Source organism: Ciconia boyciana, chromosome 2 (genome assembly GCF_034638445.1).
Source record: "Ciconia boyciana chromosome 2, ASM3463844v1, whole genome shotgun sequence".
Taxonomy (NCBI): Eukaryota; Metazoa; Chordata; class Aves; order Ciconiiformes; family Ciconiidae; genus Ciconia; species Ciconia boyciana.
Window position 1 is genome coordinate 35,530,792 of NC_132935.1, and position 144,179 is coordinate 35,674,970.

Here is a 144,179-nt window from a genome sequence, read left to right on the forward strand (position 1 = left end):
ATACACAAGGACAGGCAGAGGTGGAAATGCTAACAGGGATGGGGCCAAAGCCATACTTATTTGGCAGCCATAAAAAGTAATATGATTTTAAGATTTACAACTTGGTTGTTTCCCAAACTGAGTTTGCCAAGTTAGCAGCAAACAAGGTAGAAGCAGGGAGAAGCAGGTGCATCTCTAGTAAGTTTGGTCTTCCCTTTCTTTAATATTAAAGTACTATTAAAAGAAAGCTATGGAATTACCATTATTTTCAAGTTGCACATTGGAAGTATAAAATACTTTTCTGAGACAACACCATGGCCAGAATCATCATCTATCTTCTGGTAGAAATCTGGATTTTGAAATATTTTTTTTTTAAATCATCTATGTGTCAGAAAGCCACCTTCTAGCTTAACTTGCATTTCACTGCCAGAAGACAAACAGAAGGAATACAAGTTTAACTTCCATACTTTTTTTGAGAAACTTCGCCACTGTGATGGAAATCTTGTACTATTACTGCTTAAATCTGAATTGGCCAAATCTCAAATTTCACAGTGAAAATTTTCTGCAGTTAGAATAAAAGGCTGAGGATTTTGATATTGCTCAAGGGGTACATAAATATAATTTTGAGGCCTTTCCTTTACCTTCTCTTGCAAACTCTATTTCCTGTTCTCCCTGTATTTGGCATTTAAAGGTGAAGTTAACTTTATCTGCAGGCACAAGAAGAAACTGAACACATCAGACATGGAAAGAATGGAAAGATTATTTTTAATTAGGTGTAAAACATCATTTCAATAACAAGTAGTACAACCAGGTGATCAGAATTGCTTGTTACTCTCCTCATGTCTTCAATAACATTTATGGATTTTTTTTTTTAATATATTATTGTTACCTACTAAGTGATACTGGCTTAATGGGGCTAGATCAGGCCTTTAAAATTATAGCTGTGCCAACACAAAATAACTGCCTCAAAAATATCTGGATGGGATGATTTGCTTTTTAATTACTCAGCAAGTACATCAAGACCAGTTTCAACAGTCAGAAAAAACATTTAAAAACACTCATGTTTTAGTATGACCTATAGTGTCATCCTATGACAGGAAACTGAAATAGTAGTCTTGGAAGACATTTAGACTTTTAAATACACTTTTCAGCTAGAACTTTACAGCTAGAAGCATCTGTAAAGGTAGCTGTAATTATTTTTTCTTTATTTACAGTATCAGGATGACTTAATTAGTAGCAAGCATCAGATTTACTTATTACAAAGGGCACTGTTAATACAAAAGGATTAATTTGAATTTTGCTTTTTTTTTAATTCAGTAATTTTTAAGCCTCAAAATAGTTAGGCCCTTCATGATTTGAAAACAAGTATCTGTCCATTTATGTGACAAACCTCTCCTTGGGCTAGAAACATTTAAATCCAATTTCTGCATAATCAGAGTGCAGAACTAACCAGTCTAGTCACACGAAAAGATCTAATCCTCTTTTTACTTGAGCTAAAGGTGGTTTTCTTTGCAGTGCCAAAAATCAAAAGGTATGGGGTTTTTTTAAAGGCACAAGATCTAAACAGTACTCTACAGGAGATACCCTTTCGCTTCCCCACCTTACATAAATGCTGACAGAGTCCATTTTAACCACTAGCTGCTAGTATTTTCTTTAAGTTGGTTCAAACACAGCACGTTTTCAACGGGATATTCAGAGCAAATCTTATGCTAAGGTCCTTCCCCCTGCCCAACAAAAGAGAGGCTTCTTGCTCTCCACCTCTCGGGACAGGGTAGCTCAGCGTGGGACTCTAGCTTAAGAAACCATTTAGTAGCTGTGAGCAGCTAGAGATTATTGTGACGCAGCCATTCTCCCTGTCTTCTCCAGAGGCCTGCAGGCTTCTAGGAGGCTGTAACACCAACTAGTCACAACACCTGTCTGCTTTCTGTAGACTCCTCCTGGCTACCAATGTTCTCACAAAGGGAAGTCAAAGCCATCTCCACTCCCTTTATACCACCAGCAGCATTGACAAAAAAGCCCAATCTTTTGGGATTGAGTAGAATTAACCTTTAAGGCTTAAAAGCTTAACTACGTACTTGACAGGTAGTGAGTATTGATGATTTTTTTTTTCTATGAAAGGTTCCTTTTGAAATGGAGATGGTGAGATTGCCACACAGCCCATGCATTTTACAGTTCTCCTGGATAGTTAACAATAAAAACCAAGCCAAGAACAAACAAGCGCAAGACAGACCAAAGCGGTTTTTTTTTTTACTATGTTTTGTGTCACTAACTCTGAAGAAACCCTCACATTGTTTACATGTTTTAAAAAATGGGGGGTTTTTATACATTCCAAAATGCATTTGGGGAACTCTATCTATTTACATAAGAAAGTGTAATAGAATTTTACATTATTTCACATATATAGCACTGCACCACGAACAATGATAGTGACATTCATTATCTTCAAATTATTTCCTTTCATCCGCTTCCTTCTCCTCCTCTAAGTTAAAATAAAAGGATTTGTCATAGCCCATGAGATGGTTATAATCCTGAGGATTCGGAAAAAGTGTCGGATTAACAAGCATTGATTTCGTTTTAGCGTAAAATGTTGTAAACATCTTGGTGATGTCTGGAATCTTTACATCTTTCTGATGGAAAACAGTTGCTTTTTCTGCCAAGATCGCATTGTATGTAATGGCTGTATACGTGTCCATTTCATCTTTATAATAGAGTCGAATCACATACCCTTTTGTAAGGACATGCAAAGTAACCGGTGTTACAAATGTAAAAAATCCAATCAACCCATAAAAGGCAGCTTGTACAAACAGGCTTTCAAATCCAATACCAGTTTTGAGTATGAAGTAGGGCATCATGAACAGGTTGAATATGCTGGTGGAGTAAGAGAAAAACTTCACACCTACACAAAACAAAACAAAAAGAAAATGAAGGATAACACTTATGAGTAAAATTATCTCTATAATTACATATATTCTGCTACTATATATTGATGGCATTACTGGAACAGCTGAAGTTACTGAAAATCCACTTCCTTTTTTTTTTTTTTTAAGCTCACAAAGAAACCATTGAAAGTTCAACCCTGTCTTCTTGCCACTGTTCTGGTTTGTTTATATGTTCACATTGGGTTTATCAAAGCTGGTAGCTGGCTCTATTTCTATTATTAAGTCAGCTACTAGCTATTATGCACACCCATGAAGTTTTCACTCCACAGATAAGAAACTGATTTCAAAAGAAACTTCACTCCAGTCGTGGACACGCATGATGGTAATCATCACAGATATGACTGGGAATTTCTCTCTTCATCAACAAATGTTGACGTTCAGTGTGCATTACAAAGAAGCTTGCTTGGTCCCCCACCACACATAATATTGAATAACCTGGGTTTTTCAAGTTAACAAGTACTCCACAGCCATCTTGTGTGCAGCTTGAAAGACAGTAGCCAGCGTCGTGGGTCACGCACAGTCCTTAAGCCACCATGAGAACCAGTAGTCTAAGACACTGTGATAATTAAGTATGTTAAGTCATACTTCCTCCTTCTTTAAGACACATTTCAAAAATGCATATCAGAAAACATCCAATGGATTACTTTTCACTAGGTCTTTGTAACATTAACTGGTCAAAGAAAGATCAACAAAGTCTCATTACAGATAGCAGAAACCAAGCACCACCACCACATTTTTTTTTGCTGTACAGAGGATCCAGGTTTTAGCAGAGTTGGAAAGGAGGACATTCTCTTTTATAATGTTGCATTTTAAAGTTATTAAACACTGTTAAATTTAAAAAAGCAATACAAATCACTTCAAGTCACATACCTAACACTGCCTTTGCCAAATTTCCTTTATAAACTAGTCTTCCATGTTCTGGATGTTCATGAGGGGAGGACGTGCAGAGGCTTCGAACAGCCACTCCTTGAAAAGATGTAACCTGAAAGATGAAAGCAGTACATGGCCAAGCAACATCAGTACCAATCTACACTTTATATATATTTTTATATACACACACACACACACGAAGCTTCTCCTTGCCCTGAACCTATTCTCGGCATCTTAAATGAGGGATTAAAGTTAGGTTCTACTACAAAGCATGCCACAAAGAAACTCCAGCTAATATATTGCTTGATTGTTTTAATACTCTTCCATTTAGATATCCCAAATTAGCATTAAGTATTTGCAACCCCACTGACAAATGTTTAGCTCGCAATCATTTTACATGCGGCTTTGCAGGGAGACATTTACAGTCGCCGCGCTTGCCAGGTCTCCGTTTGATCTCAGGTATGCCCTGAGGGGAACCTCCGTTCCCTCCTCAGATTCGCATTTTTCGCAAGGAAAAAGCCGCGAACCCGAGGCCTGCTGCCCTCCCCGCGGCCAGCTCCTCCCGGGGAGCGGGGCCGCGTCCTCTCACCGCCACCCCACACACAACCTGCTGTGTCCCCGCGGCGGCGGGCAGAGCCGCCGGGCGGCGGCAGGCAGCCGGGAACCCGCGGTGAGCGGCACCCCGCAGCCAGGCGGCGGTGGTGGCGGCGGCGGCGGAGGCCGGGGCAGCGGCGCGCCGGCAGCCCGCAGCCCGCAGTAGCAGCGGCAGCATGTCGGGCCGCGTCCCGGAGCGGCCGCCGAAGGCAGAGCGCGGGGCGGTGCACCAGGCGGCAGCCCCCGCCGCCCCACAGCCCCGCGCTTTGGTTCCGCCGGCAGGAAAGGTCCGGCCGACTCCACCGCGCCCCCGCCAGGCTGCCGCCGGCGGCCTCCGCCCGGCCATGCAGCACCCCGGCCCCGCGGGGGATGTGGGTGTCTTAGACGGATCCCCAAGGCTGTCACTGGTATTGCATTCGTGGGGACAGCCGGGCGGGGGCGAGACCGAGGACGTACGCCCGCACAATTAGGACCCGCGTCCAGTGAGTTTCGGACTTCGCCTGCCCCGGGCGCGGCCCGGGAAGGCAGGCCCTCGGACACCCCGGCTCCCGCCAGCCCCGAGGCAGGAACCGCCGCCCGGGCAGCCCCGTCCCAACACCTCCTCGACGCCGCTCCTAACATGGCGGACAGGCACCTGACACCCCCCCGGGAACTACGAGCCCCAGCATGCACCGTTCCTGCCGCACAGCATGCCGGGAGCCGGGCTCCGCACACCCTCTTAGGGCAGGGCGCGGGGGGGGTGGGGGTGCTCGCCTCGGGCCGGAAGTGACCTGTGACCTTGCCGGAAGTTCTTGGGAGGCAGCTGGCCCGACACCGCAGGGGCCCTGCGAGCGGGGCGGAGGGAGCGGCGCTGACGAGTGAGTGGCCGCGGGGGCGGCGGGGGCTGGCTCCGCTGGGGGCAGGGAGGCCCCCCCCGCCGCCGCCGTCGCCGCCGTCTGGGGGGACGAGCCGGGCGGAGAACGGGGAAGGGGGAGCCCCTGGGGCCTGCCCCTCGGAGGGGAGCGGGCCTCGCCCTCCGCGCCGCGTTCGCCCCGCTCCTGGGGGGGGGGGGGGGGAACTGGACAGGAGCAGGGCCGCGGAGCGGAGAGGCTTGGAGCGGCCGGGGGAGCGTGGGGAGCTGTCGGGGGGTGTGTGGAGGGGTGCGGTGCCAGGTCGGGGTTCCCCCGGCGGGATGGTGGCGGAGGGCGCGTTTCTCTCCTCTGCGTGCGGGAGTGAAGCGGTCTCCTTGAAATCCAGGCGCCGCCGGGAAGGGGGCTTTCCGGAACGGTATTTTAATTCAATATCGCTCTTAAACTTTTTCCGCCACAAATGACGTCCACCCTCTTCCTACGCCAGGCCCTAGAGAGAGGGGAAAAACTAAGGCCGAAAGAATTTAGGATGCACCCCCAGGGGTTGTTATACCAAGGTGAGAAGTGCTGGTTAAAGTGCGTTAGCTGTAATGGTCGACGAATATAAGCAAAGCAAGGTTGACGGAAAAGGGTGGTACAGTTACATGTAGTAAGAAAAATAAGCTTTTGAGTACCATGTGATCCTCGGAGGAGGATTCTGCTTTAACATAAGGGAACCTGAGCATTGGTAAATTACTGATGTCTTCAAATGTGTGTGTGAAAAGGAAAAGGGGTGTTAAGCAGTTGACTTTGAGGGGCAGTTTAATCTTATAGTTTGTGATGCTATGTGCAGGAACTTTATTAAAGATGTTTAATACTGGAGATTGTGAGTTAAGCTTTGCACTGTAGGGAGACTTAGATAGTCGTAGGCCACTTGTTTACTTGGGTTTGCTGAAGATCACGTGCAAAAGTTCAGTTTGGAAGCAAGCCAGAAAAACATAGATAAATAGGCAAGTGAGAGACCTTTAGGCTAAGAACCACTTTGTACCTTTATTTCTGAATAATCCCTTCTGTGCTTCAATTGCCCTCTTTTGCTGTTGCCCTCTCTCCCAGAAATACTGTTGGGAGAGAAATAATGTTTATTAACCGAAGAGTTACTTAGAAGGGGAATAAATGTTAATTAGTTTTTCTGCAATACGTTGGCTGCCATCTTTGCACACATAGTGCACACCTTATACCTTGAGATCAGCCTTTTAATGTGTTTATGTTATGTCAATAAAATTTTCACTAACATTTCCCATTAACATTGGGAGCTTTAAGATAATATTTAGAAACTTTCCATACTTAAGCATTTAATTTTTTTCTTGTTGCATCAGAGAAAAGTCATTTGCGATTTCTTTTTTTATACTAGAATGAGTGATTAACAGATTTAGGTAGTGTCATGTAGTCTTAATGTGAAGACTTAATATTGATACAGTGAGGAGATCCAGGTGATTCTCTGAGGTACCTTCTTCTATCTCCCACCCTCATATTTCTTTTTCTGATACATTTGTGTTCATGTGTCTGTCCCTTATGCTTTGTGTAGGGACAAATTAATATCTTTCAAAAGTATATTTAGCTTCAGATGTTTTACTGTGTTTTTGCAATTCTCAGTGTATGTTACAAGAAACCCTAAAGTTTTGTCATAAAAGTATGGGTTTTGTCAGATTAAAATAAAGGAATTTTTATGTATTTTGACAAGTTCTCTTGCACCTAGAAGGGTTCAGAATTTAATTATCTTCATTATGGGGTAGTTTGCATAACAGTAGCTTTTGATGAATGCTAATAAGAAGAGGGCAGAAATCCATGCCCTATAAAATTTTGGAGTATGCTAGCAGCTTTTTTTCCCCTAATGGCAAGACGTGTATAACACAGGGCTTTTACTGTGTGTTAAGAAGAAAACAGTAACACCTCCCTTCCCTTTTTTTTTATTTAAAAACTTTATTGGGAATTACTGAAAAGGAAAGTTTCCTTAGATAGAAAAAGAACGTATCTTATGTGAGATCTTTGATACTTCATGCAGAGTATCCTACCTCATCTCCTGTTTATCTTAACTAGCACTCACCTGTAGTATATCTTGCTGTCACACTTCAGTGTGCCCCTGAATGTTTGAATTTTAGTGCCCGTGAGTATGGAACAGTGAATCAGCTGATTTGGAAATCACGCCGCAACAGTTTTCCCTCATGTTTTTTCTAAATATGCTTCAATCCTTATTTACATTAATTATTTTTTTATGTGTACTGAACAATGAATACTAAACTGAAGAGCAGTATTTTTAAACAAGTTAATATATGGGATCAAGAATAGGACTAGAATTTGGGATTAACAGTAGGAGGCTACTGTTTCAACACACAACAGCCTTTGTGTACTGATGAACTCTTACTAATATACAAATGACGCCCAGAAAATGTCACATTTGGCTTCTAAACTAACCTAGGAATTGTGAAGGCTTTTGTGTTATTTGTACCACATTTTCCAAAAATTGATAGCATAGAATACAGAAATGTCACCAGCTGAAGCATACAGAAGCCGTGTGTGCATTGCGCAGCTAATGATTTGGAAGCCATTTGAGTTTCCTTAGACCAGAATCTGAGTTTTTAAAGAGTTTTTCCATGGGATCAAAGAATCTGAGTGCTTGAAATGTTTGTGTAAATTTAATTTTCTTGTGCTAACCAGAATAAAGCAATGGGGTTCTAGAATCCATACAGGGGTTGCATGTGTTCAGTTAAATTGGTGTATGTCCGTCAGGTCTATTCCGGTCTAATTGACATACAGGATATACAAGGAAATGATATTCTGGAAATTCTGGGAAGCTTGGGAGATGAGCACACAGCTTTGGGAGTGAGGTAGGAGGTTCATGGACATGCTTTGGTTTTTTTCTTGCATTTGATGCTCAAGAGAAGCAGGAAGGAGGTCAAACTAAACTCACTGTACCGTAGTATTTCTTCTTAGAGTTGTAAAGAGGAGAATAAGATGTTTAAGTATGCTAACAAGAACACTTGCCTTGTGTGGGTTAATTACCGTGTTTTATGGTACTTTGCTATATTCTACCTCGTAGGTGTAAATGTTCTAGCAATTTGTGAAAATTTTCAGTTCTCTAATATCTAATGAGAATTTTATGTTTTCTTTAGCAAGAGCTTCCTTTTTAGACTCGTTGGAAAGTTTCTGTGCCAAATATGCTGGGTTTAGTTGTATTGTATTCTCCCTTATTGATTAAAAAGTGGCATATCCTTTTTATGTAATATTTCTCTTAATGAATGTAGGTTTTGCTCATCTTTTTTTTTTAAGGAGGCAAGGCAGGAGAACAAGAATACCTAATATATGTGCTTTTTTGAGATTAAAGGCAGGGAGCTGAGCTACCTAATTGGTAATGCCACATAAGCTTCTTGAAGGGGAAATGGAATCGCAAATGTACTTCAACAAAAATTAGCGGTTCTTTGCAGGAGTCTGAAATAGTCACATCAGAAATATATAACAAAAAAGGCAAATGTTTGAGTGTTCAGAAGACTTGGATTGTTCTCTTCCCTACTGCTGCATCGGTGTGGTCTTGGTGAAGTCAGACAGGGGCAGCTATAAAATGTGGAAAAGTAATTAAAATATAGGTAGTTACCAGGCATCTTCAGAAATCTCACCGAGTCTCTTTCTTCATGTTGTCTTGGCAAATGTTGTCACTTATATTTTCTTTATACAGAAGGAAAATATAGTGACATGTTTTGCAATAAATACTGTATTGAAAAATACACTGTAAGAAAATAATTTCTGGTAAGAGAACATACTAGGTCACTTGACTTTCCTGTTTCTAACCTGTTATTTAATGCTTAAGGGCACACAGTTATCAATTTAAAAAAAATACTTTTGTGCAGAAAACTTCCCTCCACACTCCTTTTACTATACGCACAAGCGATAACTTGTGTGTGGCAGGGATTTCTACATTCTTCATCTGTCTAATTTCTTTTCTATGTGCATTTTTTTCTGGTTTGGGGGGATGTTGAATAACAAATCAAGATTTCTATCAAAAATAAATAAATCAAATATTGCATGTTTTCTGTGCCAATTTTTCAGTGTATTTCTTCTGCTGTCCCATTCATTTTTTGGTAAACTTATGAACCAGTCAGATAGTTGACTGAGAAAATGGGCTGTGGCTTGTGCAAGATCATGTTAATACTGTCTCAGATAACTTGAGTGTAGTTGTGAAAAGGCTCTTCTTCCCAACAAAATAGTAATTTTGAACTGCAGTATGTTCTAATCTTCATAAAGTGCCATGACACATTGAACATTTCTTGATCCAGAAGGGGAACCAATAGATTGTAACAGGTTGTTACTGCTTTTTTAGGATTTTCAGGTTTCCCAGTTTTCTTGGTTTTCTTTCCTTCTCTCCTCTTTTGTTGCACTGACTCTATGATTTTTCTGTGCTCTCTGTTGTCCACATTTTGTTAGGAGAAAATCTATGGTCCTACTAGTATTCACAATTATCTTTTTAGATTTTTTTTTACAAATGACACATTGTTATATCAGAATAGAAACTCAGTGAAACCAAAATGTATCCCTTGCTTACATGTCGAATGCATCATATAATGGAATGTATGATGTCTTTTTCTTAAAAGCAGGTAGGCTTTCTGCACCTTTTATTTTTGGCAATAGAATGTTAGTTTTGTTCTGTATTTGGAACCAAACTTGGATTCTGGAATAGCAGTATAAATTTTATTCTTTTTGTAGTTTATGTTCACTTGTTGGACTTAAACTGAGGAATAATGTTGGCATACTTCTCCCTCTTTGATGTTTATCCTTTTAATGAATTGTTATGCTTATCTTCATTTGAGTTTTATTTTGCGAAGCTGAGTAAGCAAGACTAATTTTTCTTTTATACAACAGGCTCTTTGGTCATATCAGTAGCTCCTTTCCGTAGTTCTTGTAATTAGAACTTCTTTTTCTTGAAAACAGGAATTCAGAATTGTGTGTGATATTCCAGAGAAGTTGTTGCTAATGTGCAACAATGTTAATATTTCCCTATCTCTATTGCAAAGAAATCCTTGATACACATTTGCCTCTCCCCCCCCCCCCCCCTCTTTTTTTCCCCCCCTACAGAGCTGCATCCATTTACAGTTGATCACAGAATGATTATGCTCCCAAATAACAAGCCCTGACTACATGGAAGAAGCTTATATCAGTCCCTACGTGCAGGAATCTTGCATTTCATATGATTTTATTTCATGTGGCTTCTAGTAGGCCATTTTTCAAGACCGGTCATTGTGTGTGTGATACTCTGTTCCCCTTTTGTTGCAGTGCTTTCCACTCCTGTCTCATGTAAATCTACCTACTCTTTTCTGGCAGCATTGTTAAAAAAAGTTCAGTATGATTTTTGGAGGACCAAGTAGTTCTTTTCTAGTCCAATTGTTCCCTGTTTGCAACATCATACTGTATTCTTGTAGAAAGTTTCTTTCTCATTTTAAGATTACCCTCTTATCACATTTATTTAACCTCAGATGGTTTACTGAGTCCAGATTGCATCTTGCTTGAGTTTCCTTTTTTCAAGAAAATGACTGATTCATTTTTTAGGTATTGGATTAGTCTAGCATGTCCTAAATCTGCTAACGCTTACTGCATTTTTATCCTGTTTTCCTTTTTAATACAATTGAATTCAGACCACTGAGCCTGATAATTTTTTTTTCTTCTTTAAGGGTTAACTGGTATTTTTTTTTCTCTCTAATCATATGATAGCACATTTCATTTGATTTTATTAAAACGCTCATTGCAATTTTTTGGGACAGCTCTAATGTTTTGGTGTAGACATTTTTTTTCAGTTCCCTAGCTTCAATGTATTAGCCCCCTCACATTATGCTTTTACCTTGGAAGGTGTTAATATATTTGCATTCCCACTAACTAGCATGTCTTTATTCCTGTATCTAGTGGCGTTATTTCTATTGGAAACCAAGGCACATTTAATCATCACCAGTACCTCCACGAAATGGTATCACTTCTTCTGTGTTTTTTTTTAATTATTATTATTTATAAATCATATCCAGTTTCACTACTCTTTTGGAGTGTAGGGAAGGTTTTTGTGGCTAGAGAAAGAGGTAGCACAAGTGATCCTCTTCTGCAAAGTAGAAGTAATAATGTAAGGTATCCCGTCAGTTGCTGAGCAACAGATACTCTCCAATAAGATGCTTGCTTTCCATTTACAAAAACTGTTGAAATAGAAAGATCCTATCAGTTTTGTGCTGCAGCTATTCCAGCACCCGAATACAATTTCCTTGCATGAGTTCCTGGAATTATTGAAAATGGCGAAAGCATTTAACACTCGATATTAAGGTATCTCTATGACAGCATACACAGATTAACTCACAAAGGGCATTCTTGAATGTGCCTTATAGTCAGGAACTTTTCACCTGCAAGAGTACAGGTGAAGATGTTCCTTATACCAATAGGGAAAGAAAATATTTTAAGATATTTCTGTAAAGTCAGGATAATTTTCAAAGACAACAACAATGGAAGTGGAGGATGCTTTTTTTGCTCCGTTCTCCACAGACAACTTAAAACTATTGGTTATGCATGTGTAGTTTGATTAGGTGTACATAACAAATTGCCTTCTTGTGACAGCTTGAGGAAACATTCAGACTATTTCGTATTTGTAGTTATGAAAAAAGGGAGATGGAGCAAATCAGCACCAAAGTGCTGTTGAGAAGTGAAGCTATCGGCAACAGCAAAGAGCTGCATCTTCTGAAGAAATGCAGAGATTTCTAAAACTTCCTCCAAATCTTGTGGCTCCCTCCTCAACTTGCTTACATTTTTTGCTAAGCTTTTACCAGAAACATGGGAGGGAGGGGATGGGGGGAGTGGTCTCTATTCTGTTTTTTTCACACCTCCTGCTCTGGGGTCCTTCTCTAGAGAGTAATTGCAGTTTGTGCCTCTGCTGTTGCTCATTGCTTTTCAAAGCAACAACACGGATTGTCAGAATTCTTAAGTCTCTTTGCTGCCCCCGACCCTGGATATCGGCTGGGAAACCACCCAGAATCACTGGTGCTGTTTTCCTGAACCTGTGGGCACACAACAGTGTAGTTCATTGATTTGTACTGGGTTAATGTTTGGAGAGTAGCTGTTGACGTGAAAGGAATTTTCGGACAGCAGGTGGGTGGGTGGAATTTCTCTTCCAAAGTTTTGTTTTCCACAGCAGAGATGCAGTTCAGCGTAAAGAAATACATGTTGTATCTGAACATACCGGCTTTCTTTTGCAAATAAGTGCTTCCATTTCTCTAACTCTTTGGATTCATTTACATGGCAAAATACGTATGCAGCAAGCTGGATGTCAGTTTATAAGCTATGGAAGCTCCTGGTTAACTTACCATGTGAATACCTATGTTAAATGCCTGAAGTAGATTATCTAGGTGACATTGGTGGCTGTATCAGGAACTGTCAGTCTTCTGGGAAGGACAGGTTGGAGGCCAGGTATTTAGTGCACGCTGATTAGACTGATCCCTGAGCCTTCTCTTCTCCAGCCTAAACAACCCCAGTTCCCTCAGCTTCTCCTCACATGACAGGTGCTCCAATCCCTCGGTCATCTTTGTGGCCCTTTGCAGGACTCAATTCAGTCTGCCATGTACTGGGGAGCCCACAGCTGGACCCAGCACTCCAGATGTGTGCCACTAGTGCTGAGTGGAGGGGCAGGATCACCTGCCTCAACCTGCTGGCAACACTCCTCCTAATAAAGCCCAGGGTGCTGTTAACCGCCTTTGCTGCAAGGGCACATTGCTAGCTCATGTTCAACATGGTGTCCACCAGCACCACCAGGTCTCTTCCTGCAAAGCTGCTTTCCAGCTGGTCAGCCTCCAGCCGGCACTGGTGCCTGGGGTAATTCTTCCCAAGGTGCAGGGGTTTGCATTTCCCTTTGAACTTCATAGGTTTCCTGTTGGCCCCTTTCTCTAGCTTGTCAAGGTCCCCCTGAATGGCAGGACTCCTCTATTCACAGCATAGTGAACTGTTCTCTGACTTTTTTTTTTCCCCTGTAGACAAGCAGTTCAGTCTCTCTAGTATCTTTTGCAGTGTGGCAAAACTTGTTTTCTTTACCTCCTCAATACCATTGCATGGATGGTGTTTGTAGATAAAAGTCGTAAGGCTCTTGAAATAACTCTGGCTTTATAGTCAAGGGCCTTTAAAAAGCTTAGGGGAACAACTTCTTTACAAAGTAAGCTAAAATTTAGAGATTCTTGAAGATGGTGGGATCTCTGGACAGCAAAGATAAGTTTCAAAACGTAATGTTTTCAAAACGTAATGCTCATCAACATTGCATGCTGTGTATCATCATATTCTTTTCTGAAGAGTGTTTATGATAACATAAAGGCTAATAACTAAAGCTCACTTTAGAAATTGTACTACTGACTGAAAATATTGCCACTTGTGTTTTTTCAGACGTTCCTATTACAAAAGCTGCTGTTGAAAAGAAACAATTTTTTTTTATAAGAAGAGAATGGGTAAGTTCATCTTAGAAAGGTTTTGTTTTGTTTTGTTTTGTTTCCTGTAATATGAAGCATTTTCTGTCTTACATCGGTAGAGGAGGTGGATTGTAAGGCTTTCAATGTTGATCTTGTCACTTTTTCTTGTAGACTCAAAAGTTAATGGAACTTCCTGCAAATGTTTTTTTAGGAGGATTTTCTCAAGTGACTGTTCATTTGTTGGAAGATTTGTTCAGAGTGCATCTATCTAACAGTAAATTTAACTTCCTTAATATGCATAGTGCTGAAAATGTACATGCTAAAATAGAATGCCTTTAGGCTTTTATAGCACTAAACTTTTAGATAGTGGACGAGAAAATTTCACTATGTACTGTTTTAAATATTTTTTTGTTTGGTAACTAAGGTGAGCCTGTTAGAATTCTGGCTAAGAGATTGTAATAAGGACTGAATTCTGATAAATTACATTGTGTGTGTGATCTAATTGTCTGAAACGGTTCTATCTGCCTCTACAAATGTCTGGTTAATGAAATATGATTGGACAGATTCTGGTTTTATCTATACTTTTTCTGAGTGTATTTTAGCATGTTTAGCGCTGGCAGTACTTTATTAAAACTGGCAATAACTGAATAATTGTAATTCAATTTTAACTTCAAATTCACAAAACAACTTGATTGGGGGAATGTTATATTTGCTGTAACACTAGATACGATGCAAGGTACTTATTCTAATATAATATAATTTCTATTCTTTGTTTTGTCAGAAGGAGACAAAATGCTAATAATCAAATGTCAAGTTTGTAGTCTGTATCTGTTTTATCTTCTGTACTTCTGCATACGATCATGAAATGCTGGCAGTATTTTACTTTTCTAGTAGCGTACAGATATCTTCTGTTACACCTTTCCAAGCTGGAAGAACTTCCAGGACTTTCATTTTTAACTTTCTGTCAAGATTAATACTGTTCTGAAAATCAAATTTCATGTGCAGTTTCAAATTCAAGTATTTTTAAATGGAATTAGAGCAATACTTGCTATATTAGTCCCTTAAAGTACAGTATTTGAAAGAAAGCGTTAACTTTCCAGTTTGAATTTGATAGGATTTGTATATTTAGGGGGGGGGGGGTACACTCTTTTTTTAAAAGAAATATTTTAATATTACTGCAGTCTTTATTACTTAAGAGTTTACAGGAACATATAAAGACCAACTACAGAGACAGTCTCCTTAGTGCAATGGTGTCCTATAGTGCTGAGCACTATACAGGCACAAAGTAGTCAGTGGTTCCTACTCCAGAGAGCGTGCTGCCTAAATAGACAAGACAGGTGCAAGATGGGGAAACTGTTAAGACTGCACAGAGCGAACAGTGCAATGGTGGCAACAGTGATGTTTTTTCAACTTTTAAAGATAGCGCTGCTAGGGGAGAACAAATGAATGAACAAAAAGGGAAGGGAGATAAGGGCTTCTAGAGAAACAAAGTAGAGAGTGGGTATATAGTGAGACAGGAGGGAGAAGGGAAACAGAAGAAGCACAGTCAAAACTGCTGTGGGGAGAATTTCCAAATTTCCTTGGTTTTAGTGCTCTTGCACTTTCCCTGTTTTCCACCAAAGGTCACAACACGGGTGTGCACTAATGCTGTGTGGTTCTGGGTCTGGCTGGGCAGTGGGGGAGGATGAATCTTGCTTCATGTCACCTCTTCAATACAGGAATACTGACTGCTTTTATTCTTACCTATGCTTCAAAAAGTGCTTTTTTCCTTGCAGTCTGTATTTTTAAATATTAGATGGGTATTTAGGTAACTTTTAGTAAGTACTAGTATGATAAACATGGCAATAGCCTTATGGAGGGAAGCAGTAGCATGTTCAATTCACTTGAGAATGTCTAAAGGAAAATTTCATCCCTGCGTAGATTTTAGAAATCATGTCAGAATTTGGTGATGGAGAAATGAGAGAGGAGAGATGTTAATAAAAAAATTCCTACTTTTGCAAAAATTCTTACTTTAATACAGATTGCTGAGTGCTTCAGAGAAGTCACCTTCAAATATGCAAAATGCTTCTGTCTTATTTCTGGTTGTATTGGGTTCTTTGGTCTGCAAACATAGTCATAGAAAAGACCGCAGCTTGCATTCTTAGTGATGTGAATCAGTCATTGTGTTCTGAAACTGTTAATCTGTTTTCCATTATAGATGGAGAAGAGAAAACATACGGTGGGTGTGAGGGCCCAGATGCTATGTATGTGAAGTTAATATCCTCCGATGGCCATGAGTTCATTGTAAAAAGAGAGCATGCATTAACATCAGGAACAATAAAAGCTATGTTGAGTGGACCAGGTAGGTACAAAAGATTTAGTACCTTCACATCCTTTGTTTTCACTTTTGGACAGTTTGAATTTATATCATGCAGTGAGTGAAAGTTGGAATAAATGACAACTTTTCCAGATCCTGCCTAGTTCCTGTTTCTGGTGGAACAGTCCACCTCTGTGGGGTATTGTGCTACCAGACATATAATTGGACTCTGTCTGCTTTTGGACAGTTAGAGATCTTATGGTGTCATTACTACTCGTTTCCCATGGTACGAGAACTTGAGGGCATTACATGAAATGTGTAGCTGTCAAGTTCAAAACAGACAAGAGTTGGTAGTTCTTCATTACCACCTCCATGGTGGAACTTCTAGTACTTTGTACTGGGTCTGGCTGGTATGGAGTTAATTTTCTTCGTAGCAGGTCATATGGTTCTGTGTTTTAGATTTGTGACCAAAACAATGCCAATAACACACCAATGTTTTAGCTATTGCTGAACAGCGTTTGCACAGTGTCCAGGCCTTCTCTGTTTCTCACTCTTCCCCCCACCCAGTGAACAGACAGGGGGTGTGCAAGACGTTGAGAGGGAACACAGCCAGGCAGATGACCCAAACTAACCAAAGAGATACTGCATACCACGTAATGTCATGCTCAGAAGTAAAAAGGGAGAGGAGGGGGTTAGGGAGGTTAGCCATCTTTTGCTTGGGAACTGACTGGGCATCAGTCTACCCATGGGAGGTAGAGAGTGATTATCTTTGCATCATTTGTTTTGTTTCCTTTCTCTTCTTCCACTTGTCTTTCTCTTATTAAACAATTTTTTATCTCAACCACGAGTTTTCTTGCTTTTACTCTTCCTTTCCTCTTCCCTTGTCCACTGCAGGGGGAAGTGAGCAAGTGGCTTTGTGGTGCTTAGCCACCTACTGGGGTTTAAGCCACAACATGTTCACAAGATCCTATGGCAAGTAGTTCCTGAGCTTAATGACAAAAGTTAGCTTAAGTTTGAGAGGAGGGTAGATAAACTTACAGAAGGGAAGGACCTCATGTGTTACTGAATATATGAGACTACCTCTGGTTTAAGAAGTGTCTGAACTAATTCTTGAAGACCAAAAGGGTGGAGGAGAGAACAGGGAGGAGTTAACACGTGTGCTTTCCCTCTTCTGTACCATCATCCTGTATGTTTACCTTTGGCCACTTAAGTGGTGGGCAGTAGGCTATGGGGAGCTCTGGTCTGAATATAGTCATTCTTATATTCTCTTTTAGATTCTGGCGAGGGGGATTACTGGAGAGATCTATTTGCTTAATATATTTTTAAATTACTTAGTAATAGTTGGGCACACTGAGCAATTAAAATTCTCAGGTTAATATTCTGCTAAATGTCATTGTAATAGTTGCAATTGAAAATATGTAGCAGGTCTGTTGTGTCTGATCCACTCCATGTCAGCCTCCCAGACATGTAAGAGGAAGAGTAGTTACAAGACCTGCTCCGAATTTGTTCCACAAACAATGTGAAGGAATAAAAGGTGAAGTAGCCTGCTTAGGGGGCTAGAAAACTGACTCTGTAAAGGAGTTGGCATTCAAGAATATTTTGTATAAAAACTAGCAAGATAAATGGGTTCACAAGGAAAAGTACTCTTGCTGTCTAGTTCAGTAGGTCATAATTTCACTGATGTTCTCTAAGTGTTCTCTATTTCAGTACTGTGATATTGCCAATATGCTAACATTTCTTCTGTTGCTTCCTACTGTTCCTGTACTAGCATTCAAGCTGGATTGGCTTCAGTATATGCAGATATTTCTACACAAATGTGTGTAGACATTAGTAAATAGCTCTGCTTTGTAGTTAGAAGGGGATTCCTATAGAAATAGTGGGAACCAAACATTGCTAGGTCTCCCATAAATATGGAGTACTTGTTCGTGTTTTTTGTATTGTCGTTCAGCTTAATGAGTTGAAAGTCCAGAGAGATGAGGAAAAGAGGGACAAAGATAACAGTAGAAAGGCTGTGGGACTAACCACAGGGTGACTTCATATCATCCAAGTTTCATGCTTATAGGCACTATAGAAAGCTAATTTCAAATGTACTTGCATTTTGAGATTTGAGCTTTGGATAAATTCTTCCATATCAATAGGGATAAACTCATACTGTATGTAACCTTTCCTCCAGTACAACTAGGGTTTCCCTGTTCCTCCTGCTTGCCTGTTTTCACAGCTGATCAAGTTAATGCATATTTGAGGTTTCAACCCTCTGTCAAATCTGCCTGAAAAGGACTGAGAAATTCAAGGCTAGTGGTATCACAGAAGGGACTACTGATAAGTGTGCATATGCAGATATGGAACATCTATAAACCTTTTTTTTTTCTTGGATAAGACAGCTAGAAATTTGGATTGATAGCTTTTTTTTTTTAAATGTTGTTACTGTGACCTTTAGAGCTGAGCACACTACAGTTTTAGAGCAAGCAAGCATCAGAATTAAACCTAAATTTCTGGCGTAGTGGTTCAGAATATTGTTAATAGGCTGCAGCCAAAATAAACATTTTGTAATGCAGGGGATCTTCATATTCTTGAGGGTTGTGAATGTGGCACATCCTGCTTTACACTGAAGAATCTAATATGCGGGAATCCAGGGACTTGGGCAAGTCTGTTTAGAATGTGTTGTATTAGTATGGTAAAGCGTTTCATTTTGCAGTGAATTGAGATTCTGACTTTTGGTTTGGTGTTTTGTTTTTCTTTTTCTACAGGACAGTTTGCAGAAAATGAAACAAATGAGGTGAATTTTAGAGAGATCCCATCCCATGTCCTATCCAAAGTATGCATGTATTTCACCTACAAGGTCCGCTATACTAACAGCTCTACGGAGATTCCTGAATTCCCAATTGCACCTGAAATTGCCCTGGAACTTCTGATGGCTGCAAACTTCTTAGATTGTTAAATAAAATAAATTATAATAAAAATGTAAAACTTTTTTCAGTATTTAATACATGTAGTTCAGTTAGTAACTTTTTTCAGATAGCATGTTGCGTGTGCGCTGTTGAGAACTGTGAAGTTCACTGCAGAGGCAATTGCTTCAGTCCTTTTGCATATAGCAGTCATTCAGTTGGAAGTTTGTTTTGCTGCTTACACAAATAAGGACCTTTTCACAAACTAAGACAAATAAACAAATATGCCAATTAGTAGATGGCTATGCCTTATCCTTTAGGTGTGGTAGAACTTTTCTTTTAATACAATGACCATAGAAAATACTGGAGTTTAGTCTAATGCTCTCTAAAAGGTAATTATAGTTAAATATGAGTAGCTGTTTAGGGTTTCTAACTTTCTCTTATTGTTAAAGTTTCTAAACATCTGAACTTAATCTCCTTTGTAAGATAGCTGTCCTTTAGCATAGTTATACTAATTAGATTAGAAGTGCCCTCCTCAAGGTTTGTATACTGACAGTAATATTCCATTTAGGTTGAAAGTGGAGTATGTAGGAGAATGCTTAAGGCTTTTAATTTAAATCATAGTATAGACATGCATAAAGGTGTACTTGATACATTTTTCTTTTATAACCTAAATTTTCCCCGTTAGTAATTACAAATATTCAAGTCACTTGTCTGTACAGTAAGACTGTGATCCTACTGACAGTGGCTTTTAAGGGGAAAATAACTGTTACAATCTGTGTATATTATCTTCTGTATAACATATAAGGTTATTCTTAATGTACTGTCACTTGACCTGATATGGATTTTATATGGTTTCACTTATGGTTTATTTCCATTGTTGTGATTGGTTATGTAAAGTCTGTATTTAATCTTTAGAGTAGTAGTCATTTAAATTTTGTAACATAGCAACTGAAAAAGATAGCAGTTATTCTATCTTTTACCTCTTCTTCGACCGCTCTCTTGTATCCACAGAAAAAGACCCTGAAATGTGGAGGTCTTTTATATTTGAAGGAAAGGGCATTAAGCAGATGTTTAAGGAGCTGTTTTATAAATTTCATAGGTATTTCCAATGTTTTTACAAATATTTTAGGGGAAAAGGATTGGCAAGCCACTGACATAATACTAAAGTGGAACACATCATCTCTTGGTAGTTCCTGCTGGTAGTTGCCTATACTATCAGTTCTTTATTCAAAACAAGTTTCCATAAAGAAAAAAAAAACTAAACTTGAGACAAGAAGCTGCTTTTTGTTCAGCTGCAGTCTGAAGAACCCTTCTGCCAAAATCATCTGTAAATGAGAATAAATCTAATGCATCATAAAATGATGCAAGAACAATGTAGTTAGCATTTCCATCAGCTACCACTGCTTCAGCTTTGTTTTGATCAAGAAGTGGTTGTGGTGTTTCATGGAAAAATCCCACCAACAGATGGTGGCACCTCTTTATTGATGTATTAACTCATGGTGAATTTAGAGGGCTGAAACTCTCCTCTAAACCTGTTTGCCAACGTAAATACAACTTTGAAGAGGTTTTTCTGGACAAAAACTAGTAACTTACATAGACTATGCAGTCTGCCCATGGAGGAGTTCAGTTCTGACAAATGAAATTTTACTCTGGGCTTGAACAATGCTTGATAGGCAAGCTGACCTTTGTCAATGTGTTGATAGATTAGCTGACATTTCACATCACATACTTTGGCACAATTTATTGTGTTTAATGTGGGGATGTTTATGACTAGATTGGTTTTGCACGATAAAGCTGAAGTGCATTGCAAGGCGATTGTCTGAAATCCTACGTTTTAAGCACTCTGGTCAGTGCTGTTAGTAACTAATTTTCAAGGGCACTAAAAAGATAAACGCAAACCAGAGATACCCTGTTATGCTGCTTTTGTTAGAGCCACTAGGAATATCCTAAAAGGTCAAGGAATACCGACATGGATAGTTTAGTCCCAACTATATTTCACTCTGAGTGAGTCTTAAGTCCTTTGGCCATTTTTAATAGTGTTGAGGTTAATGACTTGAAGTTAAAAATTATTTAGTTTAAAATTGAAGTAAAAAGGATGTCATTTTTTTAAAAAGGCGTTTTTTTCCTTCCCACCCCCCTTTTTAAGCATTCCAAAACAATCTCCTGTTAAAATACATTGCATTTTATGATTCTGTACTTCAGCAGTAAGGTAAAATAGCTGGTTTAGTTCTGAATAATAATTTTGTTGTTTTTCCTTCAGCTTAATGTATCATACAGTAGCTTTGAACACTCAGGAAATGCAATAGTGTCCTAGAGCGCACTATTTGCAAAACCACTGGCTGTTAAAACTGACCTGCAGATTTCTAAGGGGGAGGGGGGCAGAGGGAATTAGTGCAATTTCCGTGATAGTGACATGGGTATGCTATTATCAGACAATTGGAAAGTTACCACACTTAACCCCTGAGTTCTAAATAAATTTCAAAATTGAAAATTTTTAAACCTGTGTTTCTGTTGATTTATGACTTCTCAGAGCAAGTATTCCTATGTAGAATCATAATTTTCATGGCTATGTGGTGAGCAGATTGCTAATATAATTAGTATTTGGGTAATAGGTTGTGAAACTGCATGTATAAAATTAAAGGGTTTTTTCATAGTTCTGAAGAGTTTCATAGATTTAGAAAGTGTTTCATAGTTTTCATAGATTTCAAAGTGTTTAGCTATTTTTGTGCTCCTCTGAGTTACAAGTATATGCAATTCTCAGAAACACCCAAATACTAAAAAAGGATGGTATTCCTGAACAGCCTTGAAGAGGATATTTTGAAGACTTCAGGTGTCCCATAATATTCCTTTTTACATAGTAAGCTAGTCCTGTTCAAAATTTGATGGTTCAAAATTTGATGGTTCAAATTTTAAACTGAACCACTGATTTAGCCATAAAAACTTCCAGATCCTTTACTAACTGTAAACAATGAGAAAAGTCCTGCTGGGTTACAGTTTGAGTAGGTGTAAGCTGCTGAAGAAGTCTCTGATGGTCTCCAACATGAAATAGTCTGTGCATCTGGAATGATCAGAACTCCGTTCCACGAGACATGAAATTCCTTTATGGTTTTGAGGTTGAAGAAAGAGGATTCACCATCAAGATTCATCATGCCATTATATTCAACAGCTGTGTTGAACACAATGTCTAAAAGGCATTTCTTAACGGTAATAAGTGTGGAAAATCGGTTGCTTCTGTCTGCGTTTTATTGCTGTATATCATATTTCACAGGCGTAAGTTGCAGCAGTGGCTATTCGGTTTTTTCACCCTTTCTTGTTTTTACTCTTCTCATTGAAAGGGGCTTCCCAACACCTGCCTAAATCTGTTGGTTATGTGATAGATAAAGTGGATGACGAAATTAGTGGGGCAGGAAAGTTAACTTTTGAATCCATGTTTTGTGTCCCTAGTTTTATTTATTGTTAAGTCTCAAATGTTGCAGTATAATTTAAGAGAGCAACAGCTACTGCAGAGTCAACAAAAGAACAATGTTAGTGTGTAGGTACTAATGAGAAATAGCAGTTTTCCTAGCTGAAAACTAAGGGTGGAGGCTGTGGTGTAAACTTAGTTTCAACAACTGAATAAGAGAAAAATGGCAGGAACTCATTATTTTCAGATTGAGTGGATTTGGAAATTAAACTCTTATGCTGGTTTTTAAAGACAGGCCAAAGCTTTGCAATTGGCAAAAAAGGCATTAGGTAGTTTTTCCCATGGAAAAAGTTCAACTTCGAAGGATTTTTTGACAAATAATAAACTGGATTGGAGTTGGATTTCTTTTTAAATGTGGCTTATCACGTGGCAATTTTATGGGAAGATACCAATGCTGTGAACTCAATGTGTTGCACAATGATTGGAAGAGCCAGAAAAGAGCACATAGTAGATTTTGTGATTATTATCAGTCACCTATGAAGCTTGTTTGAGCGTCATCACTAGGGCAGCACAGAGAAAAGAACAGTGAGTTTTTATCAGTTCAAGTTTTAACACGTTGTGTGTCATGAAATAAAGCTTTGAGTATGTTACATGTAAAATGTAGGTTGTGGTGCAATCTCTCTTTTATAGGAGAAAGGTCACTGAGATTAAAAAAAAAAAGGGGGGAACAAAAAGATACTTCTCTCTGCCATGTTACTGTTTTATATTTACAGAATACAGGATTTTCCTCCCACGCTACGTGGGAGGAGAATCAGAGATGCAAGATAGTGATTGTTCTTTGGCAAATGGAGTACTTCAACCTTTTATCCTATTGAACTTACGTACTCAGACAGTTTGCAAGATGTTAATTGTGTAATGTTTTGTAGCTTCACTTGTTGAGGGTAGAATTGGGAAATTAAGTTAAAATTGCCCCTGAAATATCTACTGCATTTTAGATTGGTGAAAGTAACAATTGTGAGTTTTAAAATAAATTAAAATCTTACTGTACAGTGCCTAAAGTTACTGGTTTTCAGGATAGTTTTGTGAGGTGAGTTTTTTGGGAATACAGGCATGGATTAATGCTACTCCTTATTTATTTGTTGCCAATCTCTTTCCTCAATCAGAAGTTACTTTGAAGTTAAAAACAAATACTGTTAATTCCTTTAATGTTAATTCAAATTTAAAACAGCCTTTTCAGGTGAGAATTCATAGCTAAGGCTTTTCTTCCCATGAAAAAAAATACTGCTGGTATCCCGTTTGCACTTAATAATAGAAAACCTTTCTCTCCAAAATCACCACTACACAAAACCATAGGTAGTATATAATTCATGTCTTGGGTTGCTATAAATTCTTGTTACTCTGCCTAGTAAAACAACAGGATACATGTTATGCAGGTTAATTCACTCTTACATAAAGAGCTCTCAGTTTTGGCTGGTATCTCGAAGCCTGAAAAATATCTAGAATCTAAATGCATTTGGCACAAAGGATTTAATTTCTTTTTTTATACAGGGAAAAACTTCCTGCATTACCATACTAAATTGACATATAACGTTTTCCAGAAGTGACATTCCATTTGAGTCAGAATTATGTGTAGCAAACTAATTGAAACATGTAAATGATATATCAATATTGCACTAGCATTTAAGCTGCTTTCAGATTTGTCATAGAGCGCTTAAATAATGAAAAATATTTGACTTTTCATAAACAACTATGACTTAACAAGAGAACTGTCTGAAAATATTTATCTGAAATAGTCAAGTAACTGCTCATCCACTGTGTTTTCATAATATAGCTCCGTTCCATGGTAGTCATATCCCATATGAAGTCTTGTCTTTCCTGAGGGTCATTAAATAAACAAATGCAAACCAACAGGCTGGAGCAGTGCCATCTTGATGTACAGGCCTGCAAAATGAAATTCTGCAAGGTCTGTGCAGGGTCTGGTGATGGCGGTATGATGGGTGCCTTTGGAGGATTTGCTTCTCATCCCTCAGGAGCTGTGATAGCTCATTGCACAGCTGTATAAGTTACCCGAGAAGCCTCTTCTCCAGCAATTTTCTCTTGCTTCTAGACTAGCAAGACCAAACAGCTACTTAATTTTGAAAATTCCTTATCGGTATCTTCATTGGTTATGAAGTCAGTCACTTCTGTGTATTCCTAATAACGAAATCAACTAGGTATTCATATATGTCTTGGGCTTACCTGAGAAGCCTTCGGTTCATAGGTTAAAAAAAAGTACTAAATAATGGTTATATTTCAATATTAAAGCTATTTATTATCACTGAGCAGAGTCTGAGCCCTTGTATTTGATAGACACAGTAATCAACTTGCTCTCATGGGCTCTGGAAACCGATGCTTTTGATGTGGAAGAACTTTTAATAATTACATAACCTTGCACTTTTTAATGTATTCATCTATTGCATTGAGTATAGGTCCTACACAATCCTCATTATTTTAATTTTTTATAGCTTTTACCTTCATAGGTATTTATCTTTACAGCATTTATAAGAATTAGAGGATTACTGGTGCCAAAAAACATGCCTCGACAATTACTACAAATTGGTAATTACGGCATATTACTAAAACAGGCAATTCCACTCCTTTCCCTGGCCACGTGTCCTTCTTCTTCCCCTGCAGTAATTATAACAACTGTGTGTCCACAGAATAGGAGAGATTCTTTTTCTGATCTGATAGAAAATTATTTTGGTAGTTTAGTCTTGCTGTGAATAAGCTGAAAGCCATGGATCATGCAGTGACTGTAAAATTGTCAAATCCTAGACAAGAGAAGAAATGGAAGCATATGACAGCCGAGAACAGGATGACCCTCTTCTGCAGATGCTGCACTTGCAGCACATCAGCAGTAAGGTGAAACCTTTCCCTTAGTCTCCATTCATCCCTTTGAAAGTCCTGGGATGGAAGTGATAATATGCCCGTTACTATCTAGAACCAAGAAAGATAAAAATGGAACAAGCCACTGATGAAAAAGCTACATTATCACTAAGGAATAAAATAGCAATAAAATCTCAACAGGTCAAAGACATCTTGCCAATTTAGGGTATTTTTCATTTTTAGCTATATATGCATGTTCTTTTGTTGTCTCGATATAATCTTGTCTTAGTTTGATTCTACATCTTTTACTTGCATGATGCAGACAGTGTTTCCTGCAGGTGCATGAAGCTTGTGTTTATCAGAAGATCTCTGTTCCACAGACATTTTAGACTCAGTGCTCTTCCTGAAACTGGCAGGCAGGAGTGGAAGGAGAAGGTGGCACAATTCCTCTGAGAGGTATGTCGTCCTCCACACTCGGGAGATGTGGTCTCCTGGCACTGCTGGTTATGGTTGCTATGCCACTGGAGTAACAGGGGGAGGTTAACATGATGTACAGTTGACTTCTGTGTGCGAAGGAGGTAAGATGGAAAGCTGAAAAAGTACAGTAGACACAGGCAAAAGAAATCAAGCTCCCATGTTATTATAGTGGCAGAAATTGTAAAGAAGCAGGCGGTGATAGTTCAGGATGTAGAAGAATGATATAGGGGGAAAAAAAGGGAGAGCAGAGGAAAAAAATGTTTGGTAATGTTCAAAAACTTTATGGATAATGGAGGGAATGGAATACAAAATTATAGGGACCCTAATCAAGAAACATATTTGACCTTTGTGAAACTGGCTAGATAAATCAGAAAATTATCTAATAAATGCAGTTTGAACATAGTTGCATTTTTCCTGTAAATGTGAGGTAATGCAAACTCTAGAAGAAAAGTGGATTTTTAGATCAAATTCATGAATATTTACAGAAACAATTTTAGTAGGAGCTACAGTTTTCATTATTTGCTCTATATGTTTTCAATATGTGAGTTATAATCATGTATTTGATCAGATCAGTGCAAGATAGCTTCTGAAATAATGAAGATAACGGATGAAATTCCTCTTACCATTAAGGTTCTGCATATTTGGGACCTAGGACTCTGATTCTTGAAGTCTCTGGCAAAACTTAGGTTGACTGGTGCAGGACCAGGGTGCATTAACCAAATACTAAAGCTTTCTTTTTTAAAAACCAAACCATTATTGTGTTGGCTATCTCTACACCTGCAGCAGATTAGGAAGGGTTAACTGCAAAAGTGTTTTCTTCTACATTTTGCATAGGTAAAGGTCAACACTGAAATTAACAGCAAATTACAATATAACCAACTCCTTGTGAGATCTACCCACTCTGGGATTTTGGGCCTTTCATTGCTGAGATTACTGAATAACTTAGAACAAAGAATACTATGAGCCATCACAAAATCAGGAATGGAACTGTATTTAAGGAAGAAAATACTCATATTCATATAAATTACTTCTGGGAGTCTGCTAATAGTGTTTGTTTTCTTACTGTGCTTAAGGGATTGAATCCCTCTAGCATTATGCATGTACAAAAACACTTCTTAAAAAGCACTCTGCAAGCCAGGTTACTGAGACATGGGGAAAGGGAAAAAACCAATAAAACACAGGGATAATTCTCCAGCTGCCCCTATTCCCATGATGATGAAGAGCTACAAATGTTGCACATATATATTAGGCAATTGCATGACACTTTAAAAAACAAAGATGTGACAAGATACCTTTGGTAGTCCTGTAAGAATAAACTCTAGTCAAAGTGAATTGAGGGATGGGGGGATTCTGGTCATGAGTTTCAGGTGCAGAATAATGCTTCAGTTTCTTGCATATCCAATCAAGTTAGGGTGGGTAGTAATTCGTTTGTGCTTTATTGTTTATGTGAAGGGCAAACTGCCCCTTGGTTTTCATGCCTGCTCTCCTCAGGAATGGGATTTGCAGCATAGATCAAGTTATCTCAGTAAACAATATTTTAGTCCAAAATGTGGTAGGTGCCTTGTTTTTAACATTGCAAAGCTCTTTGTGATAGGAAAAAAGACTTCTCAAACATAAGGTCAGTTAAAAGCTATGATTTTTTGCTAAGGTGGCTTTTTGTTCAGAGATAATTTTTCTTTATCACAGAGTAGAAGTCATATTTGTACTGATTACAGTTAGCTTAAGACTACAAAGCTGATCTCTCCGTGCAAAACCAGCTTGCAGTCTGTGAAGTGTGCTGGCATTCATAAGCTTATGCCTTTTCATATCTTCTGACCTTGAACAGGGGTTTCTGGAACAGGGTTAAGAAACTGAATATAATGGATTGAAATCAGTTTTATCTCACTGTGACTGCATCAACACGGATAGTCAATGTGTCCATACTTAGAGCTGAACACATGTCCATTGCTTAAACTTGATGTTCTTGCTATCTTTGTGGCATATGGCATTAAGAAATGTATTTTAGGATAAACATATGTTTGGATCATGCAAAACAACATCTAGTAAAACAAAAATAGCGACGTTCCACTTAATGCTCTAGCAGCTGAAGTTAGTTCTGAAGAACTGCAGGAAAAAGAAACCTCTACCAGGTCTAAATGTCTGCTTACTTAGTGCAATAAATCCTCTGCAACCTAAATGGTGTTGAGAAATCATAGTATATAAATACTGACTTCCAGGGAAAACACGCACAGCAAGACTCTTCTGACTTAAGTGTTATTTAAATGAAGTCAGTAGAGCAAGGCCAGCTTGCACAGCATCAGAAGGCCATAGTTTGTGACTGAGAATTGAGGTTGAATTTAGAGGACAAAAAGTATAGGATTTGGTTTACATCACGATACTTTTTCCATCCTTACTTTTGGTAGGCTTTTCTCCTTTCCTACTCAAAAATTGACACATATGCAATTCTGTCATCAGCAAATGCCTGCAAAGCCAAGAGGCTTGTTCCCTTCTGCAGCCACCTCACAGGGCAAGCATACTCCCGCTGCCTTCTGTTCTTCCCGTTAAGCAAACCCCAGAAGTTTGTATGCTCACTTTAACATCGGCAACACTGCTGATGCTGGATACAAGTTGGAAGCTGATGCCACGTTGTGCTGTGTTTTTGTTTTCCTCCAGTTAGCCGTTTACAAAGTTGAGGATGGATAAAAACATACTGGAAGGTAAAGCTTGTAGGTAGAAGTAGTATCTTGCATCACACTAAATAAAAGGTTAAAGAAAGTAGACAGGCTTTCAGATGCACAACCCTTCTTTAGGTCTAAAATTAAAGAAGCAGTTTTAAAAGGTAAATACAAACTGAGAACAATTGTTCAATAATTTAATTGGCCATCTCTGAAGGAAAAATCATGCGCTACCGATGGAGCAGAAATGACCCAAGGGATTCTTTTGCATCATCAGAAAGCGTGGGTGTGAAGGCACAGAGAAAGGTACTCCAATGTTTCTGGAATGTACAGCAAGATCAGCGGGGAGATGGAGATTATAACGAGCTATAAAATCACTATCTCTATTAAATCCTTGGTTTTACATATGCACTAGGATTATGAGTTTTGCAAGTTTGCCTTTGGAAAAACATTTTGTAAGTTTATCTTGAGGCTCCATTAGATCTGAAATACTATAGCTGGAGTAACTGCTTTATGAAAAGTGTTTCTGTAAATTGGTTAATTTATTGATTGCATGCAGGTTACTTCTAGTGAGTGGTGCTTGTCTATTTTCACCTACAGTTACCACAAAATCATCCAGTGCAAAGGACAGAGGATGTTCCAGTCCAGGAAAGGAAAACGTAGAATCTAAGAACGCTCCCATTTAAAATATACCCATGCTAATTTGAACACGTACACCACCAGACCATCATTGCAGAAAAATCAGATTATCCCAAGACCTGTGGCAGAGTACCACGGGAAGCACAGAGAAATGCCTCCCCTTGCCAGGAGAACCGTTCATCACCCCAAGCCGCAGGCAAGCCTTCTCCCACAGCAAACCAGCCGGCGGCCCCGAGCCCAAGGAGCAGAGCAGGGCCGGTCCGGGCCTGCTGCGGATCCCTAATCCGGCCTTCCCGCCAGGACACACCAGCCGTGAGGGGAGGTCGCCGAAACCCGTAAAAGGGCACAGCCGGCATTAACTAAATCCCTTAAAGACTCTGGACGTGCAGATCTAAAAACCTTCACAAACAGAGAGGCCAGGCGGGGCCTCGGCCCCCCGGCGGCGGTGATGGCCGGCCCTGAGACCCGCTCCCACCGCGGGAGACGACGGGGCTCCCTCCTCGGCCGCAGGGCAGCCCGGCGCGGTCCCCCCTGCCGCCGCCGCCGCCGCCGCCGGGCGAGCAGGGGCAGGGCAGCACCGCGGTAGCCCCCGATGGGCGCAGCGAGCCGGCGAGGCGCCTCCCCAGCGGCCGCCAAGGGCGGTAGCGACGGCGGCGGGACCCCAAGGACGACGCCCGCTCCCCCGGCGCCCGCCCGCGCCACCCTCTCCCCGCGCATGCGCGGCCGCCTGGCCGGCAGCGCGGTCACGTGACCGGGGAGGGCGGGGAGGGGACGGACGCGCGGCGCTGCGTCTCTGTGGGCCCGGGCCGGCGGCGCAGACGGGAGGGGGAGGATCCATCATGGCGTCCATGCAGGTGAGGAGCCTGCGGCGGAGCTGGGGCGCGGGGGCCGAGCGGCAGCGGGGGCCCGGAGCCGGGAGGAGCCGTTCGCCTGGGCGTGTGCGTGGTGGTGCGCTCCGGAGAGCGGTGCGGGCGGAGCAACCGCTGGGGCAGCGGCTGAGGGGGCCGGTTGCGCCGCGGCTCTGGAACGGCCACGGGCGTAGGGGGGGACCGGCGGCCGCTCGGCGGGGCGGGGGGGGGCTGGGGGAGGCAGGGTACTGCCGGCCCGGCGTCGGGATGGAGCTGAGACCCGCGGGGGCAGGCTGTGAGGGCCCGGCTGCGGCGAGGGGGGGGAGGAGAGAGCCGCAAGTGAGGGCGGGCGGGGCAGGATGGCGAGCGGGGGAGGAGGCGGGAGGGCGTCGGGAAGCACCGGGCGTCGGGGGGGGCGAGGGGGGGCGAGGGGTTGCCTCGGGGAGAGGTTTGGCAGCGATGTCCCCTCTCCTCGGGGAGGCGAGAGGAGGGCGAAGGGATCTCTCTCCCCCTCGACAGGGTTTGCGGGGGGCACGGCTTCGCTGGCCGCCGTGGGAGATGGCGGGCTTGTCCCCCTTCCTCGGCGCTGTGGCCGCAGCGTAGCGGGGGGCTGTCAGGGAGACCCCCCCCCCCGGTGACACCGTGAGGACGGTGTCGAAGGATGCGAACAACAACTCCCATCTTCCCGGGCGTTTCTGGGGTTACAGCACTGTGGTTCTTGGGCACAGGGGGGCTGGGACAGATAAATTTTGTCCCAAGCCGTGTGCCCGTTTTGCCCGGGGGTCCTCTTTCTCTCCGTAAAATGAGATTGTAGTGTGGTGTCAGTCCTGTGGACAGATAATGCCTGGTTTTACTTGGATGGGGTTGCTGTAGGTACAGTAGCATGAAACATCTTGCTGCTTGACAGGTATTTCCAGCTGAATTATTTATTCATACCTTCTCCTGAGGAGTTCTTAAATAGTAGCTGCAGAAATTGCTCTGGAGGAATGGATCACTTTCACTGTGTGCTGCTCCGGGTGGGTGGTGATTTATTGTGACTGGGGCAGGAGAAAAAGATCGCTGGGTTTTGTGGCAGTGGCCCCTGTCTTTCCTTATTTCACCTGTAACTGCTCTGCTTTTCCTCGAAATTTTACAGTTTTCCATTTTGTTTTCAGATCTGGATGATCTAGCACTTCTGTTTTCTTTCTCAAACTGCTTCTTTCTCTTTATTGTTTTCATTTTGTCCAGCATAACTTACATTTTTTGTCACTAGTAATGGAACGACCGAGAAAGAGTGTACAAACTGAATGAAATTAGTTCAATTGTCCTGATAGCCTGGATTTAGCATAGCTAAAATGAGCTAAAATGTCAAAGCATTGAACTTAATCGGGTAAAAATTCTGCTCTTGAAGTTTAGAAGCATTAAAAAACCCATGGTGTGTCTTTCTGAGTTATTGAAATGAAATGGGATCAGGAACTTGAACGTACTGTACAGAATGTTCTTCATTTAGCAGTAGTTTAGACAGATAGTCTGATCTGCCTTCATTTTATCAGCTCTTATCTGGCAAATGTGTTCTTGTAATGCTCTTCTTTTAATGTTCAGACTTCCACAAGCATAACTTCAAAATAGAGGCAATAATTTATTAAGTAGTATCTTTTATAAAACTGTGTGAAAACTATAGGGAAATGACAGTTGTGAAACTTAAAGGAGGCACTCTGTGGGACTTTGTAAACCTGTGCTGTGTTGCTGTTTCTGGCCTAGTAAATGACCTTCTACAGCTTGCCTCACCCTCATTCCCGTTGCTCCTTCTGTAAAGGGGAAATAATGATGACAAATTAAATGATGATGTTTAGGATACATGAGTGACAAATGTTGCCTAAAAGTAAGATAAGTTATGTGTGGAGGTAGTACTCGCTTCCTGAAAATATGGCTGTGGTAAGTCTAATATTGTAATTGCTTTCATTTTAGAAATACTAGCTATAAGAGTACACTTTTTTTTTAATGAGAGATTCAAGGAAATTTATGGATTTTTTTTGTCTATATGTTGCTAGTTTTATGATGTTCTGATGACTTTTTCCTGAGTTTAGTGAATTGCTGATTTAGTAATGTAGTTTAGCAAATTGGAAAAGGAATTGTCTGAGAATTTTTAAATAAACAGGAAGCATAAATGAAAAATTAGTAAGTGAACTGTAAAATTAGTAAGCTTCTCAATAGTAGACACCTTCCCAGGTGAGCAAGATTTCAAGGCTCTGAATTCTATTAATTAACATTTAAATCTTCAACGTGAAAAACATTTTACAAAGGAAGCTGGTGTATATAATTTTAAGTGGTTTTCAGTTCAGGATCTTTTAATTTATTATTAGTGCTAACATTTAATATGTAAGTTGCCTAACATAAAAAGGAGATATCCTTTTTCTGATTATGTACAGTGTTTTTAAGTAGCCAATGTTTAACTGAAATGTTTGTGCAACTCATTGCAGTGTCTAACTATACCAGTAGTCTATCGCCGTACCATTATGGCAGTATTATTTGTATTTCTGATAAGAATGATATATTGGTACATTAAATAAGTTTTCATTGCTTCTTAAAGTACTTTAATTTTATACAGCAATCTATGATGCTCTGGGTTAATTACATCTTATTTTTACAGATACACTGAAATTTCCCTGATTAACTTAAAGGTAGAGTTATCTGATCAGCCTGTTCTAAGTTAGTCTACAAGGAAAGTTTTGAAACTGTAACAAATCACCTCTTTTTGCCAATGGCAATGAACATCAACCGGAAGAGCTGCTGCGGTTCAGTTGATGCATAGTAACTTGTAAAACTTGGGAGTTTGAGCCTTTATGTGTGTAATTTAAAGTTTCTGTAATCTTTGTCTGTGTGGATATTCTTTAACGGTAGTTTTCTGCAATGCTTTTCTTCTAGAAAAATAGAAGCTGATGTTGACAAGATCCTGTATTTTGTTTCTTAACTACTGTGTTGTCCAAAGTGGTGGCTAATTTGACATCACTAGATTGGTTTAAGCCTAGTTTGCATAACTTTAAGCAAATGATAATTTTTTTCTTAAAAAACAAACAAAACCCCCCAGACAAACCTTGAAGGAAAAGCATTTTTTTCAGGATTTTTCCCAGAAAAAGCCCAAGCTTGTGCAACTTTTCCTGAAAAAAAACCCAGAAATATTCTGAAAAGTTCTAAGTAGTAGTAGAACAAGTGAATAGAATGGATTTGCTATAGAAAATTCAATATAGCATCTTTAGTAAGCTGAAGTCTTAAAGCTACAGATAACATACAAATGTGGCAAATACTGAAGAAATAATAAACAATAAACAGTTGTTCTCAGAACAGCTGGAAACACAGGACTTACATAAAGAATAGAAAAGCAGGTAAAAAAATAGAACCAAGGAAGTTCAGTTGAAAATGTACAGAAACTATATCATTGCTGTACAAAGTGTTAGATAATTAAGACCTTTCTTTCAACCTGCAGATATCAACTATATGCATCTTAAACTCGAAAGATGGGCTTTATCCGTAATGCTGACATTTTAATTACTACCATTTTACCTTTCCCCTCCTTTTATTTTTGATACCAGGTTACTTCAAACCCTGAATTATGACTGGACATATTTAAACAGCTGTTACAAACACATCTATGGGAACAATTTTAGGTTTGTGTTTTATCACCAAAAGAACCTCTGGTCTTCCCTTTAAAGTTAGACACATGAGATTTGTACATGTAGATATTTAAATCTGATTAAATACAGAGCTAATGTAATTAATGACACAGCTTTAGTAAGTGTAGAATGTTAGCCTTCACCATGCATTTGTGTTATCAGGATTTCTTTTTTGCCCTTGAAAACTGCCTATTGGTGAGTCGCCATCAAAATACATGCACACATCAAAATAAAAAGTGCTGCTTGGAAAGTCTTGTTACAGCAATATTTTTTTTTCCAAAATGTATGTCTAAACAGGCATTTAATAAAATAATTGTGCTAGATGACAATGCAGAATTCATGTTAGCTTGATATCACAAAACACAAGCCAGTAGCAATGCAAAAGCTTCTCACAAGTTTCACCCCAGTGTTTTCAGCCAGTGGGGTAGGGGATGGGGAAAATGGTATACAAGCCACTGAAATATCAAGAAAAATTGCATTGTAATTATGTTATAAGAAAATATTATGCTCTGGATATGCCTACTTTTGGTTAAACTTCCTTGGTTCTGTTCTTTACCTGTTCTTCTAGTCTCAGTGGAAGTTCTGTGTTTCCAGCGGTTCTCAGAACAATTGCTTATTCTTTCTTTGATATTGGTAGCGTTTTTATTTAATAATTTGGAAATAATTTTCTCTCTCTTATTTGACAGCTTTGTCCAGGGAAAAGTTCTAAACTATTTTTAATATCTCTTCCAAAAAAACCCCAACAAACCCATCCTTAAGTGAGGAAAGCTTTCAGTTGACTGGAACTTCAGCGATGATGCACATGTGTTCTGTACTGCTAAACGTCACAGTATAGGATGCTATTTGTGTTATTTGAAATAAACTATTTTAAAAAAATAAAAAGAAAATTAGTATTTACTGTAATTATAAAACCAATTCTGGGACATAAACACAATGAAATTATTGGTAGTAACAACTTGAAGTATTTAGTGGTGCCATTGGTGAAATACTGTTGAAGATAAAAATTTCAATCATTTTTTAAACTGAAAAATGCAAGTACCATAATTGAGACCAGAATGAGTGGAGAGTAAAAAGTGTTTCTCCTATCCACTAAGAGGTCGTTAGTCCTTTATGTAACCTTCAGTTATCAGTCTGTACTGGTATGTGGTATATTAGTTTTGGCATATAGCCATGCTACAGTAAAATAAGATAAATGCAAAATTTGTAGTTATTGTGCCAAGATAAGTTAGTTTAATCTTGGGGCTTTTTTTAATAAACCTTTAAAGTGAGTTGAATATCAGGTGAAGTTTAAAATTTATAGTCTTTAAGTCAGTAAAGATAAATAAAACCAAAGTTTTGGCTTTAGGCTCTAAAGAATCTCACTCGCTTGTTTTTGTATCTGCTTGCGTAAATAGAGTTTTGGGAAACACTTTGCTGTGCAGCAACTGCACAATTTTTGAGCTTGAATGGAAGAACTCACTTCCGAAAAAGAAAGCAGTAGTAGCCAAGTTTACTGGAACCAGTGTCCCTGAGCGTTATCGGCAGATCTTTCTTCCAAATAGACCAACTATATAGCTAAAAATATAGAAAATCATGAATGCTTTCAACCTGTCACATTGAAGGTTGATATCTCATAAATATGTGTATGATTTAAATCAGGAAAATTGCTTTTAGGCCTAGCTATTCAAGCTCTGAGAAGGGGAAAAGAGAAAACAATAGATTTGCAAAAGCCAGGGAATGTTGTCTTGTTAAGCTGCTCCCTTGGAAAGCTCTGTGAGTTTGTAATTAATAAACTAAAGCAGCTTAGCTCAAACAATGTGCAAAACTCGGTGATCGTGCACTTTCTTTAATTGTTTGCTCAAATTCTACCAAGGTAAGCCTTTCAGACTAAAGGATCTTCACTATATGTTATACAGGTATAGTCTGTACTGGTGAATACTCCCAGAGATTATGTGATTAAATTGCCCCTGTAAATATGAAGGAGAGAAGGCACAACTTTCTTTGAATTTACCCATAGTTATGGCTGCATTCAACAAATACAAATGTGTTCGGTATAATGATTGTGTCTCTTATGTAGCCTTGGTTTACAACCGAGAGATGAGCTTTCAAGCAGTTTGCAGGCTAAAGTTCCCACTGGGGCAGAGGGGAAGAGGATGATGAAGGTCGTCTACTCAGTACTTGGAGCAAAAAATGTTGTGCATCTTGCATGGCTTTGAAGTAGCGAAGGACTGTGACAGAACTGTGAACTGTGGGTTGCGTTTTTGTCTTTTGAAGGGAGGAAGAGACAATATTACCCATTCATTTAAACCTGTTATAACTTAATTTATTAAAAACAAATGAAAATAAAGTAAATAGGTTAAATAATTAAAAATAAGAAGAGCCAGTAAGCAATATTTTGTGATAGAATGAAGGTCAGGTAACCTGTCTTCTGCCCGCTTTTGATAGCTGAGGGCTTTCAAAAGGTATTCTGGAATCTGCGCCAGCCTTTGCAGTTTTTTTTTCTTTGGTTTTGTTTGTTTTTCCTCTGAGGTGACCTTAATCACTGGAATGAAAACCAGGTATCGATCTCGGGTGGCAGGGGAAGAAGGGAGGGAACCCCATCTGCCTCCCTGGGAGCAGTATTAATGTGTTAGACAAGAACAAAGTTAATGGTGGTAGAGCAGGAATTGCGAAATATGTTATTTTTGATAATTAATCATCTGATTGAGAATACTAACTATTCATCCTTTCATACACAGTATTAAAAAAATAACTTTCTCCTTTGGTGATTACAAATACAAAGTTGTTTGTCATCTTTTTTTATTCAACTTAGTTAAAAATACTGCTTGATCAGCCTTAAGAAAAAAAATGCTGTATACAGGCCAATAAATGTTGATAATAGTTTACTAAAGTACAGCAAATATTGTCTCTAAAAGTCTGCTGGAATAAAATGCTTCATAGAATTTGATGCTACTTGTTCACATAGATTTATTTGTTTCTTCTTGATTAGAAGTTGGTGGCCAATAATGAGAAGGAACAAGGAAACTGAATGGATTGAGATTTCCTAAGTTAGAAATTCTCTCCGCATCATATTTAGGGATATGGATTTGATGAGTATTTAAATCTTGTTACAGTTTGCAGCTTCCAACATTTTTGACCCTTTTCTTTCTGAAAGGCTTTTTGTCAGAATACAGCATTTTATATCGGTTATCGACCTTTGTAATAGTTTTTATAAGGATAAGAAATTCCCTGGTAGACATATGGTTGACCTCATTGTGCCACCCCTTGCTATTATCTTAAATTCATTTCTTTAACTGAAGCAGTTCCAATAATGCTGGACTCTTGTGCTTAAAAGAGAAAATAATGTGTGTGTGACTTTTTAGTACTGTGTGAGGCTTGTGCTGGGCGTTGGTACATTTGAAGACTCCATTTATAAAGCAGATGACTAGCTGTCAGTTTCATTTTATTCTTCATTAGCGGATTTCACTTAATTTGCTTTAAAATGTCAGGTTCATTGTAAAAAAATTGGTTATCTGGCAAAAAGCTTTTCAGACTGTGGAGTACAGAGTGTTTTGTGTGTGTAGTTACTGGTTTATCTTTAATTATACTGTAGTTCTGATTTCAGGTTGATCTTTTAGTGAGTTTGTCAAGCATATTATTTCCTTTAGGCGAGGACTCTGTTGCTTTGACCTTCCAGTCAAATATTTTAGAATATCTTGGAGCATGTGAAGATAATACTCTGTTATCTAGCTGAGAAATCAACAATCCTTCCTCCCACCCCTCCAATCCGTAACCTAATGAAATTTTTAAATGCTTAGAAGAACAGAAGGTTAGTGGTGGAAACTGATTCGTAAGTAGCTTATTAAAAGATTCATGCATTGCCTTTTGGTTCCTTTAAAAAGAGAGAAATGTACAAAATGCTTGACATTCAGGCCTTGAAGTATGGATTGGTCTGGGAAAATAACATTAGAACTGGGTTGCCAGATGTTAACATGTTTTATTAGAAATGAGAAGGAGACTAATCTGCTTCTGCCTTCTCAGTACAGATTGAAAACCTGATAGTGAGCCAAAAATAGATAAAACTGAAAAACAATTCTTCAAATTCAAATCCTGGTATTATTTTTTATGGACAGAGTATTTTGTGAAGCTGTTTTGTTATGTGTCCTGCTGAAGCTTTAATTGGGCACATCCAGTCAATTATCTTTCTTTTGCCCTCTGGGCCTTGATTAAATCTTACTGTAAGAACTTTGATTAGGAAAAATTCACCCAGGATTGTGATAATCAAGTATCTGGATGGCTTGTAAGTTTGGGAGTCTGGGCCAAATGATTTCACTTGAATAATGATGTTGTGGTTTAGCCCCAATCAGCAATTAAGTACCACACAGCCGCTCCCTCACCCTCCTCCCTGGTGGGATGGGGAAGAGAATTGGAAGAGCAAAAGTAGGAAAATTTGTGGGTTGAGATAAGAACAGTTTAATAATTGGAACAATAATAATAATAAAATTGTAATGAGAAGGAAAACAACAAGAGAGTGAGAGAGGAACAGAACCCAGGAAAAAACCAAGTGATACAACCGCTCAGCACCTGCCGACCGATGCCCAGCCGGTCTCTGAGCAGTGATGCCTACCCCCTGGCCAACTGCCCCAGTTTATGTACTGAGCATGACATCATGTGGTATGGAATAGCCCTTTGGCCAGTTTGGATCAACTATCCTGGCTGTGCCCCCTCCCAGCTTCTTGTGCCCCTGGCAGAGCATGGGAAGCTGAAAAGTCCTTGACTAGTGTAAACATTACTTAGCAACAACTAAAACATCAGTGTGTTATCACTATTATTCTCATACTAAAATCCAAAACACAGCACTATACCAGCTACTAGGAAGAAAATTAACTCCATCCCAGCCGAAACCAGATACACTCTGCAGAGGCTTTCTTGAATGACCTGATAGATTAGGAAACAAAGGATTTTTTTATTTGTAGGAACTGTCTCTTTTGTCTTTTCTTTAGATGTCTTAAGTAGCAAGAGGGACTGTAGCAGGAAATTTTTTAAGTGTCACTGTTTTTAATCTTTACCTTGTTTCTCTTCTGTTTGAGAGCTTTTTGGCATTTAAAGTTAGGTTTCTAATAAGAGTAACATGCAATCAGTTCCAGCAATACTTACACTGTTAAAATGTTTTTTCTGTAGAGGAATTTTGTTTGAAAACCAGGACTATCTACCCAGTGTTTAGAACTTCATATTGTGGATTTGAGATACTTTTCAGTAAGAAATCTGTGAATGGAAGAATCAGAATACTGAAAACAGAGTTGTTACTGGTCTTACTCACTCAGGCTAGTAAGTTGTACTAGCAGACTAGTAACAGCTTTGCTTATGAAACAACATGCTGGTGTTGTAACAACACTGTTGTTGCAGCCTGTTAACTCCTCCTCCTGTTCTGGTACGAGGTTACTGTTTGCCTCCATTCAGTGAGGGAGTGCTTGAAAAAAATCTCTCCCCTGCATGCAAAAACTTCTTCAAAACAGAAAGGATGTTTTTTGTTAAATGTTTTGTAGCTTGAATGGGGGAGGAGGTGACAGCCTCTAGCTCATAAGTGAAATGTAAATTCTTTGCCAGGACTTCATCACAGGATTGAGAGTACTTTTGTGCTAACAGATTTTGCTGGGTGTTTCAATCTTTGGGTGTGGAAGAGAATCATTAGTAGTTATTGAAGAAATATTGTTAGGTCTCCCTAGGGTGCAGCAGCTTTACCAGCATGAAATAGAAGAGTGGAGCTCCTGTGGGATTAATTTTTAACTGTTAACTATTTATTAGTTAATTTTTCTTCCTCTTTGATCTCCAAGACAGATTAAGATTTGAGTTTACAGTGTCTAGGAAGGCTTAGCCTTGGAAGGCTACTCCTTTCTTACATCATCACAACAAAGAAAAGGGAATTCGAGTGCATGGAAATAGAAGGTTTCTAACAAAATCCATGTGCAGATGTTTTGGACACCCATGCTTCCTAGTCCGTGAAGTTGCTGTTCCATCTTTCAGTTTCTTCATATCCTCATGATACTACCTAACTGAGCATGGCTAGGAGAGCCTCTGCCACTCCAGGTGAAAAGGCTGTCACATTCCAGCTTAATTGCCTATCACAGCTTGTGTTAGTGGTAAAAGGAGGTGTGGTGATGGAACATTTCCTCCAGCAGAAATGAAAGGATGCTGTTTGTCCATTTTTCGCTTTCTGCTCTACTGGTAGAGAAAAAATTGCTTTTCCCCCAGCTATCTTCTACCAAACTTTTACCACTGCCCTTAATATATCCTGTCTTGTACTGAACATCCTTTTGGTTTAATCAGCTCAGCTTTTCTCTCGCTTCCTTTCTTTCCCTAAAAAAAAGGAAAGTCTCTAAAATAGACTTTCAAGCCTATATTAAGGATTGTTCATAGGTAAAGTATTTGACTAAGCTCATCATTTGGTTTACCCATTTAAGATATTACCCATTTAAGACATTGCACATCTCATGTAGTATTTCTTGAAACACCAAAAAGTGGAATATTCAAGAATTGCAAAGATAAGGCAGTTCAATATATGCATTGTTCTTTCTTAAATTTTATTTTCTTTGTATAATTTACCTTTAGAAAGTTTGTATTTTCAGCTCTGAGGAGATAGATAATAAGCCAGGAGTGTGGGCACACAATTGAACTTGATTGGATTATGGTGTTAATATTTTACTGCTAATCAACAGAGCCAATGTAACAGTGTATGTATGCTTTGCCTGTTCCAATTATGAGGTCTAATACGTTAACTGAAACAGAATTCATTGTCTAAGTTGCTCTCAGCTATAGGTACATAATTCGTACTTGGTAGTGACCCCTATAACTAAGAGTGCCTTACTTTTTCACTGTACACATGTTTTTATTTGCATATAGCTTTGTTAAACTTTAACTCTCTAGGCTCCAGTTTTCCAAGGGAGGGGCAAAGCTGTTGTAAGAGTTCTGACAATGGGCTTAGAACTGGAAATAGACGACCAATATTGTGATACTCATTTTTAAAGGTATAGAGAAAGGTAATTTTCACATACTATAAGAGCTAGATGAGTTTTCCTGATGGGGGAGGAAAATATCTTTGACTACACTGTTGCTTTGTGGGGGATTGTGGTTGAAGTCTGTCTACCTATCTGTCCATGGGTGTGATCCTTGCATGGGTGTGATCCTTGCTTGTGGTAGAATCAGGAAAAAGGTCTTTGGTTTTGGGGAATGTGATGGTGATATTGTCGTATATGCTTTAGGAATATAGGTTATTGCTTTTTGAGGTAGCTGACAAGGACACAGAGACCACTGAAATAATTTTATATCTGTTAATAAACATTTATGTGATAAATGTTTATCACATCTAGCTCAATGGTGCACAGTAACCAAACTATCTGATTCTAGGAGATGCATTCTGAAATACTCATGTTGCCAACCTCCAAATCTCCTCCTGTCCTAAATTGCTACCCTCTCTCCCTTTCACATATTGCATCTTTTTATGTGCTTCTGCCCTGCCTTCTGCTTCTTTATGTGATTCACCAGGAATCAACACAAGTGAGAATTCAGCTGTGGCATTTGAGATGTTACCACACCAGTTCCAGAGGTGGCCAAGTAAGATGTGTACCAGTTTGGAGAAAAGAAGAGTGCATATTTTTGCTTAGCAAAGGTGCTAGAAGCTATCAGCTTTGGAGATGTATTTAACTTGAACCATGACAGACATTGAGTGCCATCTATCAGGACTGAAGCGATACAGGTGGTTGTGAGCTGTCTGGGAGCCAGCAGGAATTTTACTCCACTGACACCCAGTTAATTTTGTGTTATTTTGAGCTTGACACTTTAGAAAATCTGTGGAGGATAACTGAAGGGGTTGCACAAATCCTATTTGACAGAATTAGCAATAGAATACAAGCCATTGCTATGTCAGTCATGTCTCAACTACTTGAATAAACTTTCTTTTGGAACTGATGTTTCGATCAGTGTTAAGCTGTGTTCTTTGATTTCATCCTTGAATCTTCCTGTAGAGGTAGGTGAATTAAGTAATCTTGGTTTCAAAGACTTCCATCTTTTTGAAAATAACTTGTATAAACTACTGGTTATGTCACTACTCTTTGCCTTTTGCAGCTGGTTATTCCTTTAGTTGAAGGACTGTGGTGTTATCCAGTCTTGGGTTTCTGATCTTCCTACTCTTCTGTTCTGTTTTCCTCTAGATAGTGAATGTTTTTACCAATTTGATACTTTTCAGTTTTGGTTTACTTGGAAGTTGTATTAACAGAATGTTTAAGCATAAAATCCTCTCTCAAAAATAAGGAAAAGATCAAATTAAAATTGCCTGTGCATCCTTCATTTGTTCCCCCTTTATGTAAATAACTCCATGATTGCAGTCCATGTTTTCTTTCGCAGTCTGTTTGAATAGACAGTGGACAAGCAGGAAGGGAGCTTCTATATGAAATCTTATGATGGATTATCAGGAACATTAGAAAGATGGTCTTGTGATATGAAAAGAGCAATACAGCAAGCACAGCTCCCAAGAGCATATCAATGTATAGAAAACATCTGTTTGGAGGTTATTGTGGGAGTGAGTAGTTGCACTAGCTTGTATTTTGACGTAAAGGAGCTGGTTGAGAGGCTGAAAGCAGCTTGAGTATGTGATGAAAAAAAAGGTATTCTTGCTTTATGGTAAGGAAAAAAAGCAAAAGTAATAATGATATTGACTTTAGATATGCATGTCTTGATATAGCTGGAGATCTGTAAATAAAGGACTCCTGATAATTAAGAGTGTTGAAGGACTACAAGTTTCTAGAAGAAAATACTAATTTACAATGGAAAGCTATGTCAATATGGAAGAAATATAGGAAAAGTCAATATGGCTACATGAGGAGCTATTTAGTGACTTAGATTGAAAAGGCTTTGTACAAAACAGAAAAGTGGAAATAAGTATTTATTGCTAAAGCTTAATAGGAAAGAAAGGGACAAGCATATGAGAGTGAAATCTACCCATGGTGCATTGTTTTAAATTAGCAGATTTGAAAAGCATTAAGAAAGGTTTTCCTAAATCACTAGAAAGATTAACAAAGTGATAGAAAGTGAATAGAAAAGGAAAGCAAAGGATAGATGACACAGATACTAAATTAACAACGAGGCAGTAAGCCACACCAAACAAAAAGGACAGATTCAATACCTTTTAGGCATTGGATATTATATCAGTCACTAGGATTCAACAGTGTGGGTTGGTTTGGTGGGGTTTTTTTGTTGTTGTTTTAAGGGTTTAAGCAATTGAATCTGAGTTCTTTGACAATTATTTTGACTGAGTTTCCAGATGATGCTGTTTTTATTCTTCTACTATTGTGTGAAAGGGTGGCTTCTGGAAATCACTGGACCAAATAATCTCTGATACCTATAGGATATAATTGACAATTAACTTGTGAGTACCTAGATAAAAAGTAGCCAAATGCATTTCAGAAGAAGAATCCCATTGAACTAACATGATTTCCACCTCTTACTGTGCGGTAACTATTGTGAAAGAGGACCAGTAGCTGTATTCTGACTGTACAAATGTCTTTGACTTGCACTAGTGTGACATTTGAATAAGCACACAAGAAAAATGTGGTATAAATCAGTGGAATTTTTTTTTTATTAACTTACTACCACTTCTCAAGGTATCACAGTTGTAGTTTGGTTGTAGTAAAATCACTCTTGTAATAACTGGGTGTCTGATTGAGAGAGGGCGTTTGGTTCTGTCAAGCTGAATGGACCTACCAGAGGGTATTTTGAGGGCAGTCTGCATTGGCTTTCATGCTTTCTGAAAGTGGCTTGGATGATTGGGATATAAGTGTTCTTAGAAAATACGTATGTGACAACAAGGGACAAGGTTTAAAATCAGAACCATGCAATTCATTAGAGAAAGCTACAAAGTATTTAATAGGGAGAGGAGAGGGGAAAAGGGAGTCTAGTTTACAAATATGAACGAGTAGCAGGCTGATAAGTGCTGGAGTGGAAAAGACTCTGGATTATGAGTGTGCAGACTGAATGTAAGTCAAAAGTATTGCGCTGCTACAAACTAAAAACAAATCTCTGGGATATATTCCCATAAGGGTCATGATGAAACATTCTTATTTTGTTTGTATCTATAAATTATATATATATAATTGGTTCAGGATGGTTGGGATGGTTGAGTTGCCATCCGTGGAAGTATTTAAAAGACGTTTGGATGAGGTGCTTGGGGACATGGTATAGTGGTGGTCTTGGTAGTGTTAGGTTTACGGTTGGACTCAATGATCTTAAAGGTCTTTTCCAACCTATACGATTCTGTGATAAATACATATGTATATAAATACAAATTTAAGGAGCCAGCTGGAGACCAGCAGAAATTAAATGCTTAGAAAATGAGACTTGGAGAGGGGGTAGTTGAAAGAATTATGTGTTTTATTTGGAGAGCAGTAAGTTGAAATAGGTAAAAGAATTCCCTTCTGTATCCATGAAGAGTAAGCAAAGTAATTTGACATAATTTATTCAACTCACCTAGATCTCTTACTGTAAAAAAAATTCTTCCAATTATAAGAGGAAGAGATAGGGTGATGTGGAAAATGTTAAAGGCTTTTAACCACAAGGATATCTTAAGAATCTTTGATGCATCCTTATGTTAGGGAAGTCACCTCTCCACCTTGCTGAGCTACCTTCAAGTCCTAAGTTTGTAAGATTGTACAAATGAGATAGTTAAAAATGTCTGAAAAGTGTTAACCCATTATACTTTGTCCTGCTATGTACGTCGCTGTTTATTCTCAAGAATTTTGTGCCAGAAAAAGTTTTATTTATTCATGGCTGTCAGATACAAGGAAAGCTTTTCTCCCTCTGAAGCTATTCCTTTTCAAATGCTTAATTTCAGAAATTTACAGTTCCGCAGTGTGCCTTTTGTACATAACGTGTGGGTTAGGTATATCAGAGTCATGTTTTTTTAAAAGTACATAATTAAATTATCTTGAAGCTAAGAGTGCGTGTTTCTGGATTTGTGCGTGATATTGGAGTAGTCTTTAGACTTAGTATTATTCTGAAAATTTATGTTCCTTGTAACCTCTTTGGTCAGCTAGTACAAATATTGTTAAACACTGAAGAGGAATGAATTTCAAGTTGTTGCATTTAAACTTCAGAAGTTTTCTGAATTACTATGGTAACCAGGAGCTCAATTTCCTAATTAAACTGTATGAATCTGGCCTTCAAGGGCTTTATTTAAGAGATTTATTTTGTTTATTTATTTTAAAGTAGATCTGGCTCCTGATAGTCCAGCTTTGTCTATTAATGAGGCACAACATAAGACAAATTATTTTAAATTGTTGTAAGGGAGAGAGGAAGAAAAAAATAGTCCTTCATCATATCTTTGGAGAGTATCTTCCAAATTTTCTGAATATCCTTAGCTGCATATTGGGCTGTGTGTGTAAGCATGTAGCCAGCAGCTTGAGGGAAGTGATTCTTCCCCTTCCTCTGGCACTTGAGACCACATCTGGAGTACTGTCTTTAGGGAGGCCCAGTACAAGAATGACATTGATATACTGGAGTGAGTCGAACAGATGGCCACCAAGATGGTTAGGGGCTGAACTACATCACGTGCAAGGAGAGGCTGACTGGATTTCTTCAGCCTTGAGAAGAGAAGGCAAAGGGAAGATCTTGCTGATGCCTACAACAACCTAATGGGAAGGTGATAGAGAAAACAGAGCCACAGTAGGAAGACAAGGGGCAACAGGCATAAATTGGAACATGAGATATTCCAATAAGCTATAAAAGAAACAATGTATACCATGAGGGTAGTCAAACACTGGAATGCATTGACCAGAGAGGTTGATTAAATGACAGTTTTCTAAATATTAGTTAGCCCCTCTCGTAAAACAACTTTTCAGTATTTGAATGAATTCTGGTTAGTAGGCCATGATGCCCTCTACAATTTTGTTACAGTTGCTACAGAGTACTCTTGCGTGTCTTCTGGAAAAGGCCTATAGGCAGTTGTTTGTTAGTTTGTACAGAAATAATTGAGTTGATGCTTGATAGAACAAACCAAATTTTGAAAATGTCTGGTGAAAGCCTGTGAAAGATACCCAGCTATGTTCGTCAGATAAGGTATGATTAACTTGTATGGCATGGTTAATGGAATAGTGGAGAGTTGTAAAATAGATAGTATATTTTATTATTCCACTTGGGGAAAAAACCCAAATAAGGGCTTGTATTCCCAAAAGTATCACATCTTAAATGTGTATCAGTTGGTTCAGTAAGAGTAATTCTCTTTGTGTAAGGACTTTGCCTTGCTTCTATCTTTAGGCTGTAGCATTTAGAGTAACACTTATGAAATCTTTAAAATAATTTTTTCCCCTTGAGCTATCTAACACTTTCAGAGTTCCTGTCATTATGGGGACTGGAGAAATGTAGAATTTATTATAAAATGGTATTTTTGTCCTTTAATTTCAAGGGAAGTAATCCAAGATGGTCAGTATTGCTGGAGAGAATAAAAATGAAAGGGATTCTGTGCCATCTCTAATAGCAGTTGTTGGTCTTCTGTCCTGATTGCCTGCAATTCTGGGATGAGATCCTCTTCATTTGGGGTGGTGGATGGGTGGGTTTGGATTTTTTTTTTCTTTTTTCCTTCACCCCTGCCCCGCCTTACCCTGAAGGGGAGCAATGTTGAGATACGTTAAATCTGTCAGGGCATAGTATAATGGAGAACACGGCTGATACTTCAGATAGACATAGGGTTAGAGTGGTTACAGTAAGGCTGAAGGGAATAACTCCTTTTGCTATACTTGGTTCTGTTTGGGACATTCCTCTGAATGAAGAACAAGTCCAGAAGAGCTCTGGGTTTCTTGACCTCTGCATCCCTTCCCTACCTTTCCAGTGTGGAGCTGTGCCTAGGAACTTACTGTTAATCAGAATTGCACTGGAGTTTTCTATGTATAATAGGTAATCATAGTCAGGTTTTCTTTGTGGATTACCTTATTTCAAAGTGATAAATTTCTTTGCTAAAGCTTGTTTTAATTTCATTACAACACTAGCAATGTTATAGGCTTGCTTTTCTGGGGGACTTAAGTTATTGAGCTTCTTTGGCTTAATAGTCAGATAACATACCCATTTTCTACTGAATGTGCTCTTTTCAGCTTTATGTGGGAATGACATGGAGTGTTTTTTTTTTTAATTGAGATTCTTACTGAGAGCTGCAAATAAAGGTCAGACTGAACTTGTATTAATATTTGTTTGAACTGGCTAACTTGGAAATGATAATTTCTTTTTTTGTCTTTAAAAATATGATTTTGTTTACTGTGATACTTTTGACCCAAAGTGTAAATAGTATCTCCTGTTATTTCTCTGGGATGCCTTTTTAGATCTTGATGTATTTTGTATTGCAACTGATGAGAAGCAATGTGTTGTCTGTGTATATTATTTGTGTTTAATGGACAGGCCCCCATGACAGTGTCAGCAAATGTGTAAGATCAGAGGAACAGAGCACTTCAGTCGTACTCTGCTGATCAAGTACAGATTTTGATTTTTTTTTTTTTCCCCTCGGGTTACTGTTTTTTTTAGAAAGAACCATAAATATTATATGTGAGAACTGAAAAGCTGTGAAGCAGTCAGAATATTTTTGCACTGGTGAGATGGATAAAAGAGTGACTGAGGCTGTATTAGACTGAAAAGGTGTTTGCTGGAGAAAGAGCCAAAGGTCCAAACTTCAAATGAGAGGATATTTTAAGTGTTGATAATTTGGAATTTCTGGTAGGATACAGAACAAACAAAACTTCCTCTTTTCAAATTACTGTGTTTGATCAGATACTGATACCTTAATGTGCCTATTTTTAATTTAATTTTAAAATGGATTTTAGGCTCCTTTTTATAAAGACAGAGTTGTATAGTTGGTCTACATGTATAAGTAAAGGGATCTACTGAATTATTTGCTGTTCCTGTATACATTTGTTCTTTACTATTTTTTACCTAATGTTTCCAAATCTCCCCTTTATGGGAAAGAGTTTAAATTTTCCCTTATCATATAAGGTTCTCATCTCTGAACTTTTAAAATATTTCTCTCTGTAATGATCTATATGACAAGGTGTACACAGGTTGACTACCATTGAGGTTTATTTGATGATGGTCTTGGAAAGTGTCAGAAAGAGAATTGACTTCAAAACATCTCTGCCACTCAAATTAAGGGTTTGTAAAATGGTTTTGGACCTTTCTTCTTTTGCAGTTTAATTCATAATAGTGGTGTTAAACACTGTTGGTGTTTATAATCTGAAATTTTCTTAAACTGTGCAGAAAGAAAAGTTGAATACTAGGAATCCAATCTAGCAGTATATGTAGCTTTCTCATTAAAATGCTAGCATTTTTTTTCAGTTTGTTTATATCTGTACACCAGTTATAACAGCCTTTAAAATTCTTTTATGACATAACGTTTCACTTCAAAACATATTTGTTTAATAGCTTGCAAATAAAAGACTTTTAAAGTGTGTATTTGGGTTCAAGGTAGGAACTTTCAAAATAGAAGCCCAAAGCAAGTTTTCCAGGCTGCTTGATAGAGACAGAAAGTTATTTCAAAAGGTGAATTGTGAATGTATGATAGGAGTTGTGTGTCTGAATTTATTGTAGTCCTATTTCAAAGGTATTAATGGCATACTGAGTCACTTCTATGTTGACAAATTAACTTTTTTTTTTTATTTTCCCCTGTGGATTTTTTTTAAGTTCTACTAAGCATCAGAAAAGTTGTTTGGAAGATAAGTAAGAAACACCTACAAATGTGTAATAAACCTACATTTTAAAAAATTGCATGTTGAATCAAAATTAGATACTAAGCCCTCAACCATATATATTTATTCCTCTTGAGTGCTAGGTGAGGCTTAAATCTTATGTAAGGTCATTTTGACTAGTAGGATGATGGAAGTGGACTGGTAGGTGGTAAAAATTAAAATTGTTGGCAGGAAAAAGGAGCGTAAGAAATGAGAAAGCCTTAAACTTTCCGTTATCTGGATGGCTTGGAAATGACAAAACGTATTGCATAACTGTTTACATGGAGAAAATACACCCTGAAACCAGTGCCAATGATAGCACTTCACAGGGATTGCGTTTCCCTTGCTCTGTAGATTGTAAGAAACAGTTCTGGTAGTTGTTATAGAAGCGACTGGTTGCAGTTATCAATTTATCCCTGTCAAAATAGGTAAGAATTACCTGAGCAACTGGTGTAACACTTCTAAATATTACAACTCTGTAGGTTCTAAGATGCAGTTACTATAAAGTTATAAAATAGTTTGTGTTCTGCAAGTCACGTAGTCTTGTTTTAGTTTTGTGTTCTGTCCTCTGGGATGACTTAGAACAAGGCAAAGGCTTGCATAGATGCCAGATAGAAGTGTCTTAAATTACATAGAGGAGGAAGAGTTGTGCTATTAAAATCTTGGAGAATTAATTGTAAATCTGATGCTATCAGGGGAATATGAAATGTTCACTGCTAGGTGTAGAGCTCTGATTGACATCTTTGTAATATGAAAAAATCCTGGATACTTCTGTGTATTTTGTAACTTAGCAATTCTTCACTTAGCAGTGCTGCAAATGTAAGTGTTGTTGCATTTTTGCAAGAAAGTAGGTTTAAGGCCTGTGACTTTTTTTTGCCTGAGACTTTTCAGTTTAATTTCTAGGAGAGGAGTCTTCCCTGTTTCTCCCTTTTCAGTTTCACTTTGTATTTAAATTTTCAAATAAAACTACTTCTACCTTTCAATAATTGATGCAATGTACTTTAGTGTGCATGTTTATTGTTGAATTTTATTTAATATTTCAAATATTCTATACAATTTCTTTATAGAAACGATTACAAAAAGAACTATTGGCATTGCAAAATGATCCACCTCCAGGAATGACTCTAAATGAAAAGAGTGTACAAAATTCAATTACACAGTAAGTATATATACTGTTTTATTTTTGCTATCAAGCTGAAAAATGTAAGTAATGAAAAGTCCTCTTAATGTCACTTCCACCACTTATTCCAAGTAACATTCTGAGTTTTTGTTTTTAGTCTAGGGAATGAAACATTGTTCTACTTAATGAGCATATTGCAGTAACGTGCTGGACACTCTCAGGAACTGGATAGTGAATTCATTACATTTTTATTAGGCATTTTACTGTCTAACAAAATGTCAGTTGGTAAAAGCTTCTGCATATTTTAGAATAAAATAGCTTAACAATCTCTCATAGCTGCTAACCTCTGAAACCCCTCTAAATTTATTGAAATAATTAGCATTTCTGCATTATTTGTGTTGAGTATATTTTGTAGCTGTTAATTTCCATTACCTTCTTTCTCTAAAGCAAGCGGAGGAAGTTTCTTAAAGAGCAAAGTTATCTAAATACATTTCTTTGTGCTTTTCTCACTCCTGTAGATTTTTCTGTGATTAGCAAAATGGAAAGAGAAACATGGTTAAATATACTGTGTTTTGTCCATTGGAACTGGACAGATGTTGTTCCTGGTATTTAAACCATTTTTATAATTGACCGAAATTCAAAAGATTTAGGCTGTGTTGTCATTTCTTTTAGATAATTTTCTTAGTTTAATTTTAGAGAAATTTTAAAAAATTCTTAGCAGATCTAAACATTTATAAAAGTATGAATCTCAGGCTATATGTCCTGGACTATATTATTGATTGATGAATCAATTTAAAAACATAACATAGAGCTGACTTCTGATGTTGCTTCACATCTGTATTTTTAGTGGTGGCACTCAGAGCATGTTACATGAGGCTTTTCTGAGCCTTGTATATAACGAGATAAACACTGCTACTGCTTTTTAAATTAAGCTGGGTTTTGTGATAGTTCATGCAGATGAATATGACTAAAACAAATTGAAATAGCACTTTCCAGAATTTGGTACAAATAATAATAAACTGCTGTACAACTGCTGAATTGCGGCTTCACTTTGGGTTTTCTTTGGGAAGCAAAATACTTAAATTTTCTGAAAAAAGGACTCAAACTAATATTGCAAGTGTTTTTTACTCATTTAAAAAAACCCCAGCTATTAAGTGAAAGTTTACAGCAGATGATGAGATGGAAAAGGAAAAAAAAAATCTGTTGGGTTTTTTCTTTCTGTTTCTGGATTTCCATTTTTCTTAGGATGTCTCTGTGTACTAAATAATGAGTACTACCTCATTTTTTTTTCTGCTATGTACAATTCTTATATCTTTCAATACCTTACAAATAAAAACTTCCTGTTTACTGTCATGCTAGATTTTGGAATTGTCACTGTTTAAGAAGCTTTCTGTCACAAGTAACGTAGTATTTTTTCTCTTTGAGGGTTTTTGATGCGAAGTAGCATGTTCTGAGTTCATTAATCAAGTTAGGGTTTGAACTGGTGCAGTAAAGATTTGTGTAGCAATACTAGCTTGGTTTTCAAAGGTGTTGAATAAAATAATTGACCCATGATGTAACTGGGTCATTTGAAATGTTAAGCAATCATCTATTTTAAATACACAAGGATTAGAAATTTGAGATAGCTAAACCGTACAGCACACAGGAAAGTTGGGTTCTAGTGATTCCTTGACCATAAAAGGAGCAATGTCCAGACAGAGTTACCTTCTACTTAGTAAATGAAACTATTTTAAAAACTTGAAAGTGAATGTTCTAGATCACAAGCACCAATAAAGCTGAAGAATATTGGTGCAGCATGTGTATTAATGTAAAACCAGAAGGTATAAGAAGAGATAAGTGGTCTGGAGCACAGATTGATTAAATTGAAGGGATCTTCACAAAATTAAAGTATGGAACTCTAGTACAGCCATCATCATGCTACTGTTGAAAATGCATTCCTCCTGAAGAGTGTGACAGCTAGCAGTTCAGTAGAGAAGCAATTTTTCTCCAAAAAAAAAAAAAAAATAGAGGGGAAGATAAAAAATGTGCACGGCTTAAATACATGGGGAGAGTGTATATGACAGAAGGATGGAGAGGTTGGGAATAGGATCATCAGACTGCCAGCTGGAGGAGATGTTGTCTTTTCTGTACACATTGCTGTTCTGAAAAATCTCAGCTGCCTAACTTGAGTCTAATGTAAATCTTATCTGAGCATTTTTGTAGTCTCTTGCTGAATCTTTACGTTATTGTATTGCTCAAATGTGTAAAACTCAATCAAGGGTGAAAGACAAAAATGGGGAAGTGATGCCTCAAGGAATGGTATTAAGTGATCAACAACAGAACTCCAAAATGACAGAAGTTAGATAGCAGAGTGTTGCTGTATGTGTTGAACAATATGCAAAGCATCTGTTTTTTGACTGGATTAAAAAAACCCGAACAACCCAACCCAAAACCATCCCCCCAAAAAAACCTGCACCCAACACCCCCCACCCTCCCAACTCCATCTGTCAGTTACTTCCATGTTATTAGCATGGAAGGAGCAGAAGCAGAGGAAAAAGAATACTGTGGTATGTTGAGGTGTTACCTTTATTACAGTTGCAAAGCTTCCTTTTGTTTTGTTTTTAATCTTCTGTGTCCTTTTCCTTTTTATACTATTAACTTTTCCAGTATTCGTTCTATTACCTGCCAGGTTATACACCATTTAATTTCTGAGTTTTTCACAGGTGTAAGTGTAAGAGGAGCATTGCTCTTCCCCCTTGGATACAGATTTTATTTTAGTAAATTGTATTGATGATTTCCTTGACAGAAAAGTAAAACAACATGAAAGAGAATGTGTCTGGTTTGTTTCCTTCCAAGCCTGTTTTTGTGTAGGAATAAACTTTGGAACAGGTCTTTTGTTTCAGCTTTGTTGTCTCACATTAACAGCCATTTTATGGGGGACTGATGGGTCTGTGTTGAGTTCAAGTCATCCTTAGTTGTATAATTTGCAGCGCTGTATCAATGCCTGTATGTAAAATACCAAACTTGTTTCTTTCAAATGTGGGCTTGATGTGTTGTTCACTTTTGTGATAGTTGTGATACTAATGGAGAGTTTAGAAGATTTGGCTGTGATTGGTAATTGATTTGATTAGTCCTGTGCTCCAGGAGTAAAATTATAATTTGTCAGTCCACGATACTAACAATTTTTTCCCCATTCCTTAGGTGGATTGTAGACATGGAAGGTGCTCCAGGAACACTATATGAAGGGGAGAAATTTCAGCTTCTATTTAAGTTCAGTAGTCGGTATCCTTTTGATTCGCCTCAGGTAACTGCTTTACTTCTTGCTTAATGCTACCTTTAGGTTATAGCTGCATGACGCGTGCTGAGTATTAGTATCATCCACATATCCTAATGTGAAGTTTAGTTACTGTAATTTGTATTAAACACATTGTGCAGATGCCTTTTCTTTTAAAAATGACTCTGCAGTGAGGTATAATGGTGTGACAGTCTACTTGGTTTCATAGGAGTTGAAAGAGCGGTGTAAACTTGAGGCTTCTTTGAGGTTGATATTCATATCGTATGAAAGAGCAACACAGGGTAAAGTAGGAAGGTCCCCTTCATTGCACTATAGGAGTAGAGTAAACAAGAAACTGCTTCTTTGTCCGTTCTCTTTTTGCTTCCAACTTCCTTTTTTCTAGCTTGTTTTTAAGCATCTTGCATCTTCTCTGCTGCTATTGTTAATACAGCTGGGGAAATACTGTGCTTGTGGTAGGGATCCTTATAGATACATGACATCTTTGAGAAGCCTGCAAATCTAGTGGTTATAATTGAGGTGTGAGATACGGTGTTGCTTTCATGGCAATGTAAAGAACTGAAGCAGCAGCAATACTACTAGGCTGCAGAATGAGCTCTGTACATCCATCCCTTCATTACCGGAGGGGAATGTTAAAAAAAGTGGCTGGTAAGAGTAGTGTTCAGCTATCACCCATGCTTTTCTGAAAAAGGAAGAAGAAAAGCAAGAGTGCCTTAGTTGTTGTCCTGTCTGTTTCAGCTCAAAGTTCTGAGAGTGCTCTCTGACACTTTTCAACACATTCGTGTTGAAACTGAAGCACGGAGCTGTGAGAGATACTTAAACCATAAACATTATATATGTTTAGGTACCATGATAAAAACTAGAATGCTGACTTTTTAGTCTTAGGTTTTAAGGAACAAACTGGCCACCTGTACTTCTGCACCCCATCAGGTTTGCAGTGAACTACTCATAGGTGACCCACAGGAGAGTAGCCACATTCATTTGGTTCCACCTAGGTACTGTTTGTACTCATTACCCAACCTGTGTGTGTGTGTCTGTGCAATGTATTGTAAAACAGCAAATTAGATCTGTACATGTACACTGATTTTTAGCACAGAAAACAATTAAGAATTTAAGTACTGGATACTTGATTGTTGTAGATGGCTAGAATTTCCATTATAAAAATACTGCTGTGCAGTAAGTTCATTCTATATTACAAACCTCTGGGTCATAATTCTCTCTCCTGCAAATGTACTTACTGTGAATTAATAGTTTACACTTCAGCTGCTTAATCACTTGGTTGTTTTCTGCCTTCAGATGTATATTGTCTGTCATAGTGTGCATGCTTTTACTGACCTAGTATGCCTAGTTCTGGTTTTCCTATAAAAGGAAGACATCAGTTAGAAGTGAAATACATTACTGGATTATGAAGGTAAGCTCTTCAATGCTTAAGAACTATCAGTTTAAAGACCTATGAAAGATCATTCTGCATCCAGTTTTTTTGCTGCCTCAGAAAGCTATCTGCCATTTCGCAAATATGTTAAGATCTCTAATTTCAGTTTCCTATATGATGGTGTTGCTTCTTTCTTCTAGTCAGTGATGAGGTGGGTGTGTTGTGTACATGTATACATATTTGTACACATACATATATCTCTATAACTTAGGAAACACTTAAGAGGCTTCTGGGTATTATGGTTATGAGTGGTAGAGATTTATTATGTCATTGCATAAAAGATTGACAGTGGTTATGTTGGATAAGGAGCTCAGGAGGATAATGCTGCTACAAAGGTTTCACTTTTACTCCACTTCCATTGGTCCTGAGCCAACTATGTGTTCGACATAAACTTGGTGTAAGAGCAATAGTTGTCAGAATTGCTTTTCTAACCTTTTTTTGACTGTGATATTATCTTTTAATAGAGAGGAGTTAAGGTTCTAAATGCTGTTCTTCCATATTCACCCATGTCGAATAAAAATATATTCCACTTGAAATAATGGTTTAAAAATATTTCCTATATGGTAACATACTTTGATTGTACAAGTCCTTTATTTTATAGTTAATAGGATTGATGCATTGTATTTTTTATGCTGGAACCTGGATGAGTTGTCCAGAACTTAATTTCTGTTGTGTCCAGGGTTATAGAAATACTCATTTGTGCATCTTGTTGTGTTTCCTGGTGTATAACATTGTGGCTTATGAAACCATTAAAATCCAGTGTTTTGGCTAGGCAGCTGTATTCCTTAAGACATAAAAGACTGAGGCTGCAAGATATAAAAAGTTTGGTTTGATGTCTTTACACTGTTACCTTTGCATTTTTCTATGCTGTATAAATATTAATAGCAAAACCCCTACATTTAACGATTTATTTAACTTCATCTTCACTAGCTATTTAGGCTTCCTTTGTTTTATTTTACATTTCATTTAATAGTTTCCAAAAATGAATGAACCTAACAGGGTAAAGTGTAATATTTAGTGTAAGTGAAAATGGCAGAACCACTTCTTAAATAAGATAATATTGTTTTCCCAAAAGCAATACAGTCCTATTTAAAATGTGGACAATAAATTACAATTATGTTGTTGTTTTTTTTTTTTAGGTCATGTTTACTGGAGACAATATTCCTGTTCATCCTCATGTTTATAGCAATGGTCATATCTGTTTATCCATTCTAACAGAAGACTGGTCTCCAGCTCTCTCAGTGCAATCGGTTTGTCTTAGCATTATTAGCATGCTTTCCAGCTGCAAAGAAAAGGTATGGGGTTTTTTAGCACTGTTGGAGTAGAATAAGTAAAAGTTAATATTTTTCTGCTTTGCAAAGTGAGATCTTCATTTCTCAAATTCTAAAATAGGCAAAACTACATTTCTACTACTGAAAAAATACTAAGCTAGAACTGCAAAATAAACAGTGCAGTAAGTACTTTGTAACTGTTTTCATGATAACCTGCTCATATATCATTATTGGAGAAGAGGAGTGAACGGAACCCTTCTAGTTGTACTAATTGTGAAGTTCAGTCATGTTTTAGGACAATTCTTTGTAAATTGATTCTGTATCCAAAGGCAGTGAAAAATGACTATTGAAATGTCTGTAGTGCAGATGTTTGTGAGGCTTTGCAGCTGTACTATTGCAGTGATCTTGATCATTTTCATTTCAGGAAAGCAAATGGTTCTAAGCTGCTTTTTTTGGTCATAGATGACTGGCACTGATACCTTAGACCTTTTTTGTAAAGAGACTACCCTTTTACTCTTGACCATTTCTTTCGCAGTGGAATAGCTGTGGAAGTTAGATGTTGTCAGAACTTGTACATCTGTGCTATCCAAACATGCCTATTTACGTCACATCCTAGTCAGTCCTAGTCATGTGTATGTGGTAGAAAAACACCCCCAAAACAGCTTTGTATTGTATCCTCTGACTTTGGTTTTGCATAATGATGACACTTAAGAAAAAAGCTGAAGAATATGAAGTATTGATCATATATAGATGTTTAAATTCACTTTTTCACCCACTCCAAGCTGAGACTTATGGATGTGAATTGGATCTAATATATCAGAATTAGATTCCAAACTGCAAAGGAATTTCATTTGGTTTTTTTGAAAGAGAGCTGATCCTTTCTTATAGGTTGTTTTCTTTCTTTTTATTCATTTCTCCCCCTATCTATCTCCAAACCGTTTGGTGTTTTTCATTAGTTTTTCACTTGGAGTATCTCCAGTAAGAATTGTTACCTGGATCCTTAAGAGATTTTTGTTGACAAAGGTCTAGCCCTGCCTGTTAGCTCATTTTCACTGCATTCACGTGGTAGCCTTTCATAAGCTTATTAAATAGCTCATGTATTACAATATGAGGATTGTTTGATTATTTGTAGGTCTTTTCTTTTGTTGCAGAGGCGACCTCCAGATAACTCATTTTATGTAAGAACGTGTAACAAGAATCCAAAGAAAACAAAATGGTGGTATCATGGTAAGTATTTAACTAGGACCGGGAATTTCAAAGTTTTTTTTCAGACTGAAGGCAATTAAAATGTAGGAAAGTAGGATAAATGCATTCAAAGCCTTAAACTCTTTTTTTAAATTTCAAAAAGTTATTAAAATCCTGTCTCTGAGATACTCTGCTGTGATTTTTTTTATATTGAATTTTAATAATTCCTGATGGAAATTTAAACAGCACAGATTTATATGTTTTAAATTGTAGGACTGAATTTGAATGAAAGTTCTTGTAAACTGTATTAGTCCATGACAAATTTTCAGTTTGGGGTTAGGGAAGGTCCGTAATGAAACCAGGTTTAGCTCTAAACCCAGGGGTTTTTGTTGTTGTTGGTAATGCTTTAAGAGCTTTTATGGCAATTAAAAGATGCCTATATGTTTGTAAACAGCTATGTGTGTTAATAGATTTCCACTGTTAATTAGAATTTCCAATGTGGGACAGTTGGCTGACTTAAAGGCTCTTAAGAACTAATAATAATAGAGTAATAAGATTCTACATGTACATGATTAAAAAAAAAACAACTTACTAAAATTGCTATGTATAGTACTACAGTGTCTGCAGCGCTAGTGTTGTGTTTTCGTTTGTTTTTTTGTGGTTTTTTCTTTCCATGTGCTCTCTGTCTGACTTTATACTGTGTGGTTTCTTTCTTCTGCCTCAACATTTGTCATCCTCTTCCCAGAGCTGGGGTTGGCTGTATGTGCTTGTCTTATCCACTCCATTGGTGAGGAAGGAAAGAAGGAGGGGGTAGAGACGGGCTATGCTTTTCTTCTCTCCTCTCTTGTCGGCCAGTATTTTCTTTGCTTTCCCTAGGAAAATACTGTACAAATGGTGGTTATCGGAAGCCCATGTATTTTGGGAAAGGATGTGTTAGAGCAGATAATACTGTATGCTAGAGTTGTGCAGGAGGAGTTGATCCCATCACTATGTTTCACTGAAGGTTCTGTCATAAGACATCCTCTGTTTTTCACTGCCTCCTCACCCCAGGACATGTTCTGTCCCCTACATGAAATGAGACTAGGTATTTTGAGACAGTGGGAGTTAATGACTGGAGAGGCAAATGTTAAAGCCTTCACCCTTAGATTCTTAAAAACCTGTGGATGCCATAACAATAAAAACTTGAGAGTTTCATAATACTTGCTGAGACCCGTGGATTTTTGATATATGGTAATGTAACGGAATGAAACTCTGTTTTTCATAATACTCTAATAGTATCTCTAAAACAAGGTGACTTCAATTACAGTAAAAGGAGTGCTGTATATCATGGGATTAAGAGGTATTTAAGAAACTCAGGACTGTTTATCGTGTGGTTTTACATTATGTTGTTTTTAAAATTGACTCCAAGAATAATAATCCTATTGCCTGCAAGGCTGGGTTTTTCATCTTCACCAGATTATTTAGTAGTCACTTCCTCTTCTCTTCCTGTTTTTGCACTCTTGTAATGTTTGGTGCTTCTTCATTTCTAGTATTGCTTTCTCTTTATTGGCAATTTTTGGAGAGTTTTTATTAACTATTTTGATTTTCACTTGCTAGCTATTTTTATAGAGAAAGAAGTAAATTTTCATTTATTGGCTTTATCTTGTGATTAAAATACGTTCTGTCTACTTTGAATTTGTACTAGAGTCTCGTTTTGATTCAGGATTGAAGTCTATCAAGGAGAATAGTCTGCAGATACTACTTTGATTTCTTATTCATAAAATTCAAGTTAACAAAACACCAAATTAGTATGAAAAAAATTTGTGGGTTATCTGAAAGTTGCTATATAATTGTGGCTCAAAACCATCAAACTGCTTATAATCCACTGAACAAGTCATTTAATTACTTCAAAGTAACTACACAATGGCTGTTTTCTGAAAGTTAGAAAGCCCTACCCTTCCCCAAATTCAGAGCAACCTAAAAACCAACCTGAGGCAAGGGAAGCCAAGTCAGTTCATTTAAATAACTCGTACTGTTTTGCTTCACTGTATTTTCATTTGTTTTTTAACTTCCTTTTTAAGTACTTATTACAAAGGAGGTAAAGTTCATGATTAAAAGTTCATTGGGCTTTTTCCCTGTACCATTAAATTCTTACATTAAAAAATAAAACATGCCTGATGTCCATTGGACACAAATTTTCTTAAATACTAGAGAGCTTTTCCTTCAAGTTTTGCATGTCACTTGCTGCTCCTCTCAGTTACAAGTAATTTTGTTTCTCTTCTGTGGACATATAACAGGACTGCCAGGGCATGATCTTTAAATTTTCAATATTTTCTTAATGGGTTTGAAGAAATGGTGGGTTACACTAAAATGGGAAGTGTAGCTTGCCTGTAAATTTTAACCACCTCTCTCTGGAAAAGAACTCTCTTCGACCTTATGTACACCTGAAAAGATTTACAAGCCCTTGCAAAAGGTGATTCTGTCATCTTAATTTTCTGCTCCTGCTTCAACTGAAGTGTCACATATTTAACCTTGTGGTTGAACCACTTTGGGCTGGGTAAATTAGGGGAGAAAAACCAATCCCAACCAAGAAAGAAAACCAACTGTCCGAGGGTAACCACTAAGTGAAATAAATGCCAGTGCCAATACAAGAACATGTGGAGGGAGATGCAAAGTGGTTCTGTCCCTTCTGTTGTTAGCTAGCCATTGGACTGGCTTAGCTTTAATGTGAAAATGAGTCCCTGTGTTTTGAAGAGAAAGGAGGGAGACTGTCATCTCTTTAAACATATGCCTTTGAAGGAATTTTTTTTTTCCAGTAGGTGCCTGGAATTTATTTAGCTGGGAGCAAATAGTGAATGATTGGGAGCTGATGTAAAGCAAACCAGTATGAACACAGAGGGATAAAGTGCCACTTTGAGATATATTCTGAAATGTAAATGTGTGTGTCTGTGCATTTAGTTTATTAGGGAGTTTTTAGTTTCTCATTCATCCCTGCCCCAACAAAGCAACTTATTCCATAAGCAGAGTTATGGAGCCTTGTTTGCTACAAACTGATGTCCTCGCAAGCCCTGTTTCAAAACTCCTGATCTTGGATAACTAAAAATATTTCTAGATTGTCTGCCCTACCCAACGTCTGCTTCAACTGTACATTGAATTTCATGCTGAATTTCAATCTGAGGGTTGATCATGCTGTGTTAAAGACAGGAGAATCTTCCAGATACAGTTTTCTTGAGCATCCAGGCTGAAATCGGTTTCATAAAGCCGTTGCCTGTTTTTGGTGTTGTCAGGAGGTAGATTTTTGTGAAAAAAGAGGGCAATGGTGTTTGTTTTCAACCAGCACCTCCTTACTGCTTTTGGGTTTTTTAATTAGAAAGTGTTTTCTCTGGTATTTGGTCTAAACTTTTAGTACACAGTTTAAATACACCCTCTATCTCTCTTGCATGCTTGTCCAATCTTTTCTACATGTACAGTTTTTGTTCTTTACCCCCCTATCAAAATGAAGATTTTTTTTTTACATGTAATAGTATAGATGATATAATGTTTTCCAGTGAGAATGTAGAATTGTTTGCTGCTACTTTGTACATACTAAATCTGTAAACAGTGAAAACACTGTTTTCTAGGTGCGCGAGGTTACAAGTAAGTGCATTAAAAATAACCAGACAGTAAGTTTGCTTTCTCTTAACAAGCTTAATATTTATTGTTACCAGATGCAAATATACTGCAGGTCAATGTGTGGAAGAGAAAGTTTAAAAGGGAGAGCTTTCCAGACAAATATTTACTTTAATTTTGAGCATAATGCAGAAAAGGTTGGCATAGAATACTCTTCTTTTTGTAGTAAGTTCTGTCCAATCACAGTATCTAAAATTTAGTGAAAGTAAGTTTTTTTTCACATTTTAAGATTTTAGGATTACAGTAATAACCTATTACTTTTGCATAATTGTCAGCTATAGTTTGTGTTGATCTTTGAGAAATAACTGAATATACAAATATATATATATGTATAAAAGGTTGAGAATGCATGAAGAGAAGCCCATTCTGCCAGCTCTTATTGCTATATATTCCATATAAAAAGATTTCTCAGTTTAATAACTGATGTGGACCTGCTGTACTTTAAGGGGACAAAATGTTTAGCATATTTGGTCTTTCATTTTCTTAATGAGTGGCTTTCTAAATATCAAACGTGGAAATTACTGTCCTTTTAATGGAATATTTTCTGATAATAATATGCTTGGGGGTGTATGTGTATTTTGGAAGTTTTATGTTTGATATTCTCTTCTTTTTTTTCCTGAGTCATTATTAAACAAAAACACAAAATTATTCAATCTGTGTATTTCCACTGCATGTTACTGTCTATGCTAGGAATTGTTTCTGTGTACAGCACCTTGCTAATTTGGACTTAGAATGTTTATATGTTTTCCATAAATACTCTTCTTTTATTTTAAAGATGACACATGTTGATGCCACCATTTTGTGATCCTCGTAGCAGAAGATAGTCCTACTGAGAAAATGAGCACTTTGATCATTCAGTCTTTGAACTTTAACCTTTGACTGGAAGTGACCTATAGGCAATGAAGACTACTTCCTTTGACTGCATTTTTACTAGTGTGCATTCTGGGCGCATGTTGATCGCTGGTTCAGTCCATGCAACTGACATGCTTTTATTAGTCATACAGTATTAATGCAGGTGTCCAGAAATGTCAGAATAATTCCATTATTTTTTATTTTAAGCTTTTGGAAGAATTCCAGGTCTTCATATATTGTGCAATAACACTGAGCTCCTTGGCGGTTTTGGTGCATCCATTGCCGGCAATGGACATTGTACCAGGAAAAGGTTTTGCTCCTGCCACAAAAAAGATTGATGCATGACAGAGCTTATGAAAGTTTTGGATATATTTGGATTATAAGCAAGGAATTGACCATTACCTTAAAAGCCACCCCATTCTTTTATATTTGGATTCTATGCACTGTGATCACAAAACTAGCAGCATGAGTTACCATGCTTAGCTGAAGGACTGTAATAAGATCATTGCATATTTATTAAATTGTTTATCTGCTGTCAAATTGTTTTGACATGGAAGGTTTTTCAAGTGACATTGGCAGAGAGGTACAATGTTATCCCTATGGTGAAATAAAACTACTTTTGTATATAGTTATTCATATCTCTGAAGCAAAGGTATGAGTAATTTAGGGTATGAGTGATTTAATCAAGAATTTATTTTGGAGATAGGAGAGGATGGCAGTGATATAACTGAACTTGCTGCAGTCCGTAATTGGGCGTGTAATTTGTACTTTAGAGCTTTTTCCAAATAGATTGCACACTGTTATTTCCTGCTAGCCATCAGCATGAGCCCTACTGCCTACACCAATATTTCATTTATTTATGTGTTTGAAAGCAATCCATATAACATTTTTTGTTTGCATTCACTGTTTCTTTTGTTGTTGTATGTCATGTTTGAATGTTACAAAACAATATTTTGATTGAAAAGCTTTGTCAGAAGATATTTTCATGTAAATTATTTCTTTATCTTGTAAGCATCATCTTGTCTTTTAATCCTGTACTATAAAAAGAAAAAAAAATACATTTTTGACAGAGGCTTAATGTTTTGAAAAAAAAGTGTGGACCTTCTTATTTAAGTTTAGACTAAAGTATATTTTCTTAACTTGCTTGTCCCACACAGCCATAACAATTTTTTTCCAGGCTTTTACTTCACCAAAAAAGGGGAAAAAGCCTAAAATCAGATTGACATTTTTCTATGGAGCAACATTTATTGAAATAATAGATAGTTGTTCTCACCACTCTGTAATATTTTGATACTGCAATTAGGTTGTCTTTTTAGGAAGCACTTTTATAAACTTAATACCTTTACACATATGCAAAATTTCTATAACTTTTTTTTACTGTTGCCTTATTGTTGCACTCAAAAAAAATTCAAATGATTAATGCAAGAATGTCTAAATCAAGTAGTTACTTGATTTAAAAACAAACAAAAGCCAAAAAAACCCCCGCCCAACCCAGAATGGATAACTACAATAACAAATAGAAAATTGGCTGAAAATACTGATTTTTTTTTTTCTTACTACTGTATGATAACTAACAAGTTTTATAGCCTTGTACATACTTCTCTGTTACCTAATGTTTAAAACATTTTAAAAAAGTATAGATGCTTAACTCAGGGTGGATAGAGTTCAGATGGATTTGCTTCAGAGAAGTATTTTGTACAGCAACTGAATTACAGATATTGCCAGTGAAGTGAGGCTACAATATGCTTCAGGAACTGCTATTTTTTCTACTGTATTGACAATATCTCTTGGCCTTTAAAACTCAATGATAAAATCTAGCTTTGGATATAAATTTGATGTGTATATATACTTTCACAATGAGCCTTTAAAACATAGAATTCAATTTCTTTTAAGAGCCAAAAAAAATCATTTTAAGCAAATGAAATAGTTCTGTTCCTAACTTTTTGTTTAGCAAAATTTTATTGTTGTGAGTTAATCAAACTGGTTATTTTTGGAAATGGTTCATATGAAAGAGCAGTACTCTGATACTTAATCTGTATATTCATGTTAACTGCTCTATTGATTGAAAGGATTGACGCATCTTTGAGAAATTCATGTATGAATGGTTCACGTAATGGATCCTATCAAATAGTCCACAGCAAAGAGACCTTATTGTGACACAAGGTAACGTCTCTGAAGAAATGGTTCAAGTACATCTTCTCAGATTCATGTATCTTTTCACGTGGTGGCTTGCCATACTACAATACATGGTTTCAGAGAAGCTTTATTACATACTGTATGTATTTTGTTGAAGATGTGCGTTGTAGTGCAAAGCATTATACGTTTTATTGACCTATCACGTGGACTACAATGAAGTTAAATAACCAAATTTATGCTGCTCTTTAATAACCCCCCCTATGATATACTTAGATCAAAAAGATGCAAGGTAGGTTAGAAGAGAATGTACCTCAGGTCTTTTAGTTTACAGTAGAAATGCCTCCGTTGGTTCTCTTGTAGATCTGTGGGTAAGTTCACCTATATACAGAGGGCCAAGACAAAGCCTATATACCACTCAAGCCCTCAAAATAATGCAACTATTCTGACAATGCGATGATGTCCTGAAAGAGGGCTTGAATTAGATGAAGGTGGTGCCATCCTTTCCGTAGGGTGACCCTGTGTATGTAACTTTATTTCAGTTGGAATTTCTCACATGAAATGGTTACAGAATTGGCTTGAAACAATCTTGCTTTTATTTTGTGTCAATGTTCATGTTGTTAAACGCTTTGTGTTTAGTGTCTTTATACTATAACACAATAAATTCTTGTTTTAAAATAGATTACTACCCTTGAATGGAAATACGTGTGGACCTTTTCATGGTGGAGTGCAGAAGCACTGTTCCTTACATTCAGCTACTTGAGACAAAGCTGTCAATAATTGCAAAATGCTGTGATGGATATCAAGGGAGGAATTTGGATAATAGTGAGGTGTTTCCTCTTTTCTCCAGAGGGTATCTGTTGTAACAGCTGAAGGAAATTTTCTTTAAAAAAAAAATAAATCACTAAGATGTGCTTTCATTTCTCGTAGATGATCAAATAGTTCCTTATCATGGTTCTTTGCCATTTGACAAACACCTCAAATACTGAATGAGGAGTTTCAGATCCAGGATTTTTGTGGGAAGAGAGTTTCTGTTACTTTGTTAGCATATGTCAGGACTGTTAAACTTCTGCTGCTTCATATCAATAGTTGCTTTCACTTTTGTACAATTTTTTTATTCAAGAGATGATGGCTTCTGTTTTGGAAAAAGTAAGTCACCGTCTTGATACCTAAAAAACCTATTTTTGTGGAAAATTAAGTTTTTTTTAATTCATGTATCATGTGTTAAGAATACTGTTCTGGATGTTTGATTTTTAGTTATTACTTTATTTGAAAGTCTGACAAAATATAGTTCACATCTAAGGTTTTAAAGGTATGGTCTAAGGACACCATAAAATTCCCATGTCAGTAATTAAATTTTAAAGAACAGATTAAACAAATGTCTGTCAGGAAAGGTTTCAAATATAATTAATAATAAGACTTTCCAGTCCTGTTCTCAGTGGTTGTTTTTTTGTTTTGTTTGTTTGTTTTTATACATAAATATTTATTAAAATGAATGCTCTTTTAAAAGCGGGGGGGGGGGGGGGGGGGCAGGGACGGAGGACACACCACCTGTGGCACTGATGTTTCTTAGAAGATGTCCTATTGATATTAAAAGCTTTGCAATAGTGCAGCTATATCATTTCTAGTTTCGTTGAGGGGAAGCCAGTATAGTTTTTGCCTCTTCTGGTAAAGCAGTTTGGCATTATGATGTGCTTGCACACTCACAAATCCTGACCATTTAAAAAAAAATAAGTTTGAATGAACTAGCTTTTAAAACCAGTTACTTTTAATCCAAATCACTCAATCCAGTTTGGATTTGTTCTCATAAGCAGTGATACCTGGACAGTTGAGTGTTGAACTGGATAAAGGGAATTAAGTTGCATTAGTGATATTCCATCTTCAGCTGCAGCTACACAGCAAGGTGGGAAGAGAGAGTTGGGATTTGGTTTGTGTGCAGGTACTTTGGTTTGTGTGTTGGCCTATTGTTTCCAGGACTTCTACGAACTTTCCAAACCATTGGGCTTTAAAAAACCTTAATAAAATTGGAGGAGTAGAAAAATCATGAGCCTTCTTTTACTATATTAAAATATAATTCAGAAATACTTTTATTTCATTTTACTGATAATAGCAATGCAGGATATTCTGTTCACTTGCCGTATTTTTTTTCCCTCCAGATTTTAAGTACTTTTACGGTAGTGTTTGAGGGGTTTTGAGCAGTTGATTCAACTTAAGAAATTCTCTCTGGAGCTACTTGAAGTGAGAGTTTTTTAAATTGCAAAGCAAGAGCATTTTCAGTAACTTTGTAGTTCCAAAGTAATTGCTGTCATGAAGTGGCTTCCTTAGAAACTTGTGTGGGTTTCATTCAGATAATTGTTTTGTATTTAAAGAACAAAAACTAAATGCAAAATCAATTGATCATGCAGTGTATGTTGTCAGTGTAGAGATCAGATTTATAAGCCTCTGTCCACAGCCTTTGTAGTATAATACTCCATAGGAGCTCTTAAGGTGTGTGTCAGTGATAGTAGGTTAGATTGTATGTAACCCCCTTCAGTTTACGTACATGCTAATCTGTAAGTGTAACTTTGTCTTTTGAAGTGTCATTTTTCTCTTTACTTCTGCTGGTGAAAGAACTGCTTACAAGAGACTCTACTTTTCTGGAATAGGAATTCAGTGAAGAACTGAAAACCATAATGATAGCCTCAAAGAAAGATGTTACAGTCTGAACTCCTGTAACACTGACCACAGTTGCTTCCCTCATGCTGGTCTGTCTTTTGGTATTTAAAATCTCCGTGGTAAGACCTCAAAACTTCTGTCTTGTCTTCAGCCGGTGGGAACCTATTCTCTTGGAGCCCGTTGGAGTGCTTTCTGCCAAGTAGCTCAGGGTTAAATCTGTTCAGATGAACATTCTGGGCCCTTTCTTTTCCCAGGGCTACAATATTACCTGGATGGTGCTAATGCAGTTCTCCAGGGCATTTTGTCTTTAGAGATAAAATCAAGCAGGTTTCCTGCTATTCAGTGTCTTGTCTTAGCTACTGCCACTGAAAAGGAGGAATTTGTACTCCTCCTTCCTTTCCAGCCTCATGATTCACATTCCTACCTTGCATCTAGCTTTATTGTCCGAGTCTGCCCTGAGATGATTTAGCATGTTAAACCAGTAGGAAACAGACTTGAGAAGAAAAAGTGAGAATCTTTCTTCTCAATTAGCGAACTGAATCAGCTTGCTGCATAATCAAGTTTCAGAGCTCGTGCAAGAAATGGAAAGGATTGTGCAGCTGGGGTTTGGGAGGTGATGGCTGAAATCTGATTCATATCTTTAGACTTTTCTGCATAATGTAAAGTACTAGAAACCTTGTTTTATGCAGAAGCTGAGTTATGTGCTATGAGAAGCCTGAGAGCTGGAGATCTGGACTGCCTATGACAATCTATGGCAGGGGATTTGTTGTAATTCTATTTTTCTAGTAAAAATTCTGAAGTTGTTCCAAAGCCTTCAAGTGATCTATTACCTCTCCATTTAGATGCCTGGAATTTCTGTGCCCAAGATTTTTTTGGTTGGCTTTTTGGGGTTTGTTTTTTCTAAATAGCAAGGCTGCTAGCATTGCTCTGTGTGGATATTTTTGGTTAAGTTTTTATCAGACTAGCGTCGTCAAACCTTAATCAAATATAGAGTTAAAGATTCAGTGAAGCTGCTCAGAAAATGCCCAGTTATTTTCCAAAAGGAAGGCAATCATAGAAAGTCAAATGTGGTACAGTCATTTTCTAATACAGAAAACACTTGAGGCAGAAGTCTCGGATACAGTTCTCATTTTTCTATTGTATGCTTAAAGAACAGGATTCTTGCACTGTGGTAGGAGGCTTTCAAGACAAAACCACATTGTTCCTCATCTCACCCCTTCCTCTGAAGGTCTTGTTCAAAAGATGGTTCAAATCTGATGTTTTTGATCTCAATTTATTATTTGTACTGGTTCAGTAAAGAGTGTGTGACAGCTGTCATTCTGACCGGTTATGAAGGGTGAATAGCTCTTGACTATCTCTTTCTTATTCTCTAAACTGTCCATATGTCTACAGAAAACATTGGTAGCTATATTTCACATGCACAAAATAAAGTACACCTTTATTGGGTGTAGGTGATTTATTGAAGTTAGTACTCTGAAAGGAGCAGTGTAGGAAGTACATGTCACTAAGTAAACAAGTCACAAAGACAAAACACCCAGTCTCCAGATGATTTAGAGTATATTGAGCCTGAAGACTTGATTTGCATAAGGATTCTAGTTTACAGGGAAAAAAGAAATTGAGGGCATCGCCTTGCATGTGGTTTGTATCACACTGAGTTTTAGACTATAACTCTCTTTTAATCTCTTATGTATCTGTGCATTATCATATGCCCCAAGCAGTATTTCTGTCTTCAGCATCACACTGGAGTAACAGGTGACTTCGGCTTCCTTAAACAAGTAATAGTCAACACAATTTGCAGGAGTATTTGGAAGATCAATCCCAACACAGGATTGTCTGGACTAACACAATGAGGATACCATATGGAGATAAGCTATGCTCATAAAGTGGGGTGGGAGGGAGAAATGAGAGGGGGAACAGCCAGTTCTTGGAGGTTAGGTTCGATAGATTTCTGAAGATTCTCAGAGAATCGGTGGCTGGTGGCACAGTGTTTGTGGTTTTTGGGGGGATTTTGTTTGGTGTGATTTTGGTGTGGGTTTTTTTGTGTTTGATTTTTTGTTTGGTTTTTTTTAAGAGGATATCAGTAATTGCACCAAGCTGTAATTCTTACATTACAAAGCTCTTCAAAAGTAGAAGAGGGTAAATGCAATGCAACTATGGTCACAATGCAACTGAAGGATCAAGGACCTGTATGAAAACCAGTATCAGAGTTTGTTGGGATATGCTATACTAAGGAAAACCACTGGTCCAATCAAACTTTACAACTCGGGGGATGGATAGCCCTCTCCATGAACTGAGGTAGTAGGTTTCTTTTTGCCTTTGCAATAATTTATCCAGAAATCCTAGTAAACTGTGAGCCAAGTAGACTTCATACTGTGCCTGACGAGATTCTGAAGTCTTGCAGGTGAAAAATAGACCTGGTATAGCACTTTTCTATGTGTTTTTGTAATTCTGAAAGTTCCTTCTATCAGTTTTCTTCCTTTCTTTAGTCTGTAGGAATAGACTGAATCATATCTGGACATCATTCATGTCTTCCTGGTATCTCAGGTACTACTGGGGAATACTATATAGAAAAGTTTGTGATACTTTTCCATAAAAACTTCTCTGAATAGTTCTTATGCTCATCTAAATGTGTAACCTACTTCTGTACTTTCCCCATCAGCTACTTTCTAATGTTGGGGTTTTTTTTAAACTAATTTCTGTGCAACACTTTTTGAAAGTGAACATTATAGAGGTTTACCATTTAGATGTCAATATAAATTGTCATTTCATCCAGAAGGCAAGTTTCCTTACGTTAGTGGCTGTAGCATGCAATATAGTAAGGCTTAGGTCTTCCTGAATGCTTTCTGAAGTGTAAATCCATCTAAACTTTTTATCTAGTATTGGATGTACCTGGGTAAGTATGACAGGAGTTGTCTTGTGCCAGCCAGCCCAGTCTGGAGCATCCCTGCACCTCATGTTTAATGTCTCAGGGTTCTCTTTGGAGTAAACCAAAGATCTAATTGGAAAGTTTGTGATGAACTTTGGATAAGCTGATTCCATACAGTTTTGTGGCGAGATAGCTTTCTATGCATTTCAAGGCTGGTTGATTTTGAGTGAAGGGTCCTGTCACTGTTAGGAGTTTGTCACAAGATAAAGCATTTACTTAATTCTTTCTCTCTTATTTGCAAAGTATTATTGCAGGATTTGGCCTCTGGAAAGGAGTTCTGCTGCATGGTCTGCATCAGAACACTGATGGTTTCTGTCATAGAGCTTTGTTTCTTGGTTTTGGTCTCCACAGTAGTTTTATATGTAGGTGCATACCTACATATGATTAATGATGATTAATATGATGATGATGATTAATAAATCTTGCTTAGGCCATGCATTAACTGGGGTTGATTTTAGTGTATATCCATCTTGATCTGTATATTTTACTGTCCTTGATATGAAGGACCTAATTATTTATAGCTTTTCATTTAAAAGCGCAGGTTTCCATCAACTTCTGCATTTTCATTCTTTGTTTTCTTAAAGATAATGCATTAAAAATAATCTGGAGAAAAGGAAGTGAGAATTTGCTAGCTTTTGTCTTGAAGTAGAAACTTACAAGCTGCCTCCCTCCAAATTTGGATTTTATTATCTAAGGTGTTTTTTCTGTTTAATTTTTTCTTTTATCAAATCTATATATAAAACAATAATATACTGAGTTCCATAGTGAAGTGTAGGTTTAGTGAGGAAACTGATTTGAAAATCGTGGGATGGTTTTCATCTATCTGTAAAGACACAGTGCCTTGTAGATTGCTTGTGTTTAGTCTTAACATGGCTTTGAAGGATCAAAGCATTTTCAGACCTGGGGATGTTTCGCTAACTTCTTGTGAAGGCATGTGGGCACTGCACTTGTTTAAACTTCCAGAGAAATTGAAAAACGTACATATCTGTCAAAGATGTTCCCTTTTCAAGCATTTTTAACTGCTGTTCAGGTAGTAGATTTGTACTATTTTCTCATTAAATGAACACTGAACTCAGATTATGTGGGGGTTTACTCTTGCTTAAATTGTCACATTCAGCAACGTTCAGTCATCACAAAATGAATGCCTTTGGTAAATTATTGGATGGGTGGGAAAGGTCTGGCTCAATTAAGTGCTATACAGCGGCATTTTAGCAGAAACATCCAGTTAAGGCATTTGTGTTAATTCTCAAAATATTCTAGAACTCCTATAACCCCCAAACTCCCATTGTGCTGGCACAGCTAGCACATAATTGCAAACTGATGATTTGGTGACAATGCAGGATAAGATTTTTTTTAAAAAAATTATTATTAATGGGAGAATGTTGCGCTGACCGGTCATTTAAAAAAAAATTACAAAGTTTGAACTGCAAAATTTACTGTCAATTGTATTACTCCTTTTATATAGTAATAGAATTTAGTCCAGCTATTTTAGTTGGATTCCATAAATGACAATCTGTGCTTCATTACTGCCAGTAATTTATAATTTTATTAGCGGTCCCCCAGAAACTTTTACTAAGGGTCGGAGACTTCATTTTGACAGGATTGTCAAATGCTCTGAAGCCAAACAGCTTTAACCAACCTAACATAAATATAATTAATGTCTCTTTCAAAATACGTTGTTATACTATTAATTCACTGTTGTCCTGTGGAAAAGTTACAACGCTAGTGGCTATAACATACATAATATACAGCAAACTTACTGCATGCTCACCTAGAAATGGCTACTTTGCAGGTGAAACTAAGTAGTTAAATTGCATTTGATGTAGGTGTAGATGCATAGATTCTGTATTTCCAACTGATATAATACCTACTGTTTACTCAGTAACACTTCACATGTTTTGAAGCCGTATGTTGCTGCCATCCCTAAAAGTAGCACGCATCTAGTTCTGGGAGCTGTCACTTAAAAAATTGGGCAAACTGAGACCGAAGCTAGTGTATGCTGGCAGGAAATAGTATCAATGGAAAACTGAAGGCATCAGTAATCCTCTAAAAACAAACATCATTTGAGTGACAATGCTGCCAGTTGTCCTCGCTTTTAGTGTTTCCCTTCATGAGATTCTATACTTATGAGCACGTGTAGGCAATGCTTTAGTGTTGCTCCCATTGACTATGATAAACCCTTTATGTCATTACTGATTCATGTTTACAATACTAGTAACTTGTGAAGCTTGCTTTTTTTTTTTGGGGGGGGGGAGCCTTTTCCTGTATGAAGAGTCTGCTTAATGCTGTGTACAGAGAATTTCTGTCTCTCTTCTGCTTACTCTTTAACTCCATGTGTGACTAAGGTACTAAGATAGTCCTTTTCCAAGAGAATAATTTAAAAGCTTACTAATTTAATACAGGTTTAACTTACTGTATAATTTTATGATCTTGCCCAATTGCCTTAAGTAATTTTTTTACTTCTACAAAATGGTAGAAATTCAAGTCCTTTTCAACTTGTTGCAGAATTTTTCCACTGTCCTGCAATAAAATGAGTATTTTAGGAGGGTTAGGCTTTGTTTGCATTAACTGTCCTGGTGTGGTATGGAATATATAAGATCGTCAGTGAAGTACGCAACATGTTTTGTAGCAGTGTAATTTACATAGCTGGGTGGAAAAGCAAACGAAGTATGCAGAATGCAAAGCACCTTTCTACTGATTTAATTCTCTCCAGACTAGTTGTGTCCTTTTACACGTACTTAACTATATCAGGTAAACTTAATGGCGGTACAAGAATGTATTTGGCGATGAGTGAAATATTTAATTTTCATGTCCAACACTGGCCTTAACTTCCTTCAGGATTTAAAAGGCCTGTTCCCTGCTTCTCTGTGACCTGGTCTGCTACTTGTAAAGGTGTCGATAGGTATGATTAGGTACAATCTCTCACCAGCACAACTATGCCAGTAAATGTACCTAGTATTGACGCTGCTGTACAGACAGATGGGCGCTGTTACTGGTGGAGTTTTGGTTGTGTTTGAAGTATGCTGCTGTAATCTGTGCTTGCAGTGAGAGGCACTAATGAGGATCCAGAGCACTTCAAGATGGTCATGATGCTCTCATATAACACTGTCAATGAAGATAGCATCATATCTGGACTTGTTTGAAGGCCTTTTTATGTAGTCAGAATGCTATCAGTAAAGCGAAACAAACAAACAAAAAAAAGCCCAACCAAAAAACCAAACAGGCTTGTAAACAGGAATTTAATCTTACAGAATCTATTGCTTCTCTGGCCTGTAATTACACTTTGGCTTTCCCATACTTCTCTCCTGAGCAAAGCCAATGTATTCTCATGAAGTAGCAAAGCCCAATAGTGCAGAAGTGGGCCGTTCCTAAATGTCTGACTGTGTGCTTTGTAGTAGAAAATCAATACACCATGATCTTCAGGTTGGTAGTTCTGGTATTATTCTTGCTAATTCATCAAACTGTATTTACGTTTGTCTTCATTGCCTGTAGTCATGAGATTTGAAGCCCTAATTGACCTGAATTATCTGGATTTTATTCTAAAATTGTGATCTCTGTTTTACAGGAGTAATCCAAACCTAGGCTTTTCTAAATCTGGAAAACACATAGGAAATATAAGAAGTTCCCTGTATTCAACATAGATGACGAACTTGCGTGTATTAACTAACTGTGCATATACACACATGAGTTTATACGGTTACTATGCATACTAACTAGATAGGCATAAATATGCATAATCACATTTTCTGTAGTTGTAAGGAAGCAGATGACTGTACAGCAAGTTCTTACAGTTCCTTGTGTTGAAAATAAATGGAAAATGATGGAAATAGCTGATGAAAAACCAGTCATGTTGTTATAACCCAAAACAAATTAAATGTGCAAATTAAAACTAGAGACTTAGGGCTAGCTTTCATGCAGTTTTGAATACATGAACTAGGATCACAAATAATGTCAAGTTTTCTGAATGTGTAATACAACTCCTACTATATACTATAAAATAATTTACCAGTATAATTTTTAAATCTCACTGGCATTATTAAAAGGGTAAAGCTTTTATTTAGACAAGGCTTTACTATTTCCAGCACTGATGCATGAGAGCAATGGGAGCAAATAATTACAGAGAAATACAATTCTACCTGCAAAGTGATCTGAGTTTGGGTCAGCGGGCCAACAAATGGAAGAACTGGCTTTGATAACTCGATGGCAAGAGACCTAGATGTAAGCTTGTAGTTGCAAAATCAGCACATCGTTTTGGTTGGATTCACTTCGGTGTGTTCTAAAAAAATTATACTTGCTAAAGGAGATGAGGACCTAGAGGTTGCGCAATGTCCTTAGTACTAACAGCAATTTGAAGTGATGGAAAAAATTAAATATATGCTGACAAGCGCAAGTTCTAGTTCACTTCATTTAGATTCTTGAAGTGATTGTGTGATTCATCTGATTTAGGGAACTCTAATTTTAGACGTGAATCATGAAAGATAATGTGTTATGTGAGTTGTTAAAAGTTTGGTGCTCGTGCATCTTCACTGGAGCATAAAGAATAAATGGTTACTATTACCTGAGAAAACTCTGTGTAGTATTTACTCATAAGTTGCTTGTATCTTGGTTTGTTCATGTCTCTCATTCTATGTCCTACATAAGGTGATAAATTGTTTTAGTCACTTGTATGACAGGCATTGTAGTCAAAAATCTCCTTTCATAGTCACAGTTCTGCACCTGTAATTGGGGAGAGCAGTGGTCTGATTAGACTTAGGTTTATTAATAATATGGGGTTTTAATCAAATATAATCCCAGACTCCTGGCTTTTGATTTTCTAATAGCTTTTAGTTATAGGAAAAATATTATTAAAAAAAAATTAAGTAACCCGTTCTTCTGGTATTAAGCTATTAGAGGCTTTCATTCAGTGGAATGACTGACTAATATAAATAATGCGTTATCCACTTCCTATGGATATATTATGAGCTCTCTGTATTGGCTTAATTACTCTTTCAACTTCAGTATCAAAATATAATCTAAGTTCTTTAATATAAATTTTAAATGTACAGCTAAAAAGAAACTTTATCAAACCCTGGAACAGATTGCTGGAAGAGGTTGTAAAATCTCCATCCTTGCAGATTTTCAGAACTAGACTGAGCAACCTGCTAACTCCAAAGTCAGATCCAGCTTTAAAGTTGGCCCGACTTTGAGGGGGCAGGGAGGGTGGTGGAGCAGATGACCTTCAGAGGTCCTTTCCAGCAAATTTTTCTGTTTCTAATGTATTGATTAAAAGCAGGCTCCTGCTTCTGTGGTTCTGTCCATCTCCTTGTCAAATACACCACTGTGCATTTTTTTGTTTGTTTTGTTTTGTTGCACCAGTGTGTATTGAGGGGTGGAAACTCATTTCTTGATGACTTTTTAGAAAAAAAAAATTATGAATCTAATAATAAAACTTATCACTTAAAATTAAAATATTTTGATTTTGGCAAGTCAGCTTGAAAGTGCCAATTTATTTTTTCTGAATCTGAGGTTAAAGATGACAAGACCAAGTGTCTTCAAGTGTCCTGCACTTGTGTATACAGACCAAATGGAATTACTCTGTACCCTTTCCCCCAGTTAGGCATTTGTGCAGGCATTTAGGCATTAGTGTGGCTTTTTTTTTCTTCCTCTTGTTTTCAAACTGCATACTGAATTAATCACTCCTATTAACAACTTACCTACTGAAACTAGATTGTTAGGCAAGTCATGACACTCCCATTGTGTACTAATGGAGTAGAGTGGATGAGTATATACAAACTATCCATCTCCTATTTTCAAAAATCAATAAGTTTTTAGGTTCTATTAAGCTGCTCTTATTGGAGGTACTGACTAGCCTTTATCCCATATCTCAACGTAGGGGAAAAAAAAACCATAAAGGTACAGTAAATCTAAAGAGCAGCTAGTAATGCAACTTAGTTGTTCATATATGTAAAGCTCTAATTATATAGGAAGTTTATTAAAAAGCAAAACACTATCATGGACTTAAAATGATTATAAAATATTTGATCCTTTGTTTTATACCTGGACAAAATTAGATTAGAAGTCGTCAGTGTATTTAAAATATATGTATGTGGTAAGTTTTCAGATAAAATTTGCTCTTTTGTATTCAGTTTTCTTTCAGCTATATGCTGTTTGCAGCACAGAAATGTGTAAGATATGAGACTCTTCTGAGTTAATACATATAGTTCAAGATATGTTTTTAAACTAAGCTTTTAGCTGTGTAATAATAGCAATACTATAAAAATGTTAAGTATTGAAATAATAGCACAGACCGGAAATGTTAGAGTCTTGTTGGAATTATATCTATCTATTACAGAAAGTTCAGAAACCTTTCCTTGTAACCTGATGCTGACATTCATTGAGTGCATTTTTCTGCTAGGTACACCGATACTAAGTAGACATTATGCTATAGCGTTGTTCTTGAAACTAACAGTAAGTAAGGTAAAAAGTAAAATTTGATGTAAATAATTAAAAAAACCCACTGCCAACAAACTAAAAAAAAACCCAAACCCACAAACTTTTGTAGACGACATCATCGTGATTCAGCATCTCAATGAACTTTACTTACGCAAAAACTTGTAGTAGCCTTATGAAAAGTATTTGCAGTATTATCCATTGCTAAAGTATTTGCAGTATTATCCATTGCTAAATTATATCAGAAGCATAAATAAGATTGTATTATGCTGTGTACTTCTGTGCTCAGTTCTTAAATGAAATAAGGGGTAAGGAATCTCAGAAACAGAAAACTAAACAACGGAGGAATAAGAAGGGGAGGATGACAAGCTACCACGGCTGAATACCGGGTATGTATAAAACCGTCTTAGCAAATGCTGAGTTCCCAAAGTGTGTTTAAATAAGTTATAAATGTCATATTAGTGTTCTATTAGTATGAATAAAACCTTGCTATCTCTTAGAGACTCATAGTACAGCCCTGCTGCTAAGTGTCATTACATGTATTTGGTGTGTAAATTATTGTCTATAATATGAGCTTACTACCAAAATTCACTTGGGCTATGCGCTATTGGAGTGTGTCTATACCATGAGCACCTGGGAATCCTGTCAGGCTGCATCTTCTTTTTTGCTCAGTTGTTGTACTGATCCGCCGCTTGGTTTCACATCATGATTTCAAAAAAAAAAGAAGAAAAAGATCTTATGGAATAACAGATACTGGAGGAAACAGGAACTCTGGGTTCATTCTGATCCTGACTTAAATATCTGTTGGTTTTTAAATTACATTTGCTATATCTAATGTTCTAACTCTCCAAGCTATCATTAAAATGCAATTGCCTAGTAAAAAAAATAGGCATCTTTTCCCCCCAAAAAAATCTGGTTTTGTTTCTAAGCTTGAAGAGTTTTGTCACTGCAGTCTTGCAAATCAGATAGGAAATTCATTGCTTTAAGTTCTGATGCTTCTACCTGGCTTTGTTGTGGATTTAAAAAATCCCTGGTTTGTCTTACTTGACAAATAATTACTTGCGTCAATCAAGAAAGCAGATTTTTACAAACTAAATTAGGTGGGATTGTGGATTAAAATCGGAAGCCTTCTTTTTTTAATGAACAATAAACTTTTGATTACTTTGAGATAAAGAATTTGAATGTTATCTTTAGTGCTAAAGATGGTCAGAAATTAATTTTTTATTTCCCCCCTCTTTATTCTTCTGTTAATTTCTAATTTAAAGGAAGACTTTATCTCCAAGAAACTATTTAGCCTTTAATCTCAATTCTGCATATCCCCAAATCTAACTGCTTAAGTGCTTTGCTTTTTTTATTTCTTCCGTCCAGCTCTGCCTTCTGTAGGGGGCGTGCAAAAACCTGAAAGGAGGCAACAAAGTAGATGTTACATGATGGCAGAACCCCAGGACTGGTGTTGGTTGGAAGGGCACGGAAACAGGGCTGTCAAAAAAATAAAATGCACCAGGCTAGCCATGGCTTTATCTCGCTGAGCCCTGGCAACGTGTAAGGAGGGAGGTTTTGCAGCAACTACATCAGTTATCCTCCTCTTCACCACCCTGGGAGGAACCTGGTTTGACCTAACGCATTCTTTGATTCCGTACGGCAGAAAATTTTGACATAAATACCGTTTATGGCTTTTTGCCTTCCTCTGAAAACTGCTGTCTTGGAGGGGAAAGGAGGCGAGACTGAAACCACCTTGGAGAGTTATGCGGTCCAAGGTAGAGCGAGATGAGTAACACCGGGGGGGGGACGGACGACAAAAAATAGAGCTGGTTCTCTGTTGTACTGTGTTTTCGGAGCACCCAGTTGACGGCAGCGCGCCGGCCAGGGGAGCGGGGCCGGGTCGGGGCTTCCCCAGCCGGCGGTGCCGAGGCATCGTTCCCCTGGGGGACGTGGGGGGCCCGGGGAGCCGCGGCCCCCGCCGGGGCTGAGGGCGGGCGCGGCGGAGGGGAGGGGAGGGGAGGGGAGCAGCGCCCCGCGCCGCCGCTAGGGGCGCTGCGCGCCGCCTCGCCGGGCCGGGAAAGGGACGCGGACGGGGCCATTCGTGCCGCGGGAGCGGGGGGGAGCGAAGCCCGGGCGCGGCGCCGGGAGCCCTTGGCGGGTGGCGGGGCGCGGCGGGAGCGGCGGCGGGGAGGCGGGGGAGGCCGGCAGGGGTTGGCGGGCGGCGCTGAGGCGGCGAGGCGGGGCGGCGGCGGCGGCGAGAGGGCGGGGGGCCGGAGTGGTTGGGGCCGGCGGCGGCGCCGCGGCGGCGGGGTCAGTTCTCTTTAGTGTTTGCCGATGTTGGAGGCGTCTCCAAAGTGTCCCCGTGAAGCAGGTAACCGGGCCCGCGGGGGCGGCCCCGCGCCCCGCCGCCGGGCGGGGAGGCCGTGGGACGGGGGGAGCCGCGCCGGGCCAGGCCGGAGGGGAGGGAGCTGCTTCAGCCATGATGTCCGAGCCCCCGTCCCGTCTCCCCCCCCTCCTCCCGCCGGGGTGAGGGCTCCGCCAGCCCCTCGGCGCCCCCCACCTCCCCGGGGCCGGGCAGGCGCGTCTGCGCCACGGCGCTGCCGGCCCGCTCCGCTTCGGCGGGGGCCGGCGGTGGAGGAGGCACCAGCCCCGCCATCCGCCCCGGGGCTCCCGCCCGCCCCCAGGCACCCGCTGAGGGGCGGAGGAGGCGGGCGGGGGCACAGGTGGGCCGCCCCAGCGCTGCCGCCTCCTTGGGCCGCGGAGGAGCCCCCGCCGCAGCTCCCCCCCCACACCGACTGCTGGCGGCGGCCGTTGCGCCAACGCCGGGCCGCGGCCGGCGCGGCCGGGCCGGGCCGTGCGGTGGGGCTGGGCTCGGCGGGGACCGCGCCGGGCCTGCCCTGCCTCAGACCTCGGGAAGTAGTTGGGTGCGACCTGAACTTGCCCTATGTCCTTTGGCCCGCCCCGGCCCGGCGTGCCCTGTCGGGCTCGGCGGCGCCGGGTTGAGGTGCGCGGCCTCGGGGGCGCTCGGTGGCAGCTCGGTGGCCGCCGGCGGGGCGAGGGGCGTCGGGCATTCCGCGGCCGGTCAGCGGCGCGGACCCCGCAGCTCGGCCGCCGGGTTTTTCTACGCCGTGTTAATTGCTCTCTTTTTGCGCATCTTGCGCTGCCCTCAAACTTCGGACAGGGCCCGAAACTTTGCCAGCAGGACTGGGCTCTCCCGCTCCCAAAATGGATGTCGGCGTCTCTTCCACGAAGCGATGGGCAGTGGAGTGGTTTGCTGGCCTGTGCCCGGCACGAGGGCTGCGGGGCTGTCATGGAGGTGGGGGGGGACACCCAGGGAGACACTGCTGTTAAACGGCCTAGCCCAGGCCGCTCAGGTGGTGGGCGGCATTTTCCCGGGGTTCGGGTCTCTCTGGTGGGAGAAAGTCCATCTCGATCGCAGCCAGGCCTGCAAGTCACAGCCGTGCCCTCCTGGGACAGCGTGGGCTGCTTGGGGCGCGCTGAGAGGGCAAATCCCGCAGCGGAGCTGTTTGTCTTGTAGTGCTCAGGGTCCCACCTGCCAAGCCAGTGATACCCAAACAAAAAATTTCCCCACAGTGCATCTGCCCGGTGTTGCCTTACGGCCAGCAAGCTGTTTCTGTGGATACCAAGATATAAGCTTCTTGGGCCGTGCTTGGAATGCTCCCTGTACAACTGCCATGGTACTAAAAAAAGTTTATATTATACAAAAGAGTAGATGAAGTGTTGCTGTTGTAGCCTCTCTCTTTGTGTGAAATACTGTCTTGGACAGTACTGAGGAACGTGCATGAATAACCACGGCCTTGCAAGGCACAAGTAAGACTATTTGCTCTGGTGTAACTAGGTGTAGTTTCATTGCGCCTCTGTAAGCAAGCATATATTGCTATATCTCACTTAGGTTACTAGTGGTATCAAGCTGTCCAGGAGTAAGGTCTTCCTGAGCTGTGTGGTAATTGCAGGTTAGCAGTCTACACCTGTGTAATAATATTAATGTATTTAAGCCATTTCCTAAATACAGGGGGGGTTTGTACAGGTTTTGTTGTGACATTGCTGCCTATAAAAAGTGCCAGGCTGACAGGTTTCTGAATGAAATCTTTTTTCTAGAAAGTCAGCAGCAGTGTAAGATTTCCAGTACTGATTTCCAGCCCCTGATCTTAGCTTTGCCCTAGAAAAGCTCCTGGAGAGAGAGATTTCTGCTCTTGCCTGTCTTTGCTAAGATTCCTATTTCTGACAACTAGGAACAGGATTGAGACCGCCTGCTTGTTCATAGTTTCTGAGGGGAAGGGGCAGTTCAGATTTTCTTTGCTTTGCAGAGAACTTTTCAGCGACGTTGCTTTCGCAAAAGTCATCCAGCTTGGGTTCAGTTCAGGCTGTAGTCTGGAAGCCAAAGTCTTTATATATCTTGTTGCCAGCTTGAGCTACCTCGTCCCCCAAGAATTATGCCAAAATAATAATAAATGTGAACAATCTTACATCCTGAATTGTGAAGGTAGTTTGTAAAGGAACTTCCTAGTTTTACCTGCAGGAAAACCTGATTAGTGGTGTTTTAATCATAGAATCATAGTTTGGGTTGGAAGGGACCTTTAAAGGTCATCTAGTCCAACCCCCTTGCAATGAGCAGGGACATCTTCAACTAGATCAGGTTGCTCAGAGCCCCGTCCAACCTGACCTTGGGGCATTTACCAGCAATCTGGGCAACCTGTTCCAGTGTTTCACCACCCTCATTGTAAAAAACTTCTTCCTTATATCTAGTCTGTATCTGTCCTCTTTTGGTTTCAAACCATTCCCCCTTGTCCTGTTGCAACAGGCCCTATTAAAAAGTTTATCCCTGTCTTTGACTTGAGCAAGTTTAAATAAGCACTTAACTCAATCAGGTCCTTCCTTGGGGGCAAAGATCGGGCTTGATTTGCCTACATAGGTTTATAAATATAACTACACTGTAATCCTCATTTACATTGGGGTGAATGTGGGAAGTGAATCAAATACTATGTGTTTTATTTGTAAAGTGTCATGAAAAGTGACCTTGGGAAGGTTAGGCAACAGGCTGTAGTGAAGCAGATCCTCCGATTCCAAGACTGCTTCTCCAACCATTAGGAAAGCTGCACCTGTCATGCTCTATCTAGACAGTTTGTTTTGACCTGCGCGAAACACATGGCCATTGATTCGTCAGTCTTCGAAAAGACTGAAAAAACTCATCAATTATGTCCAGTCCTTCAGCCCAAAATACATCTTCTTATAATATCATACCATTGGAGAGCAGGCCTTATAAAGTGTGCAGTTTTTAGTGCCAATTTTTTTGGTGTATACTTCCTAAATACATGTATACATGTGCACAGATTTTCTCCCATTGGAGAGTCGAGTATCTGCTTCCTCACATAGGTCACACTGATGTGGTGGGGAAGGACCTAACTCTGCATCTTTTCAGGATAACTGTAACAACGTAACTTCTGTCAATCCACAAAAGCTTCACTTTTCCTTCCCCTGCTTACATTGATTTCCTATCAGCAACAGCACGATCTGTAAGATAAGAGTTAGGCCTGTCTTTTGCCAGAACCAGTTATTTTGCATTTCTAATCTTTGGGTCACACATAGACTATATTTTTCACAATAGTTCTTGAATTGTCTCTCTTTTCCAAAAAGAGGAAGAGAAACAAAGGCAGAGAATGGCTCTTTTAAAGCTGCTGCGGCTACTGATGGCAAAATCCACATGGGAAACCGGGAATCCCTGCTACCCCTTTCTGCTTTCATGCTTCTCGGCCATTCCTGTTGCTGGTTTTATGGTGTTAACGCTTGTGAATACACCCATGTAAGGGTCGAGCTGCCGGAGGCCCTGCCTGGAGCTCTCACCTACCACCCCTCTTTCGTCTGCTTGCTCTTTGCTGGCAGGTACCATATACGCGGTCTCTGACACCAGCAGGTCAGAAGGATAAGGCAGGGGTTTCCATTTGCTTGAGGAGCATATAAAGCACGGGGCTGGGGTTCTGCAAAGGCAGGTCAGGGAATGGGGCTGGCAGTTTTGCTCAGGAAGGAGGGGATATATGGTGCAAGGCAGGGAATAGAGATGGTGGGAGCATGTGACAGACTCTGGGAAGAGAGTAAAGGGAATCCGTGTATAACATATTTAATTAATATATATGTAAGTCAAGGGCTCTGCATTTAGAGGGTCTGCGCATTGTCAGTGACAAGTCACGATCAGCATTATCCAAAGTATGCTTGCATTAAAAGATCAAGTGTTCAGTAAAAATCTGAGAGATGTCTTGTCAGGCGTTGTTCTGGAAACTATTTAGAATAAAAAAATTGCTTGTCACAACTCCTAATCTAAAAATGAATTTTGAAAAACCATCTGTGGTAGTGTAATACTAAAGTCACATGCATGTCTGTAGCTGCTAAAGTTTGTTCATACTTTATCTCAACAGCTACTGTTTTGTGTTGTTTTTTTTTTTTTTTTAAGCTGGTAGTATTTGGAAAGTTTCCCAGTAGTGAAATCTGTACTTCAGGGTCACAGTGTGCTCACCTGCATCTTTTCTTTTGATTTAGTCAAGTACACTTCTGTATAGTACATCACTAGTATGTTACAAATTTATTGATACTTAACCAAAGAAAATCAAAATATAATTTTTTTTTCCCTGCAAAAAACTTTTGCATATTAAATAATTTAATTTTGTGAATTCAGTATATTTCTGTATCCTCATAATCTTCTAATTTAGTTGCCATTAAAATGATGGGAGGGGCTCTTTTTAGACTAACTAGAAATCGGTGTTTGAGCACAGATTCTTGTTGGCATTTGGGGAGGCCCCTGGTGATAGCCAGCGACTAAGCATTATGGTGAGCATGGGTTAACCTGCTATCCTTAGTTTCTGGGAAAAGACAGCTTGCTAAGATGTTTACCATAGTACCACATGCTCAAAGGGTATGTGTACAGTCTCATTTTCTCCTGAAAACTTCCAAAGAATTGTACCAGCAGTGGTCATGCTTGCAGTTTTGCTGCTTGCCAGCTTTGAGGAGGCTGTTTGCCTCCAGGCTGAAGGAAATGTTTTTGAGCGTAGGAGACCAGATTTTCTGGGGAAGTTTCTTGCAATGGAAATGGTCACCTGTTGGAACAGGAAGAGTTGTTAACAGACAAGGAACCTATTTTTTAGTGCTATTGCTATTTTTAGTTTCTTATTTTTGGCAGCTGTTATGTATTTGTAGTTTCCAGTTTCTTACACGATAAATCCAGTTAAAAAAAGTGGTGTTACACAAATATAAGGAAGTCTCAATATACTAAACGTGCAGATTGATGTCAGTAACTGAAGTTATCTGGATAAGTAACTGGCTGTAAGTGACAGAGAACTTCTTCCATGTCACCCAGAGGACCCATCCATACAACTGATACATTTTGAAGGGAAGAAATCAAGATACACTGTTCCCAAGGTGAAAGTGCAGAGCTGATACAGGGCAATGTTGGGTCAATTTGTAGAATATCCAGTTGTACTGATACAAATAAAGAAATGAAGTAACAAAGTCTGCAGGAGCTTTGGCTTTGTTAGTCCAGGTAAGAACAAGAAATAATCTAAAATTTCTTGTTCAAAAGTCATGTGGGGTTCTTTTTTTGTTTTGTTTTATTTTTTTTTCCCCCTTCTGGTCCTTGTCCAGTCCTGGATATTAGGTTGCAGGGCTTTTTCCTTTCCAGGCTGTGGAAAATGTTTTCTCTGCTTTTTGTGTCAGTCTGGTGTACCTGGTAGTACGTAAACCTGCCTGCTTCAAACTGTGTTCCATCTGTGGTGGCAACATCCCTCGAGTGGACGTTGCCAGTGGGTATTTTGCTGAAGAGTATACACCCAAGAGACATTCCTTTTGTACCTGTTTAAGGCGTGGGGACCTTAATGAATGATTCCAGAGGGATTTTCTTGAAAACCTTTCTGACCCTCTTATAATTTAGTGCAACACGCTTACTGGTCTTGTATGAAATAGGTGTCCTCTCAGCTTCTGCACAGCAGCTAAGCTGTCTGTCCTTCATGAAAGGGGATGAGAAGCTTGTCCTGCATCAGGGGGCAGGTAAAGCTCACTCTGGTTTCTTAGAGACATTTCTCAACATTCTCTCTTAGCTGAATCCACAGGGTTAGATATGGGATTTGACCTCGTCAGAAGGGAGAATGATCCGCATCATCTTTTCTTCACCCCTCTTGAACTGGCCAGTCTTTATCACTTAGAGCCTTTAAACAAGTGAAAAGTCATTGAAGATGCCAGGACTGGATCCCATTTCCATGGACCTGATGGAGTTGTCATTCATGAGGACATTCTGGATGCGGACTTGCAGGCAACCATAGGTATTTGCCAGGTCCCAGGAGAAGAATTAATATAGCACTTTTCTTTATCTGTTATATTACAGGGCTCTTCTGAAACTGGCCATTCCACAAATTACTGTCAGTGGCAACTCACCAGAGGAAGTGGCTTTGGAGGCCCTTTTTCATGTGACCATCGAACTATATGTAAAACTTTGACTCTCTTTTTCTGGTTCTCTTCAAATCCTACTGCAGTCAGAGCCCCTTGATACTTTGTAACATTCACCTTCATTACACGTAGGCAGAGAGCAAACTGCTGCTGTAGCTGGTGAAACCGATCTTTAATACCATAGCTTTAATACCATGCTTCAAGTATTTTAAAAGAGATGTAAGCAGCAACTTATCCTGGATTTGAATTTTTTTTTTTTTTTTTGTCATGGTAGTACTTTGAACCTTTTCAAGGCTTTTAAGCCAACTCTGTGCTCAGTAGGAATTTTGACATCTAGCACCAAAAAAGAAGCAGTTTTATTTGCTATCATTGCAGATGCTGCCTGGTACTGTTTACCTTTGCTCAGGCACCTCATAGCTGACAGGAGCAAGGGAGACATAGTTACTATCAAACTAATATACCTAATATATCCCCTAGATAGGGCAGGGCAGAGCACTGCAGGTGAACAGGGTTAGCCGAGGCAGTTCTAGTTCCAGGGCTGACTCTGCTTTTCAAATGTGTGTGTCTTTGCTGTTGCGCTGGATTGCAGACCTCTGCTCCACAGCTCTGGGGTCCGCACTTCTACCTAAACTGCTGCTGCGTGTCATCACAACCTAGATGTTGGATGGCCTTTGGGCTAAGAGCACGCCTTCCCTTCGTTAACAAGGAGCATCCATTTTTGCAGGAGGTGAGACTGTATTAGTTGTATATATGTAGCCAAATAGTGCATGTTCTGTTCGAGATCCTAGAAAACGTGGTCCTTCTCTTTTGAAGTGCTTCTTGTTTATTTGATTTTGGTTTTGAAGGTAGGGAACGGGAGTCTTAGCTCAGTAGTGAACAGACTTGTTAGCTCCCTGCAAGTTCAAAAGCAAGTTTGTTCTTTCACTCTGGTGTAGGGTGGTTCCAGAGTCACAAAAGCTAACTTTACCCTGCTGAAACTAATGGCCCTGGAGTCCTGAAAGTTCAGCAAGTGGCGAGAAAGACATTCATTTAAAGGGCAGCTCAGAGTATCATCCATCCATCCATTCTGTCTCCAGGTAGTTGTGAGCCTATGCTGTTGCGAACAGTGTTGTCATTCCTCATATATGCAAACCTCTTTTTCACTTTCACTCATTTCTAGGTGCTGTTTCCTTTTATTTTGAATCATTTCATGTTACCACTGAATCAGGTTGCTCTTTTAGCCAGAGTTGTCCTTTATTTTATTTCTGACTCTTTATCTGTGTAAAAATACTTGAAAGAATTCCAAATTTTAATTCACAGTTTGTTTACATTCTTTCCTGTAGTAGTTATGCTTATAACTTCCTTTGGTCTGAGGGAACAAGTTATTCTGAATCATCAACTATAGGGATGGAGATCTCTTATTTGCTATCTTACGATATATCCTACTTGGTCCTCCTAACCGGTAGTACATAAGGAGTTGGAGGAAGAAGTCTGGTTTTGTCATGCCGGTTCTGTGCACTCACAGTGTGCTCAATTTGAACCAAATCTCTTTTTACCAGCACTCTTCCTTTCTGTTGTTGGCTGTTAGTTTAGTATCCTCCTTGCAAATTCGGCTCCAGAGATTAACTTTTTGCTATCCTGCCAGATGCGTGTAGTCTCTGTGCTGCAGCAGAATGTGTGCTCAATGTGCAGCAAGGTTATAACTTTTAGCTAATGTTTAGCACTGATCGTATATCCAACAGTTTTTCTTCGGTGTTTTCTGCCTTTGCTAACTCTGAAAGGATCTCTAAGTATGCCAGTAGGATTTTTTTCCTCTTCCCAGATTGTAAAAATCTTCTATAATCTGTAGTTTCTTCTGAAGATAAATAATTTATTTGACTATGTTTCATCGCACAACTTCATAATTTCTGTCTAAAGCATGGGTTTGCTACAAGGAATCAATAGGCGATTGCTGCCCTTGTGTACTTTGCTGAGTTGTTGATGATTCTTTTCATTCTCAGGATGCTTGAGGAGTCTGCATTGATAGCTGCTTGCTGCATGTGGCTGGGTCAGTTAGCTCTGTTCCCTTTGGCTTTCTCTTAAACTCTTCCAGGCGCATGTCTCTTCCCATCTTGTTTGCTGGAATCCAATGTTAGTGGCCCCAGGTCACCACTGGCTACATATGACCTGTCCACTTCCTTAATTTTTGGACTCGTTGTTTTCATTGTTGTTGAGCTGGGCTTGTCTCATCAATTTTGCAACAGTGCATGACCTTGCCCCCAGACATAGCATCTCTAAACCAAACTAATTTTCTCCAGTTGAAAACTTAGATTTTGTGCTTTTCTTCAGTCAGAGAACTTGGTACACCCAATCCAATACTCAGTAAGTATTTTACCTTTATTCATTGACTGAGGAGAGCTGCACTTAAAATAGGGAGGACGCTCTTTGAACTCATTGCAGAAGTCCTGATCTGAAAAGGTACTTTACGCCTATGAGCAGAGGTCCCATTCTGCGCCCCAGTGAGCAAGGAGCTGGTCTCATGAGCTGTATGTCAAAATTATGTTATATCCAAGCATCACAAAACATGTCTATGGGAGAGCTGAGAGAAGGGGGAACTCCAGGAGTGATTCATGAACAGGAGATGGCAATTTGACCCCAGCTGTGTCTAGGAGCTGCAACTTCTTGGAAGCTGTGTGAGACTGCAAGGTGAGCATTCATCACTCTAGCTGTGAAATACTGTTTTTGTTTAAATACATTCGTGAAGAACAAAAAAAGGCACACAAACCAGAATTTTATCTACTTCTAACAACAGAGCACAACACCCGCCACTTTGTCCACTGAAACCTCTGAGGATCTTGTAGCTGTTAATGACGGGAATGATTATGCTGTGAGGAAGGCTGGTAGCAAGAGCTGTAACTTTTTGCAAAGAAAAAGGCATGTTCCTACTACTCCACTAAGATTTGTTACTTGAAATGATCTGAGAAGTAATTTGTCACAGGCAGTCAAGGAAAACCAAGATAATTTTCTGAATTCCATTAATAATATGCAATTTCTAGTTAAGGAATAAACTTTTAGTCAAGAAGTAATTTTTGCCTGCTTCAGAACAAAATAACAGTTGGATGGATGTTTTACTTAGAATAAGAGTATTTTGTAATTTAAAGTCAGTCAAAGCTTATTTGAGATATTAGGAATATAACTACTAGTTGCTAGCACAAATTGAAAAAAATACACCTTTTAGAAATATATGAGAGATTTAAAAATACTAATTAAATAAGAAGCTCGACTCTTGGAAGGAGCTCTGATTAGACTCCAATATGACAAATAAGGAACCAATTACAGCTTTGATACAATCGAGTTTGTAGCAGCAATGTGTCAAGTCTGAGTCATGGTTTGTTCATTTACTTACTTAATCCCCTTCTGCACTTTTAAGCTGATGATTGATTGTTAAACTAGTGGCTTAGGCTTCCCTTCTTTTCAGCTATTTTTGTTCATGAAAAAGCTTAATAACTCATTTTTGTTTAACCTAAGGTGAATGTGGTTTACCTGCCCATCATCTGCAGTAAGATGGTATGATGATGTCTGTATACGATGGCAGCCAATAACCATTTCTGTATAACCTTTTGAGTCTCAGTGGAATATTTAAATGGTTGCACTTGAATGACTTATCCCAGAAAGTAAAAAAAAAAATAAATAAAAATATTTCCAATAATTTGTTCCACATTTTTCTAATCTCAGCTTCTGTGTTCACAATTTCTGGAGTCACTAAATTGATTCGTTGTGTCCTTGAACCTTTCTGATATGTTCTGCTTGGGTAAATTTTGAGATAGCCCTGGAAATTCAGCTTAATTTGTGTCAGTGTTGCCTAGAGTCTCTTTTGATTGTCCTACGCTCCCTTTTCCAAGGATTGTGGGACCAGGTGAGGTCATCTTTTAAAAAACTTTACAGATATGACTGTGTATTGCAGAGTGTCTGGGGAGATACAAGTTTTCAGTTTTCAAGAAGTCATAGGTAGTTTACAGTCATGGTAAGGAAGAGATCTAAGGAGTTACAATACTGGATGGCCAGCTTTTGTCCTTTGGATTAGTGGTTGCTCCCAGTTGCAGTAGACGAGTACAAAGAAGGATATTACCCTCTAGTGTTGGGGAGTGTGTGTGATGTCCAGCTCTGATCTGTAAGACTGTATAGGCTAGTTTTTTGGATATACCTCAAACCATGATGGATTTTGGATGTGGAAGGCCTTCCACAAAGAAAGCTCTGATGATCACGTTGCTGTTTCATGGAGGAGTTTCACATTTTCTTCTCTGTAATAATTCAGGGTACCCTGGCTGGGTCAAACTGATGACTGTGTCTGAAGCAATATTCTGGCTGGCTGTTTCGGTGTCTTTTCCGGGCATAAAGTTTGTGGCAGCGTGAGAACTGGGTTAGCTCATATTGGCTGTTGGAAGTTTCCATGGCTTTTTGATAATCTTCTCTGTTTTCTGGACAGCAACAATAAATTGAGACAAATAAATGTCCTGATGAGTTTATCTTTGTAAAGTAGTGGACGTTTATATGAAACAGCCTAATCTTTCCCCCTTGGGCTTTGGGTTATAGACAGGTTGAAAAGTGTTGAGGTGCCCGCCTGGCTCAGTTTCTGATGCAACAGATTGACTTTCCTTATCTTTTAGTTTTCTTCTGGCATTGAAATCTTCGAGTTGATAATCTGATGGATCTCCCTTGTCATTTCAAATGGGAGTTTTGTAATTAAGCTTCCCAAACTTCCCTGATGTCAAGCAGCTGTCCCCACGAACTGTTTGCTCTGGTTGAAGACTGTCTTCTCTAAGGGATTTCTGGATGTTAGGGTTTTTTGTTTTGTTTCAGCCTTTGCTTTAGTGATCCTTGGTATCAGTGAGGCTGTTTTGTGAGAATAGCAGTCCTTTTTTCCATCGTGGTTCAAGATTAATATTAATAAAGTTTCTCTACTTAGGATCTCTGTTTCATGTCTGCCTGTGAAGTCTCCACTTGAGAATTCAAGTGGCTGTCCGGAATACACAGGACCTGACTATAATTTCTCTGTTAGAAGAGAAAATTAGCCGTGTGTACAGGCTGGGGTTGTTCAGTTTTGCTGTACACAGTAAGATACACTGTGGCCTGAGTTGCTCCTTTCTCAGCTTTTTCATGTCAGCCTCGCTGTTGCCAGGGAAGCAGGGGAAGAGTTGCATTCCCGCCTGTCAATATGCTCCACTTCCTGTTAAGTTCCTCTTGTTACAAGTTTTTAGGCTCTTGTATATGCAAATGCGCGCAGTTACAGTCAGTGCCCTTACCCCTGTGTTGTCTGTCATTCCTTACAAAAAGATCCGTCTTAGGCAAATATATTAGGCGGGCAACCTCTCTGCAAGGGAGTCTATTTGCTTCTATAATTGCGTCTGTTAGTTTTAATAAGGTCCATGATTGCTTATTTGTTGAAGACAGGTTTGGCAATAGACTTTGAGTAGGCTTCAGTTGCCTGTATTTTGGCATCTAGTGCAGTTTGAGACACTAAGTTATCCTGTCTAGTCTTCAGCTGCCACTCAGCTAGCTGTGTGGTTTAGCTAATCCTAAATTAGAAGCCTACTTTTTGATCACCTTGAATAACACCCTGAGTCCGCTGGCTGTATTGACTAGTGGTGTAACACATTTGTTTAAACACATATGTTATTGCCATTTCATTGCCTTTTCATGTCAGGGTTTATCTGAACCATCTGCCACATGCAGTGCCAGCTGTGGCATGGGTCTTCTGGGAGAGGGCTTCTGCTTGTTGAAGCAGCAGCTGATGGAATATGCAGGTATCCAGATGTGGTATCTTAGGACATCTCAAATGGCGCTGGTAAACCATGGGTGGACTACTGAGTTCCATACTGTATTTCCTTTGACTCCTTGCTTATATTGTCCTTAGACACCTTGCTTATATTTGGAAACCTAAATTATAGATGCCTTTAATCCTTACCTGAATCCTCATATCTCACTGTACGTCAGTGCCGTACGGTACAGGTAAGTATTCTGGTGTGAGATACACTGTGCATGTAGATGGCCTTGTAGATCACACATTTTTCATATTAGTTACTTGTCTTTTGCTGTAGTGGCTTAAGCAATTTACTACATCCAAAATGTTTGCGTATTATATTTGTTTGCTCTGTGACATATACTATGTATTTCAAGTTGTATGAATCTTATCTCAATTGCATGGTAAGCCTTTTCTGTTCTAGCCCCCTTGCTAACACATTGTAATTAAATGGTAACAAAAATCACCACCTTTGGCCATTTTGTTGATGGAGAAAATCTTAGTTTTTAGTCTTTGATTCCATAATTAGTTACCTTATTTGTCTGGTCTGGTTTTGTTTGGAAATTTTCCTTTCTTTTCAAAATTGCACAAAGCTATTGTAAAGAGAGTTGTTAGAAAAGGATTGAATCGGTGACAAATGTAAATAATATGTATTCCCAAGTAACGGTAATCTGGTCATTGATTTAGAGACTCATATGCTTCATGTAGCATCTTGGATCAACATAGTATTGGCGATTAGGGAACCGATATAATTTAATGATGAAAGAAGTCTGCGAGATGAAGCAGTTTCTAGCTCAGTCTTCTGAGTCTTAAGTCCTTTTTTTTTGTTGTTCTAATGTGCTTGTCCTGTGTAGTAATTCAAAAGAGAATTTGAGCTAACTGCTGTTTGAAGAAGTGGCTGAAAATGATTATAAGTGCAGATTGTTAATCTGTTCAATTTCCTACTGAATTCTTTTTTTCCAAAATACCTTCCTGCCTCTCCTCAGAAAGCTTCTTACTGATCGTATATAGGAGTTTGCAAAGGATATTCCTCCATGGATGATAATATCCTTACAAAAACAACTTCTGTGTTTTCTGAAAGTGTGATGGGACTTAATGTTCTGACCTGGCGTTCACTGTAGCCGCCTGGCCCTGCCTTGCCTTCCCAGGGGCCTATCTGCAACGCTCTTCTGCTCCGGTCCAAGAGCAAAGGAAGCTGCTTGTAAGAAACTGTAGTATTTAGTCAGTCCTCAGGGGCTGGGTTTAGCACTGAGCAAGTAGGGGAGCCTTTTTGTAAGCCTTGCAGCTCCTTGGATTTTGAGTATTAGTCCCTAATATTCTGTGTCAATTCACCTTCCTTTTTGTGTGCATTTTTGTCTTTGGTTGTAAATTATTTTATCAAAATAACCAAAATAAAAGGGTTAGTGATTTCCCCGCACCCCCTTATACTTCAGGAAAGTAAAATGCTTTCAAGGCCTAACTTCACTTGCTGTCATGTATTACTTAGTTGTTAATTAGCCGGTAGCTATGCCAGATTTCCACTGAAATTAAGATTGTCTAGTGTAAGGTACTGTAAAAAAAACCCAACAAAAACAAAAACCAACAAAAAACAGGCCACAGGTTTCTGAAGATGAAATCGTCGGGCATGAGATCGTGGATTTTGTGTGGAACAGTGTGAAGGAGCTGAACTTCGGTGCATGGTTTGACAGCAAAGCTAAGCTGATTAGCAGGAATTGAAAGGGCTAATTCCCTGCACCCACTCCAGGTCAGGAGTTTATGGCCCTCCCTGTACAGACAGGGACGCTCCTCTGATCTTCCTCCTCACCCGTGCGTGGGCTCGTTCAGTGAGGTAAATGGACAGAAAAGTATTAGCTTTTTGCTGCAGGGGAGAGAGGACACAGGATTGTCCCCTGCTATGGCAGCAAGTCATTAGATCAGTTTGGCTGTTGGCAAACCACCCCTAGTAAGGCAAAAAGCAACAAATTGATGGAGGAGCAAATGGGGAGGACAAACAGTGGGGACCAGCAGTAATATATAATATATATATAGACCCTGTGCGATTTCATGCGTAGTTTATCAATTTTGCCTATTTGAAATGTATAAATAAGATAAATTTTTGTTAGTAATTTTAGATAACCATCTGCTGACTGTTGCTTTAAGTCATGCTCTTGCTAAACTGCTACTGTGTGGCTATCTCGTTATTTGATTTTATAGAACAAAAAAGATTGAATTGACAGCTGCTCTGAAGGTACTGCAGAGCTGTGTGTTTTCTGTCATCCCCAAATAAGCTGCTAGATATAACACAGTAAAAAGAAATTACATAAAGCTTAGGACTTCTGTAGTACTTTTTATATTGATGTACATGTATGTATAAATATTTACTGTAGATGTGAGAAATGGCATGCAAGAAATACATTTTACTTTTTGGCAGTTTTGTATGCTTTTGTGTAACTGAGTGAGTGAAGTAATATCAGGAGAATAGAAGGAGAATGGAGAGTTTAGTGGAATTTTAAGGCTAAAACTAAAACCAAACCCTCCTTAATTAGGAAGCTGTTAGGTCTATTATGGTACTATGACTTGGGACTTTTACAGAAGAATCGCATTAACAACCTGCTAACCAAAGCAGGGGTTTGTCTGGAAAAAAAACACTGAGAGGCTGCCTGCTTAGACACTGCCCCCAGTCTATTGCAGTGCTGTTCCTGTACCTTTCAGTATTTTCATTGATGATGTGGATGAAACAGTACATTTATTAAATTTGTAGATGCTATAAAGCAGGCTTGGAGGAGACTACAAACATTGTAGAACTAGAATTAGAATTCAATGTGATCTTGAAAAATTGAAATGATTGGTTTATTTATTTATTTATTTATTTTTTTAATAAGGGAATTCAAGGAAGACAAGAACAAAGTCTCATTAACTGCAGAACAGCCAGATTCACAGAGCATAGGCTAGAACTTACTGGGTAGCAATTCTGCAGAGAAGGACCTGGCATCATTAATGTGATACTGTTGTGAAAAATAGGCAGCAATTAGAATGCATAAGCAGAAGTATTGGGTATCTGAGATACAAGATATGTCAAGTAACTTTTTTTACTCAACAGTGGCTGGCCCTCAGTTGTTACCTTTGTAAAGCACTTCACAAATACGTAGTGTGTGCCGTGTGTTACATACTTGTACACAGATTAGATTTGGTACATTGGGTTGTATGACAGAGTAGCGTGAAAGTGTGGTAGCACCCTACTCATATATGCATTTTCACTTTCTGCACAGATGAAGTCCAGTCTTCCATTTCAGCTGTTCAGGTCATTAGTTTCTCTGACTGTTGGTTTTTCATACAACAACCTGTGTCTCAAGTCAAGTATTGCTTTTTCAATTTTTCCACATTGTGAAAGTGCATTTAACTTGAAAACTCATTGTTCGTCTTTTCCACTTTCTGTTCTGTCTTATCTACTTTGTCTGTCTTCATTCATTCATTCAATATGACATATTCTAAGAATCATTTCACCTGAGCATTTAATTCATATCTTATGTCATAAGATCTAAGGATATGAAGTGATTCATGTTCCAGGAAAGTACAAGAAATTATAATCATCAGAAAAAATAGAAGTAATTATTTACATTGTGTGATGCTTTTTAGCATGACATGAGTGTATTCACAGTTGTTAAAAATATTCTGCATCTGTGAATATAACTAAATTAATTTTGTGTTTCCTAACTTACACAAAAAATGAATGGAATATTTGACAGCAATATTTTAACTTTAAAATGTGAGGGTTTTTTTTTTTTCGTTGTTTTAATATGAGTTTGTTTTGGTTTGGTTTTTTTAACATGAGAGGAAAATTCACAGCTTATACATAGTTTGACAAGGAAGTTAATACCAACTGTTTATTGAAACCTATGTAATTGCCTATGTACAAAGTGCTTTCAAAAGCGGAAATGAGGTCAAATGCAATTATAGTATATTTACATCACTTTAAATGTCTGCTGTCGCATTTCTAATACAGCTATGCAGGTTAGAGTAAGAGAGGAAAAAACACCGCAGCACTTCAGAAGGCACCATAAGCTCTGGGATATAACTTTACAAAAATTGCAGCACTGCAACTTGCGGACTTCGACTGGGTAGGACATGTATGTGATTGAGACTGCAAGAAGTATCATTGCTGTGACATCTCGGCATGGCAGCTGGCGGCTCAATAAAGACACAAAGCTGGCAGTCACAGCTGCGCAGTCCAGCTTTCTCACAGAGATCCAGGCATCTGTAACCACTGCCTAGCATCGAGGGAAACTCCTCTGGAGACACCTGGGTGTAGTGGTTTCCTAGACATGAGTTGGGTTAGCCACCTGAAATGAGGTGTGTGGGCTTTCTAATCATATCCATAATATCATAAGAAATTGTCCTTTTTGTATATGACAGATTTTTCAGAAATATCTACATAGAAGATTTAAAATTATTTAGATTATATAACTGCATTTCATCTCTGAGCAATTTAGTGAAATCTCTCTCCCTTAAGTCCTACATTTTGTTGTGTAGTAGCAAACTGGTCTGTGCTCGTGGCTGGAAGGCCTCAAAATGTTTTTGCCTCCCTGTTTATAAAATAATATGTAATTGGTATATATGTAAAATATGTAAAGAAAAGATGGAGCATATAAGTTTTCTCCCCTTTTTGTGGTGACATCAGAGATTATTTGCTTGGTAATGTGAAAAATGACATGACAGCACTTTATCAACTATATTCTCTCTGTTGTCTCTCTATTAGTGGATTTTTAGAATGGGTTACAAATTGATTATCTTCATAACTGTTGTGGTTTAACCCCAGCTGGCAACTAAGCCCCACCCAGCCACTTGCTCACTCCGCCACGGTGGGATGGGGGAGAGAATCGGAAGAGTAGAAGTGAGCAAACTCGTGGGTTGAGATAAAGACAGTTTCATAGGTAAAGCAAAAGCCATGCACGCAAGCAAAGCAAAACAAGGAATCCATTCACTCCTTCCCGTGGGCAGGCAGGTGTTCAGCCATCTCCAGGAAAGCAGGGCTCCATCATGCGTAATGGTTACTTGGGAAGACAAAATGCTATCATTCCGATCATCCCCCCCCCTTCCTTCTTCTTCCCCCAGCTTTATATGCTGAGCATGACGGCATATGGTATGGAATAGCCCTTTGGTCAGTTGGGGTCAGCTGTCCCAGCCGTGTCACGTCCCATCTTCTTGTGCACCCCCAGCCTACTCGCTGGTGGGGTGGGGTGAGAAGCAGAAAAGGCCTTGACTCTGTGCGAGCACTGCTCAGCAGTAACTAAAATATCCCTGTATTGTCAACACTGTTTTCAGCACAAATCCAAAACACGGCCCCATACTAGCTACTGTGAAAAAAATTAACCCTATCCCAGCCAAAACCAGCACACTATCTCATGTACTTTAAGAGTTAGTCCCTACAATTATATTTACCTCCCAGGCATCTTTCTTTATGCAGATTAATTTACAAAATAGTTACAGTTTCTTGTAGGAGTTCTTCAGCTGTAGATATATAAGAAAACCAATAAAATAAGCAAATCCCAACACATAATATTTTGCAATTTTATTTTGATTTCACAGTTTAATTTACTATAGGATAAAGAATGTCTTTTTTCTCCTAAACTTTATCTTGTTCATTTTTACAGTTCCTTGATGCCGTTATCAAATTGATTTTTTTTATCCTTATTAGAAAAGGATTAATCCTGCAAAATATGCCAGCAATACTATAGGAGCTAGAAATATTCTTCATAAAACACATTATTTTGTTTGGTTATTAGTAAGTTCTGCTTTCTTGAAAAGAAGAATAAACTTTCAAAACACTGGAAGCTGAAAGGATAATTCACAACTGGCAAGGCTTGAGAATAGGTGTTCAGTAGTATCTCATACATACATATATATCTCATACTATGTGAGTGATGGTGCTCTCGTACTCATGTCTGTAAGCTAAAATGCTGTGAATACTCTAAGGAGCTTCTTAACCTTTAATTATTGTGATGATATTTCATATTATGTTGGTTTCATGGTAAAGATGTTTAATAAATATGGCCTGATTCTGCCACAATTAAGAAACTTTTTTAATTCATTGTGATCTATACTAATATACTTAAAATCAGAATTAAACACGTAGTATACCAAAGAATTCTATAGTTATGCACATTCTCAGTCTTTAAGTTAGGCCCTTCTAACAATACTGCTGTATTGTATGACATTTGCTGTTAAGTGACAGTAGGATTTTTACAGTCTGAATTTAGTCCATATTTTTTAACACATGAAGTATTTGAATATATCTCAGCTGACTGCATATGTATTTTTAAAATCTGTCACTATTAGCATTTTACTTACGATATTTATGAAAAGGACAAGTGATTGCATCTCAGCTTCGTTTTAAATTTTTTTTTTACTTTTGCCTTTCCAGAGATTTAAATCAGTTGTGTCTTTCCTCAGTAATAAAAATGGCATTCCAGTCCGAACCTCTTCTCCAAAGCACAGAGTCTCAGTAATATGATTTATTGTTTTCATTATACCAGTGCAACTGTGCTAAAGTAGTTGCACTCTGTGGTGTATCAAGTGATCTGGGATCTTGATCTAACAATGCTGTCCCTTTGAGTAGAGATACTTGGATATTTTTTAACAGATTGTGGGGAAGGGGCAAAAAATACTGATGTAATCAACATTTTTTATATAGTTGTACTCATTTCAATAAGACCTTAGTTAGAAAGGTTTTCAGGTGTTGGCTAGGATTTTTACTTAGGAAGAGAGAATTACCCCAGAAGAAGCAGCAAAGAGCTTAGTGGTAAGGGTGCTGCCTGTGATGGAGGAGAACTGGGCTCCTGTCCTCCTCTGCCTTAGCCAGACGGACCAGAGCTGCTTCTGGGAGAGGTCCCAGGTCTCCAGGCTATTTGTTGGCTGTTACGGGGTTCATCTCTCTGTCCGCTCTGTGCAGGTCATATCATGTGTATGAACCTTGAAAAAATATAGTCTGTGTCCATGCTACTGAATAAAATACATCTTCCTGTTTGTTCTGGATGCCAAAAGGAGAAGCCCAAGACTTTCCCCCAGAGGACTGAGAATGACTGCCTCCTCGCTTATTTGGGTGGATTGCCTGGGGTGCCTGCTGGCCTCTGAACTGCTCCCGTGTGGTTTTTGCAAGAGTTTTTTGTCAGTAGCCAAAATTTTGCCGAGGAGCATACTCTCAGTGAATAGTATGAAGGAGCCGTGCCCCGACCCTGGTTTCTTTATGAGTGTAGACTTAGCCAGAGAACAGGTATTGGTAATAAAGAAACTCATTTGGGCAGATGGAGAGAGATAATTAGTACCTGGCGTATTCCAGGTAAATGCTTTAGGCACTGGGTTAAAGGCTAGTTTAGGAAATCCTGGTACCTGTGCTAGTAATTTATACAAGGATTGAAGTGCTCCATCTATTGACTGGATAAGCAGTGATTTTTCAGAACGAACTTCTTTGGTGGTTTTTTTGGTTGTTTGTTTTCTCTTCTTGTTTTTTCTCTTTTCTAGTTTGGTAACAGGCAGAAAAAAAAGGGATTTTTCTCTTGTGGCCTTATTTGGTATTTTGTGCACACTTTACTGGAAAAACTAAGGCAAAAGATTGCTATGGCAGTTTGTTGCAAAGACATCCTCTCTTGAAGAAGTTGGCAGGTGCTAATCTCATCCACAGAATAATTATATGGAATTTTATTCTGGAATAATAATTCTTCCTGCCGTATTTCAGGCAGGGTCACCCCACAATTGAGCAGCAGAACCTGGAGTCAGGGCCTACGGGTTCTGCTCTGGTGATTTTCTTTGGCTGTGAGCTCTGTTTCTCTGTGCATCAGTTTGGAAGTAATGTGTGCAGAGGCATGACTTTTGTGGATAGTTTTGTGACCCAGATCCAGGAGCAAAAAAGAAATGTTGTTGTTGTCACTACCATCATTTGACACTCAAAATGCAAAGTGCCCTGCTCATAATAATTTGTTTATTGCAGTGATAAGCAATGGCACAAGTTAAGATGCAGACTACAGCAAACCTGTCCGGACCTACCATGTCCCCTATGGTGCTACCCCTACCAGTTACAACTACAAATACACTGGGTTTGCCATCCTCAATGAACGGATCCATTTCAGAATCGGCTGCCAGCTGTAGCAGTCCTACTGCCGGCCTTGTGGATCCTGCGCCTTCTAGCAACTCACCAGGTAAGTTGGTCCAGGTATATTTTCTTTGCTGTTCAAATGAACCTTTCTGATGACTTGTTAATTTAAAAAAAAAAAAAAAGGTCTTAAAGAGGATTAAAATAAAGAAAAAAAAATCCTGTAGAAAAACATTTTGGCTAAATAGACTGTTTACTAAGTTAAGTTTCTTTTAACTGAGCTCAGACTTACAGTGAAATGTTGATCAATGATACAAAAGCTCAGAAAAGAACACGTCTATTTTGTCAGAATCTGAGCGTATCTTTTATAGAGAAGTTTTAGTGGTGCAGGAAGGTCTCCAAGTGTATTTTTCTTCCCTAGAACAGAATGTCTTCAGACTTCTTGGCAGTATTCGGTGTTTCCTTTGTAGCCTAATAAATGCTGTAGTTCCTATGCTGAACTGGCTATAAAATACAGAAACGTTATGCTAAAAAATTAAGCAAGAAATGACAGTGTGTGTTAGGGATAAATACAAATAAGTTGAAAAAGAAATAGCAGAAAGTTAAGAAATAGTAAGTCAGTATACATGAAGTAAGTAGTCTAAGAAAAGCAAAACAAAATCCTTAAAAGGGGAGGAAAGGTGTTCTTTGGGAGTGCTCTGAGAGTGACTTCATTATTGTGAGAAAAGTCTAAAACTCAGGGAAGAAGCAGGGAGAAGCAGGTGGAGACCACAGGGTTTCATCTGCTATATTTATCTTGCAACTCTTATGCTGTCCACTTCTGCTTCAAAGTGTTGAGAAACCATTCTGAAAGAGTAGTCAGTTCCTGGAACCTGTGTGCTCCTGACAGTAAACTTTGGTGGCATAGAAAATGTAGCATGTGTATATGTCTTCCTACACTGTCATCTTTTATAGAGGCATTTTGGAAAGAAATAGTTGTATTTTTTAAAATTGCATGTAATCAAAATAGTTATTGTAAAATGCGTATTCTCATATGATTAATATGTAAATGTATTTAAACATTGTGTTTAGCATATGTGCAAAAATTATTTTTTAGCCAAAGTATTTTATTTTCTAAGCATGCTGCTGCTTTTGCAAAGCTTTGCGAAGTTGTGAAGAATACATTTCTCCACAAAAACTTTACAGACTCTTTATTTACAGCTCCTCTCCAAGATAACATGGCAAACCCCAAAGAGAAAACTCCAATGTGTCTGGTAAATGAGTTAGCCCGTTTCAATAGAATTCAACCCCAGTATAAGCTTCTGAATGAAAGAGGGCCTGCTCATGCCAAGGTAAGGTCACAGTTCCAGGTGATGAGCCATACCTTAAATGCTGAACAGATAATGTCATGGTCTGGACGAGTGCGCTTGTCAAGCACAGCCACATTTCTAGTGTAAGGGGTTTCTTACTGTTCTTTATTTTGCTATCTTTTTTTTTTTAATGCTTTCAGAAAGTATGTCTGTATTTCTGTTGAAACCCTGTAGATAATTTTGTACCTTACTTTGATTTCCACGTTTGTGTTTATATTCGTTGGTCTCTATAAATACCTTGTGAAGGTCTTTCCAGGGTATCACCACCCTTTCTTAATCGATATGGAGCGTTTGCTGTTTAAGCTCCATGAATCCTTCTCCCCAGTTGGCATGCCTCTGGTAACTACCTTTGCATTTGTTTCATGGTAGTGCAGATGCCAACAAAGCTAGTTTGTATCATTTTTTAAAGTGCTTATTGATACAGTTCTGTGTCCATAAAGTTGATTGCATTGATACTGTATCTTTGGATCTTGCATTATAGGGCACAAACTTTATTACTGTTCTTTCCTTTAAATTCTGTGCAACTTTAAGGTTTACAGTGATATTAAGACTCCTAATACGATTATAGCTTTAAAGTTTCTAGTGAACTGACAGTTAATTCTGGTCAGTTCTCATATCAATTTGGATATCCAACTTCATTTCATAAGTACAAATTAGGAAGCTTTCAGATGATGGGGAACACAGGGGGATATTCTCATGATAATAATTTTCAGACATTAATTTTGAATTTCCTCACTAGTTAGGAGCAATCTGGGGGAGGAGAAAAAATCCTGAAAAACTCTGAGAAAGACAATGGTGTAATTAATTGCTGCTTTGTACTCAGTATTTCTAGAGTGGCAAAACTGCATAAGGCAGTGGGGCCACACTGCAGATTAGTACCAGTTTCAGCTAGTCATGAGCTGCTGTCTCTCTGCTGTTGCCCTTGTTTCTCAGTTGCACGTTATGTTGTAGCTAGCACAGAGTTGATGCATATCACTGACCTTCTGGTTTGGCTGGTGTTCGTGCATCCTTTATGCTGGTGGAGATGATGTCAGCAGGTGCAGGGCTGCTGAGAATCAGCAAGCATTTAGGATCCCTCATTGCAAATGGAAATTTAAGTGCTCTTCCCTTCCTGGAGGTGTTTAGCACCACAGGATACACTGGTTGGTTGGTTTTAGGTTGAGGAATGTTAAATCTGTTGCACTTTCTCTAACTTTTCACTGTTATGTTGTATATTTATTTTGTTACCTTTTTTCCATTATTGTGAAATAAGAAGTGCTTTGGTTGTACCAAAAGGTGTGGTTTTGGCTGTTCATATTCCACAGCAGTAAAGAGATTTGAGTTACATTACATTCATACTATACTTTAAACTTTAGCAGGAAATTAGCAAGAAATAGTTCACATATATTTGTTATTACTTTTAAAGGAACTAATATCATTGAAATGACTTGAGCCTGCATGAGCTGCACTTTTGAAAGCCAGATTTTCAGTGGATTTCTTAATTTTTCAGTTTTTCAGTTTACCTCTTATTATTTTTAATTACACTCATAGTGGTCAAAAAAAAAGATATGTGCTCTGTAGACTCAGAAGAATATTAAGTCTGATTTTGACCTGTGCAGCAAATGAGAAAAACAAAGGAGGGAAGGGGATGAAGAACAAGTGTGATTATTAATAAGATTATGCAGACTTGTGTACCTTTCACCTACGAAAAGCAGAGACATAGAAATTATTATGACTGTGTTAGCAGTTTAGTATAATGTCTTGCTAGTAATATGATGATATACCTGGCAGAATATGTGAAACAGAGCTGAGTTTGTCCTAGAAAGCATGACCTGAAGGATGTAATACTGCTGCTGCTGTTTACCATTTAAGGAGCGTCTCACGTTGCTTTCCTCCTATACATACTTTGTTCCTGTCCACTAGTGGTTTTCAAGATTTTCAGACACATGCTCTACAAGACAGCTGTCTGTGTTGTGACCACAAATGCTAGTAAATTTTTGTGTTCTTTTTTCTAGTTGTCTCTGGAGAGTAAGTTTTGGCAATTGGGGTGAAATGGGAAACTAGAAACAGTGGAGCTGGGAGAGAAGTGGCGCCTCCTGACAGTGGCACTTCCTGGCAGTTAGGGTTTCTAGGAGTCTGCCCTCCAGGTGGATTCTTCATCATAAGAAAAATCAGGAAGTCTTTGTTAGCATAAATGACATTTTTGAATACATTAGTCAGATTGATAATTTCTTCTGTGCTTCTATATCAATGGTATCTCAGGAGACAAATTTAAAAGAAACAGCGGCAAAAGAAAGTGGATGGTGGTACAGAGAAGAGGGAAAGGAGTAAGGGATGTAGCACTTCTAAAGGCTGGGAAGGAGAAGAGAAAGTTCTACATGCAGAAAAAGTGAGGAGGAAAGAATTGCCAGAGCTAAGGGGGACTGATCTTACAAACAAGTGGAGTGAAAACAAGAACAAAGCACAGTGGCCTTTGCATTTCCACTCTCTAGCTATCAGGTAAATTTGGCTGAACGAAAGGAATACAAACTTCCTCAGAAAATTGGTGAGAAATGCCTCTCAATCTGTAGCAGAACTGTCAGCTCCACTCTTGCAGAACTTGAGTACTTAATTGGCTGCTCCAGATTTTGGTTTTAGGCAGTTTTATTCCTTTAATTAAATTCCCACCTACTACGGTGTGTCGTTTTTTGCAGGAGTTTTTCTGTCAGGTGGGATAAGTGAGAAGGTTAGAGCTCTGGCTATAGAAATTTACTGAGCAAGCCCTTTACTATCTTGAATTCCTGTTTATTTCTCAAAGCACTAAGAGGAGTGTTATAGGTAGATAAGTAGCTATTATTCATCACATTTTTATTGAAATTCAAGATTATTCTCCTCCTATAAAAATACTACACTGATACTTTCTTGCAAAATATAAAATATATAAACTCCAGATCCAGAAATTAAATTTCAGTTCTTTTAGTAATAAGGATGTATGTTTATAGATAATTTATATAATTACGGGTATTTAGCTCTAATACCCAGCTTAGCTTTCAGGTGGGGGTAGGGTTTGACAGAGTGCAAAATTAAGAAACTATTACTCTCTTCCCCCTTGTCTGTGAGGAAATCATCATGACTGCTGTGGAAAAAATGACAAGGCGATAGAAACTGTGATACAGGGACTTGCACTGTGCTTCTGAAAATTACAGCAGCCCAGAACTCAAGCCTCTAATTAAGACACAAGTATGTATTATAGTATGCAGTTCATATGCACTGTGTGCATGTGTATAGGGCTGAGTTGGAAGGCACATACATACATTGTGGTCAAATGCTTGTTTGCAAGTACATGCTAAATGAAAATATATGTAAAGGCAAATTTAAAGGTTGCCCATCTTGCCCATCTCTAGATACCTGGTCCTGGATCTAGCAAGTTTAAATAATTTAAAAAATTATAGATCAAATAACTACCAAATTAAAATTTTACTTTATATACTGCTCACGCTAATATGTAGATTTCTTTATGTTGCCTCAAGTAAGTTAGTCTGTTTTCTGAGGTAGGTATATCTGTTTACTGAGTGTGTCTGACTATTAAATCCTGCCTTACATGTATGGAGTTGGTGTGGAAAAGACACTGAGTTCTTACCCTTTCTCCTCTCATTCTTAGATGCTCAAATTTAAGCAGCACATATACGTATCATACAGAAGATAGATGCTATCTAATATCTTAAATATGCGTTGAGTTTTATCCTCACGACTTGCACAGCATAGATACTGCTTGAAATAGTCCTTTATTGCAGGTTCTGATATATATGGTTTTTATCAGTAGTCCGTTTCTGAACTCTGAATTTTTACAGTTCCTGTCTTCACTATAAAGTCCACATTAAAGAACTGCAGTTTCATTCAAAAAGATAATACTTCTTTTCTTTCTTACTTTATATTTTTGAACATATTTGAGTTGTGATTCTGCCCTAACAATACACATTATTTTCAGAAATCAGAGTGTGTGAGAAATTCTTTCACTGGGTAAAACTATTTGGGCCAAATTCTCTGCTGCCTTGGAGAGTGTGCAGTCACTTATATCCATTCAGAATTATTACAAAATTACTTTTCTTTTAGTAGCATTCTTTACCTGTTTTTTACAGGTAAAGTGACTAAACCCATTCAAATGTGTGAAGAAATGTGGTCTTAACTGACCTGTATATAGTCTGCTAAGAGCAGAGGATCAGTTTGCAGTTGTTATTACTTGGTTTAAATATTACTCTCTTCTTTGATAGTTGACATTAACATTACGCTATTTTGTCATTTGAAAGGCCATATGTTGCCCGCTGATAAGGACTCCCTGATCTCTGTAAGAATCAGATGCGTTATCTGGGAGTTAAATATAATTAAAAGAGATCACAGTTTCTCTTCAGCCCTGGAAGTTTTAATACAGATTGGTCTAATCCAGAGTGATAATCTTGCCAGTGTTTACCTGTTCTTTGTCTTTGAAGATGTTCACAGTGCAGCTGACTCTCGGAGAACAGACCTGGGAAGCTGAAGGAAGCAGTATTAAAAAGGCCCAACATGCTGCTGCTAGCAAAGCATTGAATGAAACTACCCTTCCCAAACCAACGCCTAGACCACCCAAAAATAATGTTAACAATAATCCAGGTATGAAATTTTCCTCTGTGAAATAAATCTTGTTGAATCGTTGGGATATTATACCACTAATTAAGTTAACCAAGATACCAGTTAAGTTGGACGATGAGAATCAACATAGCTGTCTTATAGGTATGACAGTATAATGAAGAACTTCTGGTGAGTTTGCACAGGAGAATTTTTAATGCCCATACCTAAAATGGTTGAACTGTAAGTGGATATGATTATTTAGATAAGGCTCAGATGTATACAAAGTGGTTGTAGGTGATCAACAGTAGACAGACAGGACAAAACCAGATTGAAATGGCCATTATTACCATAGTAAAACATGTTTTCTGAAGAGTTATTTTAGCTAATTTTTCAATAAAAGGGCCAAATTTTACTCAGTCCAATCCTGTGAAATTGCATCTGTGGTGTAAATAAAAGGTCAGGATTTGGCACAAGAACTTTGACAGATAATCCCTGCATAGTAGGTTTTCCTTCATAGCAACCTGCGCTTTCAAAAAACTTTCAAATGGCTTTAGAAACTGTTGTTTGAACAATAGAAAGAATATATATTGGTGTCTTGCATCTTTCATTTCGAGGTGTTACCTGTGAGTTGCCTTCTATGCATGCAACACCTTTTGAGGTACACATCTCAGCCATGTGCTCAGTGATCTGTTCTGTCTTGTTCGATAAAATAAATTTTAAAAAAATATTCCTAACTTTATTTCACACTAATATAAAAGAGAGCAATTGGTGAGAAAAAATGTCATCTTTTCCTTTTTTTCTTTTTTCCCTTTTTTCCCTTTTTTTCCTTTTTTTTCCTTTTTTCCCCTTTTTTTACACTCCTTTCCCCCCCTTTTCCCCCTTTTAGCTTCTTCCCTTTTTATTTCCCTCTGCTGCTCCCCACCCTTTTAAAAAAAGTCTTCTTCAGCCACTTTCTTAAAATGGAGTAATTTTGCAGTCGATCTTCTCTATGTTGGAAAAAAAGCAGGAGTAAGTTTCCTTTAGAGCTTGTGAGTATTATCCTGAGCATTAGCCATTAAGGATTGTTTGAGAGTGATGCGATAGTATTCTCTTGCTCCTTTGGAAATCAATACATTGCTTCTCCAGACCCAGGACACTGGCTTTGCCCTGTGTCCTTTGCAGTCACTGTGACTTTGGCTGTTTAGAAAGCAAGAGGCTCACACCTCTATAAAAAAGGAATCCTAGTTTTAATTCTTAACATTGCAGATTATCACTCAGCTTCTAGATTTTTTTTGGCTTTGAGATATTCTTAAAGGGAAAACTGATAACAAAAGAAATAGGCTTTAAGAGAATTCATTAAAAAATTTTATCACTTAACACTGTAATTTTGCCCTAAGAAAGATATATTGTATATGCACAGGTATATTATCATCAAAATGACATTTTGCATTTTTATTATATAGTTGAATTCATAGTCATTCCTTGCTCTGGAAAATATGAAAATTGTTGTTGATAGAAGTTTTTCTTAAAGCAGCATGAGCGGGGAATACTGTAGCTGAAAATTTTATTTTAAAAAAATATACGTAAATGAAGTCACAGTGTAGCTTTTTATTTGGCATTTTGGAGACCATGCAAGTGGGCAAGTGCTGGCTGCTCTCTGTTTTTGTATTCTGTGACCAGTAGATGGCTGTAGTGACACTGATTTCCAGTAATTGTATTTTCAGTTTGTTAGATCATTAGTTTTTAGTCATAGTCTGAAGTTTTCAAGTCTTACAAATAAAACATTTTTTCTAACTTGTAAGATTACCAAATTACTGCAGTAATGCCTATTACTGCTTGCTTGTTTCAATCCTCTTTGCTCTATTTGTGGTTTTATTTAATGGTATTCAACGGGTAGAGGCATTATTCTTTTATCTTTATAGTTTCAGAAAGTGTCATAATGTATTATAAGCACTTTGGAAAGACGAATAACCAGCTTGATTATAGCACTGACTTTCTCATTCATATGTGAAGATTAATCTACTGAAACTGCATAGAGAATGCACTGAGATAAATGTTTAAATGTTCTTTTTCATTGCTTGTGATTAAGTTGGCATCTATATTCCTGTCTTTCAGAGAAACTGAAATGTCATTGTAGTTGTTTCTTTTTTAATTTAAGAGCAAAAAAAAGTCATGCAGATCTCTCTTTGCTGCTCATCTCAGTCCTGCTTGTGTGTTTTGCAGTATTTGTGGTTTAAGTGCCTTAACATGTATTCTTTATTCTTTGCAGGCAGTATAACTCCAACAGTGGAGCTGAATGGTCTGGCTATGAAAAGAGGAGAGCCTGCCATCTACAGGCCATTAGATCCAAAGCCAATTCCCAATTATAGAGCAAATTATAATTTCCGGGGCATGTACAATCAGAGGTTTGTACTTTTTCTGTTATTTGATGTTTTTTATCCTTTGCCTATCAATGTGTTCTAAATCTTTATTAACTTCGTAGGTTATTTCAGAGTAAAATAAAACTAAGATTTTTACTAAGGAGAGTCTGTGCAGCCTTATTTAGAAACACGCATAATCTCCTTCTAAAAGAACACAGGTGTCCTAAGCATGTCAAAAGGAATACAGACATGTAAACCAACTATTTCTGGTTTTTTTAATGTGCATACTGGAGTTACAGTCTACAGCCATGGCAGTGAGGAGGCAGAGAATTAACTTCAGAGAGAGGTTTTGCTTTTCTTTGCTGTTATTTTGTGTCATGTGATTAGAATCTGCATCATTAAAAATGAAGCACTCTTTTCTTAGAAATTGGATGTAAAACCAATGTAGGAGGGCTGCATTTTGAAAATTGCTTGAAACCATTCTCAGATTTCCATTTTTTTCAACCATTCTGCCTGGTCAACTATCGCAGTTCCTTAATCCTCAGTGTTTGGTTAGGAAAAATCCTTTATTTCACAGTTTAGAAATCTACATTCAGAGTCTTCATTCTGTCCTTACTGTAGTAAGTTGGAGTAATCATCGAGAACACGGTATTCAAAATTTTATTTTTAAACTATCAAATTCTTAAAGAATAAAAAATTTTAAAATTTAAGTGGGTGGAACAGTTTTCTTAATTGACCATCCAAATATTTTAATCTTCAATATGTTCTAAATTTTTGAAACATCTTCATCTTTGGTATTTGTACAATTTTAGTACAGATAGGAAAAACTGTTCTAGCTCATCCTGAATCAAATGTAATTTGTATCTAATGCAACAGTCTGAGAGAAACTTAAGGTAATATATGTATTAATTTGCAATCCCAAGAACTTCTTTCTCTGACATAAGTTTTCTTCCCATTTTTCCTTATTTTTATGCAGAGGAACTATATTAGATCAGGTCTTTTGGAGCTCCAAAGTGATACCAAGTGTAATCTGTAAAATAAGAAAAAACCAAAACAGGTCAGGAATTTCTAATAGCATGTTTTATCAGTGAAAAATATTGCCTTTCTTATAAAGGTTTTCTTAATGGATTTCCTATTAATTTTTATGCATCTCATAATTATAAAAAAGAAAGAGGTTATGAACTCTGAAGAAGTTTTAGTTCAAAATTACTCTTTTATTAGAAATCAAATTTACAGCAATGTTTAAAGATTAAGGAGTTTGAAATGAAAATGCAGCATTTCAGAATTGTCTAAGGAAAATATTTCAGTTGACTTAATCTTATTTTACTTTTCCCCAGATTTTTAAATCATGATAACTTTAGGGTTTTAACATTTGATTCCGATTTTTTTTTTTTAATAGCAACAATACCTAAAACTGTAAAAAACAAGCAAACAAAAATAACCTAGAAGAAAACTGTTTCATTACTCTACAGAACAGTGCCTGATTATTGTATTACTTGTGTTGTATTTCTAGTCATTACCGACCTGAGTCTCCGCTTACATGTGTCATGGTTTAAAAAGCTAACTATGGTGCCTGAAATGAGTTTTGTTAATATTTAGAAATCCTACATTTATTTGAATTGCTTTTATAATGAGATTAGTTTGACTAACAGATAAAAAGGCTAGGTTGGAAAAATGCAAGCTAGTAAAAAACATAAAATGGGGAATTCTGGAATCTGAACTTAGTTACTGAAACATATTTGTGGAAGCAGAACCCCGAAACACTTACCAGTTGCTAACTTTAAAGATTTTATTTCTTTTCGTAGAAAATGATTAGTACGTCTAGTGCAATCTTTAAGTTTGCTTCTTTGAGTAGGGTAAAATGGTACATGAGCTTTATTTCTCGGGGCACATTAAGTAGCATTTGATTTTTCTGATCACAGCACAAACAGACAGGGTGGGACAGAAGGCCAGAATCTCTGCTTGCCTGCTTCACTGCGCTTATTTGAGTGCAGTTGGCCATGCAGGGTGTCTAATAATACCGTGGCTAGTAAATTGATAAATAACTGAAACTAAGTAGTAAATAAATAGATCTGCCTGTCTATCTGCATAAACACATACCCCTTGTGCATATGCCAGCTCACATACAAATACCAGAGTAAAGAGGAAACAGAAGAATGATGCCATATAGTAGTTTTGGGTCTACCACTGTGTTGGAAATAATTGTTTATTGCCTTGTTTTGCATCATCCATTATGATCCCAGTAAGAAAGGCACTTAGACTCTGTAAGGTGTGATTTAATATGCTATTTATTAGAGCTGGTGGTATAAGAAAAGAACAGCGCAGATAATCTTCCACACCTGTAGATGCTGGGAGCCCCAAGCGGCCTAGCATCAAACAGGACTGCGACCCATGCTCAGCATGCCATGCAGACCTCAGCCGCAGCAGAGATCCTCCCTTTCTTGGTTGTTCACGCTCTTACAGGCTTTTCTTACAAGGAAACAACTCTGTTATTGCTATAGTCAAAACAGAAACGATGTTCACATGAGAACTTCTTGCTGCGCTGTTAGATAAAGGCAAGGCCACGCAGGTGGTACCGAGGGGGAGCTGCCCGCGGGCCCCTCTCTTGCAGTGGGTCTGTCCTACAGCTGAGAGATTTGTGCAGCACAGCCCTGTCGTGCGAGCCATGCTGTGCACTGGCCCTGCAGCACGGCCCAGCCCGCACTGGCTCGGGCTGGCTGCAGCGTGGGTCGCTGGCTCCTCCGTGTGCTGCGCTCTGCCTGTCAGGATTGCTGCGTGCCTCCTACCCACCCTCACCGAGGGGGAGTCTGGAGACAGATTCTGGATCCGTTATAATAGCGAGTGAAGTCCCAAATATGAAGCACATGCTGTAGTACTGTATTAGGTTCCCGTGGTATGATGTGTTACATTTATTATCTTCTACTGCCATGCTGTATTTAGCATTCGTTTGCTGATATTGGCAGTTGGGTAGCAGAATAGAAGTGTTATTGGAATTCCCAAGTAAAGGCAGACCATATAAACTGTTTAAAAATAAGATTTGAAAAATAATATAGATAATATGCTGTAATCAGTATTTTTCATTTTCATTAGTTTTTGACTGTAGATTATTATCTGTTATTAAAACACATACAAAATATGATAAGTAAGTTGGAAGCAGTTTTTGTCTTTTATACTGTGACTAAATTCCCTTTACTGGTCTCTGTTTAAAAAAATGTGCTTTTCAAATAGGTTACGATACAGATTAAGATTAGGAGATTGTGTTAGGGAACGTCAATTCTGTCAAGATGAGTGACTTGAAAAAAAAATTGAAGAAGTATTAAGTTCATCCCAGGGCATATCTTTAGACCAGTTAAGTCTAGTGTTTCAAGTGGCACAAAAGATCCTTTTCAGTAACTCATGGAAATGTGGTCTAAGAGCTGCTATTCGTATGCAAAGTTGAGGGCTAGCTTCCATGTCAGGCTAAGATGATTTATGTTGAGGTGGCAGTGATTCCTGCTCCTTCCTTTGTCCCCAGACTTTGTGTCCCTGCGAGTTTCCTGGCTCCAGCACTGGGAGTTGAGCTGCTCGGAAGTTAATCAATTTGAGGGGGGAGAGGAAGGGAGAAGTTACTCCTAGTCTTACAACTGTCCTTAAACACCTCCTCACCTAGTCACACAGGAGCTTGTGTCCTCACCGGAGAGAGGGCAGGAACGTGTGTTTGGAAGTTAAGGGCAGCTCAGGTTGATTTAAGCATGTGAAGAACTACACTCTCACATGCAGTAGAGCATATTTATATGGGCAGTCTGTTGCACAGAGGATGTTGAAACACGTTTACATGCAAGATGCAAAGATCCATTTGCAAGGTCTGTAGCTGATGGCGTAAATTGATACTGAAGGTGAAAGTTACTTTCATGGAATAAAGGAAAGCGGACAAGTGAGAGGAAGAAAAGAGAAAGGGGAAAGTTTTCCCAGTGGCCAGCTTGGAAGGGAAGTGGTGGGGTCTCCCAGATGAGCATCTTCCTCTGGGTGTCCTTTCCCATGCAGCAAGTGTTCCCCATAACACTTTCCCATAGTAATTCTGTGGTTTTCATCAGGACCTGCTCAGGCTCCCTGTTGCTTGTTCCTGCTTATGCTGCTGGTAGCGCTGCATCAGGGCAGGTGTTGAATGCTGGCTGCTTATTAAGCTTTGTGCATGCATGTTATTGGGCTCTCTAGTGTATACCGAAAGCTACTGCCAAGGGACAGGAGAAGGGCAACGGTACAGTATAGATACAACACTGTCAGCGTATTGGTATTTACAGGTGAAGGGCCTTGAGAATAACAGCACGGGGAGAACAGCAAGGGAAAAATACAGCTAGAGAAACTCTGGAAAACACTGGCCAGGCGGCTTAGGTGAAGGGTTACAGAGCTGCAAGTGGAAGGCAGGCTACAGAATTGCAAATGCAAGACTCTTAGCAGGCAGAGGGTAAGGTACTTAAGGCAGTGTGTAACACCAGGGTAAGGTGTTACACCTTAACACCAGGGTAAGTCTCTTCCTGTGCTAGGTTAGGAAGTGCGGGGCAAGTCTGCTCCCCTCTTAGGGGTAGTTAAGTAGATAAAATACAGTCCAGCTTGGGAGTGGATGAGGTATGGATGTATTAACCTGGCTCTTTGCTCAAGCTAGGGAATGCAATACTTGCTAGATTATTAACAGCATTGGGTCTTTGCCATTACACTGCATCTCGACCCGAGCTCATAAAGTCTGTGTGATGCTGAGCTGAATCATGTGAAGTTATCAGCTTAGGTCTCTGGTGGGTTGGGTATCTGTATACTGCAGTTCATTTCACAGTATAGATAAGAACTTCAAACTCTTTCCCTCTCACTGTGATGAGACAGCTTGGGAGTCCTCTCTGGATTTTCTTTATTCAAGTAAAATCCATGCAAGTTTGGTACTAGGAAGCTTGCCTCTGATAAGGCAGAGCTTTTAAAAAAGCTGTCAGTCCTGAATCCAGCCATGTTAGACAACTCTTTATTTAACAAAGATTTCTTTATTACTAACAGAGATTATAATAAAGGAAAAAACTGTTGTGGCACTCAAAATTTACCAGTTGTATACTACCTATTTAGAGCCTCACAAGTTGGAGTTTTGGGCAATTTTGCGACAAAGGCACATGAGGACCTTCCCGTTCAAACAATATACATTACAGAAAAGCTAAAAATGGTGAACATTGCATTTTGTATGGCTTCTTTTATCTAAGAGCTTTACAGACTGACTCTGGGGAAGGAGGTGCTGATGCTTTCAGGGACTGTTTGCTAACTGATTTAGGTTGCGTCTTTGTCAGCACACCATTTGGCACAATTCAGCAGAACTGGCACACTACTCAGAAGAGGCCAAGCCTTGAAACCGCAGGTCAGGTTTGAGAAATATTGGCAGAGCTGAGGATTAAACATGTGCATACTACTCATATCTGTAGCCAATGCTAGAACCTGTACTCCCTCGCATCCTCGAGTGTGCAGTTGGCTTAAACCGTGTAAAAAAATTTAAAAACATGGCTATTCAAATTAGAGAAATGCAATAAGTTATTTTTTCTTCAATTAGAATTGGAGAGTGTAATTCCTGAAGTATAATTGTCCTGCAGTATTTTCAATTATAGAATGTCTGTAAGTGACAAAGCAGAAATTATATCTTACAGACTTACCTAAACTGTTTTCAGCCAAGAAATAAAACCACTAGAAACTGAACAGCAGCTTTTGATATTTTAGTATGGAAAGTAGTGTTAAAGAGATCACAAAACTCAACCCTTGTTTTTTTGGGAGAATTCAGAAGTTATTTGCTTGTTATATAAAATTCCTTAAAATGTTTCTCACCACAATCTAGAGAGCTTGAAAAATCTTAATTTAAAAAAAAAGCTTTCAAAATTCAAAACACTTGTGAAGTATAGGAACAAAGAAAATACAAAACAATGTCAAGCTAAATAACAGAAATAAAGTAATTAAAGCATTTTCTTCCTTGGTTTTGAGGAATTTGGATGGTGTGATAGTTCTATAAGCATGTCACGCAAAGTGGTAGTATCCCTGGGATAAACTACAGCTTCTGTGCACTGAGCCTTCATGCTCATTTTGTATATGGGTGCTTCTTCCTGCATATATATTGTATACTACAGACTAAGGAGAAGACTATCACCTTTCTCCTTGGTGCACTGGGGAGAGTGCATTGGGGAGAACATTCCTCCTTTTCTTTTTTTTCACAGCCCTGTCATTCTGAGCACATATTTATTTGATGTTAGTGAATGCTTCTTTACAGTGCTGTTTGCGACCAAACTCAGAGAAATAGAGAAAAGGCGTATTCTTGTGTCTTCTGGAGCCAGCCAAGCTGCCTGGCCACAAAGCACACTGCATCACCCTACGTGGGCGTGTAGTTCCTACCTACCGGGTAGGTAGCTCCCCTGCTGGGTACTGAGTTCCTACATGGGACTGTTTGCTTAGGCTTAGTTGCTCCTGAAATTATGTATATCAGCCCCATGGACCAGTGCCCTAAATACTGAATCAGCACTTTAAAAATGAGGAAGTTTGACAACCGGTCTTTGGCCAACTACATCTGCAACTGCTAGCTTCATAGTGGACTAACATGTCCATTCAGTCTAATGATTGAAAAGAGAATAGGCTGTGTGATTATTGGATAAATTACTAAAATTGTCAGATCAGATTAATAAAAGTTTGTATGGTGAAAGAATGGAATAAAATGAAAAGTTTGTTTCTTCTATGAATGCTGAGTTAAAGATTGAATACGTGCATCAAAGGGAACAGATCTGAGGCTAGTGTTAATTGACATGAGTGCTTAGCAATGCAATCTAAATTCTCACCCAACTTCATTTATTTCACAAAAGTTACATAGTCCTATGGGGGAAAAAAATGGAAAATCTAGCCACAAGAACAGCTGTAGAAGCCAAATTTTGAAGTGAGTGGATTGCACTGCAGGAGACAATGTAAAATCTGTTGAGACTATCTCCAGAAGTACACCTACAATTATACAACCCAGTTATCCAATTTACAGAAAGAGAATGAAGTCTGAAATTCTCCTGGCCTTTAGAATTCCTTCTGCACTGCTTGAGCACCCTATTTACCTTCTAGCGGGAGACCTCTCTCTGCATGGAGAGCCTCATCCATTTGAGGCACAAATAGTCCAGTGCATAATGTAAAGGGCTGTTGATCTGAAAGACTTTCATCTGGTATTGTCTTAGATTAGATCAGCCAGTAGCCTGGAAAAGATAAAGTTCAGATTACTCTGTGGATTCTTTTCATGACTCTAGGCATGTGATTAGCCTATTATCTGTTGCTGAATTCCAGTTATTGAGGCTTTCTGCAACAGAGGAGGATTTTATGCACAGCTGTGTACAAAGCAGATTTTTTTTTTCCCAGGCATATGTGCTGTGGCAGATGTGAGGACACTAAGTTGCCTAAACATAGGCTTCTAGTGCCACTTGAGGCATTGTAGGGTCTTTGAGACATCCACAAGGGACAGGTGGATTTGGCAGAAGACCTAGAGGAGACCTTTACTAGGGTAGCAGCTGAAGGCCAGGCAAGATACCATAGAGCGTTTCAAATTGCCCCACATAGCTAAGTTTAGGCAATTGAAGGAATCCCTAAAAGTAGGGTTCAGTCATCATAGCATTTCATATGAACTGCCAGGACTCTAGCTATTCATGGGAAAATTGTGCTTTTCATGGATCAGTCCTGTGTCACATCATGTGGATGTCAGGTACACAACTGCGTCTCAAATGGTACTGTTTGCTTGCATTTAGGCAGCTAGATGCTGTTCTTTACAGTGCTGGTGGGATTCAGATCCAAGCTCAGATGCCTCTCAAATAATCTCTCCCTGTGCACTGGAAACCCAGTCTCCCATTATAACCAGTGGAAGGTCTAGTCAGAGCAGTCACTAGTCTAGAATGCTGTTTGTCATGCCATAAACTAGGATGTCTGCATTTTGCATGGATCTCTCCAGAGCTTCACTGAAATAGCAACTTAGTTTCTACACATTAACTAAACACCTAAATTTAGGCATCTGAATATAGAGCTGAATCCTACTCCAAGAAATAATCCTAAGAATGTTGATTTGTAATAATTTTATGAGTGCTATAGTGGGAGTCATCTGACTATCACAGTGGAAGGACTGGAAAAAGATAAAAATCTCTCCCCAGAAAGAAGAGGGAGAGAAAAGTATCAGAACAAACTCTTTAGGGACATATCTGGGTAATAACAGTTCTAAGGAGAGGCAGGCATGCAAGTACTGAAATGCTTTTTATTGAACAAAGTAGTATTTTGCTGCAAAAACCTGTTAGGCTGTGGACACCAGTGCCCTCGCTCCCCAGGTGAAGTGGACCCTCGGTTCTGAAGCCTGTTGCGTTAAGCTGAGTTAGTCACAAGACAATAAAGCCCTTGGTCAGGAGCGGTGCCGGGGGACACTGGGATTTTTACCTTGCTACAGTTGTCAGCTTCAGACTTCAGCCATAGGGTACAACATCCCTCCCCTAAAAAGGCCAGAAGGAGTTGGAGGTGCTTTGCCTGCATTTCCAGTCAGTGTTGCAAAGTTTTGTCCTTAAAATTTGCATTTTATGGATTAAGAGGTGTGATGATAAAGATGTTTATTGACTGACTTTGCAAAAACTCCTTTCTGCATTCCTTGCCCTCCTCCCAGCCTTTTGGACAAATGGACAAAAACCCTTTTGGAAGAAAAATTAAAAACTACTTGGAAATAGAAGTTAAGAGTTTGGTTAGAATAGGTTATATCTCCTTACATACACTGTAATTTCATTCTGAACAACAGATAATGGATTTCAGAGAGTTAAAATTTAGGGAAAGAAAGAATAGTCCTAAGAGTAATGCAAGTGATTGTTCAGATTAGCGATTTAATTGTTCAGCTGGAAACGGCTGATTTAGACCGTTAGATGGCAGCACGAATTTGTGTTTTGGTGCAAGAATTTCACAGCAGAAGCACTCTTTCAAAAGTTGCCTTTTTCTGTTCTGAAGCTTTTCATGACTTTAAAATGTCATAATTCCAGCATAAAACAATTAAAACCAGGTTTGCTGCAATATTTTGTCTCATCATTTTCTTCAGTTTTTCTTCTCCTATAATGATTGAGGCTGTAATGCAATAATTTCAATGGCATTTTCCCTTTTTTATGTAAATCTAGTGCAAGTAAAAGGTGCCAGTTTGTCAGCAGTGAAAATTGAAGTGTTTGGCTTATCCACACACAGACAGCAAGAATTCGGCATTTCACCATATTATTTCATTTCTCAGGCTTAACCTAAAGACATTTCCTTAAAGATAAGGCTGCAACTCGGCCACCAAACCTGCAGCCTGCTTATACTAATGAAGCTTTCTGATTATTTGAACATCTGTTCACTTGGAAGGGATTGAGATTGCCAGCTGATAATTGATTCAGTTTTGTACATTACCAGTTGAGATAGGATTCAGATCATATCTTAAAGCAAAGTCTTGTACATCACACTGTTATTACCCTGCTAGTGTATCAACATTATGGTGTAGTAATCCACTCACAGACTTTTAAATGAATTCTTTGTTTTCATCTTCTGCATGCTACATTTCACTTCCCCTAGCCTGTTTGTTCCCACTCATTGCCTGCCTCCCACACAGACATATTGTTATAAGGAAAGTGTTGAGTACAGCTGCACTAGGATTTTTCTTTGCTAGTATTTGTTTCTAGGAAAGGAAAAGGGAGAAAGTCAGTCCATTTCCTGTTGGTTTAAAACAGCAGAAACATCTGTTTGTCTTAAGATAGTTTTCCCAAAAGAACAGTGGCAAGGGAGCTTGCAGGTGATGAGCTTTGCCATTGCCAGTAGCTATCAGTTTAGACAATAGTGATTAGTATGGTTGGCTTAAAAAAATATGAAAATTCCTAAAACGACAGAGGATATTTATTCCTGCAATAAAATTTTTGACAGCTAATGTTTAATTTCTACAGTGTTTTAAATCATAAAAATACATAGAGTATCTGGGATCAGTAAACACAGATCCTGCTGTGGAATCTACAGACTCCATTAAATTCTGTTAGAAAGCAATTTTTCTGCAGGCCCCTCACCCTGTTACGGTGAAGTTTCACTGTGCTCACAAAATGGTGTTAGGTGATGTGTCCTGGCACAGTATGCATGTAAGTCTTCTGACAAATGCATCCTATCGCTACCATCCATTGCGTTAATGGGTGCATTTAACCTATCAGGGATCAATAAAATATATACTTTTAAGAGTATTTACGATATTACATTGACGGCTGTTAAAATAATGTTATGTAGACTAAAAATCAAGCTGACAGAATATAGAGCAAACTTTGTGAGTAGTATTCCCAGTACAGTGTCTCTTCGTTCTCCAAATCAATGCACTTACCTGGTATCATTTAAATCTCTTTAGCCTTAGCTGTAGAGCGTCTAAATGCTTCATCACTCTTCATGCCTAAAATGTGGTACGTAAGACATGACATTTTGCACCACTGCGGTCTTCTAAACCATCTTCACTCAAGATTAAGTAGTTTTGTCAATGACCTCTTGGCCCTATTTCCAGAGGAGCTCCCAAGTCCCAATACTTTATTCTTCTCTTAATTAATATTTTTCTTCATTTTCTTTCAGGATACAGTGAGCTCCTCAAACCACTTGCTTTCTTACTCTGTCTGGTAAGAGGACTACTCTGTCCTTTTGTGGTCCTTGGCTCACATTTTGCTATTTCGCCCGAAGTCCATCTATGGGACAAGATTTTGGTAGATTCTTTTATTTGGGTTTTCAACTTCCTCAGATCTTTCTCCACTCTGGAGAAGGTACATCGGGCCCCAGATCTGTGTCTCCAAGTTTCAGCCATGACTTTTCTTGTTCTCACTTAGTCTGAAAAGCATAAAGAGGTGAAATACAGATCCTCCTCATCTTGGTTGCCTAATCTCTGTCAACATTGCTTTTCCATTGGTTTCTGTAAACCTTCTGATTCAAAGATCTTCAGAGCCAACAGCCTGCCCCAGCACCTTGTGAATCTTCAGCCTGTTGGCTTTGCAGCTCACTGGGTGTCCCCCATTCCTTTCTCTAGACCTGATTCTTTTAAGGCAGCTTTACTTTCAGGATACAGACAGAAGACTAACGTAGGTGTGTATGAAAATAAGCACTGATTCAGAATGCTCTTCCAGGAGCAGGAACATTTTGGGTGTGTTTCTTTTTTCCACAGTTAGCTTTTTATTCACTCTTATCTTTTTCCTGTACTGCTGAACTGTGGATATTTCAGTTGAGAGACCTGTGAGATACTAGGGTCAATGGAACCAAGACTAGTTGGTCTCCCTTCTTATGGCCTTTCTGCTGTGTCCAGAATCTGAATATTGGTTACTAGTAAATACATTCTCTGCTTGCTTTTTTGGTAATGACACAGGTGAACTGCTGTTACAGCTCAAATGTTAGTTTGAGAGGCTGTCATAATTTTCCTGAGGGAAGCAAGCAGAAAGAAGGTTAGTGGCTAGTTTTTAACAGATTATAACTCAGTAAAGTCTGACTGGAATTGTACTCTCTCCTAGTCCAAGATCTTTGTCCCTTTTGAACTAAAAGTTCTGCCACAGATTGAGGAAGTATTACATTTTCTCAAGAAAGGTTTTCAAGATTCTTTTATGATAGAATATATGGAGTCTGAATGCAGAACTTCTTGCCAGCAACCACTGTGTTATAGTTTCTCTTCAGGTCTTGTCTCTAGTAGTGATTCTGGTGGCTGCTTGTGTTCTCTGGAAGAAAGTACAGTTAACATCTCTTCTGAAATGCTGATTGTCAGGATCTTATGAAGATCTGCTTGTCTTTTTAGGATCTTTTTAAAAAGGAATGCCAGTTTAAATTGGTCATTGTCACAGAAAGGATAGCTGCACTCATAGCGTCAGGTACTTTGGCACCATGATTTGTTTGGATTATTTGTTTCACTGAAATGGGGCTGAAGCCCCCAGTGTTGTGATCAAAAAGGAAATAATCTCGGGGAAAAAAAACAACTCTCTTAGCTTTGAGGCTCTTTTCCATGACAAAAGAGGAGAAAGTGGAGTCTAATCACCTTAATGATTTAGATTAAAGTCTGACATTAGTGTCAGTGAAACAGAAATGGGAATTCTTAAGGAGGTGGACATCAGCAGCTGAGCCTTCAGTTCAGTAAAGTTAATGTCTATACTGACCTTGTTTACTAAGTCAAAGGCCATAATAACCATCTCGGTACACATATGATCAACAGTCCTTGGTATCTCTATCCTCCAAGTCTATTTTGGAGTCCCTGCTTTCTAGAATACAATTCCACACCATCTTTTAAACATTTCCTACTTTTCCTACCTTTTAGCAAGTCTGCAACTTTATATTTTAGTATATTGATCTAACATGATGTAACTTTTTTTCTGTATTGATATTCAGTACTAAATTGTATTCAGTGGACAAACTGAGGCAAGTCACTGTGCATTGGTGACCCCTACTACTGCACCCTCATTGCATCACTTATACATTTTTATTAGCAATGAATTTATATACTAGTCAGTCATTAGTGTAAATCCATTATGCCCATTAAAGTTTGAAAATTGAAAGCGTATTATGTCTGCTGTTCATGAATAATCTGCCCTAGGAAATCTGCTCTTTTTATGCTTTTATATAGAAAGGGATCAAAGCACTGAAAGACTTCACCACTCATCTTTTTGCTTTCCGACCTTTTTGCCCCTTCCAAACTTCACTGTGATTGATTAACAGACTCCTTCCCTTTCCCTCCCAGGTGTAGATAAAGCTTCCTTCGTAAGGCCATCCACGTTGTGTTCAGCATCCTGATAGGATCAGTGCGGGACAACACAAAATGCCCTCCTTTTCCAGTTGACCAAGCTTTCTCTATCTCATTTCATTTCTTTGCAAGTCTGATGGCACAGTTGGGAAGATTTCTGGACAGAAGCTGTAGCTGACTGTGATAGTACATTTTTAGAGGATGCAGAGATGATAACTAGCTAGGTAGGAGAGTCTCAGTTAACTGCACTCAGCTGCTGAGAGGAGACTTGTTAAGCCAGAATTAAGTGTGGTTTTTCAGATTGTTCTTACTTTCAATCCTTTAATTGCCAAGTTTAAAATGATAGGTTTTTTTACTCAGGATAATGCAATTTAATGTCTCTATGTTTACATTCCTCCAAGTGGGAACAGAATGTAGCCCAATATACACTAGTTATTTCAATTTAAGTTAATTTGAAGGTGAGAATCACTCTGTGAGCTTTCTTGGGCATTCTTCCTCTGTGGACTTTTAGGTTAATTAATTCCTATGAAGTCCTAGGCCTGAGATGATTTTGTTAGTAACATTTTTATTAGCGTTATATTACCAGTATAAATATATGATAATTGAATGAGTGAGGTACTTCATTTTCTCATTTGCTTAGTCTCTAGGTTGGTAAGTGACATGATTTTTTTTGACATGAGTTTCTTATGTAGAAAGAAAATGATATTGTAGTCAGATATGCAACATTGTTTATGTTCTTTTACTGTAATTGGTATTTGGACGGCATTCTCAGTAACCACTCTGCATGCTTGTAAAGATTAGTGAGTAATACAGTTCATGGGAAATTTTATAAGCTGAAGTAGATAAGAGTTTGAGATGTTTGTCTTCTAGATGTCTGCTTTAACCTCTAAGTATACAGTGTACATCACAGCTTCATTATGTTTTCCCTTTTATTCTTATTGTACTTGTTTTTATGTCACGGAAAATAACATTTTATTTTTCCTTGTATTTAACTTTTCCTGCCCCCAGCCCGATCTCCATTTCAGAATTGTTCACTTGACATTTTTCAATGTCTTAAACTCTGGAGGCAGTATTCTTGTTACATTCTTATATTTTATGCTATTTTTGCAGTCAAGAATAAGTTGAAGTTGTGTTGACTATTTTCATTACTTACTTATTCAGTTGATAGATAAAAATACTTATTCAGAGGCACATAACATTTTGTTCTGTGCTCTCTCCTTGATTTTGATTATTGTTTTTCACTTGTTTTTTCTACTTTAGTCTCCAATGTACAGTACTTTGGAAGGTTCATCTCACGATCCTTTTTTCCCTAGGTTTTTTTCCTTTTACTTCTTAGGCTTTTTCTTTTTTTCCTCTCGTATCTCTTGCGCTAGTATTGATTTGTTTTAAAAAAAGGTATTCGGGCTGGTTTTGAGACCCTTCTGGCACTTTGAAAAGTTCTTCTTCTAGACTTTTAGGCTTTAGACTGAAGGAGAGAGAGCAATAAAAGTGGAAGCAGAGATCTGAACTTACTGTGCATGGAAGCATCTCTCTATAGTGCTACGTAGCTGGCTCAATGTTTGCTGTATTACTTGTTAGCTTAATCTGTGACTGTTAAAGTATTTAACTTATAATGTCTGTAGCTTTCTGTTGGTTTCTTCTAATTACTTTTGATGAGCAACTCTTTTTTACTTGTCGGTGTACATATTTACTGCAAATGGTAAACAAAGTAGTGGTACGTGCAGAGAGTAAATATTGAAATATTTACTTCAGTCAAATGTCTGTATTGAGCAACTTGGAATTCAGAGATACAGTGATGTGGCAATATTATCATCTTGCCATCATAAATTCTCCTGGGAAGATTCCACATTAGATAATGTTATGTTAAACTGAATCCCCCTCCCTTTTGTTTTTTACTCTGGAATGTTTCGATACTGTGATCGTGAAAACATGAGTCAATTTTTTTGATTAAGTTAGTCATACTGCTCAAAGGAACTGCGTAGTCTCTAGCCCAGGAAAAGAAGAAGAAAAAAAAAAAAGAGGATCATCATTAACTTCATGAAATATTTACAGACTCAGCACAAAGTTTAAAAGAAAGTATAAATAAAGACATGGAAGTAAAAAAGGGTAAAACTTAACATGAAGTTACTGTATACTAAAGGTAGATTGTGTCTGACTAATGTGTTAACCTTGCATGTTATGTGTTAACTCATTTTTTAGGTAAAGAGAGTAAAATAAATCTTATATTTGTGGGATCCAATTAAGCATTTTATAGCATTAGATAAGGATACTGTTTTCATTAAACTGAAGGAGATGGGGATTTGTAGAAGAAATGCAAGGTGGGAAAGGAGAAGAAAAATAATCAGCAGTATTAAAAGTCAAACTTGGAGGAAGATTATGAAGTGCAGTTCTTCCAGTTTTAGAATCAACCTTTCTAATTATTTTTGTTAAAGGTGTTTGCACAAAAAGTAGGAAAATGTTCATGGGATGTAGAAAATGTCATCGCTACACAGGTAGATCAAGATATGCAGGAAGGGTTGAATGATCATGAGGACTGACACATTAGAAATGGAATGAAACTAGACTTTCCAGTATAAAATGTAAGGTTAAGACTATAGGCGCTAGTAGTACTAACTCTGTTGCCACCTGAGGGTTATTCAGTTGGAAATCACAGAACAGGAGTGTTATCTAATATTATTAATTATTTGCAAGATAAACTAAGAACAACTGATGTGACTGAGCCAGAGGAGAGGCAAATGTGATTTTTAAGATGTGTTGAGCAAGGTATTTCTGGTAAAGATATATAAGTATTGCTGTTATACAGAACACTGTTAGCCTTTCATATGGTATGTTGTCTACCATTCTTCACGCATATTTAAGAACAGGAGCAAGTATAGGGAAGGGCTGTGAAGGATTATCAGGATAGTGGGTAGCCTTTTATACAGAAGACTTCTAAAATACCTTGACTTGTTCCCTTGCAAAACGAAGGCTGAGAGGAATGGGAAAGCTTGCCTTGGGGGGTAAGCATAACAAAAAAGTAAATGAGCTATGTAAGTTAAAGGATAGTATTGACACAAAATGAAATGTAAAAGTATAGCCAAGCTGAACATTATGAGATTCCTAAGTATCAACTCAGCTTCCAGATCATCCTCCCAGCAGAAGCACTGGAAGCAAGTAATCTAATTTGTTTTCTAATAGACCTCAACAGATAAAGAGGACTACATTATGCAGTTGCCTGCAACTCATGGATCTTGACTGTTTAATGCAGGATTTGCTTACATTCTTACTTTTGAAATAGAGAAGGTTTGGGGTTTCTGTGTCTGAAAGTGATAAGCATCTTTGTTATGTTTTCTCATTATTTTTTTTAAAAATTAACAGTTGCTTTTGAATCTCTTTCTGTTAATATTTTTCCATCACATGGTTATTCTTTACAATTCTTACATAGGCAATTAAACATTCTGTTGCTTAGGGGGTTTCTACAACTAGGTCAAAACTGGTTTCATAAATTGATCATAGCAAATATTGTATAAAGAAAAAATATTGAATAATCCAGAATCAATTAAATTAATTTTAAAGTTTTAAAGATTCAGATTATAGTTTAAAACCATCTTTTGAATGAAGGATAATCTGGGGCAAGTATACAGATTATTTTATTTTAAAATCTTGTCTGTGTAGCTGAGGGGAGGTCAACATTAGGAAAAGGGAGAACAGTGATAGGCTATATAAATAAATCATCTGAATAGAAATTTCAGAAAATTATCTTTCCATCTAATAAGGGATGTGTTTGGCTAAAAGTGATACATACTGCCTTGTCCTGCTCGCTTTACAGTAAGAATGTTTTTGGAGGATGTGGAGGTAATCTAGAAGAGGACAGCCAGACTGATTCAGGGATAATGGACTGTAGTTCTCAAAAGGAGTACTTGGAAAAGAGAGCCTCTTTGTTCTCAGGCGTTGTGGACCTGCTGAAAGAACCAGAAGGTGGACTGTATGAAGACAAAAGTGGCTATACTGGATGTTTCCTTCTTCAAAGCGTAGAACTCACATCTGTAAGAAATGCACGTGGCTAATGGACTGCTTAGAAAAATAGGGCATGGCCAGGGAACAGCTGCACTAAGGAACTTACTCCCCTAGAGAAATTTCAAATGTTACGGAGAAAAAGTTGTTCACAGCAAATGCTGTTTCCTACTCCCCTGCACAGTCTGTGGCTCTCTGTCCCCCCCCTCGCAAAGCTCGCAGCATTTTCCTGGTTAAGCAGTGTCAGCAGGGCTGGCAGCTTGATTGAGTTGGTATGGAAAAGGAGCCAGAGGGAAAAAGTGCAGAGAACGACCCTTTCAGCATGGTGCTGGCATCTGAAAACTTTCCTGTACCATGTTGTATCTGGTATTTTAGTGGCCCTTATCTTGACCAAAATGGTCCCTGCTCCTCTTAAATTTGCAATATGAAATGGGAATAGAGTAATACTTCCTGTAACACTTGTGTAGTGGGGAAGTAATTGGGTTTGTTTATTCTTTTTTACATAGGTGAAGAATACATTGGTCATTAGAATTTAGACAAACCCTCACTGGAGTTTTTAACAGTGAAAAGGAGGCTAAATCTAAATAAACTTCCTGGTTTCCTTGAGCTGCAGCTTGCACTTGTTTTTTTTCCCCCTTGTAAGAATAAAGTAACAATATTTATCAGAAACATTTATGCCGTTGAGGAATCCAGAGAAATGCAGGAAATGCAGTTTGAACACATAACGTATGTACTAATACTTTATTTGTCTTTGTGTGTGTGGATTTGATGGCCAAAAAGGAAGAGGCCCCAAGGGCTCCTTAGTATGCAATTAATATTTTGGCTAGAAAAGCAGCAGATTGTTTCAGTATGCTTACATGTTATGACATCATATTCCAGTAAAATTATAATGAACAGAATTTTTGTTTGTCTCTGTGGCAAACCAAAATGAGTTTTCTAATTGTCAACAGACCTTGGTGATTTATTTAATTATAGTGGCGCCCGCTCACACCAGCTTAGTTAAGGTCTGTCAGCATTTCTGTTATGAACCCCTATTTTTAGGGGTTTATAACTAGTTGTAAATATTGCTCATTGCTGAAACTTGGCATTCAAGGTCACAGTCATAGAGCAAATATCCTTTTTCAGGTTGACTATTCTAAAGTGATACCAATGGCATTAGCTAAAAAGTACATTTCTGATACTATGAAACTTAGAAGGAATAAAGAGAACCTGCTTTCCAGACCTCTTGTTTGAGGGATCTTCTTAAGAATATCAAATGTCCAGATGAAAATTAACTTGTTTTAATAGGTTATATGTGACTGGTTGTTAAAGTATTATCCTTTATCAAGTTTTTTTTTCTTCCAATTGAATGTATCATTTTACATGTCCTTTTCTTGTCTTCTGGTCTTGTAATCTTTTGTCATTTGGCTATGTCTGTCAGCTTATGTTCTGAGGAGTGTGCCAGTATCACCTCGGAATCTTTTTTACACAAGAATTTTCTCCAAAGAAAAATCCTTACCTTTGTAGCCACCATATAGAATGCAGGGATATGCATATTCTTTAAATGTACGTAGTTTCAAAACTTTCAGAAACCTAATGAGTCCGTACGTGAAGCATTGCTGTTGGAAATCCTGACTGTTTCAGTTCTGTGGTTGAACAGAGCAACAGAGTGCTAAGGAGTGTAGGACTGATGTTTAGGAGTTCTTGTGATGGCAAATATTGTGCTGGTATGTTATTGCGTAATAATCAGCAAATTCTACATGAATATTCCCAAGACTGATAATGTTTTGAGTCCTTTTTAGTAACTCAAATGCAATATATTGGGAAGGTTTGTTAATGATCAGTGGCAGATATGATATCTTTGCATGGGGTTGTTCCTTACATGAGTGTGCATCTTCAGGATGCAGCATCATTTCATATTAAAACTCAGTTTAATTGTTGCACTGTACTTTTGGATTGTAATATTATGATTAGTTTTAAGGCTTTTGTTAATACAGTCTCTGTCCTCACAGCTGAAAAGAGGAGGATGTTTTGTTTCTATTTGACATGCCTCGTGTAGAGGAGCCAATATCGTCATAGATTTAGTCCATTTTTTGAGGATTTCAGGTACTCCTTTGCACTTTCCTGGCAATGTTCATATTATCAGTGCTCTGTTAACTCTGCTTGAGGCCAAGCAGAGCAAGAAAAGTTTAATCAAAACCATGTAAAAGCCTAATCATTCTGCCAATGCCAAAGAGCTGCATGAGGCTCTAGAGCCACAGGCTGAATATCATTTTTCCATATTATCACATAAATAGCTCCCTAAACACTCTTTAAAAGAAAAGGTGGGGAGGGGTGAGGGAAAAGAGAGGGCCTGTTGTAGGATCTGAGTTTATAAAGTGGATTAAGGTTCATGGGCTTTCCTCCTTTGCATGTAATGGAGAGAAAGGCAGGTTTAGTAATGCAACAAGAAACAGGAACTTCTGATAGATGTTGTATTTTCCCTAAATCTAGGTAGTTGCTAACAGCACTACCACATTTCTTTTTATTTAAAGAGGATTGTGAAGTAATGAGGTGGGATGTGCTATCAAGGTGTCTACTGCTTGTGCATGACAGACCTTATCCTGTGCTAAGCTGCAGCTGACAGAGGCAACCAACAGATGCAGCGGTTTGCACAGCAATTCAGCAGAAGGGAGCCAGAAACTCTGCTGAGGACAGTGTGTGTGTGCTCAGCAATGGTGGTGATGCGCCATGTGGCACAGTTCCTAGCACCATCTGGAGCAGCTATCCCTGGTACCTCAGAGACCTCGAGTCAGATCTAGTTCCAGAGGGAGGATGCAGCTCTCCAGACCTTCAGCTGCAGGGAGTGCTGGAAGCTGGGATGGGGAGGCAGTGGTCTTATCTGCAGGAGGTGTGCACTGTCAGAGGATCAGTATTACCAAGTAAAGGAGATGCAGGAAGATGTCAGCAAACTGTGCTGACATCACTAGAGCTGATGAGTAAGAGATCAATTGGATCTTCTCCAAGACCCTGCAGGTACAACAGCCTGAACCCTCAACCATACCAAAGGAGGAGCAGGGAGAGTCAGTGCTTATTGGGCTGGGAAACAGGGAGTCCTGTGATGGTGAAGGCTGGAAGCTTGTAACTTTTGGCACCAGGAGGAAGGCTTCTGTTCCACCTGCAGATCTGCAATGACAACTTCAGTGCCACGGCATCAGATGAGGGCCTGGGAGCCCTCGAAGCACCTGAGCCCTGCAGCAGCACCAGAAGGAAGCAGCAAGTGATAATAGTGGGCAGCTTCCTACCACAGGGATGGAGACTACTATCTGTGAACCTGACCTGCTGTGCAGGAAGGTTTGCTTCTCACTGAGGGCTTGGATTGGGACATTGTCGATAGACTGCCAAGGGTTGTCTGTTCCTCAGACTATTACCTACTGCTGCTCTTCATTGTGAGCACCAATGATACTGTAAGGGGACACATGGAGCATAACAAGCATGACTACCTGACTACAGAGATTTGATTTTTACAACTGTGGCACCCTCTTTGAGGACCAGTGCTTGGAAGAGACAGGATCCACCTGACGAATTGGAGGAAGCATCTTTATCAACAGGTTGGCCAATGTGGTCAAGAGAGCTTTAAAGTGACAGAGAGTGGAGTTGACCTATAACCAAGTGACAAAGTGATGGACCAGGTTAGTAAGCAAAGACTTAAGGGTTATGTTGACAAGAGAGACCCTAAAACCAACAAAACAGGGCTGAAGGGGTCCCACCCCAAGTGTATGCACACAAGTAAGGAAGATCCTACAGGACAGCATAAAGGGGGAAGTCCTTATACCCTTTCTGGGAAATTAGTACATTTGGGTTCCTATCTGAAGTGGCAATACACTAACACACTTAGCACGGAGAATGAACAGGAGGAATGAGACGTCTGTGTGCAGCTGCTGCAGGGCTACAACCTTAATGGAATCACAGAGCATGGTGGTATAGCTCACACAAATGGAGTGCTGCAATCGATGCAAACAGGGTCTTTAGGAAGGACAGGCCAGGATGGCAAGGGCAGAGTGTTGTCCTTTATGTGAGAGAGTGGTGGGAATGCATGGAGCTGTGCCTGGGGATGAGTGATGAGACAGCCGACAGTTTATGGGTCAGGTCTGGAGGGCATACCAATATGGGTGATGTTGTGGTGGGTGTCTCCTACAGACTGAATGATCCAAGAAGAAGTCTGAATGATCCAAGAAGAAGTAGATGAGGTCTTTTTCACATAACTGGAAGAAGGTTCATGGCCACGGGCCCTGGTCCTCATGGGGGACTTTAACCACCCCAGTATGTGTTGGAGGGACATCACAGCAGGGCATAAGCAATCCAGGAGGTTTCTGGAGTGCATCAGTGACAACTTTCTGACATAGGCGATTGAGGAGTCAGTGAGGAGGGGCACTCCTTCCAGTGCTCACACTTTCAAACAAAGAAGAACTGGTCAGGGATGTGAAGGTTGGGGTCAGTGTACTGACCATGAGATAGTGACAGGATCTTGAGAGGAGAGAACAAAGCAAACATCACAGATCACAAACTGGACTTCAGGATAGCAGACTTGGGTCTCTTCAGAGACCTGCTTGGAAGAATCCCAGGGAATACAGTCCTGAAGAGAGGAAGAGTCCAGGAGAGCTTGTCAAGGTTCACCTCCTCCAAGCTCAAGAATGGTTTAAGCATCCATCCCGACGTGCAGGTAGGCAAGCAAAGGCAGAAGGAAGCCTGCGTGGATGATCAAGGAACTTCTGACTAAACTCAAAACAGGGTTTGTGACCCAGGTGAGGTGTCCCAGGATGAATGTAGAGACACTGTGCAAGTGTGCAGGTAGGGGGTTAGGAAAACTGAAGTCCATCTGGAATTGAGTCTGGAAAGTGATGTGAAGGGCAACAAGATGGGCTTCTACAGCAGCAAAAGGAAGACGAGGGACCCACTGTTGAGTGGGGCAGGTGACCTGATGACAAAGGACATGGAAAAGATGGAGGTACTCAAAATGCCTTCATCTCAGTCTTTACTGATAAGACTGGCCTTCAGGAGTCCCAGGTCCCTGAGATCAGCAGAAGAGTCTGGAGCAGGTTAAGACTTAACCTCGATGGAGGAGGATCAGGTTGGGGAACATTTAAACAGACGGGACAGGTCCATGAGGCCTGACAGGATGCACCCATGAGTGCTGAGGGAGCTGAATGATGTCATAGCGGTGTCACTCTTGATTATCTTTGAAAGATTGCTGTGATTGGGGAGGTTTCTGAGGACTGGAAGAAAGCAAATTTCACTCCTGTTTTCATGAAGGGCAAGAAGGATCTGGGAAAACAGTAAGTCAGTCAGCCTCATTTCAATCCCTGAGAAGATGATGAGGGAAATAATCTTGAAAACCATTTCTGAGCATATTAAGAATGGCATGTGACTGTAAGTAGTCAGCATGGATTTAAGAAGGTAAGATTGTGCCTGACCAATCGGATAACCTTATACAGTGAGATGACTAGCTTGGTGGATGAGAGGGGTGGATGTTGTTTATCTTGACTTTATCAAGGCTTCTGACACTGTCTCTTATAACATCCTCATTGACAAACTGGTGAAATATAGCCTAGATAAATGGACTGTGAGGCAGTTTGAAAACTGGCTGAACTGCCAGGCTCAAAGGATTGTGATCAGTGGCACAAAGTCTAGCTGGAGGCCAGTCACTAGTGGTGTAGACCAGTGGTCAATACTGGGGCCAGTACTGTTTAATATCTTCATTAATGATCTGGATGATGTGGCAGAGCATACCCTCAGCAAGTTTGCAGATGATACAAACCTGGGAGGAGTGGCTGATGCGCCAGTGGATTCCTCTGCCATCCAGAGGGACCTCAACAGGCAGGAGAAGTGGGCAGGCAGTAACTTCATGAAGTTCAACAAAGGGAAATGCAGATCCCTGCACCTGGGCAGGAATAACCCCATATATCACTACACAATGGAGGCCAACTGGCTGGAAAGCAGCTGTGCAGAAGAGGACCTGGGGGTCCTGGTGGACACCAAGTTAAACATGAGCTAGTAATGTGCCCTTGCAACAAAGGTGGCCAACAGCACCCTCAGCTGCATTTAGAAGAGTGTTGTCAACAAGTCAGGGGAGGTCATCCTTCCTCTCTAATCAGCCCTGGTGAGGGGCTACATCTGGAGTGCTGGGTCCAGTTTTGGGCTCCCCAGTACAACAGAGACATGGACATACTAGCACAAATTTGGTGAAGGGCCACTAAGGTGATTAAGGGACAGGAGTATCTCTCATCTGAGGAGAGAGTGAGAGAGCTGGGACTGGTTAGCCAGGAGAAGAAAAGGCTCAGGGGGATCTTATCAATGTGTATAAAATATGTGAAGGGGGTGAGTAAAGAAGATGGAGCCAGGCTTTTTTTAGTGCTATCCAGTGAAAAAGAAGCACAAACTAGAATACAAGAAATTCCATTTAATCATAAGAAAAGAAAGGACTTCTTGACTGTGAGGGTGGTCAAACACCAGGGCAGATTGCCAGACCGGTTGTTGAATCAACCATCCTTGGAGATACTAAAAGCCCAATGGGAAGTGGCCTTGAGCAGTCTGCTTTAACTGACCTGCTTTGACCAGGGGGGTTGAACTAGGGGATCTCCAGAGGTCACTTCCCACCTCAACTATTCTGTGTTTGCATGGTAAACCAAGGAAAGACTTTCAGAGGAATCACGCTAGCGGTGTAGAGGAGCCAGGGACAGACAGCTCTAAGCCAGCTGTGGAAGAAGTGGAGTTGATCGTGACTATACTGATGAAGCTTTTAATTATTTTTCCCTTGATTTTAAATAAGTGTAATATTTTTCACTTTGGTAATATAGTTTGACCTATGTTTGGTGTCAAAGGCCTGTTCCTGATTCTTAGATTTAAATTATTTCAAGGTATTATTTACATCTATTGCCTGCATATTCCCTAAATTTATTTTTAATATTCCCTAAAGCAATATTGCAAACCAAATAAAAGTAATAAATCAAAGGAAAATGTTGATATAGGAAGCATTTTATGTAAACTCATTAAGTGAAGGGAAAGGGTGAAATTCTGCCTTTCACTTTAAAAACTACCATTCTTTTTGAGGTAAATCTCAGTCTGAAGCCACTGTACTTTTTACTGTAGATTTTGTCAAATTGATAGTGTCTTGGTATTGTGTTTGTACCTTTTAGAAGCAGAGGGAGGCAGAAGGTGAATGTTCTATGCCAGAAGCAACGAAGGACATAGTGGAGTGCGATAGAAATTAACTTTCTTGAACTGTTTCATTGGTTTGACAGCTGCTTTGTTAATGAATAGCACCGTGGTGTTTGAGTTTCATTATATATGTAGGAGCATTGCAATGTTCTTCCAGAAAGAGTGGGCAAGCACTGGAACGAGTTGCCCAGACATGTTGTGGAATCTTCATCCTTGGAGGTATCCACAATACCGTGGACAATGCCTGAACAAGACAGTGTAACTTCAGAGCTTGACCCTGCTTTGGGTGCTACATTGGACAAGATAACCTCCAGGAGCGTTTCCAACCTGAGTTATTCTATAATTTTATGAAAATGTTACATAAGGAAATACATTTCCAGACCTTAATAATTCCCTATAACTGTGTTAAACTGTAAATAGGAAAGCAAAGTAAATACCCACTTTTTGCATGTCATAAAGGCAATTTAGCTCACCCCTCCAAGGCCCTATAGCCAGAAGCTTGTTGGAGACAGTATTATGGTTTTGCTCTTTCCATATAAACGTATTTTTAGAATTAGGCACAAAGTTCAGGGACACTGAGACTGGAGTGCTTATTCACACTTGTTTGGGTTTGAAGTATGCTGCTATCTGAAAAACTTTTTATTTTGTTTTATAATTTAAACAAATTAATTACAATTATTAATGAAAAGTCAGAAAGTCGTCATACAAAAACATCACCATCCGTGTCAACAGATGAAAATGGAGAGAGCATGCTTTAGTAAGGATCCTTTAAGAGGAAGAAGGAAAAATGTAGTACTTTGCTGTGCTTTTAAGTGATTCTCATTTTGTTGCGACGGACCTAGCTTTTGGCCATGCTTTTGGAATACCGGGCTTTTTTACATTGCTGTAAAATATGTACAAGTTATTTGTCATAAATGAGAAACCATTTCTGATAGGTATATATTTTTCCAAGGGCTAAATCTCCAGTGTGTTAGAAAAGCCTTTGTTTGAGGAAGGAGCATAGGCAGACTAGACCACAGACTATGAAGCAAATTCCCTCACCTACGTAGAATATAATTAGAGGACTTTTTGGAAATGTTCTTTTAAAAGATTATAGTTTTAACAGTGACTAGAGCTAATTATCTGTGCTGAATTGCTTTTTCTGAGTCGAGTTGGGGCAGGGGGGGAATACTTCTTTTCTGTAGAAATTGCTTATGTGGACAAGCTCTTACATTTAGTTGTCACAGTGCTGTGACAGGACCTCCCAAACCCAAGAATGGCATTACATCGCTTTCTTCATTTGCTGCTAGCGAGAGACAGGTTTCAGGGTAGGGAGTAGGCTTGGGTTAGCTATTTTTATTACTGAAAATAGAGATGTGGAGTTGATGATATGAATAAAGATACTGCTTTCTTTGAGGAATAATAGCTGTGTCAGTTCATAGGAAAACATTGATTTTTTTGCTTTATCTTTCTTTCAGTCTTTTTCAGGCATATTCAGAAAAACAAACCCTGCCATTATATTTGGAACTTTTTCTGTAGAAAGCAAAAAATAGGAAAACAATGTGGTGGCGATTGCTGCTTTTCTTTCCGTCCCTGGAAAATGTTTGGCTATTGCAGTGTTGGAGAAGAGCTTCTCCCTACCCTTTGTTACGCTTTGGAAGAGAACTCCTTATCCTCTACAACAATTTCAATACTTGAGTTTTAAAAAGAGGCTAGAAGTACATTGTCCAGGTCCCTTGCTCTCTGCCATCTGACTTTTTGTTGTCCCCACGAGATGAGCTGTGCCAGCAGGTTTCAGAGGAGAGACCTCACAATCCTTCTTCCTCTGTGCCACTTTGCTGTGGGACAGGAGTTGTCTCCCAGGCATGGCTTCCACTGGAGCTTTCGGTTCTCCTTAGGTTTAACCTTCTCAAGACTGAAACCAAGAAGAGAGCAGAGCTGGGCTGTTGGGCTGAAGTATAGTAGCACTCGTTGCAGAGCCCTGCAAATGTGGGTGAAGAGCTGGTTTGCATGTAGGAACTGCTGTCAGAGTTACTGACGGCCTTGCTGAGGAACAGTCCATGTATTTGAGTGTTAGGTCTTACTCTGTGAGAAAAGGTAATGTTTTATCCCTAACTACTGCTCTACATTACATAAAATTGATGGTTAAAATTCGTAACTTGTATTGCTGTTTTCTTTTCATGACTTCTTTCCAGGTATCACTGCCCAGTGCCTAAAATTTTCTATGTCCAGTTAACTGTTGGCAACAGTGAGTTTTTTGGTGAAGGAAAGACTCGTCAAGCTGCTAGACATAATGCTGCAATGAAGGCCCTTCAAGCTCTCCAGAATGAACCTATTCCAGAAAAATTACCTCAGGTTTGTGTTTCAGAAAACTGTTCCTAATCTTCACGTTAAGATACCAAATCTAACAATTTAATTGCCAGTTTGTCAAAGTTTAATTTTTAGTGGTTTTTTCATATTAGCCTCAGTAATTAGAGAAGCAATACTAACAAATTTTTAGTGCTATTTCTTTATAATAGCACACCTGACATGAAAGTAGACTTAAATAACAAAAAAAGTTAGCATTTTAAAGATGGGATTGTCAACAGTGATGAAGTAAAAAATAAGATAAAATATTTCAGATTATACCAAAAGTGGAGAAAATGTCCATTTAATCAGTGGCTTCATGTAGAATGAATTATTAATATTGAATGTGTGTTGTGCCATGAATGTCATATTTACAGTTTAAATGACTTGTCCCTAGTGTACCTAAGAACATGATGGAGCTCACTGACAGCTACTGATCACCTATCTGATGGTTTTAGGCTTTTAGCCATTAGTACCTTTTTAAATAGCTAGCTTTCTCACTGCTATGTTTGTAAGTGGTATATATTGCTACTTAAAAATGAAAACGTTTTGTCATATTTTAAAAAATATCTAACAGAAAAATTACTCTCAGAATAATCTGCAAATTGAAAGGACAAATATAACAAAATTGCCCAGTCAAGTAAGCCAAAATAAATGCATGGGGAGACAATCTTTATTTTGTACAATCTTTCTGATGATGCCTGTTGAACCCCTGTGCACAGTACAAAACATTACTAATAGTACCTTCAGTGTCTTGTGTGGTAGTTTTGAGCTGCTTTTTAAGAATGGAAATAATTTTCTCTCTTAAAAAAAAATCTTTGTTCTTTCTGCCTCACCCTGTGTCTATGTCCTCCTTTTGATCCAAAGAGAGGTTGACTCACCCTTTTGTTTTGCTATATTATTTTTCTGGATCAGGAAATTCTCTTCAAAATCACTTACTATAATTAATATTGATTTTTTTTTAATAACAGGAAAACTATTAAAAAAGAATATGTAAAGTCTTAGGAAGAATCCCTATTTCCTTTCTTGTTGTTAATTCCCTTCCTTTCTCTTTTGGTTTCCAGACAAACGTGTTGGTTGATAATGAATCCTTAGCACAAACCTGAGTGGGAATTTCATATTATTGAAACATATTTTTAGCTCAGCATACTCTTAGTTTTTGAAAATTATATGTTTAATATTGTATCTTATCAAAAGAATCTTTGAATTCAAGATATCCATTAATCAGAGTGGAAATGAAACCACTAAGTGCATAGGATAAGAAGTAGTAGATGGAAGTAAAGAATATATATAAGTAACATGGATATGTACTTGGTTTATATGCTGAGTTTTCATAGCCCAAGTACATATGTAATTTACTTAGCAAAAGTAATAAAATCTTTAATTAACAATCTTGCCTAATTGGGTCTATTTAGTGTCTATTTACATCAGTGTCTGTTAGGATGTGCATACTTTCAGAAGATGTATTCATGGCAAATTGAGTTTCCTCAATTCTTGTAGCATGCTGTAGTGTTGTCTCTCTCATGAGCTAATGAAGTAACTTAATTCTTCTCTTAACCACCGTAAGTTATATATGTAAACTGAATCAAATCCACAGTTAGCTATGAGAAGAATAGGGAAGACTTACCAGGAGACAATACCATAGATTAGCTGAGACATTCACATAGTACTCGCAAGACCTGTGGGAGCACTGTGAGTTTTTGGTGCAGCAGTTGAAGACTACTTGGGATACTGTAAGATCTTAATAGCAGGTGTGTGTGGGCAGGAGACTAAATCAAGTCCTCAGTCAGGAAAACCTCCGTGGCTTGGTCATGCTGAGGGTAAAGGGCGCTGATTGTGGGCTAGTCATGAAGAAACATGTCTGTCACTTCATGGGTTAGAGTTGTAGGTGACTGGAAAAGGCTGGAGATGACATTATGCCTAGGTCATGATGGAGTACAAAGATCTGCATCGTCTGGAGCTGAGTGTAGTGCTCCAGAGAACTGGAAGTTGGTTGAAGTAGAGTTTAAGGGCTTCATGATGCCAAGGTTCAGGCTCCTCCCTGCTGCTGGTCATATGAAGTGCACGCAGGGCTGCTATGCAGTGGTGGCATGTGCCCTCACCATAGGACATGGTCCAGCTCAGTAAAACTCTGCTTTCTTCAGCAGAACTGACCTGCTTGGGTCCACCGTGGAAGATGATTGATTCACCATTCCTCAAACGTCATGCGTGGAACAGAGCCAGTACTCATTAGAGTCTGGCTGGCCTCAATTACGTGACTGACTGAGCTTTCTCCCCCAGTCACTGCCACTGTGCTTCCAATGAGAGCAGAGAGGGGAGCGAGGACAGACCTGCTGGTACCGATCTAGCCCTGCATCCCATTAGTAACTCAGTGAAATGCACTGGAATGGGATGCATGGAGTATAGCACAGTAAATACATGGCTTTACCTTTTGACCTTCATAACCATGTTTGCCTAATGCAGGCTTCTGTATGTTCTTCTTTCATTTTGAGATACCCTTTTTTTTTTAAAACTTAGTTAAGGATTCATTTTTTATCCATATTAAACCATTGAAGAGGAGTATTGCCATCTTAATACTTCATTGCGCAAACGTGTAGAAGAGTGTAAGGTGAGCAGAAACAAAAAGCAATCAGCAAACAAGGCAGGGTTACAGGTGCCTGTGAACCTGCTTTCATAAAAGAGCTATTGTGTGTCTGCCAAAGCACCTCTGCTGTCTCATAGATGTGAGGGTAAGAAAGGCCTTACAATTAAAGTGTCAGTTGTGGAATGAGGATCAAATTTAAATCCGAAGTACTTGAGACACTCCTGAACATATTTTATCTTCCTTAAGGAAGTCATATGACTAAGGCTTGAAACTTTATTGCTCAGTACTAAGGTCTAAGCCTTAAAGTCTATGATCCTCCGTATTGTCCACTCATGGTTAGACTCCCTACTGTGTTTGGTGGAAAAATATGCAAGGAGTGAAATTGTAAGGGCAGAAGGGACAATTGGGGATTTTCTGGACTGATGTATTTGTATTAATCATGAAATTTTGAACAGTAATTTCTACATTAGACTCTACATATCTGGTTAGGCTAGAGTATAGCTAGAAAACCTAAAAATTCTTGACTTAAAGGTTTGGTGACAGTCCAGTGGGCTTTATATTACTTTATGTAAATTATGCCAATGATTGATTATTCCCCATTTCAAAGATAATTTGCAAGGTATTTCTTCTAAATTTGCTTAGCTTCATTTCCTATCTAATTGGTATTTTCTTATCTTTGCTAAATGTAACAAACAGATACCAAAAATCTCTCCCCCATATACATTTACAGATTATATGTAAGTAATTTTGAATCTTTTTATAGAACTGATTGTTTCCATAGTGTCTCAGTGTAAAGTTGTTTTTTCTAATCAGTAGTTCATCCTTGTGGCTTTTTTTGTCAGCTTTTCAGATTATCAGTATCCTTTATAAAACACAAACTCAACTGAATACAATACTGAGTAAGATTCTCACTAAGTTTTTTTACAGAATAGTACTACCCCACTCTTTATGTTTGGTATTCTTTATATCCCCAAAATATATTTTTACTTTTAAATATTGTCCTTTTAACTCTGTTCAGTTGATCTTTCTCAGTGAACCTAAGTCCTTCACTGAATTAATGCTTTGCTTGTCCTATAAATAATGACCTACATTCTTGATTTCAGTGGTACTTTACATTTAATTATATGAAATGAGCTAGAGGTCCTACATAATTTCATTCTAACTACCCTTGTTACTGCTTTGCACTGCACCCTTTATTTTCATCAGTTTCTATAAACTTTATAAATTTTCATTTTGTATGTAGCTCCAGATCAATGTCAGGAATGTAAATTGCTTTTTCAGACTCAAAATTTTGTGACCACTTAATGAGACAAAAAGTGCTTCAAGTCTGCATGCTATAGCTAACTGCTGTGGTTTTGGTCCTGCGTTATCTTAAAGATTAATAATTAAGAAATGGTAGATAAAAGACTGATAAATTTCATTGTTGATGTGAAGAACCTAATGCTTTTTTAATGTTATTTTATAACTTCGGTATCTGGATTTTTTAGCTATGCTGGTGGCTGAAGATTTAGATCAGACTTTGTTATGTAAGATGGGAACTCTGCAGGAACCCACCTAATTCAGCCCAAGTTTCTTTGATGTTTACCTCCACTAATAAAAAATTAGGAGCCTGGCCAAGGTTACATGGTTGTTGAGAGATCCCAGTTTGAAAGATTCAGGGCTTTGCAGTTTGAAAGTAGCTGAAAGTGAAACCTCTGAGAACTAAGGAAGATGTGGTCTGAGGAACAAACACCAAAAGGTAGCAGTTGCAGAAGGTGATAAGTCTTTGACTGATCCCCATGCTGGTGGTTGTCTGAGAAAAATAAGACTTACCTAAAGTGCAAAGCAAAGCTGAATTTTAGGCAGGATAATGTTTGCATGTGCCTTTTGTTGTTTTATCTCTTAGCCTCTCTGTTTGTTATGTTCCTATGGATAAATAAATAATGTTCTGTGTTGAGCAAGCTGTTCTCTGTCACTACCTTTTCACACTGGTCATAACTCCCAGAGGGAAGTCGATGGAAGGGCCATTAACCAGCTGGACCTGCTGAGGACACCTGTAACCTGGTGACCCAGTCAAAGTGTGGGGGTGATTCACTGAATTTCTTCGGAGAGAAGTACAGTCTTCTGTGCTTTCCAAGAAGTACAGAAGACTTCTTCCTTGCTTGGAAGGGGTACCCACAGAGAGACTGAGAAACAGGGCAAAGGATCTGTTTGATCCTCATGTTCGACACAAGAAATGTGTATTCAGATGATTATTATCCATGTCATTAATAAGACTAAAATCCATATAAGTTGTTTTGCCATCTATCATTAATTTATAAACTAATGTGTATGTGTTGCTTTATTATGACGCATAAGTGCATTATATGTGGCTTCACAGTCAGTGGGTGTCTGATAATAGGGTGCTGAGAAGGATGTACAAACGCTGATTTACAGCATGACAGGAGAAAAAAGTGTTTGAGAAATTGGGGGAGAAGCGTATTATATATTTTATCTTCTAAAAATTGTGATATGATTATGTATTCTTAATTTTCAGAATGGAGAAACAGGAAAAGAATCAGAAGAAGATAAAGATGCAAACAAGTCTGAGATCAGTGTAGTGTTTGAAATTGCTTTGAAGCGCAATATACCTGTCAGTTTTGAGGTATGTGTTACATATTTATCTGTTTGCTAAGAAAGTATTAAAAAAACCATGCCACTAAAACTCAACACAGATAATACTATTACTACATTATGAATGACATTTAAATTCATGCAAATTATAAATAAAAAATTGATAGTGTATGAGAGTCTAAGACACTGAGTTTTTACTATTAAATTAGATGCTCTTTCAGAAGTATTAGAGGCCTAATATTTAGTTGCAAACAAGTGGATGGCAGAAAGGCAGCTCAAGCATCTTCTGTATAGTGCTGTGGGATTAGAATCAGTAGCCACACTCAGTCTGATTTGAAATAATCTTCAAAACAGTCAGCCAAAGTCTTTGCTTTAACTGTAGGCATTCATACACTACAAAAGTTCCCATTGAGACACTTTGCATTCTATGTGCTGTTCAGAAAGTCACGAATATCTTTTTATCTTCAACACTGTTTGACTCCTTATCTATCTCTACTTAAGCCATCATGATTTTTTTCTTCTCATTTCATTTGATTTTATCTATGAACCTGCTTCTGACACCTTTGTTTACCTTAAGTAATAAAGAATATTTGGAATAGCTCCAATGCTATCAATGAACTAACTACAGGAGAGTGGGTGATAGTAAAAGGAAAATTTTTCCGATGAGAAAGTTCTTACACAAACTGGTTGTAAAAATCTAACGTTGTTGTGGTAGGAACCACCAGACTTTCAAGCTGTTTTTTTTAAATTTTTTTTTTAAATGCAGAAAATGCTAATGTAAGTGGCTCTTTAAAGTTTTATTTTTCTGCTTTTTGTTTTACATTTAAACTGAGTATACATGAAGGATGTGGGCAGTGCCTATACTGGTGATGGTTATTTTCTCCAGTGCTTTTTCCTTTGGAAGTTTAGGCACATATTTGCATGCCAAAAAAATAAATTATGCCGTGGCGTGCCTTACAGTGTGCTGTATGCAGTTTACTGACATGTTTGGCCCATATCCATGAAATGGCCAATGTCAAATGAGCTATTTGGACCTTAGAAATCTGAGAAATCTCTCAGAAGGTAGGTAAGAGAGCCAAAGACAAAGAATATTGTTCTTGACTAAGGAATTCCTCAGTATAACAAATGCGTATGTGCTTCATATATATGGTCTATGTAATATGGACTAATTAGAAAGTTAAGAGAATGTAAAATCTTGAGGATAAAAATGGGGTGTCTGGGGGTGTTGGTGTATCAATTTGCAGCTACATGGAAAGAACATAACTCTCATATAAGATCAGACATAATGGAAACACATGCCTGTGTTTCAAAAAGGAAGCTCATAATTAACGTTTCAGTTTTCACACATCATTTTCTACCGTAAGTATTTAAAAGTATTTGGAATAGTTCCATACAAATCAATACACTAAAATACAAGGAGATGAATAGTTACGGGTCACAGAATAGCTTGGAGGTTGGAAAGAAAAGAGGGATAGTGCTTTGAATGTCTTCTTAACTTCATTCCTGTGTTTCAGCTTATTTAAGGGAGAGCATTTGGTAAGGAGAGAATGAAGGCAGAGATACTTAGTACAGGAAAAGTGTAATGTGTCACTTGCCAAAGAATGTTAACAACATTGAAAAAAGACAGTTTCTTGCTCTCCTGACAGGTTTTGTGTTATTTCCTGCCTTTAAATCTAAGTATAGGTGACAGTCTTAAATAGAGTTTTGATTGAACTTGGTACTGGCTTATATTTCAATAAAACTGCTAAGCAATTATGGGTAATCCCCAGGATCTGATGTTTCTAATAAGATTTTATTTACAAATGGTTTTGTGTTATTCCAGGCAGGCATCAAAGCTTTCTCTAGCTTTTTTTTTTGTGTGATGGCTATAAAATGATCTGCCTTTTCTTCATCTGATGAAGCTTTAGCCAATATTCCAACAGTGCTGTGTTATGCAGCTAAGTAATGGTGATAACGATATGTGAAGTTCTATGTAAACATGTCCTCAGAATTGCACAAGGAGTGGCAAATAGGGAGAGCATGCAGAACCCCATGAGTTTCCTCTGTCTATCCTGTTTTGTGTAATATGGCTAGTTTTAATTGCCTAGGAACTTTAGGATAAGTCTTAAGGAATTTCTATCTATTAAATTGTTAATTCAAATAAAAGCATTCAATTCTAACAAAGAACAAGCTTTACTCCATACTTCTCACTGGTGCATCCTTAGCTAACCTTTATACGTCAACTTTTAAATCAAAATGCATCTCCTCTAAGGCATTTGTGGGACTCTTAATGAACAATTTTTAAGGAGGGATACAAAACTGACTGCTATAGGAATTGTTAGAATAACTGTAAAATAGTCACTTTGCTTCTTATTCCCTCCTTGACAGTATGGTAAAACCTTGCCTTTTTTGGTTCTCTTGCAACATATATGGTTTTTGTTTCTGACTTGTCAGTAAAGAGTTGGGTGAACCTAGAAGATGTAACTGAGGTCAGCAGCTTTGGGTTTTAGCACATGTTGGGGTGTTTCAGATTGTCATTTTATTTTCAGTATTTTTCTCTGGATTGGAGTGTTCTTTCTTTAGAATAGCAAATACAATAATATATTTCTTTTTTCATTCTCAGTATCAGGAATGAGGGGACAGAGTGCCTGAACAGGCACATTTTCTGCCCTTTCATGCACTTCCGGTGTTCTGCTGGGAAAAAGAGTTGCAGTTTCTTGTGTCCCAGTCTTTTCACAATGAGGCAGAGATTCTGTGTTTTGAACCAGGAACAGACCAAATTGCTGACTCTGGGAGACTGAGCAAGTTCTCAGCGGGAAGTTTCACACCCATCTGGCTCCTGCTCTCCTGGGGATTAAGGCTTTCAGATTGGATGATTGACATACTGAGTAGCTCTCACTCAGGTTTTGCATGATGGTCACCCTTCCTTACTCCAGTTTTACTAAAACATACAGACTTTTTTTTTTTTTAACTGGGAAAATTTGGTATGTCTGCCTGCACAAGCACATGGAAAAATATTGGTATTTTAAAACTTCTAAATAATCATGGATGTAGGTGACATGTTTTTGTTGACCTGCTTTTTTTTTCCTCTTTTTTTTTTTTTTTGGTGTCCATTTAATCTTGTCATAATCTTTTGAATTTTCTACCTGGAGTCTCATTAATAATTGAAGCAGCGTTGCTCTTTCGTTGTAATCGTACTGCTGTTTTTCATTTGTCAGCATGATTCATTAAGTTGAGCCAAATTCACTCTTGATGTAACTTGACCTTAGATGTGTTTTGGCCCCATGTGTTTTCTCTTGCTGGAGTTATTCTTTAAATCAGTGGAACAGAAAAAGAAAAGTGTATTGAACTGTCACCCTTAATCAAATTCTCAGCTTTAAATTAGCCATGATTTGGTCCACAGGTCGTATCTTTCAACTGAGGAAATAGTTTAATGTACTAATGCATATAGTGTTCTTGGATAGCAAAGGCTGAATTTCTTTTTAGTGTTTTCTGTCCCTAGGCTTATAGCACAACTGTTTGAAATCATGTGGAGTAAAAAGATCTAAAATCTGGGGTTAACCAAAAATGTTGTTAGGTAAATATTTTTTTTGCTAAATTACCAAATTCGGATGTTTAGCTTGATCCAGATCCCATCTGAATCCTATGGGGTTCATTCCATTGACAACACAGACTTTTTTTCATTTGCACACTAACAAAGAAACAGTTTTGAATGTTTTCCAGGCAGTTATTTACCTTGTGTCACATGCTTAAAAGTTTAAAAGATGAAAAACCCACCAGAATACAATAGTTTTATAATAAGAAATGTATTTTCATGTATATGAAAATATAATCTGGTTTTGTATTAACATTCTTTTTCATATATATATATATATATATATTTCTGTGCATTTATATATATATATATATATGAGAAAACTTATATAAAACTAATATTTTAGGAACCCACCAATTATTTCTTAAGCAAGTTATTTTGTCCTTTTTCATCTGGTCAGTATAGACATTCTTGTATGTTTTATTAATACATTATATTGCATGTAAGTAGAAACACCTATATAATGGTATTAGTAAGGCCACATAAAGATTAAGGACCTTAGTAAGGTTAATTTAGCCATGTCTTACGGCCAATGTATTGTAATACTTGGATAGCAATGTACAGGGATGGATTAAGGTATGAAATTTGAAAACAGAGTGGGAAACACTGCAGTGCAATTAAGGTGTTCAGCACCGATATGAAGCCCAACTGTGCCCGAGAGCGGGAGATCCTGGCGCTGGGCTCGTCCCAGCTCTGGTGCAGGCAGTGCAGCTTCCTGTGGCTCAGCGTGGGTCAGTGCCACGAAAGCACCGCTGCCTTCTCACGTGGTGAAGCGCTAGTGGGCAACTTTCAAGTGAGGCAATCTTGAAAGCACTTCTGAAATTATTACCTGGAATCTTAGAGTGGGAACACTCCTGGACTACAACAGAAAAATCCCATGCTGGCACAGATGTCGTCTTATTCTGGGAAAATGTGGACAAAGTTGGCTGTTAATTTTCATTTTGTGTCTTTTTATTGATATATGCTGTGATAATTGTATTTGCTGGGTGAAGTTGCCACAAAAGAGAGCTTAAAAAAGAAATACAAGCCTAAGGAGACCTCATTACAGTGTAACAGCAAAACTAAATAATGCAAGGGACATGACCTTGATAAAAAGAACTTTAATACAAAACATGTTGTAATAATATTAAAGTTGAAGTTTTCAGCCCATTAAAAATATAGTTATTACACCAAGAAGGCCCTAGCACCTTTACCTCAGTTCCTTTGCACTCAGGCATTATACTTCAACAAATGGTTTGATGTACTTTCACCTACTGAAAAAATGTGTATTTGTATTGATTTTGAAGATAAGACAAAGAGGTGCCTGTCAGATGCTCTAATGTCTCCTTATACACATTACATGTAACAAAGATTAAATTAAGTAGCTGTTTCCGGCCATCAAACAAAATAACTGAACCTTTTCCCAAATGAGGTCTCTAATTCCTCATAGACATTATCCAGACCAGTAAATGGTGCACACATGAAGAGATGGCTATCTTAGCACTTGTAGTGCTGTGATTTGCTGGTGAATGCATCCTAACAGTATAGCCTCCTAAAAGGAGATGTGTGTGTGGAAAAATGAAGACAGAAAAAGAGCTAAAGGAAGGTACAGCGTTCAGAACTTCATTTTTTTCCATATTATTGTAACTTTTAATAGTGGAGAAGTACTTCAAATGGGTTTTCTCATTGTCATCCTGAATATGTTTGGAAAGGAATGAATAAATGAAACTTTTCACAACTGATTGGCTTTTTTGTGAGTTATGGTGGCTCTTTTGATAATTCCTTTTGGTACTGTTGGGAGGGACAGCTGAGAGTTGTGGAGGCAAGACTGTGACAGCCTTTCAAATGTACAGGATATCACTCTGAGTTGTGTACTCTGGGCAAGGTAAGAGTTGAGAGCAGGCATGCTGCCTGCAGCTAGGACAGCATAAAAATATGGACCTTTAATACTGAAGTTTGGGACCATGTGTGAACATCCTACGTTTTAATGATAATAGAAAAAAATTATGAGCAGGTTGAAGTGATGCCATATAAATATAGTTTTGAATATGTTTTAGGTAAAGGAATAGCCAAAGCCTGGTGTACCTTCATGAACTGAATTTCTTTAGTACATGAAGCACCTTGCAAGGAAAAAGTCAGCAGCCTTGGTTTAAATATGCATTATTGTTGTGTATTGTGTTATTGTATAAATCTTTTTGAAAATATACGTCTACAGTATTTTCTGTGAAACACTGAATATGATGGTTAGATTTGCTTTATCTAACTAGCCTTAATTTTCTGTTGTCAAACCTGGTACTGTCATTAATACTTTTCCAGATTTTATGAAAACCCATCTAATGCCTTCAATTAGCAGGAAAATTGCATTAGTAGTAAATACACTGCAGTATACAAACATTAAGTTATATTCTTGTAGGGTGATTTGACTCAATGTTACTTTCATTTAAAAGGTGATTAAAGAAAGTGGACCTCCTCACATGAAGAGCTTTGTTACACGAGTTACAGTAGGAGAATTCACTGCAGAAGGAGAAGGCAACAGTAAGAAACTCTCAAAGAAACGTGCTGCAATGGCTGTCCTACAAGAACTTAAGAAACTTCCTCCTCTTCCTGTGATTGAAAAGCCAAAACTTTACTTTAAAAAACGTCCAAAAACAATATTGAAGGTATGTGTCCACCTTTGACAGAATTAAGAATGTTTGCTCAGAAAGTAACAGAGTTACTCAGATTTTAAATCAGTAAAGGCTTGTCATTTTCTGCTGATACTGTTATTTGTTTGCCTGTGCTAATATGCCTGTACTTTTTTAAATTCTGAGAATGCTGTGAAATTCTCAAACGTAATGGCTTATAAGGTGCTCGGCTTAAGAACTGAGCTCACATCACTGAATTGTTCAGGGGTTTGGTTCAAGTCTAGTGGAGGATCAAAATCTCCAAGCAGCTCTGTACAGCCATGTGAATTTTTAGCATCATCTCCTCTGGGAGACCCTACTAGCATATATGGTGGTTGTCTCCCTGGTCTTTCCCCCTTCCCCAGTTTGAAGAGGAAGAGAGAGATATGAAATAGTAGATATATGGGGAAATGGTGCACAGTCCAGCTTCCTTCCCTCATGGAGCTAGATTTGGGAGTTTTGTGGCTTCAGCTTCAATTTGTTTTGATTTTTGAAAGATTTGAAAGAAGGCCAAGAGTATGTTGACATCTCAGCCTAGTGTGTCACTTGTCAAGCACCAAAAGACAATACTTTTTTTGTTTCATGTACCTGTATTTGATAATGCTCTTTAGCTCTCAAATACAGATAGAAAATCGACTGGACACCAGCCATTGGAGGACTTGTGGACTTTGAACCATCCCTCCCTTAAAACATGCCCCATCTCAGAGGATATTAGTATGCTTCTTGCTGCACTGATGAGTTTTCCTTTAGAGGCTTTGGATTCTTGTGAGCTCAGGCTTCTTAAAAGGTGCTTTTATTTCTTGGTGGCAGTAGATTTATTGCTACTTCTACAATTCAGTCTATGATGACTAGCCCTGGTTTGTCTACTCATCCTAAATTCATACAAAACCAAAGGGTCATCTGAAGTAATTAGTCTTCCAAATGATCTAACAAAAGCAGCCACATTTTGTCCATATATTTATGAAGCATCACTACCTAGTCTGAGCACTGAACAACTAATCAGATTAACTTGTCATCTGTTCAGTGCAGAAG

At 38.6% G+C, this 144,179-nt stretch overlaps 4 protein-coding genes across 12 annotated transcripts in view; 3 read left to right on the forward strand and 1 right to left on the reverse strand.

Moving 5' to 3' along the window:
• Positions 1–725: 725 nt before the first annotated feature.
• On the reverse strand, positions 726–5,015 carry TMEM70 (transmembrane protein 70). 2 transcript variants are annotated; one of them, XM_072852331.1, is made up of 3 exons: positions 4,839–5,015; positions 3,789–3,900; positions 726–2,875 (listed from the first exon to the last, which is right to left on the reverse strand). In XM_072852331.1, the coding sequence occupies exons 1-3, from the start codon at positions 5,001–5,003 to the stop codon at positions 2,427–2,429; spliced, it is 726 nt and encodes a 241-aa protein (XP_072708432.1). In that variant the 5' UTR covers positions 5,004–5,015; the 3' UTR covers positions 726–2,426. The 2 variants fall into 2 exon arrangements, with proteins under 2 accessions (XP_072708432.1, XP_072708431.1); XM_072852330.1 differs by lacking the exon at positions 4,839–5,015 and adding an exon at positions 4,396–4,816.
• Positions 5,016–5,120: 105 nt separating this feature from the next.
• ELOC (elongin C) lies at positions 5,121–19,167 on the forward strand. 2 transcript variants are annotated; one of them, XM_072852333.1, is made up of 5 exons: positions 5,151–5,239; positions 5,718–5,787; positions 13,652–13,713; positions 15,872–16,015; positions 18,718–19,167. In XM_072852333.1, the coding sequence occupies exons 3-5, from the start codon at positions 13,710–13,712 to the stop codon at positions 18,906–18,908; spliced, it is 339 nt and encodes a 112-aa protein (XP_072708434.1). In that variant the 5' UTR covers positions 5,151–5,239; positions 5,718–5,787; positions 13,652–13,709; the 3' UTR covers positions 18,909–19,167. The 2 variants fall into 2 exon arrangements, with proteins under 2 accessions (XP_072708433.1, XP_072708434.1); XM_072852332.1 differs by lacking the exon at positions 5,718–5,787 and having other exon boundaries at positions 5,121–5,239.
• A 10,503-nt stretch (positions 19,168–29,670) lies between these two features.
• Positions 29,671–64,344, forward strand: UBE2W (ubiquitin conjugating enzyme E2 W). Of its 2 annotated transcripts, none has more exons than XR_012040848.1 (6): positions 29,671–29,750; positions 49,170–49,261; positions 52,403–52,505; positions 55,065–55,220; positions 56,329–56,423; positions 60,805–64,344. XR_012040848.1 is itself a non-coding variant. In XM_072852334.1 (6 exons), exons 1-6 carry the CDS (start codon positions 29,736–29,738, stop codon positions 60,816–60,818), a joined length of 456 nt encoding a protein of 151 aa, XP_072708435.1. In that variant the 5' UTR covers positions 29,671–29,735; the 3' UTR covers positions 60,819–64,341. The 2 variants fall into 2 exon arrangements, 1 of the variants encoding a protein (XP_072708435.1); XM_072852334.1 differs by having other exon boundaries at positions 56,348–56,423; positions 60,805–64,341.
• A 12,242-nt stretch (positions 64,345–76,586) lies between these two features.
• Positions 76,587–144,179, forward strand: part of STAU2 (staufen double-stranded RNA binding protein 2) — a 175,046-nt gene continuing 107,453 nt past the window's right edge. For 2 of the 6 annotated variants that reach the window (XM_072852335.1, XM_072852341.1), the window contains exons 1-8: positions 77,276–77,377; positions 97,176–97,383; positions 98,478–98,608; positions 103,072–103,231; positions 105,438–105,573; positions 131,605–131,764; positions 136,855–136,962; positions 142,932–143,144. In XM_072852335.1, coding sequence (XP_072708436.1) covers positions 97,185–97,383; positions 98,478–98,608; positions 103,072–103,231; positions 105,438–105,573; positions 131,605–131,764; positions 136,855–136,962; positions 142,932–143,144 — 1,107 coding nt within the window. In that variant the 5' untranslated portion in view covers positions 77,276–77,377; positions 97,176–97,184. Of the gene's footprint in view, positions 76,782–77,275; positions 77,378–77,513; positions 78,323–78,600; positions 78,705–85,196; positions 86,119–97,175; positions 97,384–98,477; positions 98,609–103,071; positions 103,232–105,437; positions 105,574–131,604; positions 131,765–136,854; positions 136,963–142,931; positions 143,145–144,179 lie in introns of those variants that run through there. The other 4 variants (XM_072852336.1, XM_072852339.1, XM_072852340.1 and 1 more) reach the window with 4 other exon arrangements.

Excerpts from the sequence above, each read along its gene's own strand:
- TMEM70 (XM_072852330.1), bottom strand. The coding sequence starts at position 4,728 with ATGGCCGGGCGGAGGCCGCCGGCGGCAGCCTGGCGGGGGCGCGGTGGA. Across the intron at positions 3,901-4,395 it reads CCGCCGCGGGGACACAGCAG|GTTACATCTTTTCAAGGAGT; the intron begins GTTGTGTGTGGG and ends TTCATCTTTCAG. Across the intron at positions 2,876-3,788 it reads TTTGGCAAAGGCAGTGTTAG|GTGTGAAGTTTTTCTCTTAC; the intron begins GTATGTGACTTG and ends TGTTTTGTGTAG.
- ELOC (XM_072852332.1), top strand. Across the intron at positions 16,016-18,717 it reads AGCTATGTTGAGTGGACCAG|GACAGTTTGCAGAAAATGAA; the intron begins GTAGGTACAAAA and ends CTTTTTCTACAG.
- UBE2W (XM_072852334.1), top strand. Across the intron at positions 52,506-55,064 it reads ATCCTTTTGATTCGCCTCAG|GTCATGTTTACTGGAGACAA; the intron begins GTAACTGCTTTA and ends TTTTTTTTTTAG. Across the intron at positions 55,221-56,347 it reads TTTCCAGCTGCAAAGAAAAG|AGGCGACCTCCAGATAACTC; the intron begins GTATGGGGTTTT and ends CTTTTGTTGCAG.